This window comes from Spea bombifrons, chromosome 1 (assembly GCF_027358695.1).
Source record: "Spea bombifrons isolate aSpeBom1 chromosome 1, aSpeBom1.2.pri, whole genome shotgun sequence".
Taxonomy (NCBI): Eukaryota; Metazoa; Chordata; class Amphibia; order Anura; family Pelobatidae; genus Spea; species Spea bombifrons.
In genome coordinates this window covers 17,987,094-18,097,672 of record NC_071087.1, presented here as the reverse complement: position 1 = coordinate 18,097,672, position 110,579 = coordinate 17,987,094, and the positions used below count along the sequence as shown (strand labels likewise).

The 110,579-nt window shown below is 38.0% G+C and overlaps 2 protein-coding genes across 2 annotated transcripts; one reads left to right on the top strand and one right to left on the bottom strand.

The window, feature by feature from the left end:
- Window positions 1–19,314: 19,314 nt before the first annotated feature.
- On the bottom strand, window positions 19,315–71,156 carry TBC1D19 (TBC1 domain family member 19). Its single transcript, XM_053458349.1, has 21 exons — window positions 70,785–71,156; window positions 59,387–59,459; window positions 58,332–58,377; window positions 57,598–57,673; window positions 56,745–56,819; window positions 56,076–56,139; window positions 54,429–54,475; window positions 53,831–53,941; window positions 51,641–51,713; window positions 51,013–51,051; window positions 49,475–49,587; window positions 46,270–46,344; window positions 45,239–45,301; window positions 30,823–30,907; window positions 29,820–29,864; window positions 26,370–26,402; window positions 25,654–25,763; window positions 25,059–25,150; window positions 24,369–24,484; window positions 21,893–21,963; window positions 19,315–19,663 (listed from the first exon to the last, which is right to left on the bottom strand). Exons 1-21 carry the CDS (start codon window positions 70,881–70,883, stop codon window positions 19,589–19,591), a joined length of 1,581 nt encoding a protein of 526 aa, XP_053314324.1. The 5' UTR covers window positions 70,884–71,156; the 3' UTR covers window positions 19,315–19,588.
- Window positions 71,157–87,311: 16,155 nt separating this feature from the next.
- Window positions 87,312–101,002, top strand: CCKAR (cholecystokinin A receptor). The gene is made up of 5 exons (XM_053454951.1): window positions 87,312–87,441; window positions 87,953–88,204; window positions 91,746–92,007; window positions 99,666–99,784; window positions 100,090–101,002. The coding sequence occupies exons 1-5, from the start codon at window positions 87,312–87,314 to the stop codon at window positions 100,626–100,628; spliced, it is 1,302 nt and encodes a 433-aa protein (XP_053310926.1). The 3' UTR covers window positions 100,629–101,002.
- Window positions 101,003–110,579: the final 9,577 nt, after the last annotated feature.

The following is a 110,579-nucleotide window of genomic DNA, read 5'->3' as shown; positions in this document are numbered from 1 at the left end:
TATGTAATCATGCTTAATTTTAAGGTAGGTAATAACATTGGAAGTAAGATATAAATGATCCTGTTAAGTCCAGATGTTGAAATAGAAGATTTCATTGGGAACTGGAATTGAGTCTTTAAAAAAGGACCTTTTCTCTTTTATTTGAAAACTATTTTACTCATCTATAAAAGCTAATGAATAAAACCGCTAAATAGACTCTATAATTTGTCCTCAGTTTAGAAATACCAAATGTGTTTATGCATTTTGGGAAGTTATAAGGCAATAAATACAAGTAGCATTGCTATTTTAAAATATTTTTTTTCAAATCTGGTAATCCTATCCCGTGTCCTATTTGGGCCATTTTTGAAACTGGTCAGTTCAGTATACCCCAATTAAAGTATATATTCTTGAAAGCTAGACACCCCGAGGTATTTAAAATGCTGGTATTTTAATACTTTCCATGCACCAATTCTACCACCGGCCTTTGTCAAAGTTTGTGGTAGTAATTTTTTGTGTGTTTTTTTTACACACACATTCTACTTAATTTATAGCTCATAGGACATCTTTGAACCCGACCAATTCAATTTACCTCATCAAATCATATATTTTTTTAAAACTAAACACCCCAGGGTATTTGAAATGCTAGTATTTGAACTTATTGCATGCCTGGGAAGATATAGCATTAATTTTAGCACTTGTTCATAAAAATAAACTTGTTAATTCTTATTTTATATTTTTAGACTGTTTTTCACATTTTGTTGGATTTGGATTTTTCCCCTGAAGGTGACATCACTGCATAACTATTTTTAAATATGACCACATTTTCTTTCTTTTAAATGTCTTTATTCAAAGAGTAAAGAGTATACAATACAGACAAGCCAAGTTAAGGTGCAAATATACAACAAGCATACATAGAAAGTACACAATACACGCGTAGGAAATCTATAACATATACTAGTAATACAGAAGGCCCACAGCCACCCCGACTTTGACTCAAGAAGGCTGGAACCCCTGTAGCGTGGGGATTTGTGCCTGTTGGAAAGTTGCAATCATAGTATCGATATCAATGGGCTCTGCAGTATAGAAATTTTGAAAATAATCCACAAACAGTTGAGTAATTTTATCAGGGGATATAACCATGGTTTAGTAGTTCGCAAGGGGGTTAGTGGCTGCATTCTCACGGATGTGAATATATGAAAGAAAGAGAAGCACAATAGTGCAATATGTCTCAAAGCTTATTTTTTGTAAAATGAAGACCGCAAGGGGCTACTCACATTTGGTGGGGGCCTCTTCAGTTAGCCCCAAAGTATGCGCTTGGGCGATATAATCCTCACCTTAAAGATTTCTTTGGCAGCACTATGTTATATGGGTTTCTTCAGTTAGCCCCAAGATGTGCATTTAGGTGGTATAATCCTTGCCTTGGAATTTCTTTAGCCTCAGCCTTTGGAGCAGTCTGGAGTGTCCACGGTTCCTTTTTGGTGAGCAATGTTAGAATTGCTCACTCCTCAGCGCATTGGTGGTAAAATCCCCACCAAGGATATAGTGGTGGCTGACAAGGTATTCTGTCTTATAAATTAAAAAAGGTCCAGGAGCAAGATAAAATGGTTTTTTAAAAAAGCTTATTTTAAACTTTTGGTAATAAAAACCAATAAAAACCAACAAAGGATTAATATAAAATAATACACAAACGCGTTTCGCCTAGCACAGGCTTCCTCAGAGTGCCTTCCTAGCAAAGGCTACTGATACATTGAATGTTTTTATACAGTTTGAAATGTCTAAAATGGCGCCAAATGACGTCATCAACAAGGGGTGTGGCTTATACATCACCAAAAAAATATATATTTTTTTAAAAATTTTTTTTAAATTAAAACAAGCATAATTGGAACATTACAAAAAGAGGTGCATGTCAAAATCTATATTTAACCCTTCAGGGGTTAGGGTTTTTAAACAATATATCCAATACAATTCAGTCTTTACTAAAATCTTCACAATATCCCCTCCTCTCCAGGGTATGGATATTTTTTTTTATAGCAGTAAATTTTAGTAACTTTTGGATCTTTATTGTGATTTAAGAAGTGTTTAGAGACGCTATGGGTGACAATTCCATTTCTAATATTGCGACAATGTTCTGATGTTCTAACTTTTAAACATCTTGTCGTCATGCCTACATACTGTAAGCTACAAGTGCATTCTAGTAGATAGATTACATTTTTAGAATTTTATATTCTTTATTTGTGATATTTGATTTAAACATTGTTTTCTTTGCGTGTCAGTAGGTAATCTACACGCTAAACATATTTATAATTTATTTATAAAAACCTTTGTCATTATTTGTCAACTATAAAAATAGTAAAAAGGTTAAAAATGAAAGTGTTGGCCCCTTAAAAAGTAATGAGGGAGAAGTTATAGACGGGGATCAGGAAAAAGCTAATTTATTTCATATATTCTTCTCTGCTGTATTCACAGAGGAAAATGAAATGCCAGGTAATATACAGCAGGATGAGATAAATGCCCCAGTACATGTCGCCTGCCTAACTCAGGAAGAAGTGCAGTGTCGCCTAAAAAAAAATCAAAATAGACAAATCACCAGGTCCAGATGTCTTTTACCCCCGCGTTCTAAGGGAGTTAAGAAATGTAATAGACAGACTCCTATTTCTAATATTCAAGGACTCTATAGTGACAGGGTCTGTTCCCCAGGACTGGCGCATAGCAAATGTGCCAATATTCAAAAAGGGGACAAAAAGTGACCCGGGGAATTATAGGCCTGTTAGTTTAACTTCTGTTGTGTGTAAACTGTTTGAGGGTTTCCCAAGAGATGCTATTTTGGAGTATCTCAATGAAAATAAATGTATGACTCCATATCAGCATGGGTTTACAAGGGATCGGTCCTGTCAAACTAACCTGATCAGCTTTTATGAGGAGGTGAGCTCAAGACTGGATCAGAGTGAATCTCTGGATGTCGTATATCTTGATTTTTCCAAAGCATTTGATACGGTGCCACATAAAAGGCTGGTACATAAAATGAGAATGCTTGGGCTGGGGGAGAATGTGTGTATGTGGGTAAGTAACTGGCTCAGTGATAGGAAACAGAGGGTGGTTATTAATGGTACATACTCTGAGTGGGTGACTGTTGCTAGTGGGGTACCACAGGGGTCAGTTTTGGGTCCTATTCTTTTTAATATATTTATTAATGACCTTGTAGAGGGATTGTATAGTAAAGTATCAATCTTTGCAGACGATACTAAGCTCTGTAACGTGGTTAACACAATAGAGGACAGTGCACGATTACAAATGGATCTGCATAGGTTGGAGGCATGGGCTGGGATGTGGCAGATGAGGTTCAACACAGATAAATGTAAGGTTATGCACATGGGGATGAAAAATCCAGGCTGGGAATATGTATTAAATGGGAAAACACTGGGGACAACTGACATGGAAAAGGACTTAGGTGTTTTAGTTAACAGTAAATTTACCTGTAGCGACCAGTGTCAGGCAGCTGCTGCTAAGGCAAATAAAATCATGGGGTGCATCAAAAGGGGCATAGATGCCCACGACAAGGAAATAATTCTACCACTGTACAAGTCACTAGTCAGACCACACATGGAATACTGTGTACAGTACTGGGCACCAGTGTACAAGAAAGATATAGTGGAGCTGGAGAGGGTTCAAAGATGGGCAACCAGAGTAATAAGGGGAATGGGAGGACTACAGTACCCAGAAAGATTATCAGAATTATGGTTATTTAGTTTGGAAAAAAGACGGCTTAGGGGGGACTTATTAACTGTGTAAAAATATATAAGGGGGTAGTACAGAGATCACTCCCAGAACCTATTTATACCCAGGACTGTATCTATAACAAGGGGACATCCTCTACGGCTGGAGGAAAGAAGTTTTTTACACCAGCACAGACGGGGGTTCTTTACGGTAAGAGCGGTGAGATTATGGAACTCTCTGCCAGAGGAAGTGGTAATGGTAAACTCAATAAAAGAGTTCAAAAGGAGCCTGGACTTGTTTCTTGAAAGCAATAATATTACAAGTTATGGATATTAGATTAATAGGGAACGTTGATCCAGGGATTTATTCTGATTGCCATATGTGGAGTCGGGAAGGAATTTTCCCCCTGGTATGGGGCAATTGGCATCTGCTTCATAAGGGTTTTTTGCCTTCCTGTGGATCAACACAGTAGGGACACAATATGTATATAGGTTGAGCTTGATGGACTTTGGTCTTTTTTAAACCTTATGAACTATGTTACTATGTTACTAAAAAAAAACATCCCTTTCGTATCCCTATGTTTGCGTGTAAAATTCTTTGTTAATAACATTTTTAAATTAGGTGCGCCTCTAAAAACTATTTTTGGGTTATCTGGGAGTATTTTTCTTAAGATATCATCTTCTTTTAGAATATTCCAATCTTTTTTAATAATTCTTTTAAAAATGTTATTCTTATTATTAAAATCGGTTACTATGGGTAGGATAAAGTTAGTATTTGTTTTATCTGGCTTTTCTTTATACTTTATTAAATCTTTTCTTTCTAGGTTTTCTATGCTAGCTATTGTGTGTTGAATTTTCTGTGCATTGTAATTTTTTTCTAAAAATTTGTTTTTTTAAAAAATCCGCTTGTGCTTTAAAAACAGGGGTCTCTGTGCAATTCCTTCTTATTCGTAGCATTTGGCTCTTGGGTATTCCTTCCACCCAAGGACCATAGTGGCAGCTAGATTGTTCAATAAAAGTATTTGTGCATACTTTTTAAAATGAGTTTTTATTTTCATTTTATTGTCCTCTATATAAATATCTAAAACTAAAAAATTAACACTGTCTTGATTAAAATTAGAAGTTAGGATTATTCCCCTATTATTGTTATTTAAAACATTTTAAGAAATCATTAAGATCTGGTACAGAGCCTCCCCAAATAAAAAAACACATCGTCTATGTATCTGCTATAGGTGACCAAGTTTGCACTCCACTTGTTATTGGTCCAAATTACGTCATTTTCCCAGTCCGCCATGAACAAATTGGCGTAAACTGGGTGCAAACTTGGTTCCCATAGCAGAACCTGTTAATTGAAGATAAAAAGAGTCATCGAACCAGAAATAATTATTTTCCAAAATTAACCTAATGGCTTCTATTCGAAAATCTATAAAAATAGGAGGGAAATTTCCATCTGATTCTAAAAGATTTTTTACTGCCGGACAGCCCAAATTATGGTTAATTATCGTGTACAAGGACTGAACGTCACATGTCACCATCATAAAATTGGGATTCCACTTAAAATTCTCTAAAATTTGCAATAAATTAATTGTCTTTTAGATAAGCTTTTGTTTTTTTTATTACTGGTTGGAGGATAATGTCAATGTACTCAGATAAGTTGGACAGGATAGAGTTAACGCCTGACACAATAGGGCATCCAGGGGGATTCTTTTCATTCTTATGGATTTTTGGTAAGAAATAGATCACTGGTGTTATTGGATTGGTGGTGTTTATGTAATTCAATTCTTCTTTTGAGATAAGTTGATTTAATAGTCCCTTTTCCAGCAAAACCTTAAGTTTGTCTTTTATTTTTTCAATGGGGTTATGGCTCAGTTTTCTATATACATTGTTATCGTTTAACTGCTTATATGCTTCGTCCTCATTGTTTTTTGCTTAACATAACCAGACCTCCACCTTTATCGGCAGGTTTTATAACGATTTCTTTGTCCTCATATAATTCTTTAAGTATTTTTCTTTCTTTACTAGTGAAATTTATTAAAATCATATTTATTCTTTTTAATTTTTTCTAAATCTTTAAGGACCAGCCTCTCAAAGGTTTGTATTGCACTAGATTTATATTGGTATGGATAAAATTTTGATTTAACTTTTAAGTTTGTTTTTGAGATATTTTCACCGGTACTTCTATTTTTTATCATGCTTAAAGCTTCATCCTCTCTAATTTTATAAAATCTTTTTAATGTGACATTTCTCATAAATTTATTAAGATCAATAAAAGCTTTGAAATGATTAAAATTACGAGTGGGCGCATATTTGAGACCTTTACTTAAAACGGATATTTGTGTGGGGTTAAAAGATTTATCTGTCAAATTAAAAATACCTTGTTCTTTTTCTGTTTTATTTTTTGTAATTATTTCTGTGGTGATGGGCCAATTCTTCCTCTTCTTCCACCTCTATTTCCTCTAGTATAGTATTGCACTTTTTCCTTTTTGTGTCTGTGCGTATCTCTAAAAAATGTTCCTCATAGTCTGATTCACAGTCAGAGGACAATGGATAAAATCTGTTATTTTTTTAAAACTTCACTATAGGGGATTGTCAATTTCTTCCTTAGTGGTGACCTACTCCTTAGTTTGTGGGTGATTGTATTCCGAGCTTTTGGTGATTGTTGAGGTGTGTCATAAATTGAAGGTGCTCTAGTGGGATATTTGTTTAGGAGCTGATGGGTTCTGTATTCTTTGTTGTGATGGGTTTTCCACAAAGGTGATTTATTTTTGTGTTTTTGGTGACTCAGGTGAACGCGGGATTTTCATTCTATATTGTGTCTGATTTCTTGTGTTATATTGTTGTCTGTTGCTATAGTGTTTTGTGAAATCTTGTTGATCTTGATTTTTCCTTGGTGTCCTCTGTGTGAGGGGTGGTGCATTTTTCTATATCTTTGTGGTGAGGATGTGTCTCTGAAGTAGGGTTTTTTTTACATAATTTGTTTGATATCTTATTGGTGTTCTTCCCCTAGGTTGAAAGGATTTGGATTTTTGATTAAAAGTCCTAACTTCATTTTTAGCATAATCCTGTTTGTCTCTTATGTATTTTTTAATTTTAATGTGTTTTGTTTTGTTTTGTTTCCATCTCTACCTTCTCTACCTTACTTTGAATTAATACAGAGTTCTGCTTAAATTCCTGAGTGTCCTCAAATTCAATTAATTTATCTTTTAACTCGTTGATTTTTTTTTATCAAGTAGTACTAGATGTTCTATCTTATCTATCTTATGTTTTTTTCTGTATTCAAATATAGACATTGTATATAAAATTTGAGCAGCTTTTAACCAGATGAAACCGGAGATAAGAGTAAACTTAAAAGGGGTAGGATAAAAGCGCTAAAAGCAAATTAAAAAAAAAAACAAATAAAAAACAAAACAAACTATTTTATCTTGCTCCTGGACCTTTTTTAATTTATAAGACAGAATACCTTGTCAGCCACCACTATATCCTTGGTGGGGATTTTACCACCTATGCGCTGAGGAGTGAGCAATTCTATCATTGCTCACCAAAAAGGAACTGTGGACACTCCAGACTGCTCCAAAGGCTGAGGCTAAAGAAATTCCAAGGCAAGGATTATACCACCCAAATGCACATCTTGGGGCTAACTGAAGAAACCCATATTACATAGTGCTGCCAAAGAAATCTTTAAGGCAAGGATTATATCGCCCAAGCGCATATTTTGGGGCTAACTGAAGAAGCCCCCACCAAATGTGAGTAGTCCCTTGCGGCCTTCATTTTACAAAAAATAAGCTTTGAGACATATTGCACTATTGTGTTTCTCTTTCTTTCATATATTCACATCCGTGAGAGCGCAGCCACTACCCCCCTTGTGAACTACTCTACCTGTCCAAGCCAAGTAGAGGAAACCTTGGCAAGTGGTTCTGCTGCTACATCTACAATAACTTTGTTTTAAAAAGGACTTTTTTTTAAAAAATGTATTTGTTGTTTAAAAAATTTGCTTTTAGCGCTTTTATCCTACCCCTTTTAAGTTTAGATATAACCATGGTTTGATTACCATCTTTCAAGTGGGTAATAAACTGCCTTTTAACAAAGGCTGATTTTACTTTTTGTACACTTCGTGACAATGGCCGTTTTAACATTTCTGCGCTGCTCGTTTAGGTGTAATTTTCTTCTTTCCCGCTTACTGAACCCACACAAGTTATATATTGGTTTTTTTTCAGGACAAGAAAAAATGACAGATGACAATGTTTTGATTATATCATATATAAAATATGGTGGAAATTTTTTTACTCATCTATAAAAGGTAATGAAAAAACCTGCCTGTTTAGAAATACCCAATGTTTTTATGTTTTTTTGCTTTTTTTTTTGCTTTTTTTGCGTTATGGGGCAATGAGTACAGGTAGCGTTTTGCTATTTCAAAGCCATTTTTTCCAAATCTGGTAATTCTTCCCCCCATGTGCCATTTCGGGTATCTTTGAAGCCAGCCAATGCAATTTACCCCATCAAATCATATATTTTTGAAAACTAGACACCCCAGGGTATTTCAAATGCTAGTATTTTAACTTTTTCCATGCACCAAATCTACCACCAGTCTTTGTCAAACGTTGTGGTAGTAATTATTTTGCATTTGTTTTTTCACACACATTTTACTTCAGGTATGAATAAACAGGTTCTGGTATATGTCACTATCAAAAAACAACCCAATATGTGTTCAGCAACATCTCCTGAGTACAGCAATACCTCACTTGAATGATTTTGCCTGGCTGTTTGGGGGCAAAAGGGCCACATTTGAGGCATGCACATTTTTCAACGTTGAACTTTGGCATTTGGGGATCCACTGCCCATGTCCTATTTGGTACATTTTTGAGCCGGGCCATTTCAGTGTGCCCAATAAAACCATATATTTTTGAAAACTAGACACCCCAGGGTATTTCAAATGCTGGTATTTTAACTCTTTGCATGCACACATTTTACCACCAGCATTTTTTCAATGTTTGCAGTAGTATTTTTTTGTGTGTATTCCCCCCCACACACACCTACTTTATGTATGAATTTACAGCTCCTGGTAAATGCTGCTGTCACACGACACCCCAATATGTGTTCAGCAACATCTACTGACTACAGTGATACCCCACATGCATGGGTTTGTCATTTTTTGGGTGAACTAAAAGGCCACATTTGGGACGTGTGCATTTTTCTAATTGGAAATTAGATGTGTGGCCATCCTTCCCCCTGTGTAAATTGGGACATTGTTGAACCCCGCCAATTCAATTTACCCCATCAGATCATACATTTTTTAAAAGACACCCCATGGGCATTTAATATGCCAGTATTTTAACTCTTTCCGTGCTAATTTTAGGACTGGCTCACAAAAATAAATTTCATATATATATATATATATATATATATATATTGAATTTTTTGCCTCTTTTTAGATTCCCCCCCCCCAGTGGAAGTATCTATTCCTCAATTAATCATAGGATATCAGGGCCTTTTCAGTAGCCCACACATCATATAGTGCCTTAGCTTCCCTGTAAATTCTTGCAAAGTCGGCATATGCGCAAAATAAGCCTTCGAAAGATCCTGACTCAAGCTTAAACGTCTCTCCTTGACCTCCCTCCTGCGACCCTCCACATAACTGATAATGTGCCCCCGCAACACCGACTTGGAAGCCTCCCAGAACAAATTAATATTATCAACATGTTCTAGATTATCATCAACGTAGTTAAGCCACTCCCTTTCCAAAAAGGACCGGAAGTTGTCAGACTGGAAAAGATTGGAGGGAAACCTCCAATTGAAGGAGAGTTGCCGTGGGGAATCTAGTTTAAGGTCCAGACATACCGGCACATCTTTAGCCCTGTGCAACATAGGCTCTGGAAATAAAAAATCTAACCTGGAAAAAGAGTAATGAGGATGAGAATACATTGTAAATTGCCTAGCTACGGGCTGGGCGTGTCTCAAAACGTCTATGAGATGAAAGTGGCCCACGAGGGGTACCGAGGTGAACTGAGTAGAGCATGAACCCGGGGGCGAAGCATCCAGGCCCAGATCAGCTGCTAGGTTAAAGTCACTACCTTTTAACCTTTTGGAGTGTGCCTTGACATCGAGGCATTACAGCAACATCTTTCAAGCAAAGAAAGCTTATCCAGGCTTGGTTGTTAGCTGACCATTTTTCCATCATTTGGTAATTAAGGTGTTAACATGAACCTGGCATGGACTGCCCATCAAAAGCTGGAAACATTTCTCCTCGGCTCACAACACATGCAGCCCAAAGCATACTTCAAAAATCAAACAAGATTTTAGTTCACAACTCAAGAGTAAATGATATTCATACAAGGTAATGTATATCCGTATATAGATTTATTTACCTCATTTGACTTATTTGACCATATATGTTTCCAAACTAGACACTACATGGTATTTCAAGTGCTAGTATTTTAACTCTTTCCATGTTCTAATTATATTACCAGCTGTTGTCAAAGTCTGCAGTAGTATATTTTTTGTGTTTTTTTCACACACATTGTATTCCAGGTATGAATTTGAAGCTTCTGTTATATTTCACTGTCAAGCAACACCCCAATATGTGTCCAGCAACATCTCCTGAGTACAGTGATGCATGGGCTGTTTGTTGGCCTGTTTGGGGTATAAAAGGCAACATTTGGGAGGTGAACATTTTTCAGTTTGGAATTTTTACATCATTCATACTAAGTATAGTAAGTAAGCGAGACAAGTTCTTATTCTTTATCATATAGTTTCCTTGAACATGAAATAGCTTCTAAGAGTCAAGTATCCTATTAACTTCAAATACTCGAACTTATATTTAAAGCCAACAAGAACCCACTTAAGTGTAATAATCTTAATCATTCTGTTTCAAAAGTGCATGTAATATTGTCTGAGAACAAATGTTTTAAAGACATACTTGTGATAAAGAAAACATTTCTTGCTGATAAAGTACTTTACACAGAAATAAAAGCACAATGCATTTCCATTGTGGAAACTTTTAGCTTATTCATTCTGTTTATTATCTGGTTATATAAAGAGATGAGCCATTATCTGTGAACCATGTCTGATTCTACATGCAGTTCGTTGAGAAACTGGAATTTCTTCCAGGTATTGAGCCAGAATCCAGATAGAAATCCTTCCTTAACGACAAGTTTTGTGTTTGGCAAAATCCCATAAACGAAGTCAATCGCATTAATGCAATATTCAGGCAATGCATCAAAGAAAACATAGTGTGTAAATATATTTTGCTTGGTATCAGCATCAAAAATCAAGAGACTGGTAAAGATTTGTGGAAAAGATGTGAAATGAGTGGGGTTGTTAAGCTTAAAAGATATTATTTAGCACCATTGCATGATAAAGATTTATTAAATACAGTGTTTGTTTTGTGCACAATCTTTTTGTATGCCAGCACGTTCAAGTATACCTATATAGTTACTATATGCAAGCCAGTGAAGTTTCTTTCAAGCTACCAATCTGGCTTGGCTTCTCATTTAATAGGATGGATGAGTCAAACAAGTCCCACTACTTCAGCAAACATATGCGCTTACACAGCACCAATGCCAAGGAAGCGACATCTGTCAGTACATTGCACAGTTTAGTAATGCCTGGAAGCTCCTGTACAGATGTCTGTGTTGGTAGATCTCATATCATTTAAAAGGGTAATTCACTAAGCAAGATAACAGATTGTGATCAGTCACCCCATGAGCCCCATGAGTTGGGGCCTATTTCTTAAACACCTTATTTACCATCAGCCCCCTAAATATTTGGACAGCAAACTGTTGATTCAAGGGAGTTTAACAAAAAAGTCTGAAGTGACATCAATAAACGCTTGTGACCCAGTTCTTACATTGGCAGCCATACATGCCACCATGTTTCACAGATGATGTAGTTTGCTTCAGATCAGCCGTTCCTTGCCTTCTCCAAAATCTTCTCCTTCCACCATTCTGATATGTTAGGTTTTTTTTCATCTGTCCAGCACTGGGTTAGCATTTCTTAGTTTTCTAGTAAATTCTAATCTGGCCTTATGGATGTATTATCCATTTTATGAAAGCTTTTAAACTAAAAATAGTCACTTTTAGGATTCAACCTTAGGGTTGCTGAGATTTGCTACTCGAGATCTGGATGTAATTTTCTCTCTGATAATGATGGCTCCATTTGAACCTCTTCAGCATGTCTCCCTCCATTTTCTTACCTTGAAGACTGTATTCTTGGATGCAGTTACTTGTGGTTGTAGAGTTGGTGAGCTTCAGGTTCTTTCCATTTCCCAGCAATATCTGGGGATTTCAGGAAGACTGTGGATGTTAGACCAAAGATGGTGTCTTTATTTCACCAGAATCCACAGATTAATTTACCTACCTTCTGCCCTCATCCAGCTAACAGTAAGAAAGAACATCTCCATTCTTTGAATGTCAAAAGATGCCTCTTCATTTATTTAGAGAGATCCAGTTCATAGAGTAGATTATCTACCCTGTTTGTTTCATAATAGGGTGCCAGAAGGGGTCTACAGGTCTCTAGAGTTGCCATTAGCCCCTGGATTAGAGAGGTTTATGTATCAGCTGGTCTTGATCCTCCCATTAGTCTGAAGGTTCACATTTCTACCTCCTGGGCTGAATTAGCAAACATTCTACCTAGAAATTATTTGTAAAGCTGCAGCCTGGAAGAGTTTCAAGACCTTTACCAGGCATTACTGGTTGACTAGGATTCTATGTTTGGTCGCAGAGTTCTTCAGACTGTTGTTTCTCACCCTCCCTATTCTTTTTATACGTCTACCTATGTGCTACCAGGGATAGTAAGGGAAACAATACACAGCCTGATCTCCAGTGTATTAGCAGGATGATGTCCCTTCAGCCGAAACAATCGATGTATAGGTACATCCTAATGGGCGTTTCGTTACAGCTTCTAAGGACATACTGGTATGTCCTGAGGGGGGTGCAAATGGGATAAACAAAAGTTCCCACTGAAATCATTGGGGGCGCTTTCCACACATGCCAACAACATTCGTCGAGCCAGCTCTGGAGCTGAATGGAGATAAGTATTTTGCATGCACTGAAAATAGCTGGGGCACAGCAAATGCATATGGAGTAATTCTGTGTAATCGAGTGGGTCATTTTTTAGACTTCACTTAACACAGTCTCACAAATTCATTAATTTATACAGACTGTGTAAATCCCTTAAAACATTTCACTCTTATGTTTGATTCACTTTGGTGCAAACACTCTACATACTTTTTAAGAGTTTAGCATACTTATAAATTGAATGACAGTCACACACCTTTTTTCTACTGTGATCTAATATTGGGATGATTCACTTTTCTCATCATTACTTTTAGCAGTTTACTCATCTCCTAGAACAACTCATAACGCCCTTTTATGTTACAGAAAGATCCGCCTCCTATCTGTATGTGACTTCTATCGTGAAAGGCCAGTAAAAACATGTGCAAGACTTATCATTTACTATGAGTCATAGCTGACACTAATTATTAATTGCATAAGACCCAAGCAACCACATGAAGGTAGCTGTGAATTATGTGGATATTTATTACCCCATTCTCGTAGTACTGAAACATTAATAAAAGCCAGTTACTCCTAGGGAGAAGATTTCAGGACATATCAAAGGTTTTATTGTATTGATGTTATATATGAATGTCACTATGAATTTTGAATTACCGTATTTGCTCGATTATAAGACGAGGTTTTTTCAGAGCAAATGCTCTGAGAAATACCCCTCGTCTTATAATCGAGGTCGTCTTCTAATCAGACCTCAAAATGTCCGCTGGGGCCATGCTGCTTACCGGGCTTTGGTCGCGAGCAGCAGGAGAACAGGAAGCTAGAAGAGTGTCACATAACCCTGCCTCCCCCCTCCTTCCTCTGGGGGCGGGGCCAGAGAAGTTGCTCGCACAGCCAGGCCCCTGCAGAAGTCTTCGAGTGAGAGATCTGCAGTTCAGGTAAGGGGGTGGGGGAGGGTTTTTGAGTATGTGTGATTAATGGAATGAATGAGTATTTAAATGTTTGTGAATGAGTGTGTGTTAGTATGGATGTGTAAGGGGGGGTGGTAGCATGGCATAGGGAGGCTGTACTCAGACTCCTATCATCCCCAGGTTCCAGCATGTATTGGCTGCCTTGGCTTGATAGGAGTGTGATTGCTGTTAGGAGTTTATATATATATATATATATATATATATATATATATATATATATATATATATATACATACCTCCAGAAATGCCTTTTAACCCCCTATATGCGACTCTGCCCCATGATATGCCTTTTAACCCCCTATATGCCATTATGGCATATAGGGGATTAAAAGGCACATCATGGGGCAGAGTCGCAAATAGGGGGTATAAGGCATTTCTGGGGGCAGAGTGGCAACCCTGGGGGCAGATGTGCATAACTGGGGGGGGAGGTTGGCAAATAAAAGGAAATAAAAAAATATATATTTTTCTCAATCATAGCTTTTATTAAATATGAAAATATTGTTTACATGAATTAATATTTACTAGTAAAACTTTTTTTCCTATAGGGTAGTCTTATATTCAGGCTTTTTGTTTTTTTCCTAAATTAATATTTAGATTTTGGGGGGTCGTCTTATAATCGAGCAAATACGGTATTTTTTTTTTTTATAACGCAGGAAGTTATATTTAGCAAAAAAAACACTTGTAATAAATATAGTAATTGCAGCTGCAGAAAGGTGTATGAAAAACGAACACCCTGTGAAATCTTTATTTTTAGAAACAAACAAACGCAATGCTGAAATAGGTTAAGCCTTCATGGGTTGTGGTATTATATTTTCTGTTAATTACTTTTTGTTTATTGTCATCTTTGAGTATACAAGGTGAGCAGCACATCCACCTGGCACTGAACTGTGATAGCAAAAGAGATAGAAACTTTGGTAGCAAAATAAAATTATGCACTACTCCAAATAATGTTTTTGTTGTTGTTCAGCTGTGCTGTTGTTATGAGATAGTCAGGGCCAGTGCTGCCTCAAGCAAAAATCCAATGAGCACAACTCTCAAACCGCTTGACTCCTATAATTTGTGAGCCGCCTGCATAACTGTCTTTTTGCTGGTATGTGTTAATCTAGGGTTGAGGGTACATGAGGCCTGTGTCCTTGCTGCCATCTGTCTGGTGGTGGTAAACAGATCAGAGGGATCTATGGCCTTCACCCAATCCAAGTGGTTGGCATGGTGTCAGCACACAAAGGCTGGTTACATTAATAGTCTCACCTTTCATAAGGTGAAAACATAATGCGTAGGGTTACATATACACTAATATATATATTTATTTTAACTGACAAAAGAATTGGGGCCTTTCATTGCAAACATTTATAGTGTAGGATGTGGGCATGCTGGAGGAAATAAGTTTTAAACACATTGGAGCCGGAGGTTAGGTTAAAACCCATGAAGCATGATGGCCTTCTACAAGAAAGGGCCTATTATGTTAAGGGCAGTAGTGGGTGGGATATATTAGGCCGTAACTGAACAGTTCGTCCTCAAAGTCTGAGTGACTTTGACAAGGGCCAAATTGTGATGACTAGACGACTGGGTCAGAGCATCTCTAAAAGTACAGCTCTTGTGGGGTGTTCCTGGTCTGCAGTGGTTAATACCTATCAAAAGTGGTCCAAGGAAGGAAAGTGATGAACCGACAGCAGGGTCATGGGCAGCCAAGGGTCATTGATACGCGTGGGGGCGAAGGCTGTTCTGTGTGATCAAATCGAACAGACTAGCTACTGTAGCTCAAATTGCTCACATAGTTAATGTCGGTTCCGATAGAAAGGTGTCAGAACACACAGTGCATTACAATTTCACTGCCGAAATCGCCTACAATGGGCACGTAAGCATAAGAACTGGACCACGGAGCAATAGAAGAAGGTGGCCTGGTCTGATGAATCACGTTTCTTTTACATCATGTGGGTGGCTGAGTGCGTTGCTTACCTGGAGAACACATGGCACCCACCTCACAATTTACAGGACTTATTGGATCTGCTGTTAACATCTTGGTGCCAGATACCACAGCACGCCTTCAGAGGTCTAGTGGAGTTGACATGTCAGGGCTGTTTTGGCAGCAAAAGGGGGACCCAAGCAATATTAAGCAGGTGGTCATAATGTTATGGCTGATCAGTATATAACTTGTGTGGGTTCAGTAAATGAGAAAGAAGAAAATTACAGCTCAGCACGAGCACCGCAGAAATGTTTAAACAGCCATTGTCACGAAGGTTACAAAAAATAAAATCGTTCATTGTCACAAAGAGGTTAAAGGAATTAAGCAAAATAGAATTCATGGATTACTATGCAGTGGTTGGTTCTGTGTGCACAATTTTCCAATCTGTTTTTTTTGACGCAGAGGAGAGGGGCGCCGAGCGGTAGCACCTAAAGTTTTCAGCAACCGCTCGGCGCCTCTCACTCTCCTCCGCAAGGCCTCCAGCTCGGTCACGGTGCCGGCATTTCATGCTGAGCCCCGGAATTATGTCATATTCCGGCGCTCAGCAGTGAAGCAGCCCGCACCGCGGCAGAGCAGTGAGGCAGAGGCCTCTCGCTCCCACACAGGACCCCTACAAGGTAAGTGAACTACAAGGGGGGGTATATGGTGAGAAGGGAGAGAGGGGGTAGACAGCGAGAAGGGAGAGGAGAAGGAAGAGGGGGTAGATAGTGAGAAAGGGGGTTAGCTTAGTGAGAATGGATAGTGGGGGGTAGCTAGTGAGAAGGGAAAGAGGAGGGTTAGCTAGTGAGGAACGGGGTAGTAAGAGTACTGAAATAAATAGTGAGAATGAGTGAGAAAATGAATTGTGTGGATGAATTGTCTGAATGAGTGAAAGTATGAATTAATGTGTGGGTGAATTGTCTGAATGTGTGAGAGTATGAATTCATGTGTGGATGAATTTGTGAGAGTGCATTAATGAATATGTGTGAATGAGTGAGAGAATAAATGATTAGTGAGTGACCGTAAAAGTATTTGTATGTATCATAGATGTGTGATTGATTTGTAGAAAGGCAACAATGGCACAAGCAGGGTGTTTGAGCCTTGGTGACCAAGATGGCACAGGCAGGGTGTTTATGGGACAAAGATGGCATAGGACAGGCTGTTTGGGGACAAAGTTGACTAATGCTGGGCTGTTTGTAGACAAAGATGGCAAGTCCTATGTGTGTAATTTGGTGGCTGGTCAGGTTCTATGTGGGCCGTGTGGACTCCAGGGCTGGCTTTGGGGTGTACAACCTGTGATCTATGCCTGTAATTTAGGGTTTTATCTATACCTTTATTGCTGAGTTTTTATGTGAATTCTAATTGAGTTATACTTGCAAAGCTGGGTGTGTGTGTTATTCTGCTACGTTTACATACATTATTTATCTATAACTGCAAATGCAGGGTTTGTATGTCTTATTAAGTTGTTCAATACCTGCAGTGCTGTTTCCATGTGTTTCTTTGATCTGTACCCTCAGTGCAGAGTTTACATGTGATTTCCAGTTGATCTATACCTGCAATGCTATGTTTCCATACATTATTATTGTATACCTGCAAATACATGATTTGTATGTCTGATTCTGTTTATTTGATCTATACCTCCAGTGCTGAGTTCACATATGTATTCCAATTGATCTATACCTGCAAAGCTGGGTTTTGTGTGTTAATGTGTTGATCTAAACATGTTATGCTATGTTTCCATGCATTATTTGTTTACCTGCAAATGCAGGGTTTGTATGTCTTATTCAGTTGATCTATACATGCAAGTGCTGTTTCATGTGTTTATTTGATCTATTCCTGAACTACAGGGAGTAAGTAAAAGAGAGGTATGGCTTAGTGAATGAGGGGACACTGAGATGATTACAGGGGACAGGACCTCTCAATGTCACTGTATATATATTGGCAGCTGGGGCTTATATTAAAGAAACTGCCAGTTCAGCAGTTATTTTGAAATCATATTTCAATCATGGTCTTTACTTCAAAGAGATAAGCAAATATTATGATATTATGTTGTTAAAATGCATGTCTAACGCAAATATATATATATATTATATATATATATATATATACACACACCTGTGTGTGTAATCTCATACGCTTTATAGTATGTCCCTGAATGGCAGAAATATCCATGCTGCTCCTTTGTAGGCCAGTTAGAAAGAGATTAAAATGTTGAGGCCTAGTAATCAGTTCTAATTACCAGTGCCCTGGGCAAAATCTACAGAGAGTACATGTATGTTGATCTGTTTATATAAACTGTGAGTTAAGTTAGCTTAGAAATGTATAGTTTGTACCTAGAAAATGCCACACTTGTCTCGTTTGATAAGTATTAACAGTGTGTACATATTAACATTGAAACTTTATGTACACAGATACTGACTTGATATAACACTAGAAATTTTGTTTGTAACAAACTTTTAAATTACATATTTGGTTATATTGAGATAAGGATTAACAGAGGAAATGCTTTCAAGAACAATCAACATTCGCTGGTGCATTTCTAAGCACATAGCCAAGTTAGTAAGCACATGTCTGCAACACATTCTGCTAATGCCCCAAACTTGTGCTTTGGGAATTGGCTAACATGTTACAGTAGGAAATCTGACCTTCTGCTCTCTGGGGATAACAACTTGTTCAGGATGAGAGTGTTGTATGGTCTTAGGTAACCTCAATGCTGGTGGTCCGCCTTAGTATTGCCATACCCCTGGAGAATACAAATGACATGCATAAAAGGGTTTTCGGTTTTATTACCGTTATTTTTGGTGATTTTTTTTATTACTTAAGCAGCGCAAATGTGCATTTTAATTATATGAAAATGTTTTAGGTAAAGCCTTAATTGTCTCTCTTAGGTCAAAATAGAAGTGTTCTTAAAGCCCTTAGCCAAAGAAGTGAGCCTTAAGGTAGACCAACCTGCTCTAGTTTATGATCCTATTTTCAATATGGCTGGACTGAATAATCACGGAAAAAAATTTCACTCTTCCATTAGGTAGTATGTGAAAGTGAATTTGCTCTACAATAATCCCGTATCAAGTTATATAAACTGTAATAGCAAACAAAGCTACAGTAAGGGTTATATTTACAGCTATTTAAGGTCAGGAAAGCTGATATTGTTACTGGTCACAAGAAAAGAGCGGGCTGTGCTTACAAATATCTTTGAATAGCACTACTAACTCATTCTTTTAAAAAAAAAAATTAAATATACACCAAACATTTGGATTATAAAGGACTGGGGGCTGGTAACTCGTTATCGTTTATAAGTAATAAAAGAGTAATTATTATTATTATTATTATTATCTTTTATTTATATAGCGCCAACAGTTTACGCAGCGCTTAATACAATATACATAAGCAACATCAATGTGTTGGGCAGACTAGATGGGTCAAATGGTTCCTGTCACTTGGCTGTCATTTTCTATAAATATTTGTTTTAGAGCAAAATATATTACAATGAGGAATCTGTATAGATCTCAGTCCAACATTCTCTAAGGGGGCTCTTAGAAGAATAGGGGCCCCGTGCAGCTGCTTAAATGGTAGCAAAATTCCTGGGCGCACCTGTCTACCTTGTAAAAGTGGAAAATTATACACCTCTAGTGCACAGTGGACTTGACTGCATGACTTATGGTCATTGACCATAAACGAATATTTGGTCCTTACCTGCAGTAACAGTTTTTTATTATAAATGTTCTAATTAATATAATATGATATAAAATATGAACTGACTGGATACTCAAATGAAATTTCAAGAACACAATTTTTTTGTAATGCTGTTATTGTTGGAAGCAGTATAACATGTTTGTATAGCCGAGGCTTCTTACAAGCACATTGAGCTTTATATTCATGCAAAATAAATAAAACATATAGCAAAAAAAAAACATTTTTATTGGTTTGCCGAAGAGAATTAAATTAAAACATTCAAAGGGAGAATTTCCATAACTCCATAGCCTAGGATATCACAGTAAATAGGAAGATCTGAAGAAGGGGGATAACCTTGAGTGTTGAAATATCAGCAAGTACAGCCTAAAAAAAAAACAAAGAGCAATTTAAATGACTTTATATGCCATTAAATTAACAAGAAAAGAGCGATTTCGAATTTAAATGCAGAAGACTACACATTTATAAAAGGTAAGAAAAATGATGGGCGTCGCAAATGACTGTACCGTAGGTGTTTCTGCGGTGCACTGTACCTAGGCGTGGAAGAGTAGATAAGTAGTTTTTTTTTGTTGATCTACACATCTGCATGTCTTTTGGCAAGCAATATATTTTAGAACACTAACCAAGCATAATTAACATCTCCTTATTTTCTTCAATCCATATTTAAAATGAGTAGATAACATTATAGATTGTCCTTTATGCATTTGGTGTTTAAAAAATATTTTGTAGATCCTACAAGACTGCTCTGTATAATACCATGGATCAGGTGACCCTAACTCTGTTTTTGGCACTTTGCTTCTTTTGTCATAACACGATATGTAGAATAAAAAGAAACACACGTTGTCAAAGAGACTGCTACGCTGATGAATTTCCTCTGAAGTGTACAAATACTAATCCAAAAAGGGGGAAGATCTATATAATTAAACAGTTGCCTGTAATTGTAACCTTTTTTTTATTTAGTCTATTTATCTATTTGTTGATATTCTAGATGCAATTTATTTTACATGAAAGAGTCCCATTGAAGTGAAAATGAAAAAATAAATAAAGATCGTGTTTACTTTTATAACTGCACATTTTACTGTGAACTCCCATCTCTAGACTATAACTTCCTGTTGTGTGTACTACTGAATTATTTCCATTACACACGGCGAAGGAAGTGTACTTTATCCTGGCCTTTAGACATGCTTCAGATACAGATGGTATCATGAGTGTTTAACAGGTCTAACATTTCAACTTGATTCTAAAAATACTTGAACATTATGAATCTTTTTTTTGCCTAGATTGCAAGTAATGTTCATTTGAGAAATAGCCTGCTGTTCGGCCATGTGACTCATCAATGTACAGTTTATTTATTTAGTCATCAAATTGTATAATTACACCTCTATTTAACAAGATTTGTGGGATTTTCATACAAATCTTGTTTGGATGTTTATTTTCCCCCCACTTGCCATATATATATATATATATATATATATATATATATATATATATATATATATTCAAAATCAGGATTTAATTTACGCCGGCTAGTTTGCTTCATGAACAGAATTTATTGGAGGCATAAAAATAATACACACCTGGCAATTAGTGGACATGGGCAGCCACCAGCATTTTTTCAAGGTGATCTCTCAATTTTTCAAATTCTCTCTACTCCCCACCCTAACACACTCTAGATTGTAAGCTCGTTGAGCAGGGCCCTCCTCACCTGTTGTTTCTGGAAGTCAGATCATTATGTTATATACTACTTATGTCCTGTCTACCCATTGAAATATGATGGTGCAATATGAAACAATAAATAATAATATCATATAGATGTGAGCACTACGGTAAAAACTGAGACATTTTTTGTAATAACCATTAGCATGGAAGACACTAGGGGATGAATTAGTTCTGGGTGGTGGACCTAGTCGGAACATTTGGATGGCATGATTGGTGATGAAAAGGTGTGATGGATGCCTGCCCAAGTGGTTGTGGAGCAGAAAGAAGTCTTAGGACTTGTGAATTGCTCCATGAGTGAAATATAGGTATAAACATGTAAATACTTAAAGGGATTTAACAAAGTACAGGCAGGAAGTTTATTTAAATAATGAGAAAAGAACACGAGGTCATAATCCAAAGAATTAAATGTAATGTAAGGAAACTTTACTTGAGGGAATTTAAACAGGCATGGGATAGGCATATGGCCACGCTTAATTTAAGACGAGACCGAGAACTTATTAAGGTCCTTGCACTCGGAAAAACGGGAAGGCTAGGTGGGCTGTTTTTATACCTGGGAACTTTTCTGGATCTGTTGCCTAAAAATCTCCCTCTCCTGGAGTTGTGGCTATAAGCAGGGAAAGGCTACCCCAGTTACTATTTAAGGGGCAGAAAGAATTTAAACTACCGAAAGTAGGTGGTATCTGTGCAGGTGAAACAGGCATTACATATGGGATGGTAACAGATTCACAACACTACATTCTGTTGCAGGTTTCTAGTCAAAGCAAGAATTGTAGGAGAGTCAGTGCTGCTTTACTGAGCACCCAAAGCTTGTGTTACATTTGGTTGGCAGTCGGTCAGGAACTATTTCAATCGCATCTAAGTGTAACTTATCCTTACTTCGGCAGCAGCCAGTGATGTCACTTCCATCAGGTTCACTGCTCGGAAAGCAAACACTGCAGCTGCCAGCACTGAAAAAAAGAATGCAGAATATTTCAACTGCTGAGCTATTAATTATCGTTAGGAATGGATCAACCGCAGTCTATTATCTGTCTTCAACACTCTGTGTATTTATGAGGTGTGACATAGGTATATAAGCATGCTTTAAATGCAATAGATAACAATAGTTAATGTAAGTGTATTTTAAACTTTTTTTATGACAACTTAATCCTTCTGATGGATGTTTAGGTTTTGCAAATACCAGTTTCAGACTCTCTTAATGTGGGTTCTGCATTATTCCATACAGCTCAGACATAAAGCAATATTTTATGGTTGGAAAGCTTTAGTATACAGATGGATATCATATTTAAGAAGCCGAACACCACATTTTTGTTTCACGGTTTAAATCATTTTCAGTTTAGGTTCACAATTAGGGTTTACATGTTACAAAGTTAAGATACGGCAAACTATTAGTATTATTGGTATTCAGGATGCAGTGAAGGAACTTTTCTGGTGACATGAATAGCTTAACACATAATAATACGGTGTTCTCATACTACTGCTATTAATTGAGTTGCGGTGAAATAAAATAAATCTCCTTCCATTTGCATTCACAGATTCTGACCCGGTCTTCTTGGTACCCACAATCCTCTTGCATGCAGCAAGCAAACTTTGCATAGCACGATGAAAGGGCCATGGCACTGCTGTAATCCTGCTTTATCTGTGCGCTGTCTTTGTGACCATTCATCACTTCTTTGCACTGCCTTAGCATGCATAACAAAGCTCTAGCCTGGTTCCTTTGCCAATTCCCCAATAGGTTTAAGTATCTCCTGCCACAGACACATTATAATCTCCTTTTGATCTCTTTGATAGTTTGTGTCAGATGCTCTGTCCTCTGACTGCTTTCTCTTACACAATGTCTTGGCTACATCCACAGCTTCTTTTTCCCTTCATACCCCATATATTTAGACTCACATCATCAGTTATTTATCTGCTGTATCCAAACAGGATGGGCCACTGATGCCTCAGAAAATATGTAAGCCATCATATCACTGTACAAACCTAGGTCATAGTTACCAGTGATTTTATGTTTAATAAATTCCGACATAATTTATCTCATTCAATAATAATGCAGTTTGTCAAACAAGACCTCCCTTCACAATTGTTCTATTACCATCGCCCCAGCACCACTAAAACATATTTAACCCCTTAAGGACAATGGGCGGTCCCTAAACCCATTGAAAACAATGTATTTTGAGCCCGTACATGTACGGGCTTTGTCATTAAAGGGATAAGAATTATCTCAAATTCTAATCGTTAATGGGACACTCCAGCCACCATATGCCTTTACATACAGTAGCTCTGCGGTCCTAGAAGACAGGATTTTGCAGAATCCCCCCATATGCATTTACCTCCTCCTCCAACCCTAGATACTTTCCATGTAGTATATGTATTTGGCCGAACACATTTGAGGCACTGTCGTGGCATATGTTGCAGAGGTCTATTCAGATGCTGTGTGCATATATACAGAAAGTGCTCCTATTGATTTCAATGAGGGAGGTTTCCTGCCACGAACTGGCTGCTTCAAGCAGCCAATCAGTGGGGAGAATCGCTAGACAATGGAGGAGGATCAAGGCAGCTGCCACTATAGAGTTTACTTAATCACCAGCAACATTCACCGAATACGCCAATGTCTCACGTTTTCTTTGTTTTGGAGGGCCAGCATCCTAACACTACTTTAATTTCTTTTTTTGTAAGGATTTGGCAAAAGGGAGAAATTTGTCACCACAAAATGTCTTCACAGAACATCAAAACCCATACTAACATTTAAATGATTACAGCAGTAAACCTGGAGTAGTTATTAGCATAGAATATACAACACATAAGAGTGTCTCATAAAGCAATTTAGACCATATAAACATAAGAGGCCTGCTGGCAAAATGTATTACTCAGGCTGCAAAGTGGCGTCTGGAAATACCACAAGTGCCCCGTGGGTTACAAGCATGAGTCACACTGATCAAATGATACAATTACATATGAATGAAATATGTTCCGCGCAAAAGAGGCTGCGTTGAACTGCTTTTCATATTCATCTCAATTAAAAATACAATTCTGTGTTATATGAATTCTGTATAGATAGGTTTATATTTAAAATTCCAGGATGAATGATGAATTAGTATAACAAATGTAAGACTGTACAGCCCACTACCTACTCCAGTCTACTCGACTTTCTAATAAGTAATGTAATTATGCTGTATAGCTGGGCAAGTGAGTGCTGGCTTAAGCAGGGCTGGATTAACCAAGGGGCGCATGAAGCAATTGCTTCAGAGGCCCGAGTATACCATACTTGTCTCTTCCTGTTTATAGGTAAACTAAAGAAATCACCTGATGTTGTGTTTGATATTTGTTAGTTGTAATATATATATAAGGCTATTACCTGCAAGAATTTCCAAAGAGTCATACCCAAGGATCCTGTCCCAGAGGAGGAGAAGCTGATCAGTTGCTAAGTACCCAGAAAATGCCCGAACCATCCATTTGAAGGATATGCGAAGTCTAAGGTAAAAATAATACTACATTTAAAAAAACAACATTGGCTTAAGAAAACCAAACTACAGAAAGAAATTGATTTTGAGTTCCATTTGAAACTATGTGAACAACTGGCCAAAACATTCTCTATTCTCCACTATTCTCAGGCAGTCACCTTGTGTCGTGAGAACTACTCATCAATCAAAAGCCAGTATTACTCCTGTCAAGGCTTTTCAGTAATGTTAACACTACTTTATTAATCAAAACATACCTGATTTGAATTCCCTGCTACTGTTTTTACAAATCATTTCATTCCCACAGACTGTCACCAGCTCCCGCATGGTAAAACCTTTTTTCTTGCACTATAGACATCAAGTACTTTTAAAACATGGTGACAGCTGGGAACCTGCACTGTACTAAAGGCTTGCAGTGACTCCTCTCACACTTGGATTGTTGACTGTGAGTTCACTGAGTGAAATACATTCAATTTAAGCTCTGCCCAGTACGATAGACGAGTCCCACAATGACAATCATTTGGACTGCCTATATATATTATATATCTATATACACATATATAAAAAACTAAACACGATTAACATACGGTTGGGCTCCAATTTCACGGAGGTGGTAGAAGAGTTGAGGGAGATGAGTTTGAAGGAGCGTTTCAAATAGAAGACATAGTGATGTTATTCCCTATAAAACATAAATATGCAGACTCACAAATTTAAGGAAAAAAACAGGTGATTCTAAATCCATACAAAATAATACATGATTAAATAGTTACTGCAAGATTTGCAGCTTTCCAAAATGCCTGACACACATGGAGTAGAGACATTGACAAAAAGTTTGCATGTATGTCAGAATGCAACCATTAAAAGCAATATTGTGAGCACATCATTGTAACTGGAGTGTGTGGTGCGACTTTGTGATATTTCGCCTAATGCCTGACAGAGAAGCACAGAAAGCTTGTTGTATGCTAAGCTGTAAAATAACAATATCAGTCATTAAAGACAAATGTACTTGAAAAAACTCAACAATTTATTAAGAAAAGATTTTTTGGAAAAAAAAATATCTTTATTAACAGCAATTGAAACCAAGGCAATAACAAAAACATTCAGAACACTTCTGGCAGAAGGCACGTCACTATAGATTCTTGGTGTTCAGACCCCATAATATTAAAAATCTCACATACTTACTGAAATATGAGAGGATATGGAATGGAGTCGAAAGAAAAATCGCACATACATCTCACGGAACACTTGGTATAACTTGGAGGGCTCATTGTACAAAAAACACAAAGGTGCAACTGAAATTAAAAAAGGACAAGATTTTATTTAAAAAAAACAACAAAAACATTTTATTAGTCATTATTTATCTTCTGTGCTCCACACAAAGATAAATGTACTTTGTTCTGTATGAAGTCTGAATATAGAAATCATTCTGTAAGTAGAGGAACAGAATTTCATGGCAGAACCATCTGGCCTATTAAGTTTGATCATATTGTGCTAAATGAACTGGAAATAAATGCACGTTTGTTTGTAATGCCACCTGGTGGCATATCCTACGATGTACAAAACTCTTCTCTTTAGTATAAGTGCAGTTACCTCATTATTTCCTGGAACTAACATCATTATTTTATATAAAGGTATTGCCAACACACTATGTTACATCATATGGCTTTAAAGACTGTGACGTTATGTACCCTCTCTTAGGCAAATGGTTAAGATACTTGTACACACAGGGTTCTTAACAGAGAGTTTACTCATCTGGGGATAATCAGGCATTACATAGTACCAGAAAAAATGGTTGCTGGGGGAGACAACCATCAGGAAAGATTTTGTAAATGGGATGTAATAAAAACAATTAAATGCATAAACACATGTATCTCTTATCTGAAGATCACACAGCTTACCATACATGGAAAATCCATGGAAGGGTATCACACCTATAAAAGAAAGGAATAACGTCACAAATGTATTTATTAAATAAATTAAAAGAAGGGAAGCTAAATGGGTGTGAATTATGGTAGGCCAAGTCAATTTAAGTTGGGGGCTGTATATAAAAATATTGACCACTTAAAGGGACACTACAGTCATCATGTGCATATTGCTGAATGCTCCCTTTAAATTTCTATGTGGTCCTGAGTTCAAATGCATTAGGGGATTCTGTAGAATCCCCCACCTTGTAGGCATTTTCCTCCTCCACTCTCAGCTACTTGGATTGCAGGAGATGTGCAGGGGTCGGCACAAACATTGCTCATGGTGGACATTTACTATGGTCTGTAGTGGACAATTTAATGATCTATGGAGCTCACAAACCTTGCCACGGACACTGGTGTTATTGTATGGACACTTTGCCTATCCCTGGAGATGTGTTTGGCTAAATGTATTTCCCAACACATGATATACTCACTGTGAGCCAACTCCAGAGCTTTAATGAGACTGAATGCAATCGGAGGTCCAAGGATTCTGCCTCCCACCACCACACAACTAAGCCTACTCAAACCCACATCCATGTCATGATTAATAAATTCACTCCCTCATGCTTTCACACATTCACTCATGCTCTCTCAATGTCTTCCTACCTTCTCCACCAACTGCTTTCCTGCCCCTGTCTCCTGCTCTACTTCTTCTATTGATCCTCTTGTTCTTCTGTCTTCTTTGTCAGCTTGCCACACCCCCTGGTAACCGACATGCACACTTACACATATTTTTACACACATTCTAACATGTGCAGACTTATACACTCACACCAACACGCATGCACACACTTACACCCTACACATTCATGTTAACACATACTCCCTCTCACAGACATTTACTCATACACATCCATGCTGACATGCAAACACACATTTATGATCACATGCAAACATCACTTAACACATTCATGGTCACACACATACACATTTAAGCTTGCACACACACATTTATGCATACACGCAAACACTTACACATCCATGCTCACACACACTTATTCAGACACAGCCATGCTCACACATCAACAGTTACACGTACATGCTCTGACACAGTTACGCATTCATGCTCACACATATCCATAAATGCATATTCCTAGTCCTTCCCTTAGCCTCTCCCTCCTTACCCCACTTACTCACGTCAGCCACAACTTGATCCAGCCACATTCCTGCCTCCCTCTTTGCACTTTTGAAAAGGGGCGGGGAAGAGGCTGCCCCCCACGTGGCTCTGACTTTTTTGCAGAAGTGCACAAGTGGTTCAGATAGATTTGTGAAGAAGGAGAGGTCGCAGAAACAGTTCTCCTTAATCATCAATCTATCAGGATTTAGGTGGAAAATGCATGTACTTGTGGCTCTTTATAAGTCAATGGTAAGAACTCACCTGAATATGCGGTGGAATTCTGGGCACCAGACCTTTAAAAGGAAAGGTGCAAAGGAAGGCTACAAAATGAATATGGGGATTTGAAGATCTTAGTTTTGAAGAGAGACGAAGAAAATGGAGTCTTAGAGGGGATATTATAACATATAAGAATAGATATGTGTAGGGCCAATATAAAGAGCTCTCTGGTGACTTGTTCATTAATATACTGTAAAAAGGGTCTGGATATTTTATTTATAAATGATTAAATATGAATATATACAAGGAGAAATTTGAAAGTGGGAAACATCGAAAAATAGCTTAATTGGGGGGTTTGTTTGCCTTCCTTTATATCAAAAGCAGGAAGGATAGGTAAAAGAGTTGAACGTGATGGACTTAGGCCTTTTTTTGAAACCTAAATTACATCCAGTATCTGAATACTGGGAGGCGGGTGAACTATTACATTTTTAGAAGTCAAGTGATTTTTTTCCTACACCACCACATAATCTTTACATCCAAAACCTCCACTTTATTTATGACAGAATAAACAGCTTTTCTGGAATTCTGCACCCATGATATGCAGCGTACAAATAACTGTTCAATCTAAACTGCTGCATCTGTTTGTGTTTGGAAAGAATTCGATTAACTGTAAGTGACTGCTGAAATAAACCCGAGCAACAAAAAGCTTTATGCATTAAGGCGTGCACTCCATTTGACATAGAATTTCCAATTTGGGTGTTATTGAATGAGCAACACTTTCCAAGTCAATTTTACATTCAACTGTAATTCCTTAAAAGCCGTTGAGATTTAAGTAATGGCATGATAAGACCAGGTGGAATATATATATATATATATGTATATATATATATGTATATATATATATATATAATAAACATGTCTGAACTAAGTGGTAACTAACCAAATAAAATTATTGAGAGAGAGACAGAGAAGGAAGGAGCAAGAGGGAGAAGAGGTAACCATATAGGTAACATATTTATTAAATTATCATTTATTATTATTATTATTATTATCTTTTGTTAATATAGCCCCAACAATTTACACAGAGCTTTATGTTTCCTTACAACAGAGGGAAAAACAAAATAGAAGCCAGCTTTTTTTTCTTTCATATATTACCCCCTGGTCTGCAGTTAATGGATGTTTGTTGGGGTAATATAACATAAAAAAACACCTTTCTTCAAAGCTGCACCACTTTTACAGTACTGCTGTTCCCCTCACTACAAGGGGAATTTTATACCATAAAGATTAAATTATTTAAAGATTTTATATTAAACCATATTAATGAGGATAAATATATTATTTACCGAGGCATGTACCTGGACTAAACTCTCTAATATGATGTGCAGCCGAATATGTTAGTGCTAGTAAATATGTTATCATCCTATCAATGCTCTACCTCCCTCCCCATTTCCATCTTACCTCTTGGAGACCTATGTGCACTACATGCAAGCTGCCTAATGCTGCCTCTCTACCATGCCGAGGTCACATAGCATGGGCACTTGGATGCCGTGTACCGGTGGCACCTTCCTCTGCACCCCCTGTAGCCCAGCAAGCAGGGGCAGCTTCGCTGCTTCCTGGGCTCCAGGAAGTGAGGTGCCTGGGGTCTGTCTGACTTGCCATTCACCAACAGCCCTGCTTTAATGGAAAACCAGAAAATTTCCAGCTGTGTAATAATTGCAAAATGATTTTCTAATAATCAATTATCCCTTTAAGCTTGGATTAGCAAACACAACATGCTGTTGGAACAGAAGGAGTGATGGGAGTGATAAAGGGCCTCTGTACACCTATGAAGATATTCCATTAAAAAATCAGCCGCTTCCAGCTACAATAGTCATTTACAACATTAACAATGTATGCGTTGTATTTTTGATTCATTTGATGTTAATCTAATGGATAAAATTAGCTTTTGTTTCAAAAACAAGGACAAGTGACCCCAAAACTTTTGTAGTGTGTATTTTATAAAGAGTGCGATGTGTGTTTCTCCCAGTAGATGGAGCCAAAGTATCACATACCATTTGGTGGATATACAACGGCACACTCTTCCAAACCTAGCTTCCCTGTAAAGAGACACAAACATATTTACTGTAAGATCTTGGGCATAACATGCACCTGTGTATTATATGAAGGGTATAAACTTTACACTCAATTTTGTAAGTAAAAATGTAATACTTGTAACATTTTCTTCTTTGTACAGCGCTGCGAAATCTGTCGGCGCTTTATAAATAAACTATAATAATACTGTAGTAATACTCGTATACAATGCCCACCCAACACATTAGGGCAGTACTTTTTTTTTTATTATTATTCGATAAATGCACTGTATTGATTGTGACTTGGTCCCCACAAGCTTCTGGGGACTGAAGACGCAGACGTTATCCCCTCCAATGCCGCAATCGCTCATGAAGCAATTGTACAACAGACAGAGAACAGGGCTGGGCCCCCCCACTCCTGTGAGAGCAGAAGATACCCAGTATTGTGTCTCTGAAGCCGCCTGTGGCAGCTGGTGCACAATCTGTACTCTGGAATAATATGCACCCCCTTTACAGGACTCTTGAGGGCACTGTTGACCCAAGTCAAGGACATTGACAGAATAGGAAGGAAAATAATACTGACTTCTGTCGACCAGCGTATCTCTAAATATGAGAATAACAAAGCTGTCTTGATTTTGGTGTAGTGCTTAAAATGTATAAAGAATTCAATTAATATTTTTTATTTCACTTTTTAATAATCTAGTAACCTAGTCCAGGGGTCTACAGTGTACATGTAGTGAGACTATAGTAGCTGTTCTCTTTTCAAGAAAAAGAAAAACAATAGGTATGATTTTAATAAGCATCTATGTTTGTGATGTTTATATGGGTATAACGTTTATCATTATTTTGATAAACCTGCAACCAAATACATGTAAAAAAAAAAAATATATATAGACCGTTATTATTCACATTTATTTGTTCCTGGTTTACATAAAGTGTGTGGAGAAAAAAAAGTTGTGGAAAGAAATTCAGTAAGAGACATTACCTCGAATATATGATTTCGGAGGGGATGCACTATTGTAAGCAAAATGGGCGAGTACAGATGTGTCCCGGGAAAAACACAGCAAAACCTGAGGAGTAAAAAATGAGAAATTGAATTGGAGTACTTCTTTGCAGTAATGTTGTGGTATCAACTCACTATATTTGGTGTCCATCAAGAAGGCCAACCTTTGGTTAAGTCTCCTGCAAGAAGATGGCCTTTTTACTATGCATTACACAGGGCCAGCCAAGCTCTTTTTGCAGCAGAAGCTCATGGGGGGGAGGGGCCTTTTTAACTATTCTACCATTTTTCTCTTCTGTGAAACCCTAAATATATCAAAGTATAAAGTTGATAAATATCTCTGGCCCTTAGTGTCCTCAACTTTTTAATTTACCATACTCTAAGAAATAATTTAAAGGTAAGACACTTAAAGACCATTTTTACTGTTCAAAAGAAATGTGACTCATCTCTAAAAACGAGATACTAATTAAAACATTATTTTGCATTTAATAAACTGTTAAGGTAACCTAATTAATCATGAGGATTAGGTTTGTGCATTCGGATTCGTACGAATTGCAAATATAAAAACAATTTTGGCGTTTCATACAAAGCTACGAAAATGAGGCCAGACCTCCCCAGGGAGAGCATGTTCTTGTTGTGGGATTGGGGGAGAGGACGTTGACTGAAACGTCGTCATTTCGGTGAAAGTTGGTATCAGGTTATGTCCGTGGAGATGCGGACAAAGATAAAAGAGAGAACATCAAAGATAGAAGATAAAGAACAAGAAGATGCAGAAGTGGAAGTGGTCAGCAGAGAAGGTTAAGAAACATTTAGAGAGTGAATGAGGGCAGTGGGCAGCAAATTTCCTTTCCGGATTAAAAATGTCCTCCGGTATTCATCTGAACCCAATGGGCAAGGAACATAATTCGCTACTTGTATAATTGTGTTTCTTCTCTATTGCAAGGGCATGAGATTTCAGTTTCATAAACCCTTAACTTGATCAGTCAACTTCAGCCAACTTTAAAGTCGATAAGAAAAAAAAAACCCACACGTCTCCTTCCAACTCCTTCTTTACTTAAAAAACCTGATTGCTCAGATTCTCTAGGTATAAACACTCTTAAACTAACAGAACTATTTAATGGACTGTGACAAACACACTGGACGTCTGCGATGATGTAACTACTCAGTCTTCTAGGGTAGGAAGGACTCAGAGCCATGTCTGGATTAAGTAGCAGATGCCTGTTTTATTTGCACACTCATTGGAAGAGTTACATAAACAAAATAAGCAAATCCTTGCTTTTCTGAGCACTTAGTAAACACTGTAGTTTTGGGCAGCTTGTCTGCTTACCAACTTATGATAAATGCAGATATTTTAAAGGCAGTCTGGCAGCATCTCCGTATCTTGTATTTTATTGATTGTAAGACATACATTTATGGGCCTTTAAATCCGTTTTACAATTTGACTTGACATGCATGGGGAAATATTTAGGAACAAAGTTTTGTCCAGTTATTTTGTATTTTTAACATTTCATCATGCAATGGCATGCATGGTTTGCCTTACACTAGGTGTCGACTAACAGCTTAACCTGAAGTGTAAGTTGTTTATAACTTATAATAGAAAAAGTTGAATGCCTCCAAGAAAACACACATGGATATAATCCTTGAGAAGTGTAAAAACCAGGTAATTTTGAAAACTGATTTTTGGCTACAGTCTATTTCTTCTTCTATTCCTTTGGAATTTTGTGAACATTTAAGGTTGAAATATAACAGGCATGGGATTCATGTCTGATTCTGTCATGCTCGGCATACAAGTGTTGAATACTAACTGCAGAGGAAAGATTTTGTTTTGACTTCATGACTTGAGAATATCTTAGTGCCCACCAGGGAATTCTTACTGTTCCAGAAAAAGCATACTGCGAATGATGTACTAGATGCAGGTATTTCATTATAACACAACAACGCAGTGACAAATGAGGTTGATATATTCCTTGACGTAGGTGCCTAAACTGATTTATCATTGCACTGTAATCATCACATCTGATGATCTACAGCAACATGGGGTTAAAGGGCAGCCATGTCTATATTTTTAGGGATCAGCAAAGCAGATCAGCTTGCTTTGGCTCAACTATCTCCGTAATTTTTTAATTGTAATTAACCAAGCAGTAGACATCATAGGTTCTATAAAGCAGCACCTACACGATTTCCTTTCTTGTGGCTGTCATTCAATAAATCAAGCATCACTAAATCTGCCCCATCGGCATGACAACTGTGGATAAAGTTGATGTGCTTTTGCAAACACAGAATGCAGGTAGAATAAAAGAGGGATGTTCATATATTTCAATACTAAAATAAAATCTTGAAAAATATCTGGAATATACATGCTAAATATATACAAGGTGCAGCAAAATACATTGGAGCTTTATAATAATAATAATAATAATAATAATAATATAACCATTTCAGTGTTAATAGTAAAAATAAATAGATAACAACAAAAACAAAGATCCTACAGTGTGAAAAAAGTACACCCTCTTTGAATTCTATGGTTTTAACATATCAGGGCATATCAATCATCTGTTCCTTGGCAGGTCTAAAAATTGGGTAAATACAATCTCATGACATATCACACACCGTGTCATGATTTATTCAACAAAAATAAAGCCAAAATGGAAAAGCCATGTGTGATAAACTTAGTAGAAACTTACTACTTTCATAGGAATTAAGATGCTAAGCTAAGATGATTAGCATGACCTGTCTAATACAGACAGGTGCTGCTAATCAAATGTCCATGAGTAATCGACATAGTGTGACTATCTCTAAAAAAGCTGAAGTTTTAGCAGTCTGTTGGCCTGGAGCATTCAGGTGTGTGTTAACACAATACCAAGGAGGAAAGACATCAGCAATGTTCTTAGAGAAGCAATTTTTGCTTCCTATCAATCTGGGAAGGGTTATAAGGCCATTTCCAAACAAGTCCATCATTCTAGAGAGAGAAAGATTATTCACGACGGTATATACAACAGACCTTAGAGGTTCCCACCTCTTTAGCTCACAGCCAAGTACTTTGAATTCCATCACAGATTTGTTACAATGATGCACATTCCATTATTATTATTTATTATTTTATATAGCGCCATCAAATTCTGTAGCGCTGTAAAATGGGTATCAGTCAATGCTACCAATATCATAAATATTGGTACCAAGGGTACCAAGGGTAAAGTATATATTTTAGCTATGCCTTTCTTCAACTATTATATCTCTTTCACATTTAGTGTACATTTTTTTTAAAAAAAAATACATAAATGTAAGGCCTTTTTATGAATACTATTTAAAAGAATATATTTACGGGTATATAAATTACACACATCTAGTATAAATGGGAAAATGCGTTTGTTAACATGCCCGGATTTGAAAACCACCATTTTTATTTTTTATTTTTTTATCCCTACATAACCCTAACATACCTGTGAACGACATACATGTCATTGGTCACAAAGCAGAGTGAGGAGAGTTTTCAGAAACCTCCCGCATTTCCTGTATGTTAAACATGGACAATTCAGCCGTTTTTGCGGGTTTGCCCTCAGTGATGTGTGGTGATATCAGCAAGTTAAATGCTCAACTCTACTGCAAACTCACTGTTTTAGTCAAGAGACCCCAAAGACAGGATGTCCAAAAAACTGTATTTACTTTCCAGTCATGCTGACTCACTAAAGTGTGCAGATGTATACTTAAAATGTATAAAAAAATATATAATGCATTATACAGTAATATCTATTGCAGGGCTGCACAACTCGATTACTGCAAAGAGGCCAGGAATTGGATAAGAGCAAGTGGGATACCCAAGGGACCGGTTCTAGGACTCATACTTTTTAATAATTTTATTAGCAATATTACAAAAGGACTCAAAGGTAAGGCATGTGTTTTTTTGCAGATGATGCAAAGGTATGCAACCGGATAGACATTCCTGGTGGAATAAGCCAAATGACTAATGGATTAAGGAGTGTGGCAGCTGTAGTTTAACATTGATACATGTAAAATAAGGCACTTGGACCTTAAATACTAAAGCAAAATATAGTGTTGGGGACTGTGCTGTCAGCTGCAACAGAAGAGAGGGACTCAGGATTAATTATCTGGGAGGACTTAAAGGTAAGCAGGGAATGCAATATAGGGAAAAAAAATAAGTGTTCAGAGGATAGCTACCACAACGGTGATTGATTTGTAGTTTAAAAATTATCACTAAGGACTAAGGGTTATAGCATAGGTTGTAGGAAAGAAGAGAGAGAGAGTATGTTATATAGAGACACTTAAATATTTAAAGGGAACAAAGTAAAGAAGGGAAGTTTATTTCAAAGGAGTAATGTTAGAACAAGAGGTCATAACACCCGAAGGTCAGAGGCTAAGATATAATGTAAGGAAGTTTTACTGAGAGTGTGATAGATAGGCGGAACAGCTAACCAGCTGAAGTGGTAGAGGTTAATAAAGTAAATGAATTTATAAATGCATGGGACAGACATATAACATATAATTCTACTGTATCTAAAGGGAAACCCAGGACTAAAGGTTTGAGTCTTTACATCAGACAAAATGCCAGATTAGATTGGACTTCAAATTATATGTTTTTAATTCTGTTTTGCTGGCTGATGACATAATTTAATGAATGTATTCAAGATGCCTGCGCTCACACTGGGATATCCAAACATTTGTAGCCTGTTTGTGTGCTTCGACAGAAGGATTTGTACAGCCCTGGTCCGTTGACTAGATTAATTACATAATATAAATAAAAAGCTTAAAGTTTGTGTCACTGCTCTAATCACCATAGAATTGTACCATGTTAGCAGTGAAAAGAAAAGAAGAAAAGTGAACTGCCTTAGACTGCAAAGACTACTTAGATCTCTTCTTCAGGTATATTATGCTATGGCTAAAGATGATGATAAACGGACAATCTTGAAGGCTTGCAATCTAATGCAATTGTGGTAACCAAGAAAGGTATGAACTTTACTTTTCTGTTGAAAGTTAACCTCAACCTTTTTTTTTTCTTAGAGCACATAAAAGCAATCCAAATGTAGTTTTTCAGCAGCTGTGTTTTCAGACCCTTCCAATTTCCTGCAAGATCTAATTTACCCAATGTCCAGGGATAAATCCATTTTTTGCCAGAACACACTGTGCTGAAAAAATACAAGTCAACTGCTCATATTTTTATATACGGCAAGTCATATTGACTTTTAAAATAAGGCAACCATTTACCAATTAAATCCAGTCCCCCAACTGGATTTGGCTCCTATCTGATTGCAGATGTTAGGGGCAAACATCTTCAAAACATCCATTTCTGTGACAGTAGTGGATGCACAACAACCAAGAGGCAGGGCCTGTCTTGTAGGAAAGGAAACATGAAGGTATGAGTGAAATATCGTTCTCTGGAAAAAATGTTGGCATTACTTCCCCCTAAAGATCGCACAGCTCAATCAACACTTCATAGCAATTTACCTGCAAAAGCCAGGGCATTCACTGAGATTTTGGGATAGTCAAATCGTTGTTAGTGGTGAGCTGGCAACTTCAAACATTTCACTAATCAACTAGAATCAATGATATACCAATGTTTATTTAAAAGGCCACTTTAGCCACCATGAGCACTTTAATCTATATGATGGCTGAGTGTCACCTTCAAATTATGGTTTTCTCCTCTTGTGCAAATGCACCCCGCCCAACATATTTCTTTTTTTCTGCCCCACGTCTCTTGGCTTGCAGGAGACGTTCTAAAGGTATCATAAAAACCAGACCACAGATGGGGTGGTGTGCTTTTCCTAAAGGTAAGCAGATTTTTCCCCATACGCACTAAGGATTACATGTTTCAAGGCCTTATTAGACTGCCTTTTTAATTATCACCTGGTCTTAAATTCTTATAGCATATTACAAGAAGACTTAATACTTCCTTTTTATGGCATAGAAAACATAGAAGCATAAAACCTGACAGCAAATAAGAACCATCTGGTTCATTTATTTTGATTATTATTTCATCTGTAAAGACTCAAGCTGGTCCTTGCTCTTGTCTTATATTCAGGCTAGCCAAATGCCAATCCTATACACGTTTAAATCACCTAGTCGTATTAACGTCTATGATCATCTGCCACTATCTCCCTGATTGTCCTGCTTGAGTATGTGTCCCTACTATTAAATAGGACATTTTGAAAGAAGGGAAAAATGAGCAGACTACATGGGTCAAATGATTCTTATTTTATTCTATGTAAATATTTGGCTAATGAGCATACATTTTGATTTGCATTCTAATCTTGGCTACTAACATTGGGACCATTTAATAAAAGCTAAAAGTTCAGTTTCCATCTGGCATGCTAAACACTAACTTCAGTGAGGCTGCACTGGGGTACACCACATGTATGCATGTGTACTTGTGTGTGTGAGCATGCATGTGTACTTCTTTGTGTGTGTGTGTGTGAGAGCATGCATTTGTACATGTGTGTGTGTGTGTGTGTGTGAGCATGCATGTGTACTTCTGGGTGTGTGTGTGTGAGAGCATGCATTTGTACGCCTGTGTGTGAGCATGCATTTGTAATTGTGTAAATGGGGTGAGATGGAGTGTGTTAGCGAGTATGAGTAAGTGTGTAAAAGTGTGTTCACATATGTTGGAAGGGGGGGTGCAAAGAAGGCACAGACCAGTTGTGTGGGGGCAATGATGGCACAGACCAGTTGTTAAAGTTGGAGACGCGGGGCAATTTTTCGCAACAGCCTCTTCCCCCACACTGTGTTGTGGCTGCGCTGGATATGATGTAATTTCATATCCGGCGCGATGTCCAAGCTGTCACGCAGTCCTGTTTGTTTCTGGCTGCCTGCACCTGAGCTGGGAGGAGGAAGTAGTCCGGGGAGCAGATCTTCCGCATTTTAGTGGATGTGAGGAGAACTCATTAGGTGAAGTCCCCAGGATGATGGACTTCTGCTGACATGGTGTTATTAATATGACTTTAATATAACATTATTTAGCTGTTAATACATATGCCTGGTGCATAGGGGATAATGATTTAGTGGCACCAGGTACATGTGTATTAACCACTTTGATTAAAATTATCTTTTTGTATTACGACAAATAGATTGTCATCAGTGACAAGTAGATTGGGTTACCATTTTAGAACCTTCAACAAGCAGACTTGTTACAAAGGGTGAGAGTGAGACAGAGAGAGGGTGAGTGAGATAGAGAGAACATGCAGTTTATCTCCAGTAAAATGAAACTTAAAAATGTTTAGTACTTTATCTTCTACGATATCTACTATAATTAACTGCTGTATTTTGGGGGCATGTTAAACCTGTTTTTAATGTAAAGATATGATACAAAAGATCATTTTTTGGCTTAATCCTATTTATCACAATTGCACGGAACCCTTGCCTTCAGTCTGCAGAGCTGTGACTCATTTTCAATTAATGAAACAGAAGGAGAACCAAAGACTGCCATTTACTCCCATGACATTTATGTTAACACAGCAATCAACTTGATCATTAAGAAACTCAAAAATGCAATTTACTTCTAGAGATCTCAAGGAAGTCATATAAACTTTAGATACATTCGTTTTCTTGTGTGCTTGAAGTAGAAGCATGCAATTTTGATAAGCTAAAAAAGGTGAAGATGGCAGCCAATGCATATAGTTCCTTCGCTTTGTGTTATAATTAACTTTATAAAATGATAATCATGGTGGGAATTTGTTTTATGAGTCATAAAGAGTCCTTCTCTCGGATAAATTAGTTGGCTAATTGTACAGTGGCTTTGTAGATTCTTATTTTTTTTTGTGATCTCAAATAAGACCCAGAATCTTTTAGTGGCATATGCTTGTGTAACATGCTCAGGTGATGATGTAAAACACAATGCTACATGTGTATATATATGCACTGCAGAATATGATGGCACTATAAAACGGTAAATAATAATAACAATAATATTATAACACACTATTTATGAAACAGCTTATTAACAGCATATTAATACAACGTGTTTGCTTAATGCGTGTAACCCTCATACATTAGACCTTCCATCCATGGTTTCAATATAGAAACCTTAATATTTCTTTTAATGATTCTACAATTGTGCCCTCCAATCAAGTCCGTAGGCTATTCAGAAACATTAAAGAACCCATATTTATTACACAATGGGCTACTTTTCCTTTGGTAGCAATTTCTCTTTGGTCTTGCAACAAAAACACATAATACAATATATTTGGGGTTGGGGCTTACAGTGTGGGTAACAGTGTAAGTAGGAGAAGGATTAGTAAGAATAGGAGTATCGGAGAGTGTGATATAATAGGTGAACTTAGAGGGCTCACCCTCAGGGCGGTAAAGGTAAAGGGAGTGGAGGGAGAGAGGATAGGAGAAGTAGTAGAAAATGAAAAATTCTGTTTTAGGGAATAATTCTACTAGGAAAGTTAAGGTAACCTAGAAGGGATTAAAATTTACAGGTGGATTCCTCAGCAAAATATTGTACTACAGGTGCATATTCATTTTTAGAAAAAAGGTGCCATGTAGTTTGGGAAAGCAGGGGCTGACAAGGGGTTTACAAAACCTAGTCGTTTATTATAAGCCTAGTAATGCATTATGGTAGGTATTTTGTTAAAGACACATAGCTCTGGAGTTGGCTTTGTAGCAGCTGGATCACATGAGAAGAGAACAACAAGTGCTATAGCGATAACCTGTGGAACGTAAAATAGGGAGGTTGGCCAGGAAAGAATGGGTCTGCCTAATTTAACTCTGGGGAGAAGAGAGGGAGGAAGTGAAGGGAGAGATGTCAGGAAATGGGAGAAGTGGAAAGGAGGTTACTATGAGGGCTTGGAGAAGCGCAGGGACGTAAATTGAAGGAATAAAAGGAACATTTACAGAATTGGCATGCTGGAGATATTTTATTCAACCACTTAATTGAATCAAGATGAGGCTGCTGTTGGCTAAAAGGATGAGTGGTAACCAAAGACGACAAAATTGTCATATTAATGGCCAATGTATAACTACATTGCACATGTAATGGACGAGCCCTAGTCTGCCACGGGAAGCTCCTTGGAGAGTAAGGGGATATTGGCCTTAAGGGTAGAAGAGATATCACCACTTCTTCACTTTATTTCCTTCTTGGTCTTGGGAATTAAATTGACATATTGCCTAACATTATGCCCCTCAAAAATACAAGGAGGGGGACACATAACCACATAATTTATGATATGACAAGCTGGGGATTAAGAATCAATTGAAGAATAAGTGAAAATAATAACTACTCATTACTATATGAGTGTATCAAGGAAGAATTCCTTAGACCTTTGGAATCCAGGGTAAAGGAGGATTTGAAATCTAGTGCATGATTTGTGCATGCTGTGGGTTGGGAACTAATTGTCGTCAGAGCCATCTTGTTTTCTTTAAATCATATAAATATATTTTTTTTCTTTAGAATGAAGAAGTCGCTGCCTAAGTTAGTATGTCCCTATTCAAATTCATAGCCCAATTATACAAGATTTATGGCTATGAGATAAAGTAGGGGGTTTGAGTTGCTAATTAATGAATGTGGAATGTACCACAGAATGGCTCTGGTTGCTCATATATGAAACTAATTAGTAACTGTGTGTGTGTTATATTTTAAGCAAGTTAGAATATTACTTTTTTATATTGTATTCATTTTTTGTAAGATTAGTATATTCTTGAATACCTAATTTGTTTTTTATATTTTATATAGGAGAATATTATATTGTATCCCGTCTATCAAATACATAATTGCCCTTTGCCTGGCATGTAATCTGAATTCAATTTTAATGATGTAGAGTATACCAGATACCAGGGATCCAATTATAATGGTATTTTTAAGGAGTAAGACTTAGTAAAAATTCAGTTTGGGTTACACGATTTTTGTTAAGACAATTAAACTGATTGAATGTCCAATAGATAAGAAAACTGTTAATTGGCACATACCTGTACCAGATGTTTCCTATCACTCTGTTATATCATTTCTTAGACAAGAGTGCTCCTTAGTGGTATAAAACGGTAAAAAATATGTGAAAATAAATTAAACATGTGATCAAGTTGCTAATTATTCTATGTAAAACATAGGAATCTGAATGGTGGATTCTTTTCAATAGGAGGGCTTTATGCTAAAACACATGGTCTTTAAAAGTTTATGTTAAGACAAAGAGAGGGTTCTTTGGCCAGAAATGTATTCTTAAGTTCTCTCCTAATTTTGTTTTACTCATGATTATTCTTTTATCCTTCATATTTGACATTGTCTCCTGGATAATCAGAACTTTATGGCAATCGAATCATTTCCAATTAATTTTCCACTGAACTTGGGTTATATCAACAGGGGCCAGTTGGACACCAGCAACAAGAGGCGGTAAGTATAATGCATTTTTTTAATTTATTTTACACAGACTAATTTTGTCTTCTTCAATATAGAAGGATTTTATCCTGTTTTGGGACATTTAATATACAGTATATAGACAAAAGTATTGGGACCGGTGCTTAATTATTGAATTCAGGGGTCTCAATCAGACCCATTGCCATTGTGTATAAAATCAAGCACCTAGCCATGCATGCTGTATTTACAAAGATTTCATGAAAATGTCATCCTCATTTGATATTCCACGGTCAACTGTAAATGGTATTAATGGAAAGTGGAACAGCAGCAACTGAAAGCAAAAGACCACGTAAAGTCACGTAGCAGGGTCACCGAGTGCTGAGACGCATGGTCCGTATAAGTCGTCAACGTTCTGATTCCATACCTAGGGATTTCCAAACTTCCGCTGGAATTCATGTCATCACAGCAAAGCTTCATGGATTGGGTTTCCATGGCCGAGCAACTGCATACAAGCCTTATATCACTAAGTTAATGCCAAGTGTCATATTGATATCACCAATAATCTTTAAAAGTTGTCTAGATATGATGGTTTATTTTGCTACCACCCTAATTATTGAATTCTGCAGTTTGGTTCAATGTTACATATGTGGCTTGGATATTTTTAATTTTACACATGCTGTTTATCTCTGGTGATATAATTTTGATGAATACAAGATGGTTTTGTAATGTGATGCAATTATTGTGTTGAAGCCAGTGAGTTATACCTGATAACCAATTAATATACATTGCATTTTATGTGATAATACACGTCGATATCTTTTTTTTTAATTATTATTATCTTTTGCTCTGTACAGATCATATAGATATTTTGTTAATAGTTTTCCACCAAAAAACGATCTCTCGATTAACTACAGAGCTGATTTGTCGCTTAAATTATACATTTTTCGCGATCTGAGAGAATTTAGGATCAGAAGTCAAATATTGGGTATCTTTGTATTTACCGTATTTGCTCGATTATAAGACGACCCTGATTATAAGACGACCCCCCAAACTCTGAATATTAACTTAGGAAAAAAAGAAAAAGCCTGAATATAAGACGACCCTAAAGGAAAAAAGTTTTACCAGTAAATGTTAATTCATGTAAACTATTTTTTTTTATAAAAGCTATGATTGAGAAAAATATATTTTTTTGTGTTTATTTCCTTGTATTTTCCAACCTGTCCCCCAGTTACGCACATCTGCCCCCAGGCTTTCCATACCAATATGGCACTGTGGCCCATGATATGCCTTTTAACCCTCTATATGAGACTGTGCCCCATGGTATGCCTTTTGACCCCCTATGTGCCACTCTGCCTCCAGAAATGCCTTATATCCCTATATCCCATTCTGGCATTTAGGGGGTTAAAATGCATATTATGGGGCAGAGTGGCATATAGGGAGGTATAAGGCATTCCAGGAGGCAGAGCGGCATTAAGGGAGTTAAAAGGCATTGTATAGAGCACTCTGCCTCCAGAAATGCCTTATATCCCTATATGCCACTCTGGCATTTAGGGGGTTAAAAGGCATATTATGGGGCAGAGTGGCATATAGGGAGGTATAAGACATTTCAGGAGGCAGAGTGCTCTATTAAATGCCCCCTTAACGCCACTCTGCCTCCTGAAATGCCTTATACCTCCCTATATGCCACTCTGCCCCATAAGATGCCTTTTAACCCCCTAAATGCGGCACCGGTGCGGGGAACTCTGATCTCTGACAGCCGGGTAAGGTATGCGTGACGGACGCAGACAAACCCTCGCTGCTAGCCACACCTCCTTCCGGCTGCAGCGAACGTTGTCTACGCGGATCGCGTAGACGTCAACCCGCTGCCCCGGCAATACAGCAGGAAGCACCGGTAAGTGTATGTGTGTGTGTGTGGGGTGTTAAATGGGGGGGGGAGAAAGGAGGTGCGGGGGATCTGGATCTTAGTCTCATAATCAGTCCTCTATTTGAGGTCTGATTAGAAGATGACCCCGATTAGAAGACGAGGGGTATTTTTCAGAGCATTTGCTCTGAAAAAAACCTTGTCTTATAATACGGTATAGCCATACGGTATATTGCGGGTATGGTCCTTTAATAATTAATAGTGCCAGAATTTGCACATGCAATAAAATATTGCTTTTGCTTGTTTTAGCCACAGTATTTACCCCTTAAGGACAATGGGCGGTCCCTAAACTGGTTGACATGTACGGGCTTTGTCATTTAAGCACGACACGATACAGAATTTGAGTGTTATATTTTCAGCACTGCTACCCGTACTTTGTGTCTTTCAGCCATCTACCTGAACACCAGTGTGCATCCCACCTCTGACCCAGTCTGTCAACATGGCTGGTGGACACAAGAAAATTGAGAGAATCGAATTGATGCAAAGTCAATTGTAGGCCATCAATGACAACAAAAAATTTAAGGGCCCGCACAAGTTAAATTTTCTAAGTATGATATGGACCTCAGAAGACCATACCTGTCTGATATTGAAAGAAGGGTAAATTTGTATTGGGAGCAGAACAGGCCGATGCATTGGCAAAGGCTTAGGAAGAAATTCGTGCCAGTAATAGCATGATCCTTATCCTGTCAAATCAATCTTTCATTTTGGATGTATCTGTGATAGAGCATAGGATGTTCTTGGGACTGTGGCAAGAGTTTCCTTTGACAAAAGCCAGAAATGCTTCAACGGGATTCTAGTCCAAGCTGTTTAAACCTACACAGTGTAAATTTAGTCAGCTTGAAAAAACAACTTACAGCCGTCAGAAGCAATAACTGCTGTGAACCCAGGCAACACCGAACTGAATGATGACCAAACAGACAATTAACTTTTTAAGTCAAAACACTGCAGATGTTACTCAACAACAATTTCCTGCGACTACTGCAACCCCTTATTCTTGTCTCTTCATGCTGCTTCCAAATTGTTCAGAAAGGACCCTTTGTAAGCAATTTTGAACCAGCACCGGGAGACAGGAATGCAGCGGAAACTGACATTGTGTGAGCACCACGCTGAAAGCTGCAGAAGTAAGGGCTGCGGGCAGGGATATGTATGTTTTTTTATGTATGTGAGCATGAATTTGTATTATAAGCGTGTGTGAGCATTAGCGTCTATGTATAAGTGTGTATGTGAGCATGAATGTGTAGGTATAAGTTTTTGCGGCACAGACCAGCTGTTTAGGGGCAATAACAAGCTGGGGGCAAAGATGGCACAGGCAGGCTGTTTGTGGGGTTAGGATGGCAATTATAAGTTGCCTGGGGCAAAGGTGGCACTCACAAGCTGTTTGGGGGAAAAGTGGCACTGTGGGACAGTGAAGTTAGGGCAATTTTCACACTGGGTCCCTGTGCTTTCTAGTTACACCCCTGAAAAATATATATTGAATTAGTAGAGCCGTTAAAGGTGGACCTAAACTCACTACCGAACTACTGGAGGGTGGCTGAACAGTTTCAATCCTCTCAATTGGTTTATGGGTTTTGGGGGTTGAATCGATGGAATGTTTTATTTGGCTTTGTATTACAAGAGAGCAAAGGCCTCGTACCACTGGGAATGTGTATATTGTGACTTCATGAGCATAAGGAGCCAAGAGTGGAGTGTTATGGGAGTTGTTTTTTATATAGCTCCTTAACGCTCATGCAGCTGTTCTTTTGTTCTCTTTGCTTTACTGGTTTCTTAGTGTGTGATGGGCATAATATTTGCATGGTGTCTGCAGACAGTGCTCGCAGGGTCTTGCACCATTGCCCATTCAGATAAGGTTGCACTGTCACCCAGAGATTAATAGAAACTGTTGCACAGTAATTAATTCGAAGCTCTGCTGGAACGTGGGGAAAATACATCGGCCCACCAAGCTTTTGTTTAGTGGCTGATCCTGGCTTCCCACACGTTGATGTATATAGAAGCTAAGCATTTGTTCTTTTGTTGCCTTTAATGCAACAAACTGTTGCTGTTCTTTAAGCGCTTGCACCCCATTACAGAATGTAAATCTTCTTAAAAACAAAAGTAATGTCCACATGAGACAAAGACGTTAAAAAAAATGTTATGCATAGACAAATAATGATGTAGCATGCTGATCTCCATCAAAGCTGACATACCTGGTAGAGGTAATCTTCAAATACGAAATAGTAGTCATCATTGCTAGCTGTAAGCTTCACGTCCTGTTGAAGACAAGCAACATTACAACAACATGTCTTTACAATTATAATTATTCATACAGAATGATGTGCTGACAATTAAACTTATTTCTTGTCATATTCTGTAATCTTGTATTATTTAAATTCAAAACCATCAACCATCTCTGTCATTAAATAGCTCAAAGATAATTAGTATGTTCTAATTAATTTTCACTTGCACAGAGTTATTCATATAAACATAATAAAGAGACAAATTATTGGACTATTACTATATAGGGAATATTAAAATATATCTGCACAACAGCTACACAACATGGTGGGGCTGCAAATGTAGCTTTTCCGGGAAAGGATATGAAATTATCTATAAATCTATATCCTCTATATACCAAGTTACTGAGATGTATGCTGTGCCCATCAAGCTTGCTGGCTAATTATTTCGTCATTGTCACTTTGAAGTGACATACATGTTTCTGATTAAGTTTCTGTTCTTTGTTGATGCTTGGACATTCTCTGTAAATCATACATTAAAACATATCATATTAAAACTTTTTTTTTTCTTTTGGGCATGGCTTTCATTGTTTCCAAACATCAACACCCATTCCAACATAGAATAATATAGCAGAAAAGAGCCCTTTGGCCCATAAAGCCTACCCTTTTTTACTACCTCCTGTATAACCTCAAGCCTTTTAGAATATGACTTATATCATAGTGTTTCTCCTCATTTAAAGTATACTTCGAGAAACTCTAAAAAAGAAATATCTGTTTGTATTACATATACTAATATGAGTATGCTCAAGAAGCCAGCTGAATTTAACAATAAAATGATGCAGGGGCTAAGTATTCATCTAAACCACTGTAGGTTATTAGTCACAGAAGCTGGTTGTTTCACAAGATTTATTCATCTGAGGGACTTTGGAAACATCTAGTAAGTATAAAATAAATTGAATGTGAATTTGGGACCATACGTATTGGGACGAATACAAATTACTTACCTTGTATATCAGACTGTCGGATAAAAGGTCATGCTGAATAACATTAGATTTAAGCTGCTCATAGTACAATATGTCCTGCAATGAGAAGAATAAAAAAGAGGTGTTTATTGCCAAAAAGACATATTTGGGGGAAAAGATTAATCTTTTAAACTAAAGTGAGTGGAAGTGTCTGAAAAATGCTGTATGTTAAGGCTGGGCATCGCTGTGTGTGTTGTGTGTGACCGCTCTTGTACCAGAGCCAGGGGGTACTTAGGGTAAAGGTGGGCTGGGGTGTTGGCGGAAGTTTCATCTCTTACTCCTACTCCAAAAGCTCAGCACCTTAGGCAGTTGCCTAGCACTGCTAACAAATACGGATACCTGCTAGTACAAGGTGGTTGGCAGCCTCATGCTGAATTAGCCTTATGCAGCAAGATACTTTAGCTCAGGGCTTGACAAACCCAAGGGGCCAGGTAGCCATGGCAACCAGAAACCTTTTTTTCTGGTGCCCAGGGTTTTGCAGAACGAGGAGGTGAAAACTGTCAACGTGAATCCGCCACCCTATGCTTTGGTCCCCCGATTCACGGTGGCAGAAGATAGGCAGCAGTGTGGTAGGTCTCCACAAAGTTGGGGGGGGGGGTAGTGTGAGTGTATGTCTACTGTATTGTACTGCCAAATGTGTATGTGTGCATAGTGTTAGTGTGTATTCCTATATATATGTATAGTGTTAGCCAGTGCGCGTGTGTGTTATTTTGTTAAATAGCTCCTACATTTTTTGGCTGGCTCCCAGATCCAAAACAAATTTGTTGACTCCTGCTTTAGCTCATTTCCATGAGAGGACATCTCCACTACCAGCTTTGTCTTTGTAATGACCCGAGTTTGAGTAGTGTCAATGCAAAAGGGTGAAGAAACTGACACTGCTAAACATACGTTGGCCGTGATTTTACAAAATGGTTAAAGACACAATAGTTTAAGATATATCAAAATGAAATCAAAAAGAAAGAAATGCATGTATTTATTATTACTACCATGTCCATCATTTAACGTAGTTTGATTTGTGGATTTAATGCACAATAGCAGAGCACTGCTCCCATTTCAGTCACTTTGGTTTGATGAATATTCTTCCAGTCAAAAAGTTTTCTCGTACTGACTACGATCACCACGATGCACCAGAAAGATCAGCAGTCACCACCGGGCATTGATGGATCTATATACAGCCGAAGCGGACTGTGCCGATGAAAGGGTTCTTCTCATTATGGTTATCTATGAAAGGTAATTTATAAAATCTTCTAGCCTTGTGCAATCTGAGTTAGTGGAAGAGCACTCACAGTTTGAAAATTTCTTACAATTACAATGTCTCATGCCTGCTTCTTTCACAAGTGTTCTCCAGACAAAAATACTTTGTGCTGCACATTTATAATGCAATTGCTTTTTTGCATATCAAGTTTTTTTTTTATAGTCCTATTTGCTCTATCTTCTGAAAACCTTTTTCCTGCGATTATGTTGAAGATAAAATCAATTAATATCAGTAGCCTCTACTGGTGTGAGGTAAATTCATGTGATATTTGCCATAAAAAAGCTCATTAGCCTGACTTCTTTTTCGTAGCGTTTATATAATTGCTATACTGAAGGAAGGTGTCTGAATGAAAATTATTTATGGTGATGTGTCACATTGCATGAAATCAGGGAAAATGATGGGCAAACTGCAGTTGTCAGTGTGATCAGAAACCCCAGCAGCTTGCTCGATGTATCCAAACTTTCTTAAATAGAAATTCAAACTTTATACTCAGGAACCAAACACACCCATAGGAGTGCTAATATATTTCTTGTTTCTGGATCGAATGGAGTCTTCAAAAACCATGTGCCACCTAGACAACAAGCATCTGGAGACCCTTTTGAAACCCTAAGTGCCCCTAAATACTACATAATTTGCATACACAGCACACTTAGCAAAGAGAAAAATCAATTTTTCCATTAAAAAGTAAATTTTCAAATTTTGAATATAGAACAAAGCGGGAATCCAGACAAAGAATTATAGTTGTGTTATTGGTATGCTCACGTGCTTGCTTTCCTTACTTTCCTTAGCAGTGCTAGTTTATATTCTTTAGAGGATCAATTAGTAGGAGCAGCATGACATGAAAACTCAAGGAGTTAGGAATGGTTCCAGCTGATTATTAAATTAGCCTGGAGAGAGACATTTTGAAGATAGCATATCGTAGGCTGAGCAGATCGGCATTCTCTACCAGTCTTCTCGGGAAATAATTTACGACTTGATGCTACCCTGCTATGAAAAGTCAAGACGATGGAAGGCTCTTCAAGTAAGTGATGAATGGCGTAAAAAGCATGATGTTCCATTTAATGTAAGTAAGTTTGAGTAATAATGTTCACACAAGTTAAAGCATTTTCCACCTTTTGAAAACCAGACCCTTGATATCAAGGTAATGATATTTTATGAAGGCACTGTTAAAGTTAATACAAAAATATACAGGTGCAAGACTGGCTCATGAAGGCCTTTAATTGAGCGTTAACTCATATACCTAAAACTCCATTTTGCAAGCCTCCAGAACAAACAGTAGGAAGCTAATCATTTAATATATTTTGCGAAGAGGGTTAAAGATCCATTAGTCATGTGATTTCTTTCCTAAATCCTGCATACTACATTTCAGGACTTTAATTAAACCTATACCATGGTGTTACATAACAAAATAAGCTTATGTATATAACCTATATGAATTTAAAAACCATGGGAAGAGGTATCTTGATCTCCTCTGACTATCCTTTTACGTTAAGTTATCTCACCCCTATTGCTATTGCTATTTTGCTTGTTGTTGACCAGTCAGGCAGCCTTGGAGGAGAAAGGCAAAAACAGAACTCAGTTAAAGGATTGAAGCTCTGCTGGACTGTGGCACAAATTTCAGCTTCCATGGCATGAACTAACTCCACAAAAATTACACTGATTGACATCCAAAAGCCAAATTTATACGTAGTTTTATTAAATGTATTCAGTTATGCTAAAGGCTGTGAAGGTGAGACTTCCGACTTCAAATCTAATAATATTTTTGGGGAACAGTAATTATTTTCCACACACTGCAAAGGAAAATAATTTGACACAGAAACATGACATTTCTCTAGTCAGGCCCTTGCTGCTAAAAGCAACTTGTGATGGAGTATGCTGGATTGTTTTAGGCATCTAACTCATTTTTTAAAACCCACAACATTTTCATCTCACCTCTGGTTGGTTTGAAATGTTCAAGACAAGCGCCCATAATTCAGCCCGAAGTGAAGTTGGACATCCCTGGCGGACAAACTGCTGGGCCGCTGCACTGTCATATTCAGCTAGAACTAGACAGAGAATTATACGTTCGGCTAGTGAAACATACATGCTTAATATGAGCTAAATGGGGTCAGACTGGGAAGAGCCTAACTTGTTTGCAACAATGGGATGTCTTTTTACACCCTAAAGCAGTGTGGAAATGTCACTAATGGAGCGAAATATTGTTATATATATATATATATATATATAGCATTCATATGAAATGACAGACTATATATATATATATACATTCCTAAAAAAAACAATATGTAATGTGTGCGGGAATATTATCCACAACAAAAAATACGGTCAACAAACATATGGTTAAAATCGCATTTAGGGTGGGAAATACGCTCCTCATAAAGGGGTTAAGGTAAGGTGTATATAGTTTGGATTGGCCACTACTTTGTTGTTATTGTTCCTGAAATAACTGCTAAGAGTTTTGGAGCAAACAATGCGGAATAATAATAACAAAGTTGCCCTAGGGAGTTATTTCATACACATACAGTAGGATTTTATATCCTGATATCTACATTAAAGAGAATCTACCAACAGCACTTTTATCATTACTAACTTACGAAGACTATCTATAGTTTATGCTTTTTATCTTAAGCAATAACGAAATAACAAGGGACTATTTTCGCTAAGACAATCTACAGTCGGCAGGCAAGCCAAGGTTTTCCCTTATAAGGCAATAACACGATTGGGAGGAATAATCGTTTGAATCCTAATAATGGAATATTGAGATCATTGCACATGCATATGCAAACACCTGTAAGGCAGGAGCCTTCTAAATTAAACATTCTTCATTTTACCTAACGCCAAGTTGTGAGAGATGCAACTTTACAACTCACAAACATGGAGAAACCTACAATTATGAGATTAATTTAATTTCTGTAGAAAACAAACCAGAATTAAGCGTCACACCAGGAAGCATCAATTAACAAATAAAATATTTTGACCTAATATAAGCTGATAATATCTCGCCAGCCATGCCACACACGTGGCATGGAGTTCTGGCATTAATTTCTATTGTCTGGTTTATTTTTAGTTGTGTTTTCTTAACCTGAACCATTTCCCGTATTTTGCTAACTCTGAAAATCTTTGTGCATTCAGGCTCATCTTCCCTCTAGAGAGACAATGCTTAGGACCTGCCAGGTGCTCTTCCAGAGCAAGGTCTATTTATTCCATGAAGAGTGAACATGCTGTTCGGCCACAAAACGCGACTTGCTGTTTGTCTATGCAAGAGGACGAGTCATTTAATGAATATATAACTGCCAATATGCTCCAGCATGAATAACAATGAATCAAATGGAACTCTAATATTTGTAGATAGGTGCTTATGATTTATGGATTTAAAGTTTCAAAGTTCTGAAGTATTTGAGGACAAAGCCACTTTTCTCTATCATGTGCAGTCACCTAGAAGGTATAATTTAACTGGATTAACATCTTACCTTTATTTCCAAGCCGCAAATGTTCATTTTCAAACAATTCTTTAAAAAAAAAAAAGCATGACCAACAGTTAATAATTTAGTAAAGGATAAAATATAGCTATGCAGCTGCTTAAAAGCTGGCGTGAATGAACACATGCAAGTATGCTTTATAAATGCTCTTTTTAAGGAAAAGTTAGGGCATCAGAATTCTTTGTCTAATTCTTACATTCACGGTTTACACATAAAGCCGCTTAAATAAAAAGTAACCCCAGTTTACTATTAATATTGATCCCTCGGCATGATGATATACACAAGAGGTAAGTAACCTTCAGAGAAATACAAATCACAGCTAAGAAAAGGTTTTTTAAGCAGTGATTGGGAAGGGCTTGAAAATGTAGAAATCGGGAATGGCGGCCCCAGGTTAATGCTTGTGGACCAATCTGCTGTTTGAAGACGATGAGCTTGTGAAGTTTATTATAGGGAAGCGGGGCTGATTTCAGGTTGGAGTTGAGTTAGGTCTTATGTAGACTTAACTTTCCTTTTCAGAGACTCCAAACCTTTTTGTACACATTTTGTACACATAGTATTAATGGATATTATTACCCTCTACATCACAAAGCAAGAAGGAACCAATGAATAGGTACAATACCTGGAGGGACCTGCGTAGAATCATCCACTCCTAGCTGGCCTGTATTCAAGTTAAGCTCACAAAAGAACTCCCTCTGTATTAAAGACAGAAAATAAACTCATGTAATTAGACTTACAAGATCCATACAAAAATGCCACAAAGTTGTTTAATTCAATAGACGTCTATATACAGATACTCAATAGGTTGAATACGTTCAAGTACATTTGGGTACCTCTGGAGGATCAAAACAGACATCTGATGAATATCAGGCCACTCCAATTCTAATAGGAAAAATGTTGTTTATTGAGACAAAACGTGGCACTGGGGGATAAATAAGACTTTGTGAGAAAAGTTTCACAGTGCTTACACAATTGGTGTCTGCACATAAAATGGCTATGGGTAGAGAAAAAGTACCTTTACAACAGATATATTGAACTTGAAAAATGATTAAACCTTTGTCAGGAAGTATGCATTAACAGTTCAAGGGGGGTGCTATGGCTTAAATCACCATATTACACAAAATATACTCAGCCACTTTGTGCCTGGCATTAACAATATCGTGTTCAAAACAAAGCATTATGGGAATAAAAAATAACAAGCCAAAACATTCAATTTTTTACAGTTTTATGTATAACATAAAAGTCTGAGGAATATGGGCCATTCTAAGATACAGAAACATAAAAAAATGCATTCATGGTCAAAATGTATAGTTCCTTAGAAATTGCCATTGGAGCAGGTCTTGGTACCCCAGCAGGGTATCCCTGCCCCCGCCAACCGCTGACCACTAAGCCTCTTGCTGGTTCCCAGTCAATATCAGAGCATCAGTCGCCGACATTGATATAGATATCCCCAAGAACATTAGTCAAGACTGAATGCTTGAGGATCAAACAGGTACTACGGTGCTATGTTTATTAGGGGACATGCACATATTTATACCAACCCCCCCAGACAAATACGGCACAATAGGAGAAAATTACATCAACAAATAAACAAACGTCTCACAGGACAAGGTTTTCACACTCTAGGAGAACAAAAGTACAATAAAACAGTCTCTTACAGAAACTGAATGTTCTCCCCCACCCATCGCAGTAACCTAATGACAGTAAATACAAGCGATCGCTGATGCCAGGAGATCTGTACAATAAAACTAATTTTCCCATAAATTTAAACAGGTGCAAACACTGGGAAAAAAAACATTTCAGAACAAGAGTGCCCCGACTTCGCAGCAACCATTAATAAGAAATACAGAGGACATAAACACTGAGGAGATGTGCCTCTATAAATATATGTGTTCACTTTGCACCTTGAGTTAAACAGAAACAGTTGACTTTAAATGAACTATTCTGCTTAATTTTCTACTATTTATTTTTCAATACCAAAACACTGAACCGAATGTTAAAAAAAGCCCATAAATCTAATCTCTTTCGTATGTTCACAGACTTTATGTCTAGCCAATACTCATGTGACACATGAAAAGAGCATTCATGGGTTTAAAGAGCTTTGTTTCCATATCAGCAGAAAAAAAATCTTGTGATAATTTTGTGTGTTTTAAGGGAATGCACAGCCTCAAGTGCACTGATAAACATATTTCACATTTCTTATTCTGAATGATTATCCCTCATTAAACGCACCTATCCCATAACATTAAGTTGCTGAATGTTGTTGATTGATTCACAGAATAAACTCACGTACACACACACACATATATATATATATATATATATATATATATATACACATATATATATATATATATACAAACACTCTAAAAGCTGCAACAGTGACACTGATCTAATGCGGTTGCTTTTCTCAACATGGCAGAGCATCAGGGTAATGTTTAGTGTAGATGGAACAGCAGCTTTAGCATACAAACCTTTGTCCATTGTACCATGCACTTTGCATACAACACCTCGTCCTGGGTATGATAGACTTCTCTGCTCTGAGAATACACTTTCCTTTTGGATTTACTTGGTGCCTATGACTGTGATATGACCCCTTTTAATATTTTGATTGCTGTAAGCCACTTTAGGATGTGCAGGTGGACGAACGTGTTCAGTCAGCCATGCCATGAATGATAACAATCTCAAGCACACATAGCCAGCTTTAAAACAGATGCCTGGGACCAATACGGGATGAATATATTTATATAGTGCCATTATGCATGTATGCCTTTTCACGTTATTTTAATGCAACACCACTATCATCGCTTACCAGTTCAGGAATATCTTTAATTTTTAATGGAACTTGAATCAAACCAAGGTGGCTTCTAAAACTAGGCTGGTCTCCATTATCATAATTAGGATTACGCAGATTTATTAAGACCTGGAAAGAAGAAAATCCCACTGTAAGCATTGGATTGTATTATATGAATAAGCGTGTCTGCATTATGGATTGTCTTGGTTAAAAACATATGTGTCATTCAGATTAATGCAAGATTCACCTATTTGACCAACTGACCCTATATCGGAGAGAGCCTATATCTGCTCTAAGAACCATACTCAAACAGATAACATACACTATGCTATAACAACACAAAGTCTTTGTTTAACAGAAAATAGTATATCATAAACAGCAAATATACACTAAAGCAATTTGTGGAAACAGAAACATAGAATTTGACGGCAGATAAATTCAGTCCATCTAGTCTGCAAATGTTTTCTTATCTAAAGACCCTGAACCTAATCAGTCCTTCGACTTGCCTTTACACTCAGGAGAGCCATATGCCTATCCCACACTGTTTGACTTTCCTCACTGTATTAGCCTCTACCACCTCTACTGTTATTTCAGGATAGCGTTCCATATGACGTACCTCCAGAAAATCTTTAGGTGCGTAAACAGGTCGAAAAAGACTCAAATCTGTTAAAAATAAATAAGACACTATAAAGCAGAAGAAATGGTGAGTATTGAGTATATGTAGTAATTCAGAGCATTAAAGAAGGTGTATTTTCTTTGACTTCTCACACATGTTATTTCATTACTTTAAAGTAAATGTTCACATAATAAAATAAACATTCACATACAAATAAAAAACACAGAATTATTTGTTACCCTAAAAGTTAATGTAACCCTTGTGAGTGTGTTTGTGCGCCTATCGTGGAGGAATTAAAGGGGGAACTGTAGCTGTCACAATTTTTAGCATAACTACTGCTTTGTGTTTGGAGATATTTTGTTTGAAGCACTTCAAGACACATGAAGGCCAGCGGCCAATATATCATACGCATGCAGCCACACAATATGCACTTCCATTAGCTGCCTAGAACTTTAGAGTGCAGCTTCACACTGAAGGTGTGGATTGATGACTGTAAGAAGGAGGCACCAAGGGCATCTCCCCTCCCTTTTGTCTCTCTTCCTCCTCTCTCCCTCTATTAACTATCTTTCCTTCCTCTTCTCTCTTCCTTTCTCTTTCTACCTTCTCTCAATCTCCATCCCCCTAATTTTCTCTACTCTTCTACATCCCTCACTTCTATATCTTCATTCAATGTCTCCTCTCTTCCCCTCCTTCCACTCTCTCTCTTCCTCCCCTTCATTTCTCTCATCACCATCTCCCACCCATCTACTTCTCTTATGTGAATAGTTTTGCCATTGTTGCTGCCATACTGGGAATGAGTAGATCATCCCATTTTGATTACGAGCACTGCTACCGAATCTTCGTTCCGGGGCCACAGCTGTGTGTGTAGCTGCAGACAGAGGCAGTATATACTGTGGAAAATGAGAGAGGAACCAGGGGTAAGGTCTGTAGACTGTGTCAGTCTGTTAAATTTACGCTGTCCATTAGAGGTTTTTTTGTAGGCTACAAGCAGGACAGGGGCCAGATCAGATTGATCAGAATGTTGCATGGTCCTTACTTTAAGCCCTGTCAGCTTGATACACATAGAGAATTGTAATCATGGTAGCAGGTAGCCATATTACTCTGTCTTTTGTCAGCAATCAGATTTTCTTTTACTTTTCAATTGCTGAGAACAGAACCGATTTCCTACTAACCAGTGAGCATGGACGGTAGACGCAGTCCACCCCCGGCTTGTGGGTTCCTCAGGGGTCTAACAAAACACATCAAGTGCTGATTTGGAGGTAATAAGGAGCCAACACCGGGACAGGTTTAAGGCAGTGCCAAACAAAATACACAAGCCGTCTGAAGCTATGCCTTCCTAACAGCATTTGTGCAGCCCTGTATATCTTATTTAAAACAAACCTGTACCAACTATACTGTGTTCCCTATATAAATAGCAGATTCCTTTGCATAAGTTTCATTTTAAATATTATCCTCGTGGGAACTTAATTGCACACCCAAAATACATTATTCTTTAGCATCATATATTGGCTATATCCATTTGTAGATCTATGTCTGCTAGCTTAGATGAACTATCTATTTAACATATGTCATGCCATGTATTGTTCATGATAGTTTCCCTTTAATAATATATATATTTATCAGAAAATGCATAACTCTGTTTCATACCTGGTTCATCAGTTCCCATCTCATTCCATTTATTAAGTAACTCTTTCTGCTCATCTACTGGTCTCTGGAAAATATTAATTTAGGAGGATGAGTCATATGGTTTATAAGCAAGGACACTGTATTAATGGCCATTTCTGCTTCTGTGTAGGACTCCAATATAAAGTGCTCGAAAAAAAACTTTGCAAACACTGGAAATGACAGACTAAGAAAAATTCGGTTCAATGAGGACGCATGCTCATTATTACTTAAATATTCCCATCCATATCCCTATTAATGTTCCCTTCCTTCGTCTCTGTGCTTGACAGGTGGTCTACTAAACTGTGTAAAGATTAATTTTTTAATAGAGAAACACACTCCTGCTAAAAGAGTCAGCTCACTTTACATGTGGTCTAATGGATTGTGAGCTTCTAAGCGTCTGAGCAGATGGGCAATACAGAAAGACATTGATGTGGTCCTTTGAGGGAAACTTACAGTTCATTTTTGCACCCTACCTAAATGTTTTGCTTTCAATTTGTGCATGTGGCTTCTTACATTAGAAATATACAATTTTTACAATACATGCTGGCTTTATTTAAATCAATATACTGTGATGTCGATTTGTAGTCTTCTTCTACCTTGCAAAGATATAGTATAGGTTCAGCTGCAGCACTAACAAGACACACAACATACCTTCCGTGCAAGAGGAATACTAAGTTCTGTGCACATGCTGTTCAGACTCTTAAGTACTCTCTTCTCCCAGCTTGCCTGAAATCAAGGAGACAGAACAATTACCAAATGGGATGCATTAAACCCAAATGGTCATACACTGACACTTATTTAGAAAAATATGGATTGCATTGTATGTCAACATTGTTCTGGAACCTTCATACTAATTTATCTGTTGGTGCCTAATGCATAATATTCAAGAAGAATACAGACAAGCCCCTTCGGTGTTTAAACATTTTAGACACATGCCAAGGCTCAGAGCTGGTGTCCAGTTGGCAAACCAGTTGTCCAGTGAGCTGAGCTGGTAGGTGGGACGCCCACGAGGCTCCTTCTTATGTTAGCAAGTGCGGGCAAGAAAGGGGTAGAGGCACAGTTTAAAATTATAGGAATCGACCAGAACAATTGATTACGCTGTATTTGTAATGCACGTGTTTTGCGAAACAAGGAACCTCCTTTTTTAGAGATTGGTTTAACATCCAGTGTCTGCACGTTACTGGCTAGGATGAATATAGAAAGAAATTGGTGAGCTATAGCCGGTTTTGCAATTTTGGGCTCTTCCACGGACAACGAAAAACATACATTGTAATTGAGGGCATCAAGTCTTCTTGGTTATTAGTCCCAACTAATGTGTATTTCACTTTACACAGAAAGAATAAAAATTATGCCACAAAGTCTTGTTGATTGCAAGAGTAGAATATATAGAAATATACATTATATTAATATACTATACTATGTTTGCATGAGAAAAACTCACAGATCACTACCGCAACGATCTAATACACAAAGCAAACAGCTACCAGTCACAAAAATCACCTACCTGTGCTTTTCTTATATATGACAATGGTTCTTTAATGTGTTCGGCGGGTGCTAGTGAATGACAGGGACCAGGAAGCCTTAAAACAAAAAGGAGCATAGCTTTTTGATAAAAGACACTAACACAGTTTGGAAGTTTATGGGGGATTTGTAGAATAAAGTCATATCATTTACATAGCTCAAAGCAAACATCTACCTGTGTATGTCGTTAAAGGTACTTTTTTATTCATCTTACAAATATTATGCCAAACAAGCCTTTATTTTGCCTAATTTGTACCGCTACGGGAAGATAAAATAAAAGTGTAATAATGATGTGCTGTAAGCTCAGAAAGGCAATGGGAGCTCCTAATGGCTTCTTACATAGTGGCATTATTCAGTATTGAATCCTACCAGTATTAGTCCTACTAAACAGACCATCTCCCAAAATGGGTTAGAACAAAGTGTTTCATATAGGAATATCTGCAAAAGGGGTCTGAGTGAGGGGTCGCATAAAATGAACAAAAACTCTTTACAGGGACAGGTTGGAATTTTCTCTTTTGATAGACATTTACTATGTGAGTAAATACATTGTTATATAGCATTAAAAAGCATACCGTTCAGAAAGAATGGCCTAATTACTGAACATTAGAGTTTGGTTGCTAAACGTTCATAAATAGTATGATTTCCCATGGAATACTTAAAAACAAGGCATGGACAGAATATGTGGGGGGGAGCATTCGTCTTATTGAATTTACTCACAGGCTAAGTTCACGATAAACTGCGTTCTGAAGTTTCTTCTCCCAGCCTAGTAAAAATGTAGGAAACAAATCACATTTTATCAGGCACTTCACTTTTATCAGGCTATGTGTCAAAGACAAGTGTTCTTGTGATGAAAAATACCTTCCTTGTTATTAAAGCATTAAAAAATCATTAAATGAAGGAATGTTTAACATAGGAAAGCAAGCAGTTGTTTAATCCTACATTTAAATAACTGACAAACATGAGAATATTATTAGAAAAAAGACTTCCTTGTGCACGTCTAGTGATAGATAAATAATCTTAGCAGCAAATATTATTTGTGCCCATTTCTAAGAGAGCACGTGTGCACCAAGTGGCCTTCTTGGCCCCTTCTGAACTAGAGGTCTTACTTCCCTGCTAGGAACTACATTACACTTCTGCTATTGTACATGCATCTATCTGCTATCTCCATACATTTTGACATGGCCGCTTTCTTAGGGTAAAAGAGATCATAACTAGTGTTGGAAGCACTGTTTTTTGTCTTTTAATGACAAGAGAAAAAGAGGGAGTCGGGAATAATTATTTCTGAGGGCTTAAAGGTAAGCAGACAATGCAAAGTTTTGGAAAACGCAGCAGGGAAACAGCTGTGCCACTTTACAGATGTCTGTTCAGACCTCATTTGTTATATTGTGTACAGTTCTGGAGATGTCATCTCCAGAAGGATATTGACATTTTGCAGGGAGTTCAGTGGAGGGTTACTAAAATGGTAAATGGTTTGCAGGACATACTAAGGGATCTCAATATGTAGCCTGGAGGAGAGAGAGGAGATACGATGGAAAAATGTAGGTACTTAAAGAGATTACTTTCATACAGAAGTTCAATACAAATGATGAGCAATGTTTAGAAGCCATAATTAAAATAGCAGCACAGATACTTATTGGATTGGAAGTCATTTAATGGAGTTACCTGTTCAGATACTATAGATTAGCTAAACTTTCCTTGATCTTAATCAACAGCCAGAGAGCTGCAGGTTGTCTGCCTCTGACCCAAACAAACATGATTGTCAGAATTCATACCTGATGCTTTTAGAAAATCTTTGATATCTTCCTTAACTGTTTCCAGTTTAATATCTGGCCTGTGTAGACTCCCCTGTTAAATAAAGAATACAATATATGTTAACACTGTATAGCATACACTGATTATGTAACATATAGTAAAGTACAGAATTCAAGTAGACAAAAAACTAATTGTCAAAACATGGCGCATACAAACATATGGCGCAGTATTTTGGCCAGGGACAACTAGGTCTAGGGGCAACAACCTGCAACTGCAATCCAGGCTCAGATCTATATTGTATCTACATGTCTTTACACTGCAAGCCACCCACAGATACTGAGCTCCAGGATATGACACCAGCAATTGATACACAGTGTGAGGGACATAATGGCAGGCTAAGCAATATATGGCCATACAGTTTGATTGAATCCTCAATATCTATATCTAAGTGTGATAACTTGAGAGCCTCTTTTAGGTTAGAATGCAAACAGTCCTACTGATTCAACTCCTTATTAAGAAAAAAATAGCCATGAAAAATTAAATAGGGCTCGCCAAACTTTGGGTACATTGCCATAGTGGTGGACTCACCAATATATGGCCATATATTGTGATGGAATGCCCAATATTTAGGCCTTAGATGTAGGTGATTTTGAATAGTATTCGCTGGGTATTCTTGCTTTGTTTCATCAAGGATTGAACCAGCAGATGTACAGACGTCAACTAAACTACAAGGACCAGATCCCCTATCTCTGGGACCTGGAAAGGAAGGGGGAGACAAAGGTGTTCAACGGGAACCACACAAGCTACTGTAAGCTCTCTGGCTACTGTAAGACACTATGTGGACACATAACCACCATTCCTATATGAGCTTGTTGAGCATCCCATTTCAAAACCACAGGTATTGGTATGCAGTTGCCCCCCCTCTACAACAGCCTCTACTTTTCTAGAAAGACTTTCCACAATATTTGAGTGTGCCTGTGGGAATTTGTGCCTAATCAGCCAACTTCAGTGGACTTTTTTTAATATAGTGAAGAAAATCTAACAATATACCAAATTAGCCAATTGCCAGATAGCCCTTGAATAGTAATGCATCAAGCCACAAAAGAAAAAATGAATAATCACACCCCTACACACAAGCAGAAACAACAAACTAACAAACAGACTACAGGATGCACTTACAACAGCTCCTCCCAGGTATGCTCCACTTTTCCCATATATGTGGATGAAAGACCCCAGACGTAAGCTACATCTCCAACAGGAAGATGTAACACCCATGCTATCTATCCATTGCCTGAATTCCAGTCTTATATGTAATTCTTTCTGCCAAGATTCAAACGCTGCTGTTTTGAGAGGGGGTCATAGTACTTGCAATATAACATACCACATTTTTAAAGTTTTCTTACTTGACCTATTTTTGAACATTTCTACAATCTGATGGCGAGCATCATCAGTTTCAATTTTAAAAAGATGTGTACTTATGTAATATTAAATCCTCTTCAAATATTCTTTATGTGGTAGTTTAAAGTCACTCGCCAGTTGTGTAAAAAATTTAATTTTATTCCCCCTCAATAAGTCCTCAATCCTACATCTTTTATAATTGTTCCATTCGTGCAGACTTAAATTAGTCAAGTTGTTCTGCAGAACTCCAGGGAGGTACTCTTTATAATACCATCTTTCAATCCAATTCTTTTTTAAAGGAAAGTCAGAATTCAATGTAGCTTTTAGTAGTCATTAGCATGCCATGCCCCTAGTGCTTCTATTCTAGTTTGTTGAAACCACAGCACGCATTCCAACCTGGTTACTCCAATTATCTTCTGCTCAATATAGTGCCAGTCCCCTGCTTTACTCTGCTCATACTGTACCTTTACAATATGTGAGAGAATTCTCGCCTGGAGGTACCTCTTAAAACTTGGCACTCCCAAGCCTCCTCTTTTTAGGGCCAGTGCATAATACCCCCCTAGCAATTCTTGGTTTCTTCCCAGCCAGAAACACATTTTTCTATATGTGTTTGGAACATTTTAATTCAACAAAGAGGAAGTCGGATGGGGAGCATTCTTAGCAAGTATAGCCATCTTGGTATTATATACGCCCTGACTATATTCATCCTCCCAAGCCAAGAGACAAAGAGATCCTTCCAGTCCCCTATTTGGCAAAGCAATTCCTTTTGTAATACTTATTTTGTAATAATTAGCTTCAACTATCATGTTGATTCTTTTAGGTATCATAACTCCCAGATAGCGGAGTCCGTTATTTTCCTATTGAAAATGATATGATGTCTCCAATTTGTGTCTTGTCTCGTCCGAGATGGCTATACTCATTGCCTGTGACTTATGCTTCACCTATAGTTCAAATAAAGGTCGTAATCATGAATTTCCCTCATCAACGGAATCAGAGAACTCTCTGGGTCATAGAGAGATATAAGTACATCATCCACATACAACCCATCTTACCAAAAGAGCATTTCTAAAGTCAGACACTGGTGTGGGACGAGAAGGCCTAGCTCCCAATTGGTGTTCTGATTCATCCCAAAAGGTGCTCAGTGGGGTTAAAGTCATGGCCCTGTGCAGGACACTCCAGTTCCTCCACACCATACTTGTCAAACCATGTCCTTAGGGACCTTGCTTTGTGCACAGTAATGATGGTACAGGAAGTGCCTTGCCCAAACCGTTGGAAGTTGGAAGCATAGTTATATAAAATGCTTTTGTATGCTGAAGCATTAACATTACCCTTCACTTCAAACCATTTTCCCTCCTCTTTACAGTAAGCACTGTGTATTTCGGTAGGTAGCATTCTCCTGGCATCTGCCAAACCCACAAACATCCCTCAGATTTCCAGATAGTGAAGTGTGGTTCATTACTCCAGAAAACACGTTTTTACTGCTACAGGGTAGAGTGGCGGTGTGCTTTACAGCACTGCAACCGATGCTTGGCATTGTGCATAGTGATCTTCAACTTGGAAACCCATTTCATGAAGCTCCCCACAGACAGTGCTTGTGCTGATGTTGCTTCGAGAACCAGTTTCTATCTCTGTAGAGAGTGATGCTACAGAGGTCAAGTGATTTTCATGTACCACATGCTTGAGCCCTCTGCAGCTCCACTCTGTGAGCATGCACGGCCCATTACTTTGTGGCTGAGCTGTTACTTCTAGATGCTTCCACTTCACAATAATAGCCCTTACAGTGAATTTGGGCAGAAATTTAATGAACTGATTTGTGTCAAAGGTGGCATCCTTTGACAGTGCCACATTTAAATTCACTGAGCTCTTCAGTACAACACATTCAACTACCAATGTTTACCTTACAAATAACCACAAAGCCTTAACAACAATTATTTCCTAGTCCTGAAGTCCTCTTCCTTCTCCTCATCCCACGTACGGTATATATACAGTTAAGCATATCACATGTACTGAACTATAAAAGGTGTGAGCTTGGAAAAGGATGATAACAGAAGGCATTTAACATGTTCATACAGACGACTATAGACGTCAGCGAGCACAAGATTTTACATGTCACATTACTATGCTATACATCCTTCACCATTTCAACATTCACTCACTAGCTAGCAATACATTTCAGTCATTTCCTTAGGAAAAGCCTATATATAAAGATGACAGGTCCTATATGTCAAATTTCTGCTCCACTTACGCCATTTAATTAAATAAAAAGGAAAGGATGCTGTTTGAAATCTGATGTTGTAATTGAAGGGGAGGGTTTCGATATTATTGCGGACCTATTATGTCTGTGTAAGGAATGAACAGCTACACATATAGCCTGTTACCATGTATTTATGTATTGATATACTGTTTATTTTCAGCTTAACAAATTAAACACACAATATACAATATATAGACTATGACATGTTATGATTATTAATTGCTTAAAAATGTTACCGTTTCCTTTTTGAACATCACTTCAAGAGAATTTTATTAACGTAACTATAAGCCTTTATAAACATAAATGAGGGTCACTTTAGAACATTCAACGATTGATACTTGCTCATGAAAAAAGCATCAATGGAGCAATCATATCCATGATGTAGAAGTTACATGAAATATTATTGTTTAACGTATAGTAATATATAATATATCCTTCAAGAGCTAAGCAATAAATTACAGAGCAGTAGATTTTGTCTCTTTAAATCGCCAATGTTGAGGTTAGTCATTTAAAAAAAAAAAATTAAAATAATACAATAAATACTGTATTTGCTCGATTATAAGACGACTCCCCAAAATCTGAATATTAATTTATGAAAAAAAGAAAAAGCCTGAATATAAGACGACCCTATGTGAACAATTTTTTTTAAATAAAAGCTATGATTGAAAAAAATATTTTGTTTCTATTTCCTTTTTTCTTCAACCTGCCCCCCCAGTTATGCACATCTGCACCCAGGCTTGCCACTCTGTCCCAGAAATGCTGTATACCCCCTATATGCCACTGTGCCCCATGATGTGCCTTTTAACCCTCTAAATGCCACTGTGCCTCATGATATGCCTTTTGACCCCCTATGTGCCACTCTGCCTCCAGAATTGCCTTATACCCCTATATGCCACTCTGGCATTTAGGGGGTTAAAAGGCATATTATGGGGCAGAGTGGCATATAGGAGGCAGAGTGGCGTATAGAGGGTTAAAAGGCATTTCACAGAGCCATCACAATGACATCACTTAGCTCACATTATTGGTTTTTTTAATTATTACCGTATTTGCTCGATTATAAGACAATGTTTTTTTCAGTGCAAATGCTCTGAAAAATACCCCTCGTCTTATAATCGGGTCGTCTTATAATCAGACCTCAAATGACTATGAGACTAAGATCCAGATCCCCCGCAACGCTGCAGGGGACCTGGATCCTCCTGTCTACTCTCCCCAAACCCCCCCCCCCAACTTACCGGTGCTTCTGAGTCCCCGGTGTGTAGCCGGGGCAGTGTGCAGACGTCTACGCCTGCAGCCGGAAGGAGGTGCGGTTAGCAGCAGGGGTTATCTGCGTCCATCGCGCAGACCTCCCCCTATGGAAAAGTAGCTAAGGGATGAGATTTTAGTTCTTAAAAAAATTTCCCTTCACAATGAAAAGGCATACTGTATAGTAAAGGACAATACAGCGATGGGACTTGTGTATAAGTAAAAGCTGCCAATACGATGTAATGTGAACCATGGAGACACCATGAATGGATATTTTTTATATCATGGAATCTACTACCTTTTGCAACGAAATACAACAGGTACTTCAGGAATGCCATAGAACATCACAATGACAAGAACTTCATTTTGACATTCATAGTGAAAACCGGAAGGCATTAAACTGAGTATTTCTTGAGCTCCTCTTGGATAACTACATCCATCAGACATGAAAAGTGGTACAGTCAGTCTGCGCCAACCCTTCCATGACACAGTTTTACAAAACGGTGGGAGGATTAAGTGGGTTAGAAATTGTACTTTCTACATTTAACAAAGGCAGAGGGTTCCAGGAAACAATTTAGATGCAGAAGACCTCAATATTCTGGTAGTGATCTCTGAAGCAGGAAAATGATCAGTGCCATGGAAGACTAGACCTGAAACAACGCATCGATAAAATCGATAATAATCGATAACGGGAATCGTTGTCGACGATTTCCGTTATCGATTTGTCGTTGGAGCGCTCGGCTCCTTTCACTTACCTCCGCCGGCGTTCCCCCGTTTCTGCTGCAGAGCTCTGTAGTGTCCGTCTGCTTGACGTTACGTAATGACGGATGTGACGCGCGTGTACGTTGAAGATTTGAATAAAGTTTTGCACGTTGTAAGTGGAAGGATTCGGTAGCGGAGGTACGTACGGAGAGAGAGAGAGAGAGAGAGAGAGAGAGAGAGAGAGAGAGAGAGAGAGAGAGAGAGAGAGAGAGAGAGAGAGAGAGAGAGAGAGAGAGAGAGATTGCCGGGTGGGAAACTGATGGGGCAGAGTGTGGGTGGGTGCAGGGCATTTTATTAAATATTTTTTTTTATCCGATTAATCGATTAATCGAAAAAATAATCGGCCGATTAATCGATTAATAAAATAATCGTTAGTTGCAGCCCTATGGAAGACACATCAATATTTCTGCCATCAGGATAAATTGCAGAGGCTGTGGTGTGTATAGGGGCAGTGGCACATAGTCATATTGAGAAGTTTTGAATCAGCATTTGATGAGGGTCACCATGTATTAAAACAGGCCTACATGAAGGTATTATTGAGAGTTGGATTATCCTCTAATTATTTGACCCTAAAATGGGGCCTTTAGAGCCAACATGGTACTAACCATATTTCATGGATAATCACACAAGAATTTATTTTCATAATAACACTCTTTATCATTGTTTATATACAAAATATTCAAAAAGATTTACTGAATATTTTACATAACAATAGATATGAATATACACAAAAGAACATTGATTACTGACAGTGTGTCTTTTTTTTTATCAAACTGAATTTGTATTTATTTGTGTTAGACAGATACAATTTGTCCATAGTTAAGATATCGCAACAATTTAATTTCAGCTTGATTGTTTTGGTAACTATTATACAATGATTATCCTGCTGCCAATTATCAGACACATTCCGAGATACACACTAGTCATGACAGTCTTTGTAATCGAACATTGTTTAGTCCTTTAGTATTTTATCATTGACAATGTACACACTTGCTAAAATGTCTGTTTAAGTGTATTCTTTCTCACAGGCCACACAAACACATTTCAAAAAAAGGGAAACGTTTCATGATTTCATCCTCAGAGTCTAGAGGTTGAAAACTGTCTCTATTTGCCATCAGTTAACAATACCAAACATCATTATGTAATCTTTGCATATAAAAGCATTGCTTGTGTGGTCTCTGGAGGCTCCACCTCTCCGACCTCTGCAAACATTTCAAAAGGAAGACTGTGCTATCCATGCATGTATAAACAGGGCATTTGCGTTAGATGTAGAGTAAATGACTAATACTTTTTAATGAACCTGAATTAAACTGTAAACGTTTTAATGAAGTAGTCAAACTGTTATCTTATAGAACCATTGGTGGGCTACAGACACCAATAAATAAAATATGTTATTCAATGTAATTTTTTATGAAATATTGGCACCATACTAGCCCTTTGGTGTCTTGTCAGTGAGTTGCGGAAAAGTGTTTAAAGTCGCCAAATACATTTTACCTCATATACCCCCCCCAGGGTATTTGAAATGCTGGTATTTTAACTATTTCCATACACTAATTCTACCATCAGCATTTGTCCCCAGTATGTGTTCAGCAACATCTCCTGAGTACAGTGATACCCTCCATGCATGGGTTTGTCAGGTTGTTTGGGGGGTAATAGCTAATAGGCCACATTTGAGACATGTGCATTTAAGTGGAACTAGAATCTTGACATCTGGTCATTCTGCATCCATGTTCCTATTTGGAACATCTTTGATGTTGGCCAGATCAAATCATACTTGATCAAATCATATTTTTGGAAACTAGACACCGCAGGGTATTTAACATGCTGGTATTTGAACCCTTTACATGCACAAATTCCACAAGTTTATGGTATTATTATTATTTTTTTTTTTTTGTGATACCACCCATGCATGGGTTTGTCAGGTTATTTGGGAGGTAAAAGGCCACATTTGGAATTTCGACATCTGGGTCAGTCTGTGCCCATGTCCTATTTTGTGGCATCTTTGAGCCTGGCCAATTCGATTTACCCATGAAATCATGAATTTTTTTTTTAAACTAGACACCCCATGGGCATTTAAATGGAAGTATTGTACCTCTTTCCATGCAATTTTTTTGTGAATTTGAAGCACTAATTTTGGGACTTGCTTATAGAAAACGTATTTTTATATTTTATATACATATATATATACATATATATATATGTAAAGCACTCTCAAAGCATGGTCAGCACTCCAGGTCTTTAAATTAACAACTTCTCTTTATTCAAAGTCAAGTCGACGTGATGAAAGTCAGCAATGACTGAAACATCGACTTGACTTTGTTTGAATAAAGAGAAGTTGTTAATTTAAAGACCTGGAGTGCTGACCATCCTTTGAGAGTGCTTTGTATGGAAACTGCTGGTTACCAGCACCAGGCTTGGAATATTTGGAATGGTGTGCAATGGACTTTGTGAGTAAATATATATATATGTATATTAGGGCTGCAACAACTAATCGATAAAATCGATGATAATCGATAATGAAATTCGTTGGCAACGAACTTCATTATCGATTAGTTGCTCTGAAAAATACCCCTCGTGTTATAATCCGTTTAGTGTGACTCACAGGAGTCACAGCAGCAGTTGCTACTTACAGTTCCTCCCTGCAGTCACTGCCGGTTGGCCCACCCACTTCCTTTTTCCAGTCCCTCCCTGCAATCGCTGCTGGAGAAAGAAAGGGGCAGGGCCAATCAGCAGTGACTGCAGGGAGGGACAGGGAGGAAGAAAGGGGCGGAGCCAAGTGGCCGATTGGCTCCGCCCATTTCCTTAGCATCGCCATGGCTGTGACACTCATCTAACTGTGAGTATAAAATTAATATTTGGGCTGCTGAAAGTTAGGGGAGGTGGGGGTTAATTTAGGGGCAGTTATAGTTAATGGAGTGTTTAGGGTTAACTTAGGGGCAGTTATAGTTAATGGGGTGTTTAGGGTTAACTTAGGGGCAGTTATAGTTAATGGGGTGTTTAGGGTTAACTTAGGGGCAGTTATAGTTAATGGGGTGTTTAGGGTTAACTTAGGGGCAGTTATTGTTAATGGGGTGTTTAGGGTTAACTTAGGGGCAGTTATAGTTAATGGGGTGTTTAGGGTTAATTTAGGGGCAGTTATAGTTAATGGGGTTTTTAGGGTTAATTTAGGGGCAGTGGTAATTGATGGGGTGTTTAGGGTTAATTTAGGGGCAGTTGTGGTTGATGGGGTCTTCAGGGTTAATTTAGGGGCAGTTGTGGTTAATGGGGTCTTCTCTTCAGGATTAATTTAATGCTGAGGACTGAGGGTTAATTTAATTAATTTAATAAGGTTAACTTAAGGTGCAGTTAGAGGTACAAGGGGGCAAACTGAGGGGAATCTAAATCCTGGGGGCAGTGAAGATTAATCCTGTATTTATTTATGAAAGTATTGTGTCTGTGAATGAGTCTGCAAATCCTATGAGGGCACTATGGCATATCAGGGGGGTATACAGCATACCTGGGGAGGACGGAGTAACATATCTGGGGGTATAAGGCATATAGGGTATATAAGGCATATGTGGGGAGGGCAGTGTGACATATCTGGGAGGGCAGTGTGGCAAGCCTGGGCTCAAATATGCATAACTGGGGGGCAGGTTGGGGAAATAAAAACAAGAAAAAAATTTTATTCTGCCGTTTGTTTTTAACATGCTATGTTACTTTATTAAATAATTTAAAATAAATGACAAATTTAATTTTTTTTATCCAATTAATCGAATAAATAATCGGCCAACTAATCGATTATGAAAATAATCGTTAGTTGCAGCCCTAATGTATATATATAAATATAATTTGACTTTTTGGACAGACCCTCTGTGTACTGGTTAGCCATTCATCTTGTGAGTGGCAGCAATGTCACACACTGATGGCGCTTTTTGTTGCTCTTCGAAACAAAAACAGGGCAATCTGGGGTGAGGGGTTTGAAGCATTACAGCAATGCGGATTTCACTTAGGAAGTGATTGATGATCACTTCCTAAGCTCTGTTTTAGCTGTCCAATTTGTTGATTGGTTCGGCAGTGGCCATTTTTTGGGGGGAAGGCTCTCCTCCCAGTATCCTTGGCTAGCTTCACTTGTAAGGCTTCCATGGATGCTGCAAAGCCACCAAACGTGGAGCCCGTACATTTACAGGCATTGTCACAAATGTATTGCTTTGTGAGCCAATACATGGATGTGCTTTGTCATGAAGGACTCAGACTGCAAAGAAGACAGATTCAAAGGACAGGAAGTACACACTGTCAAAATCAATTTAGCTTAAATGTAATTTCAAGGTAAAAGAGTGTTAGCTTTGGCTTGTTAAAGTTCTAAAAGATACATTATTGCAAAAGTGGACCCTGTGTGCACGGACATTAACAGAAGTACCTTCTCCCTGGGATCAACTCTGTTAACCAGCCATCCCGCAGAGCTTCCTCAAAAAGTTGCTGTGGCTCCGCCCTTTTTAGGAAGTACTCCAAGTAGCCAGAATAATGAAGACAGATTCATGTAGAAAGAGAGATGCAGAAACGCGGGTCCGTCTGCAATATTGTGGCACCTTTAAGTACACTTCCACTAAAGGGCAGAGCCATGGAGAGCCCAATCAGGATAACCTCTTCCTTGTTCCTCTAATCGAGGGACACAGTGTGCGCGGATGCTCTACCCTTTTGAGGAAATGTTCCTGGAGGCCTGGTTAATGGAGATGATGCTGGGGAGAAGAGGATGAAGATAGAAGACTGAAGACCAAGAAGAGGCAAGAGAAGAAGAGGAGCTGTGGAAAAGGAGACGTGGGACACAGAAGCAGTCAGAGAAGAAGGTAGGGAGACATTAAGGGAGTGAGATATTCTTGTGTTCCAGGGGGGTGGGAGAAACAACCGCATTGCCGGTAGACTTCCGTATTAATACTCTATTTTTATTTATATACGATGTTTTCTTTTTTTTATTGTTATTGTTTTATCCTGTGCTGTTCTATATCAAAGGTATGAATGAATATAGACCAAAGCTGTTTCCCTACATGTTTTTCAGGAGATATTGTACATGACGTACAAAATATTCAAGAGCACCAATAATGTTGACCAAAACTGTATATTCCTTGGTAGCCCTTACAGGTCAGCAACACCCAAAATATATGGTATCCAAAAAATTTGACCAATGTGGTAATACCACATCATACTCTTGGACATATAATAAAGGCAAAATAAGAAAAACGACTTCACACCTTTGCACTCACTGTATGGGAAGAAGCGTGAGACTCAATATCTAACGTACAGCGCTGCAGAATGCGGTGGTGCTATACAAATCATAATGTCACCCTCATTGAGAAGTAGTAAAAGGAGTTAACCTATAATTATCCACCAGACAACCTAGACTACAGTCTTAGAACCCTTAACAAGTTGGGGGTTATATCAGAGTGAGGGCCACAGCAAGCATTACAGGGTTAAGCAGGGGATCTAATTCGATAGCCTGTCTAGAGACTGCAGCCGTCATTGTCCTATTCTGGAAGCTAACACGTCGCCCCCTCGCAATGACAGAGGCAGCAGGGGCAGTAAAACAGGGCATGACAGCCATTGTGCCCGGGCACGGGGATTAAAGGGGCGTAAGGCGGGACATGTCACTCATCTTTATTCATACAGACACCAGCAGCAAGGTATCTTTGTATAGGTCATGGTTGCCAGGGGTGTGAATTACTGCCTGACCCGCCTTCATTCCCTGCCAAGGCTTGCTTCCCCTGACAGCTCCCTGCTCACCGACTCACCCGCGCCGCCTTCTCCAGTTGGCAGTGCAGACTAGAGCCCTTCAGCTTCTGTACAATATGTGCGATGGTGACAGACAGCCCATCTTCTTCCCCCTGCATCCTGGCAGCTGCTCCGGGGTCACACGCAGTCCGGCAGTAAGGACCAGACGTCTCCTAGCAACGGAGCATGTGTATCACCTATCGAAATACCCGGAAACTGGAACCTTGACGGGCTAGTTCCGGTAGTCAGACAGTAGTCTAAACAAGTGAGGCGTATCACGCCCATGGGCCATTTGTTTTACCGCAAAGCCGCCAAGAAATCGAGAATATTTCCTAGAGGTTTTTAATGCATGTTTTAGCCCAAGCCATAGTGAAATACATTCCAAAAGATCCAACCCCTCTATATAATAAGGAAAATAATTGATTTTAATCAGTGTCTTGTTACCCTTTTCTGTAATTTTCGACAATCCTTTGTTTTCTTATGTACCATAATCATCCTTTTTTTCAAGTAGTCCTTAACCCCTTTAATCCCAGGGGTTTTTGGTACCTCAAACCACAGAGCAATTTTGCCATTTTTGCTCTATGTCGGTTCAGCGATTATTCTCTTTTCCTGGGAATAATGTACCCTTGTAAACTATATATTGTTTCTTCAAGGTGAGATAGAGCTTCCTTTTGATACCATAGTTAGATGATTAGCTGAAAATTTTGAATGAGAAATTTAGTGAAAACTAGCGAAAATTTGAAAAAAAAGACAATTTAATGTGTAGGACAAAATGTAACCACTTGGTTATCGAGTTTTAGAAGTGGTAGGACGGTACAGGAATCGATGGGGCAGCTGAATGTAGTTCAGGTTACATGAATAAGACACTTCAACTTTCCCCCAGAATACTGATTAGTATTAGATGGTTGTAACTCAGGGGCGTAACTAGAAACCTCAGGGCCCCGGTGCGAGAATCTGTTAAGGCCCCCCCCAACCCATCTATCCCTTTCTCACAATCTACCCTCTCCCTCCCTACCCCCTTCTCACAATCTACCCTCTCCCTCCCACCCCCCTTCTCACAAACTACCCTCTCCCTCCCTACCCCCCCTTCCTCACGATCTACCCTCTCCCTCCCTACCCCCTTCTCACAATCTACCCTCTTCCTCCCTACCCCCCTTCTCACAATCTACCCTCACCCTCCCTACCCCCCGTCCCACAATCTACCCTCTCCCTCCCTACCCCCCTTCTCACAATCTACCCTCTCCCTCCCTACCCCCCCTTCTCACAATCTACCCTCTCCCTCCCTACCCCCTTCTCACAATCTACCCTCTCCCTCCCTACCCCCCTTCTCACAATCTACCCTCTCCCTCTCTACCCCCCCTTCTCACGATCTACCCACTCCCTCCCTACCCCCCGTTTTGTAGGTCACTTACCGTCAACTCCTGTGTTGGGAGCGTGAGGCGTTTGTCTCGGGTGCCGACGCTTCACTGCTGAGCGCCGGCATATGACGTCATATGCCGGCCCTCAGCGTGAAGCGCCGGCACCCAAGACAAACGCCTCACGCTCCCAACACTGCACCCTGGGCAGCGCTGAGGCAGGCGGCGGCGGTGACTGCGGCGGGGAGCAGAGGCATCCTGGATTTCTGTCAGTCAGGGGGGCCCAAGAGTTGCCGAGCGGTCATTTTCAGCAACCGCTCGGCACCCCTTGGGCCCCCCTGACTGGCAGAACTCCAGGGCCTGGTCGCGACCCCTGCCACCCCGGTAGTTTCGCCACTGTTGTAACTCTTAGTATTGCACATAATAAAGCCTTGCAAAGTTTATATTTTTAAAAAAAGGTTCTAAAATTGATGAATAACAATTATTCATGGTAAGAAAGAGGTATGCTCAACATTTTCTCCGGTAAAATGTTTTTTGTTCCCATTGATAATCAAATATAATTTCCTTTCATTTTAATTCTGATCAAAACAAATAGTTGTAGTTGTACCGTATATGTTTCCTCTTGAAGCAAAAATTATACAAAATGTGTGTCCTAATAGCACTTTAGTCCATTATCATGAGGCTTACCACACAGTGTCCCTATCGGTCCTCTATACTCAGAGATCACATCTGCTAGAATTGGATGGTTTATGATTATGGCAGCATAAATCCTTTTATCATCCTAGCAGGATACAAATAGATTGCACTTTTAACAACAAAGCTGCCCTTAGCCAGTATTTATGCTGTTATTGTTTTTGTGTTTTTTTTCTAAATATCTTTTATTTATGTAGTGCCAACAGATTCAGTATTGACGTACAATAAGGTTATACATACACATTACATATTAAAACAGAGGTGGAAAAAGCACTAGTTACTATAGTTTAACATCTCAATAATATAGTTATTATATTTTCTAAGTCTTTGTTTCAGAAATGGGAATTTTACACAATATATATCGGTACACAATGCAATGTAGTATAGCCCCAAAATACATGTTGGTCTTCATATGTGGCTACAAGACTGATCATGAACATGCACACTTACACAATAACAGCAACTCCATTTAGGGAAGAACGCAGTGGAATGTATTGGTGCAGACGTGTGCATGTCTTGGGACTTAACAAACTTTGTTAGCTGAAAAATATGTATATAAGAAACAGAGGCAGAATGCAATCAATAGGGTTTGTTACATGCCAAACCAGGACCAGAATTTTGTTATTAGGAACTTTAAAAAAAAAACAAAACAAAGAGCTTTTACTGTTAATTTGTCAAAACTGGCATTTACCAGAAAATATTTTCTATGTTAGAAATGCTGCACTGTCACAAGCGTCACATATAGGACCTTCTTGCAGCCTTTGTGAGAGAATTTGCAGCCTGGTGTCTAGAAATATTTTTTATAACAGTTGAGGGTTTCATAATCTCACACTGGCTGAATTACCAACCTTTTGGAACAAAGAGCTAAGAGCTGCCCTGATGCCAAGAAAATATTTGGTCCCAGGTAATAATGGGAAAGTAAACCACAAGAAAAAAGAGGTGCCAGGGGAAACGCTGATAGTTAGGTCTCCTGACTCAAAGAAGACCCTTCATCTGAGCTAACGTTATAGAGTTTGCTATCAAACCCCGTAACATTTTGTTAATATCCAAGCTGAACTGACGTTACGTAAACATGTGTCTTAAAATGTTTGTTCATTTTTATTTCTTGCAGTTTCTCACATTCCCATCATACATGGAATAGGGAACATTCCTGTCTGACAACTCCACCAGATGAAGACTGCAGAAACCTATGTACTTGGATGGTGACCATAAACTAGCTTACAGGCCATGCCTTTTATTACCTTGTACATGGGTTTTATATTTTTTAATTATTTTTTTTGGAGCATTCACAGTAAGGATCCATATAGTGTAGATATGAAGAAATAATTAAGACCACATTACATTTTCACAAACTGTATAAGTTCATTCCTTTGTGTATTTCCTAGACGATGTCACATCCCTGGAGGTCCCATAGCCTTTCTGGCCACTATGTAACAACCTACTAACTCTTCCTACTACAACATAAAACTCTCTCTGCTTGAATATACCTGTAGTTATATCGGGCTATGTTATTTCTTCCTCCCCCTAGAGGTGATACTAAACATAATATCCCTCCTCATATACAGTCGTGTGAAAAACAAAGTACACACTCTTTGAATTCTATGGTTTTACGTATCAGGACATAATAACAATCATCTGTTCCTTAGCCGGTCTAAAAATGAAATACAAGCTAACTTTGTACTTTATGATACTATTTTGCTCAATAAACAGTTAATTGACAAAAAAACAATTAAATACAAGCTGGGATGAACAACAACACATGACATATCACACTATGTCATCAGTCAACAAAAATAAAGCCAAAACGGAGAAGCCATGTGTAAAAAAACATCAGCAAGTGCGACCACCTTTATAAAACCCAAAGTTTTAGCACTTTACTTGTCTGGAGCATTCAGGATTGTGTTAACAGAATGCCAAGGATCAGCGATGATCTTAGAGAAGCAATTGTTGCTGCCCATCAATCTGGAAACGGTTATAAGACAATTTCCAAACGATTTAAAGTCCATCATTCTGCAGAGAAAAAGATTATTCAAAAGTGGAAAACTTCCCAGGAGTAGACAGCACACCAAATTCACCCCAAGTTTACACGGTGCAATGTTCAGAAAAATTGCAAAAAAACAAGCTTTGAAGTGGCCCCTACACTATCAGGTCTTTATTTTAAAATTGTAGGAGCTTATTACAAACAGCCTGAAAGAAAACTTTAGCATTAGAGTTGGAGGTATAAACATGGCACAATAGAAGGGGCTGATCCTCCAGAGTGCACGCAACAATCAGGTATCTATCCCTTGGATCTTGAATAACCTGCTGAATTATGGTACATATCTACTAAACAAAATAGACACTTCCTAGCCATTTGAAGTATATAACATTCTTATTAGCGTGTTTATTAGCTTATTAACATTCTTATAAGCGTGTTCCAAACTTGTAGTAGGGCTACATGTATGTTTAGCATTTTAAGATATGTTTCCATTTAGCTGGAAAGTGAATCCCCTTTACGTTCCAAAAAAGTACATTACATGTCCTGGAGACCAATCTCGGAGGCAACCGGAACCTCTCTGGTATTTTAGCCAATACCTCTCATGAGATATCTACGAAGCACGATTAGAAGGCTTTCACATGTGTTCGATGATACCAAACATGATGTTACGTCTCCCAGCCTACTAGGGTCTGGCATTCGGCAGCGCAACAGAGAGAGATACCGTTTTTTTTCCCCCATGTATAAGATGTAAAAGATTTTTTTTCGAAAAATGTGTGGTCTAAAAAACTGGGTGTGTCTTATACGGTAGATTGTAGATTGCAGTTACGGTACTTCCCAGTAACACGCACTTTTTTTCACTAAAATAGTGCTGCACAATCTTCCCCTGCACAGCTCTCTCGCGCGCCCTCTCTGATGTTGGGAGCCGGGTGATGACGTCACTCCGACCCCGGCACCAGCACAAAAAGTAAAAGGCACAAAAGTAAAACGCTGGAAGATAAAGAGGACCCATACCAGATGTCCCAAAAGGTAGATTGTGTGTGTGTGTGTCTGAGTGTGTGTGTGTATGTCTGTCAGTGTGTGTGTGTGTGTGTCTGTCAGTGTGTGTGTCTGTCAGTGTGTGTGTGTGTGTGTCTGTCAGTGTGTGTGTCTATCAGTGTGTGTGTGTGTCTGTCAGCTTTGCTGACTCACTGAGCTCCTTCTTTTTGCATCACTATTATAATAAATCTTATAATGTATTAAATATTATCCCAACATTAAGTTCAGAGCCTCCAGAGTTTATTTAATTTTTTTTTTACTCAAATTTCCTTGTTAAAATGAGGGTGCGTGTTATACACCAGTGCGCCGATAAATACGGTAACTCTAATTTGTTAGCCTCAGACATTAGGCTATTTTTGTTAAGCCTCCAGTCAGGTCTAGTGGACTAATGCAAATTGTTTCTAATCTCCAAAAACCCTGGCACATGGTCAGACCATACACGTCTTTTACAATTTTTAAGTACTGAGGTTTTGTATCAAGGTTGGAATAAAAAGGAAAAATCTTTTTCTAAGGGATGTTGTAGCCTCCATATATCAAATAGGTTATCCCTAAATTTGGAAAAAGCAGATGTTTTTGATATGGGATAAATATTGGAGCAATCTTCAATCCAAAACTATTTAGATAAATAAATCATTCTCACTAGTCAAACACACCGAGAAAACATGGGTATGCTCTTTCTAAAAACAAAAAAACGTGTGCGGGTTTAGCGGGAGGAGTATCATTTTAAATATATATAATCATTTAAAAAATTGGGCAATAGGAGAATACAAGCCAATATGCCAGAATTTAACAAAAAAACTGAAAAAAGTCTACCGTTATTCAAACTGTTGTGTAAAAGATCATCCTATTTATTAGGATACAGGTTCTGATATAAATAAAAATACCATTGTTACTAGAAAAAAATCCTGAGATTAATCGGGTTCCTTTTTGCTTTTTTTTTTCTATGTCAACAGTGGAATAAACCTGGGGTGGGAAAAACCATTAGTGTTTTTAAATCATTATAATTGAACATCTGCCAAAGGTCATAGTACAGAAAAAAGGAAAGTTTGTAGGAAGTGACATTTGTTTATTTTCCACAAAGTGTCAGATATTGACTCACTAATACATTTAATTAATTGACAAACCTCCGCTACCATTTACTCAGTTCAAAATAAACTCCTTACCTTGCATTTGCTTCCCTTTTTTGCTAACTTTCTCCTACAGTCCAAATAAAAGCTCTTCTAGTGCTATCCTGTAGAAGGCAAACATCAATAAAAATTAACATTTGTAAATCTACAAGATGGTTGCTTAATAACTTCTTAGTGATATCACCAATAAAGATAAAAAGAGAATGTTTAATAGCATGAACAATAGCAAAATTACAAAATAATGGTACTTGCTAGAATTAGAGTTAGTTAAGGCTATTCATTCAGCTGTCGTTCGAGATAATGGCAAATTGTGATAAGATGGTAAATTAAGGCATTAATGGAATTTAGTGGGCATTATATTTAGAAATCAATAGGGAAGACGAATGCACAGCTATGTCGTAGACATTCCAAATAAGTTAGAAGCTTAGGAAGACGTATGTTCAGGAAATGCAAATCCATTAAACTAGAGTAAAAGCTTTAATAGAAAATGTAAAAGGTCCGTGCTTCTAGCAGGATGTTATTACACCGTGGTGGGATCAGTGTAAAAGACTAAACTAGAAGTTAACTAGAACCAAATGTGCTAGTTATCAGCCCAAAATGAGTCCGTAGGAAAGTTTTGCTCCCTATTACACACTGGGCCCAGAGAATGAGGGATTCTGTAGAACACATAGGCTCCAATCAAGTTGCAGTTTTGCAATTAGAATAGCCAGGTGAAACTCTGGATTGTAATTTCAAGGAGAAAAAACACTTAGTTCTTAGTAGTACACTCAGTAATAGATGTCAGGTCATAGTCAAAGCACAACAAAAGCTTATGCCGAAGCACCATGACAGAGGGATAACCTGGGTTTCTAATCTTAGACAAACCCAAATTCAAAAATGGAAAAAATCCAGCAACAACATAAATAGAGAACCCAAATTTATGGGGAGCTGGCTCTTTGATTGGTCACAATGGTGATAGTTTGGTGCTATTTAAAGCCTGAAGATCTAACTATTACAAACAAGACAGAAATGACTAAGGGTAAGACTGCAGACACCAGGGACCACTATGTCTGCCTCAGAGATGGCACCGCGAGAATGCAGGGTACCCATAGTTAATGTTTAGGCATTAACTAACGCCTAAATCCAGACCCTTTGGTGGTCTTTGGAGATGGGCAAAATATTACACCTCTGTGTCTTTGTGTCAGTGATCTTTTCTCAAACAATTTGATATTGAAGGAAAGCAGAAGACTTTACAGAATGTTGCAAATTCTGTCATTTTTCCTTAATTGTGTCGGTGTTTGTGGTATTTGCTTGCCTCAATTCATGGTGTCACAATATTGGGATTAATTCTCTTTAGCTGGAGCTTGCCTGATCAAAATATAATCTTAGCACTTAACAAGACAGATATTTCTGTGTTTTAAAGCTGACTACATTGCATTGATTCCCCCCAGTTAGAGTATCTACCACAAGGCTTTGTGCTACTGACGTATTAAGTGGGCAAGTAATTTACATGTAATCTCTACTGATATAGAGCGACGAGGCATTTTGTCAAGTACGGCCACCAGCCCAGTAGCATGCGGCTGCCATGACAAATGCAGTAGACAACCTAATCATAGGTGACCACTGAAAAAATTGCCTGTGGTTATGCTGGCAGCACTACTAATCTTACCAGTGCTGAACTATACTTGACCCTTCTTCCCGGGCCATGACTGGCATTTTACTGCCCATCGGATATATATCAGCACAGCTTCACAGGCTTAGAATAATCTCTAAATTCCCACCTCAGTGGTTTTGCAATGTACTCGCTGGCAGCTCATATCCAATGAAATCCATAGGAAGCCCAGCAGCGATGTAAGTTGGGCTCCATTATTAATTTACACGAGGAGAACTAGGATGTTCTATCAAAGCGTCTAAATAATAACTGGTAAATAATATGTAATTACAATACTATAAAGTTTGTTTTATTAAAGACATACAGTTATTTTAATAACATTCATCAACATGTCCTTTAATTACTAATATATGTGTTAAATCATGCTTTTGTGTTGTATTTTTTCCCTCTGATAACACATGGCTTTAGTTATGCCTCAGCTATTATTTATTTTTTATTTTTTGCTTCAGACGTAAAATGGTACTTTAACCCCCATATTCCAAATTTCGGGGGTTGGGGGCATAGATGCTCCCGAGGGGTGTATTATTCAATTTAAATATACCTGTCCCACAGGAAAAGGGATGATGAAGGCACAAGATGGTGGTGAGGGGGTATTCTTTAGGACTATACCCCCTCCCAAGTTTATTTTATAGCTCCTTGCCATATCACACATAGGATGGGGGAATAAGAGTCATTATACATTTTGGTTTAGCTACTTACTGCTTAGGGAAGGGGGGCTCACAAGTAAGGAACTCACATTTGCCACTCACATGCAACTTAAAGTTTAAAAAATCTGAAAGTTGCTCGCTTTTCAGCCCACATTAACTGGACTGTCTTTTAGTTGAGTGTATGCGGGTTGGGAGTGGTTTTTTCCCCAACATAATGTCAGCTGTGGATCTAATAGAAACTCACTTTCTCCAGTGTAACACAGGGTTTTCCCAGAGAGGACTGAGAACAAACAGAGCTCAGAGTTCCAGGACACATCAGCGGGATACCGAAAGAAAGACAGCGGAATCATATGTGGAAACTAGTTTTTAAAGAGCTGTTTTGCCTCAGAGTGATAAACCTTGTTCTCAGCTCAATGGGATTGTGCTCTGTTCTGTTTCCCTGACTGTTTCCTGGTCCTTACGAGGTCTGAATACCAACAAGAATACAGTGATACACTGTTCATCAAAAATAACTAACGCTTTATATGGTTTTCTTAACAAAACGTATGTACAGATTGTAAGCTTGTTTAGGCAGCCACCACACACTTTTTGTTTCTGTAAGTCCAAATTGTTATACGATACGCAACTCGTTATATACTATTTTAATGCATTGCACAGTGCAGCAGAATATGATGAAGAGAAATACAAAATAGATACATAAATAAATAATAATAATACTATCTAAAGCTTAATCTTGGTGGGTTCTAAGAGGGATATAAAATTCAGGGTACTGAGTCTCTGCTTATTCTGTATACACTCCACTTCATATAGAACATCACAGTGAATACATACACCCCTACTTTTCCTCCTGTGGTCACAGTTTTAAACCTCACATTAAACATATCAAGAATTCAGCAAATACACAGTGAACACCATTCATAAAACACCTATCTAAGGCATCAATATTGGGCAGTCCATCACACCATATGGGGATATATTGCTTAGTCCCTCAAAGTACTCCAAGTTTGATGAGTCCTATCTAATTTTTCACGTCTATATCGCTTACCAAGGAGCTGAATCAGTGGGACTGCATTTTAACTCAAACAAGACTTTGAAGCAATTGAAAGCCTTCTCTGGGCACCATTAATGAGGCTCCCGTGTGGCTTAACCCTAAGATTTGGTCAGAAACTGCAAATGGGCACAGCACAAAAATATACAAAAATAGGGGAGTGCACAACCTAAAAGGCATATAAATTCAGACTCCCAGGTTGCTGCTAGAATAATAATGACCAATAAGTACACAAAACAAAACAAGAATTCAGCGCATACCCAGAGAATACATAAAAAATGCTGTGTATATGAACAAAATCTGGTGGATTATCATCAAGTGGCATTTTTTGATCTGCATTGCTGATTATATCAGATCGAAGGCAGATAGTAGAGAGTGGATAGAATTTGCAAAATTTGCACCTGTTTACCCATCTAAAGTGTCTGAATTTATCCAAACTTAAGTTGTCCTAGAAATGAACTGTCTGTGTTCTACTTTTCCTTTAAGTAGCTTTTTTTTTTTTTAGCAATCTGCTAAACTTTTTTTCAGTGGACCACTCATTGGTGTAAACAAAATAATCTCTATAATTAAGAATCACATTGATTTCACAGTAGCTGATCACGGCATGATCTGTGATGGCAACGTGAAGGACAAGAGAATTTTAATCCTTACAATTTTATGCACAGGTAACTCCTCTGCTCATCACCAATTGCTGTGTAATCTGTGTCGTCTGGTTGACAGGGAAACCAATTAGTCGAGCCTGGTGCAGCGGATTCAGGATGAGCAAATACAAGGTACCTCTAAATCTTGCCTGGCCTCAGGGGTATTCTGTACGCTGTCTGTGCACCATATTTAAGGACAGCAGAGGTAACCCAAGAATGATTTACTTAAATTATTTTTCAACCATACAGATATAGACACAGAAAGACGAGAAAAAGAAAATTGTAAATAAAATGTGAAATGGTGAGACTTTTGTTAAAGATGTTTGAAGGATAGTGGAAACTGCATGGATGCATCACATCCCTATATGGAGCACAGCTAAACCTTTAGTGGTGGAGCAGGAAGTGAATGTAAATTGAAAAAATACACATTCACATTAGTAAATGAACTATCCATGGCTATCTTTGTCATGGGACAAAAGAAGCAACTGGCCTGGGCCAAGGCTTTGCTTTTGGAGTCCATGAAAACTGTCCCTTGGGTCTCTAAACATATGGTGTTAGAGTATGTGTGCATTAGAGTATGGTGTCCGAGTGTGTGGGGGTGCTGACGAGTGTGTGTGAGTGTTAGTGTTTGATGTTATAAAGTTTGCTTGTTAGTGGGGGGGATAGGCTCACCCCTGACTGTGACCATTTATTGTATGTTCCATTATCTGGTTAACTTACAGGAGTGGAACTGATATTGGGAGCCAGGCCGTGACTGGCCATGTACCACTTTGAGTAAATGCCCAGTGACCTGCTGGGCAAAAGTGCCAAACACTCACCCAATATGTGTCTTCAGCGGGAGATTGGGTGCTGCAGCTTGTGGCCAATAGCTGTATATACCTTGCAGCATGCTTAGTGAGCATAAAAGCTTAGCAAGCAGCCAGCCATCGGCCGCACTTATGTCATCAGACAGCTGCTGGCCTTAAAGTGCCAGGGCCGCCCTGTCATTGCCAGTCTGACCCTGTGGGGAACTATAATGCAGCAGAACAACTGGAATCCAAGTGAAATGAAGGACCCATGCCACTGATAAACCGGTAATGTACTTCAGTGTTAGCAATTATAGAAACAGGCTCCAACATTATTGTTATAAAACAATGGATGAACTGCTAGCCCCTCGTAGCTGCCAGAAACATCAAGTTTTTACATTATCCCTTTAATGATCTAACATCAGCATTGGCACAATGTTTGCAAGAGTACATGGCAAAGACACTGCAAAATAACAGGTGTAGTACTTGAAATTTTGTCTGGAGTGGTAATGCCTGACTTCTCCCAGTTTGTCGGAGTGTATGATTGGTACTTCTTGTAAGAGTTAAATTCAGGGAAATGTAGGAATTGCCCAATAACATCAGAGGGTGGGACAGAATAGTCAAGAAGACAGCATGTTGCATAGAGTCTATGTGCTGAATGCTGTTCATTGCTCTTGGATCCATGTGTTTGCAGTTACCCTGAGAGCTGCAGTCTGGACACATCTCTCCTGGAGGAATTCATACAGTGGATTTATTTAAGGTTTCTTCAAGGAAGAATGGCCAGAACTGCATGAAGTGAAGGATTTTTTTTCCTGTGGAACGAAAAAAAAAGAGATATATAAATATACATTTTTATCTGAAGAATGGAAACAGTATATGAGATTCGGTTTGAGAATGACACAGACTACAATGGGATACTTTGCGATATTACAGATAATGGGACATTTACATGTGTGGAGGATTATAGTCACAATACAACCCTTCCTGCCAAAGGTATCATTTTACTCATTTGTGTCTTAACTACATATGGAGGAAAGTTTATACTGTTACCATTAGATGAACAGGATATTGGAATGTGAAAACCTAATAATATAAAAATAACATAATAAGATCACAAATGTATAACATTATTGTAAAAAGCATAAATGAAATTATATTTGCATTACATTTTCTATTTCTATCCTGCGCTTCATGATCTAGTTATTTCTGTATTTATCCTCGATATGTTAAATACATAAGTTGTAAGATAATATTATACTGATTTGGGGCTGCAAGACTTTTTGTTAACTCTTTAAGGACCAGCTGGAGGAGCACCTTCCTTAAAATATGGTGTAATCCGTTCTGACCCACAAAGCTGACTACATTGCATTGATTCCCCCCAGTTAGAGTATCTACCACAAGGCTTTGTGCTACTGACGTATTAAGTGGGCAAGTAATTTACATGTAATCTCTACTGATATAGAGCGACGAGGCATTTTGTCAAGTACGGCCACCAGCCCAGTAGCATGCGGCTGCCATGACAAATGCAGTAGACAACCTAATCATAGGTGACCACTGAAAAAATTGCCTGTGGTTATGCTGGCAGCACTACTAATCTTACCAGTGCTGAACTATACTTGACCCTTCTTCCCGGGCCATGACTGGCATTTTACTGCCCATCGGATATATATCAGCACAGCTTCACAGGCTTAGAATAATCTCTAAATTCCCACCTCAGTGGTTTTGCAATGTACTCGCTGGCAGCTCATATCCAATGAAATCCATAGGAAGCCCAGCAGCGATGTAAGTTGGGCTCCATTATTAATTTACACGAGGAGAACTAGGATGTTCTATCAAAGCGTCTAAATAATAACTGGTAAATAATATGTAATTACAATACTATAAAGTTTGTTTTATTAAAGACATACAGTTATTTTAATAACATTCATCAACATGTCCTTTAATTACTAATATATGTGTTAAATCATGCTTTTGTGTTGTATTTTTTCCCTCTGATAACACATGGCTTTAGTTATGCCTCAGCTATTATTTATTTTTTATTTTTTGCTTCAGACGTAAAATGGTACTTTAACCCCCATATTCCAAATTTCGGGGGTTGGGGGCATAGATGCTCCCGAGGGGTGTATTATTCAATTTAAATATACCTGTCCCACAGGAAAAGGGATGATGAAGGCACAAGATGGTGGTGAGGGGGTATTCTTTAGGACTATACCCCCTCCCAAGTTTATTTTATAGCTCCTTGCCATATCACACATAGGATGGGGGAATAAGAGTCATTATACATTTTGGTTTAGCTACTTACTGCTTAGGGAAGGGGGGCTCACAAGTAAGGAACTCACATTTGCCACTCACATGCAACTTAAAGTTTAAAAAATCTGAAAGTTGCTCGCTTTTCAGCCCACATTAACTGGACTGTCTTTTAGTTGAGTGTATGCGGGTTGGGAGTGGTTTTTTCCCCAACATAATGTCAGCTGTGGATCTAATAGAAACTCACTTTCTCCAGTGTAACACAGGGTTTTCCCAGAGAGGACTGAGAACAAACAGAGCTCAGAGTTCCAGGACACATCAGCGGGATACCGAAAGAAAGACAGCGGAATCATATGTGGAAACTAGTTTTTAAAGAGCTGTTTTGCCTCAGAGTGATAAACCTTGTTCTCAGCTCAATGGGATTGTGCTCTGTTCTGTTTCCCTGACTGTTTCCTGGTCCTTACGAGGTCTGAATACCAACAAGAATACAGTGATACACTGTTCATCAAAAATAACTAACGCTTTATATGGTTTTCTTAACAAAACGTATGTACAGATTGTAAGCTTGTTTAGGCAGCCACCACACACTTTTTGTTTCTGTAAGTCCAAATTGTTATACGATACGCAACTCGTTATATACTATTTTAATGCATTGCACAGTGCAGCAGAATATGATGAAGAGAAATACAAAATAGATACATAAATAAATAATAATAATACTATCTAAAGCTTAATCTTGGTGGGTTCTAAGAGGGATATAAAATTCAGGGTACTGAGTCTCTGCTTATTCTGTATACACTCCACTTCATATAGAACATCACAGTGAATACATACACCCCTACTTTTCCTCCTGTGGTCACAGTTTTAAACCTCACATTAAACATATCAAGAATTCAGCAAATACACAGTGAACACCATTCATAAAACACCTATCTAAGGCATCAATATTGGGCAGTCCATCACACCATATGGGGATATATTGCTTAGTCCCTCAAAGTACTCCAAGTTTGATGAGTCCTATCTAATTTTTCACGTCTATATCGCTTACCAAGGAGCTGAATCAGTGGGACTGCATTTTAACTCAAACAAGACTTTGAAGCAATTGAAAGCCTTCTCTGGGCACCATTAATGAGGCTCCCGTGTGGCTTAACCCTAAGATTTGGTCAGAAACTGCAAATGGGCACAGCACAAAAATATACAAAAATAGGGGAGTGCACAACCTAAAAGGCATATAAATTCAGACTCCCAGGTTGCTGCTAGAATAATAATGACCAATAAGTACACAAAACAAAACAAGAATTCAGCGCATACCCAGAGAATACATAAAAAATGCTGTGTATATGAACAAAATCTGGTGGATTATCATCAAGTGGCATTTTTTGATCTGCATTGCTGATTATATCAGATCGAAGGCAGATAGTAGAGAGTGGATAGAATTTGCAAAATTTGCACCTGTTTACCCATCTAAAGTGTCTGAATTTATCCAAACTTAAGTTGTCCTAGAAATGAACTGTCTGTGTTCTACTTTTCCTTTAAGTAGCTTTTTTTTTTTTTAGCAATCTGCTAAACTTTTTTTCAGTGGACCACTCATTGGTGTAAACAAAATAATCTCTATAATTAAGAATCACATTGATTTCACAGTAGCTGATCACGGCATGATCTGTGATGGCAACGTGAAGGACAAGAGAATTTTAATCCTTACAATTTTATGCACAGGTAACTCCTCTGCTCATCACCAATTGCTGTGTAATCTGTGTCGTCTGGTTGACAGGGAAACCAATTAGTCGAGCCTGGTGCAGCGGATTCAGGATGAGCAAATACAAGGTACCTCTAAATCTTGCCTGGCCTCAGGGGTATTCTGTACGCTGTCTGTGCACCATATTTAAGGACAGCAGAGGTAACCCAAGAATGATTTACTTAAATTATTTTTCAACCATACAGATATAGACACAGAAAGACGAGAAAAAGAAAATTGTAAATAAAATGTGAAATGGTGAGACTTTTGTTAAAGATGTTTGAAGGATAGTGGAAACTGCATGGATGCATCACATCCCTATATGGAGCACAGCTAAACCTTTAGTGGTGGAGCAGGAAGTGAATGTAAATTGAAAAAATACACATTCACATTAGTAAATGAACTATCCATGGCTATCTTTGTCATGGGACAAAAGAAGCAACTGGCCTGGGCCAAGGCTTTGCTTTTGGAGTCCATGAAAACTGTCCCTTGGGTCTCTAAACATATGGTGTTAGAGTATGTGTGCATTAGAGTATGGTGTCCGAGTGTGTGGGGGTGCTGACGAGTGTGTGTGAGTGTTAGTGTTTGATGTTATAAAGTTTGCTTGTTAGTGGGGGGGATAGGCTCACCCCTGACTGTGACCATTTATTGTATGTTCCATTATCTGGTTAACTTACAGGAGTGGAACTGATATTGGGAGCCAGGCCGTGACTGGCCATGTACCACTTTGAGTAAATGCCCAGTGACCTGCTGGGCAAAAGTGCCAAACACTCACCCAATATGTGTCTTCAGCGGGAGATTGGGTGCTGCAGCTTGTGGCCAATAGCTGTATATACCTTGCAGCATGCTTAGTGAGCATAAAAGCTTAGCAAGCAGCCAGCCATCGGCCGCACTTATGTCATCAGACAGCTGCTGGCCTTAAAGTGCCAGGGCCGCCCTGTCATTGCCAGTCTGACCCTGTGGGGAACTATAATGCAGCAGAACAACTGGAATCCAAGTGAAATGAAGGACCCATGCCACTGATAAACCGGTAATGTACTTCAGTGTTAGCAATTATAGAAACAGGCTCCAACATTATTGTTATAAAACAATGGATGAACTGCTAGCCCCTCGTAGCTGCCAGAAACATCAAGTTTTTACATTATCCCTTTAATGATCTAACATCAGCATTGGCACAATGTTTGCAAGAGTACATGGCAAAGACACTGCAAAATAACAGGTGTAGTACTTGAAATTTTGTCTGGAGTGGTAATGCCTGACTTCTCCCAGTTTGTCGGAGTGTATGATTGGTACTTCTTGTAAGAGTTAAATTCAGGGAAATGTAGGAATTGCCCAATAACATCAGAGGGTGGGACAGAATAGTCAAGAAGACAGCATGTTGCATAGAGTCTATGTGCTGAATGCTGTTCATTGCTCTTGGATCCATGTGTTTGCAGTTACCCTGAGAGCTGCAGTCTGGACACATCTCTCCTGGAGGAATTCATACAGTGGATTTATTTAAGGTTTCTTCAAGGAAGAATGGCCAGAACTGCATGAAGTGAAGGATTTTTTTTCCTGTGGAACGAAAAAAAAAGAGATATATAAATATACATTTTTATCTGAAGAATGGAAACAGTATATGAGATTCGGTTTGAGAATGACACAGACTACAATGGGATACTTTGCGATATTACAGATAATGGGACATTTACATGTGTGGAGGATTATAGTCACAATACAACCCTTCCTGCCAAAGGTATCATTTTACTCATTTGTGTCTTAACTACATATGGAGGAAAGTTTATACTGTTACCATTAGATGAACAGGATATTGGAATGTGAAAACCTAATAATATAAAAATAACATAATAAGATCACAAATGTATAACATTATTGTAAAAAGCATAAATGAAATTATATTTGCATTACATTTTCTATTTCTATCCTGCGCTTCATGATCTAGTTATTTCTGTATTTATCCTCGATATGTTAAATACATAAGTTGTAAGATAATATTATACTGATTTGGGGCTGCAAGACTTTTTGTTAACTCTTTAAGGACCAGCTGGAGGAGCACCTTCCTTAAAATATGGTGTAATCCGTTCTGACCCACAAAGTGTTAATGGTGGATTTATAGAATATTACCTTTGCTCAGTATATAGTATAGTTGATATAATTATTTTCCAATAAATGTATAATATGCATGCCACAAGGCTGTATGGTTTTTAGTTATAATCGGTAAATTTGCCATATTATTTCTTGTACAGATATGCACCAGACAGTGAGGATTCTGCTGTACTCCCTGATTTTCCTGCTCTGTGTGCTGGGAAACAGTATGGTTATAGTGGTTCTGATCAGGAATAAGAGGATGAGGACTGTCACTAACATCTTCCTGCTGTCCCTCGCTGTCAGTGACCTCATGCTTTGTCTCTTCTGCATGCCTTTCACCCTCATACCCAACCTGCTCAAGGACTTCATTTTTGGTAGCACAGTCTGCAAAGGTGCAACTTATTTCATGGGTAAGTCACCAAACAGGCTACAGGGTCACACACAAACAGAGCAAACAAACAGCTGTTAATGATTCACCCAGAGACCTGAAGGTATTTGGGGGCATATGTAAAATATATACCTATACATCAATGTACATATATACCTAAGTAGAAGCAGTATTGGGCTTAACAGCAAAAAAAATATTAATAACATTTATTAACAAATAGTTACAGGGTGATGTGGAAAACCAACCTTTAAGCATTCATATATATATATATATATATATATATATATATATATATATATATATATATATATATATATATATATATATATATATATACACACACAGAAGTATATATACACACATATAAGTGTCTCATATGAGATTTTATATATATATAAAATCTCATATGAGACACTTATATGTGTGTATATATACTTCTGTTCCTATAAACAACTCAATATGATAAAAGACGAGTAAATTGAGAAAGTTGATTTCAATGCAAAACCATGATCCAGTATTAAATCCCTTAACTAAAGTCATTAATTACTTAACTACCATTGTGCTGGAAAATTATTATTTCTTAGTTAAAATATACCTGAAAATAAAAGTTATTACAATTAAGTTAAACATAAAAGGGATTTTTTTGGGGACATTTTTTGGGAATTTTTGTATATGTTAATATCACCCTGAGTACATGGATACATTCCTCAATGCTGGAAACAGGAAAACCAGACAAATACCTCCAGCAAAGAAACTGCAAAAATATTTGATGCAACTGTAAACCAAACAATCCAGAGTGGCTCCAGACCATATAGACTTACCGGTATGTGCTAAACATTGTAGCTGCCTGTTACAGAGAGAAGCCATACTCAATGGGAAGAGAGAATGGGATTGTTAAATCAGCCTGTGTGCCAATGGAGGGTTAACTTTGTATAAACCACAAAAGTAAAAAGTTACCCATTTTGGTGTGAATCATTCAGGTGGCAATTGACCAGATGCAGATTTTTTTTTCTGCCTAGTTTTTTTTATATCCATTTAATATTACATGAACTGTAAGTAAGCGGTGCCTGTGTCACAGCTGTCACACTTCATGTTACATTCATGCGACACAATGTGTTAAGGTATCACAGGTCGCTTGCCACCAAGGAGTCAGAATCTTTCATACATTTCATGTACCAGAAAAGGTGCAGTTAAATAATCAGATGATCCAATGCAGGGAATGCCATATGTGTGTACATTAATAATATGAGCTGATACAGAAGTACATGAATGAGATAAATCCTACACTGGCTATTAACACTATATTAGTGGTAATAACAATATAGGTTTATAGTAAATGAGAAGATTACCATTCATCGTATTAAAGAGACAGGAATAGATATCAATACATGGATGGGAGAAACATTATTGTTGCGAGTGTTTTTATATAAAATATGTGACAACACCAACAATATAATACATTAGTGTTGATGGATAAAAAGTAACTCCATTCAAACTGTGCATCACAATCACTTCATATAAACACACTAAATTGTATTTAATGCATCTCCTATCAGATGTGTGTCTTCTAATATTCATTTTAAGAAGAAATTGACCCTTCTTCTAATCAGTGTGTGTTTACTTACATGTAAATATGTGTGTATGTATATGTAAATGCGGCCATCCAGTCACCATGCATTTATGTCTCTAATGAAACACTTTTACCTAATTTAGAACCTAAAGGCGCATTCATTATTATTCATATTATTATCTGTCATGTATATCACATTAACATATTCCATAGAGCTGCACAGTGCATACAAACTCTGTTTTAAGGTTTTTGGAGTTATATTACGTGACATTTTATTGATAGACCTCCAGCAGATGTTGACGGCAAATAAGAACCATTCAGCTCATCTAATTTGCCCATTTTCCCTGATGTAGAGACTCAAACTTTAATCAGTTCTTGCTTTAGATTCAGGAAAGCTTTATGCCTATGCCATGCATGTTACCTGTAGTAGTCTCTGCCATAGGGCTGTATATTATACACAGATTACATACATTATGTTTTATATAAACACCATTCCCCAAACATATAGTTTTAATGTACTATAATAAAAATATTGTAAATAGTATTAATATAAAAAGGAGAAGGAAGCTTAGATGGGGAGGAGACGCAGGGAACTAATAATAGGGTGGTGTGATCTACAAATTTAATGTTATATTATGTCCACTTTGTATGTTTCACAGGCTGAAAATGTAATATATTCATTAGAAGTTGCTGCTTTATTATTTTCATATTTCTGCCAAAATAGTTTATTTAGAGGATCTATGTATATTTTTGGGGAACGAAGTAGGCTGTCTGTTTGTGTATGATAAGTAAGCATATGGTTTTATTTGAATGGAAAATTGTGTTTGTTTTGAGAGACTTCAACTCTCTCCATTAACGGATGACATGAAATATTCTGGTGAATTATAACATCTTTTTCCATTACATTAAAATTCAATCTTTGCCATTTATTAACCAAATATTTTAATCTGTTAATGTGATATGAATGCATTAAAAAGGGACCATAATTCTGCTGAATATCATTTAAAAAAATTACATTTTTCTAGATGTCAGGATTTACATTTTCCATCCAGTTTACATATTTCTATTTACATTTTATGATATGTTCCACAACATTGAAATATAATAACACATATTAAGCTTCATAAAGACTCAGTTATTTTAATTTTTTAGCACGCAACAGAAGCATTCTAACAACATTGCAAATTGGACAAAGATCAGGGCTGTCTTTTACTCCAAAGAGGTCCTGGGCAGAGCTGGGTGGAAGAAAATCACCCATCTCAAGACCCCCCCCCCCAGGAAGAGCTTAAATCCTGTGTCCGAATTTCATGAAAACATCGAATTTTACGGCAGAAAATAACTATTTGGTTCATCTAGTTTGCCCAATTTTCCTGTAGTAAAGACTCAAACCTTAATCTTGGTCAGTTATTTGCCAATTTGCCTGCGTGGGAGTTATGGAGGAAGCAGGCAAAAATACCAGCTACAAATCCATTTATTTATAGGAGGACCTCTGCGTACGGCTTAATATAATTATTTGCTCTTTGAGCTGACAATGGGCTATATTACATTTATCTCTGTATTTTTTATTTATAAGAGCTTGCCTTCCTTTTTTTGCACGGAGAAAGTACTATATTTTTCTCTGCAGTGTTACACTTAAATCTCTCTTAATCAGATGTCTCTGTACAACAATTACACACAGTGTTTGTCATTTGTAAATTATAATAATAGTATTCTGCTCTGGTTTTCACAAAAGCAAAATATTTGATGAGTTTATTTGTATGTATAAGGAGATTGCAGAAGTATACAATTTTGTCTTTGCATATATATTTTATATGTTACCATAGCTACTAGCATTGAATTGTAAGGTCATTAAAAGAGACTGTCTCTGTTGGATCCTCTTAGGTACAATACTAATAGTTGTAGACGATGCTAGCATAATAATTATTTTCTACTGTCATCCTTCTCGCAACGTTCATGAATATTACAACGTGTTTTGTTTTCTTTCTCCGCACAGGCATCTCTGTGAGTGTATCAACGTTTAACCTTGTTGCCATATCTCTAGAAAGATACAGCGCTATTTGTAAGCCTCTGCAGTCCAGGGTATGGCAGACCAAGTCCCATGCTCTAAAGGTGATTGCAGTAACGTGGTGTCTTTCATTCACGATAATGTCACCTTACCCAATATATAGCACATTGGTGCCGTTCACAAAGCCGCATAACACAACTGGTAACATGTGTCGTCTTCAGTGGCCCAATGATCTCACTCAACAGTCGTGGTAAGTTACACGTTGATAATTTCAAGTCACCTACCTGAAATATATAGTACATAATCACCCCCCCAAAAAAAGGTTTGTTCATTCTGAAAGGAGCTGTAATGCCTATTTCTTTCAGGGATCAGTGAACTAAATGTGCTTCACTGATCATTTCACCTTGAAACACTGATTATTCACCTGATGTAAGCCCATGCTCCCAATGAATTCTTCCTAAATGAGTCTTCCTAAAACTAACTTAAACTTGTCAGTAAGACAAATAAAACTACTGTGGTACTCAGCAGAAGTGGTGAGGGAGAAGATGGTACAATTTAAGAATTTTAAGCAGGATTTAGAATATGGCAGCAAATAAAAATGGTGTAAATTTAAATGAGGGTCTTGTTACTAGTGGGGTACCTCGGGGATCAGTCCTGGGACCCATACCTTTTAATCTTTTTACTAGCGATATTACACAATGTCTCAATGATAAGGTATGTCCTTTTGTAGCTGTTATAAAGGTTAATGACGTGTGGCAGCTGGAGTTTAACATTGATAATTGTAAAATAACGCTCTTGGGGCATAAAAAGCACTGTGCTGTTAGTGACAGCAGAAGAGAGGCCCGTGAGAATAATGATTTCTGAGGACTTAATAGATAAGCAGGCAATGCAAGCAGAGTGCTGGGTTATATAGCTGGAAGCACTAGTAGCAGAAGGAATGGAGTTGTTTTGTAACTTTACATATCTCTGGTCAGAGAATGGAGTATTGTTCGCAATGCACAGATATTGGTATTCTAGAGAGAGCTCAGAGAAAATAAAAAATGATTTACATGATAAAAATATCAGGGAAGGCTAAGGGATCACAAAATGCATAGCTTGGAGGAGAGAGACATTGAAATACTTAAAGGGATTTAACAAAATACAGGAGGGAAGTTTATTTCAAAGGATGAGAATTGTTAGAACAAGAGGTCGTAATCTTAAACTAGAGGGTCAAAGGCTAAAACGCAATGTTAATAAAATGTACTTTACTGAGGTCCCCCAGCAGAAATGGTAGAGGTTAATAAAGTAAGGGAATTGAATCATACATGGGATCAGCATACAGCTCTTCTTAATGTAAGATGAGAAAAAGGACTGATTAAGGTCAGTCTTTACAACAGGAGAAAATGGGCAGATTAGATATGCTGAATGGTCCGTATCTGCTGTAAAGTTCTGTTCTTTTTTTCCAGTGTTCCTCATTTTCATGAATGTTTTGGTATATAGAATGTGTTTTGATTTGTAATTTATTTCTCTAAACTACATTGAGTATTGACCCATGATCTGCCACAGCTAGGAAAATGCCCCCCCCCCATGTCTCTCAGTTTTAAGTGAACTTGCTCGAAAAAAGATCTACTTTCAGTCATTTTTGTGAAATAATACTGTAAATTGAAACTTTATAAAGCCACTCTGAATCATGCTTATATTCTGAAATATGTACAAGTCCACTAGTAGAATAATAGTGTTATGTGGCAGAGGGGCTGCTGTCCCAATGGACCTAGTGAGCCCAGGCCAGAATACGCCAACGGCTGATGCGGACAAACACCAAAAACAATTAAAAACTACAAATACTGCAGTGAAGTGTTCTGAGAGTGCATGTTTGCACCCGCAATCCTCTTATCCGGCTCCATACAAGCGCAGCCACAGCAGTGTGTGAACCATTAGAAGGGACTGGGAGCACAGATATTGGCACAGTGCGGTTATAAAGCGATTCCTCTACCATAGTGTATAACGTGCCATACTTACCTGCAGTGGAGCTCGTTGTCCATATGCTTGTGGGTAAATGGTCCCTTTTAACATTTTTTAGCTATTTTAGCAAAGATCCGCTGAGCAGACGTATTGCGCCTCTATTCCTGCTGCTTAAACAGCTTCTTTCTAAAAAAATCTTTAAATAATGACGTTCTGTTTTTCAGATATTTTTCATGTTAAATGTTATATATTTAATATTCCATTTATAATAACAATCATGTTTATTTGTTCCATTTGGACCAGAGAAATCTCACGCTAATCCTTTAAAGCCCCTGGAGATTGAGTGGCTGCAAACAGTTAGAAGGGATGTTTTTCCTTCCAAACTTCTAATCAGTGCCAATACAGTTTTGATCTGTTCGGCCGGTAACTGTGCTGTTGCTTAGCAACACATCTGATAAGTGTATTTGAGGGTGCCGCCGTGGGGGAACAACAAGTGATTTAATTTATTTCCCCACTACTGTTATCAGGATACACCTATAATTACTTAGTTCTGCACCAATTTTGGAAATACCCCTATTAATACACTTTTTTTTCTGGTTTGATTTAGCTTTTCGGCTAGTTTGAAAGCTATGCTTATAATGTAGGCCAATTACAGTGGTTTGCCAATTACAGAGTTTTTTTTTCCGTAATGCAATTTTATGTCTTCAAAAATACTTAAAATGAATAAAATAATTGGTGGACCGTTAATGTATTTCCTAATCTCACCTTGATCCTTTACTATGTATGGCCTACTATTATAAATACGAAATTTAGTACCATTATTATTTTAAACATTTATTTCTTGGTGCATGGCAGGACGGAGTTAACCCTTCTCTGTACCATGTTTAACCCTCTAGCATGCAAATGGTTTCACTGCTAGTGCTTCATGTAATAAAGTATTAAATATATGTATGTATATATTATTCATATTTCCATATAAACCAATTTCAGCATTATGTACCTACCATCTTTTTGAGAACAAAATCATTATTTTGTGCATATTATGGAAAATACGTTCTATGTACTTTCTGTCTTTATTTCTAATGTATAATTTCGACAGGGAAGTATGTGGATGATATGCCCTCAAGTGAAAATATACATTTTTTGTTTTACATAAAGGTGGACATTTATGATTGTTTAAAGCGAGTTTTTTTCCATTTTTACTAAATGTTCAGTCTTTTTTGCGCCCACACAATTTATATATAGCTTTTTCAAAGACAGATAGAAATTTCTATAGGTACCATTTTTAAATGTATAGTTCATCATTTAGTATGAGTAATAGAAAATAAAATGTAAAACAATTTAGGGTTTCTTCTACATACTGGGTGCCTCTAGTAGAATGATAAACATGCACGCATATTGCAGATTTCACTATTTTTGTTACTTTTAATTCATTTTTCACAATTATTTTTAAAGGGGGAGAAACGTTGTTTCTTGTGACGGCCTGATTTCACAGATACTGGAGGGCAGTGAAAAAAACCATAGTACATACCATTATGTCCTTGTAGTCATCTAGCACAGGATCCCTAAACCTTTTGGTCTCTAGAGCCTAATTTTAACTTATCTTATAATGAGATTATAACACTTACGATGTTAAAACCAGATTTTTTTTATTGAGCCTTGCAAGTCGTTATCATTTCGGTCCAGTATATGACTGAATAAAAAATTTGGTTTTATTGCATTCAAGACCTGTAAGTGCATGCTTATTATGGACTATTGTTTATGGGCTGTACTGCACCCGGGTGTATAAGGATTATTAGCTACATATTAAAACTGAGTGCGGACATACTTAGACTTATATTATATTTTAGACTTGTGCATCCAGATTCCAACGAATTGCTAATTTGGCCAATTGCGTCAACTCGTACGTATCTCCCAAAATGAGGCCAGACCCCCATGAAATGGACAAAAATGAAGCAAAAAACTACAACTTTTCTTCTGAAGTTCACATTCCTACTCTCCCACTCTATTAGACTCTCTGAAAGTCTCCTTATCTTCATTGCCGACCACGTCCTCTTCGCTTCCATGTCTTTCACCTTCTTGTTCTTCATCTTCTTATTTTCTTTCTCTTTAATTTCTTCATCCTCATCTTTGCAGATATAACCTCCCAAAGAGTAAATGTGGGCGTCAGACAACAAATTTTGTTTCTGAATTTAAAGTGACCCCTGAGTTTTGTCCGAAATGAAAGGGCAGGAAAAACAATTCAGTGTCTGAAAACGTATGAGCCAAAAAGAATCCAAAAAATTTGTCTGAATTGTTTTTGGCCCATTTGCAGAGAATATCATGCTTTGGATCCCTAAAAGTGACATTTTTCTCTCTATATATATATATATATAATGTTTGCAGATGCATGCAGAGGCGACACGTGTTATGTCACTTTTTGGTTCATATAAATAGAACTATGTCATCATAAGTTTATGCACACGTGCAATTTTTAAAATATATCAGTCATTAAACGGCTGACTTTTACTATACTACTTAATATAAATGGAAGAGATATCTCCCCTAGGTCCATGTTTGACATACGACAGGTCATGAGAGGTACCTGTAATGCAATATAAGGATGATGAATCTGTAACGGTAAGGATGGGGGGGCAGAGCTGTAATGGGTAAAAATGAACTGTAATCTTAGTAGCGAAGAGTACGTTATTGCTTCAGAGGGAGAGAAACTGTATTGGAAACTGTAATGCAACAAGATACGGGATAAAGTCATGTGCAGTAAAATCATATAGTTAAAAAATGCACACAGAAAAATAGAAACATAGAATGTTACAGCAGATATCCTTTCAGCTCATCTAGTCTGCTTGGTTTTACTGCCGTATGGACTCAAATTTATAATCCTTGTGCCCAGCCCATGCCCGATTTTCTCGCTGTATTAGCCTCTACCACTTCTGCTGGGAAACTATTCAATTTATTATCTGGGTGAATATAGGTAGGACACAAGAGGGTAGAAAATATAAGCAAAAAAAGCTATCTTATAATGCATTGCCATGTACCACCCCATGTAACGTGGCATGGCAGAGCCTGAAACAGCCCATGGGGCTAAAGGGGAAAGCTGTGAAGCTGTGGTTTGAAAGTAACTTTACTAGTAATTATTTGACCAAATGTCCGGTAAACAGCCATAAAACGCAAGAAGCTACACTTTTCAGCACTTGATTATCCATCCCTTTGCATTGTTTAATGGAATCATCCATCACATTATTGCATAAGCATCAATTCTGGTAAATTCATGCAGCAGTCAGTTACCGAGTAATTTATTTGTATCTCAAAATTGATTGTCTTTCAGGGAGGTTATGACATGTAATTTGGTAGTAATTTCACAAGCAAATGCATGGTATGGATGGGGAAAAAAGAACATAATATGATATATCTCCGGCAACAATGTAACCACCAAACCGACGCTGCTTTGCTTTGGGTGTCAGCCTGATAATAATAGAGTAAGAGGGAACGGGTGAGACAGGGCCATTTAAAAAAATGGTAATAAACAGTGTAGTTAAAATTGGTTAAAATGTTCACGGACCCATATATTTGCTGCTTTCTGTTTTGTATGTGAAGAACAAACACAGACTATAAACGAAAAACCTTAAATTGTACAATAAATGTGTTTGTATGTATATATATATATATATATATATATAATTTTTTTTTTTTTTTTTATTTAAATACAATATTTAAAAACAGGGAAAAGAAAAAATGTTGGTGCGCTAAGCTAGTCTCAGGCTCAAATAATATAAATGTGTAATACGAGGCCTACCAAACAGGTGTAAGCATGCTGCAAAAAACAGTGTATTGGCTGTACAATGTATACAAAAAACAAAAACTGTCTGCGCTTCTTACCCTAATAAAGTTGGCAACAAATATATAAACATAATATAAATGAGAGGTTTTGGTTATATGAATTGGCCAAAGCATAATTAAGCTCACCCGCCACGTCAAGGCAATACAATATTTAAAAGACAGCTTTCAAGAGTTATCCTCTCTTCATCAGGTTTTGCATCTTCTGATTTGTAGGAACTCTGTGTTTAGGAAGGGACATGCATAAACATATAAGCATGCTGATAGCATATTAACTTGTCATTAGCAGTGACAGACGGATGGGAGTTAGAAGTGTCTCCTAGGTGTGACTGTCAGTAGCAGTGACGGTGTTAGATTCAGCTGAGATTGAGGCTCATCTACCATACTGGAAGTGTCAAGTAGTATAGAAATTGTACTCGAGTGGAGTGAACTAATTGTAATCATTTATTTATTTAATGGCTGTTTTTTTTAATTAAAAAAAAAACTATTTAGAAGCCATTTCTTTAAATATTTTCCTATCTCCAGTTAAGTTGTGCTTTTAGTATTACACTTATGCTACCAGCAAAAATTAGGCATTGGACTATACATGTGCAATGAGTTGTTAGGGGTAGGCTTTTACTAACAGCAAAGCCTCTTCATTTTGGATGACTCAAATAATAAGTCGGAAAATTGGCTAAAAGATACACTGCAAAAAGTGGTTCTAAATGGAAAATTCTCAAACTGGACCAAGATATTAAGTGGAGTACCTCCGGGGTCTGTCCCGGGTCCTCTTCATTTTAATTTGTTTTTTAATGATCTCCCATATTGCACTGAGAGCCATGTCTCAGGGTTTGCTAATGGAACACAATTAGGTTGGGTAATACAGTCTAACCTTGATGTTGCTTCTCTGCAGGAGGATTTAGACAGAGTGGGGTATTTGGCAGGCAAGTGGCAAATGAAGTTCAATACAGATAAATGTAAAATTATGCATTATAGAAAAATTATAACAATGCAACGTATACTTCAAATGGTATCTCCCTGGGAAAAACTAATAAGGAGAAAGATTAGAGAATATACGTTTTTGCCTTCTTTTGGATCAAAAGCAGGAAGGATAGATAAAAAGGTTGAACTTGATGGACTTTTTCAACCTTGATTACTATGTTACTATGTAAAAGAATTAGGCAGGGCATGGGACTGTGAATTTAATTTAGTTGCATATTTACACTACCGGCGAACTTCTTAATTTTAGTCCAGACAAGGGGAATTTCAGCAATACTTCTTTTCTCTGGCCATTAGAGTAGACAGTTTTGTACTGTTACAGTCATACATTTAATTTTTACCGGTGGAAATGTCCAAATCCAGATACCAGTCCCAGGTGGGCTGAGGCCTTCTTGCCTAGAGTCGAAAATACGATCAACCTCATGCAGCAGCAGTACTAGCGAACATCCCAGCCATAGTAGTTAAAGTATTCTCCATCCCATCTACCAAAGTGAGGTTAAATTTTAGCCACTACGAAGGACTCACAGAGTGTTGTTGCTGGTGGTTCTGCAATGCAAAATTTAGTGTGGATCCCTTCCTAAACCTTAAGATGTTTCCCCAGTAAGTAAAAAGTCCACAATGTGGCGGGGAGCTCCCCCTTTGAAAATACCCCCCAGAATTTAATTTTGAATGAAAAAAAGACCTCTAAATCTCATCGGAACCCAACATTGGAAAACAAAAACCTTGTCCCAAATTAATTTTGCTTGCCGCCCCCAAGTCTAATTTATGCATTTCTATTAATACATGGCACTAGTATTGTTTTTGTACTGCAGTCATACATTCAGTGACAGAATGCACAATACAAATGAAGAATGTGTTTGGAACTCAATAGTAAGTTATATCACTATTTGTTATTACTGCTTCAACACATTGTATTCCACCAGGGAGTTAATTTGCTAGGAGGGTCAAGTTAATTGTGCTGAACATAGAATATCATAAATAGTTGAATGCCAGTAGGAATATTTTAAGAGCCAGGACTATATGTCCTTGGATTTGAGAATCCTTTTGTGTAGAAATCAACTTTTTGTATGTCAAAGCATCTTTATCTAGAACTCGGTTAAATTAAACTATGGGTTATTTGAAGTAATTGACTTGATTTATATGCTGTCTTCCTAGGTATGTCTTCTTGTTGCTAATCCTCTTCCTTGTTCCTGGAATTGTTATGACAATTGCATATGGCTTAATATCTGTCGAGTTATACAGAGGGATACGCTTTGATGTCGGTCAGAGAAAAGGTACAACACAGCTGGGTTTTTTTCAAAAAATGATGTCATCATGTCATCATATCTTATCAAATAAGCAGATTTAGAATCTGGCTAAGTCCCTCAAAGGACCAAGAGAAAAACAAGAACTACCCTGACGCTCATTAACCACATGTTTATATACAGTTGTTTTTATCTGCCATCAAATTCCATGATTGTGTTGAAGCATCCTTCTTACACACTATAATGTAACTAGGATTTCTTAAGTATTCTTTATATTTATTCCTGCATGTTTTTTTCCCCTTTATTTTCTGTACCCATTTGCCTTTGCTGCATAGAGTGCACCAACAACACAAGCAGTAAGCAGTTTGAAAACGGAGATGGTTGTTATTTGCAGAAGACAAAACGGAAGAAATTTGAAATGCAGCAGCTGTCCTCTCATAACAGAGCCAAGATTGAGAGAGTGCGCAGTAACAGCTCAGCGGCTAACCTCATGGCCAAAAAGCGCGTCATCCGCATGCTGATCGTCATTGTTATCTTATTCTTTATCTGCTGGACCCCAGTATTCAGTGCAAACGCTTGGAGAGCCTTTGACACCCCATCAGCTGACATCCTTCTCTCTGGAGCTCCAATTTCTTTTATTCATTTACTCTCCTACACTTCGGCTTGTGTAAACCCAATTATCTATTGCTTTATGAACAAGCGTTTTCGGCTGGGTTTTCTAGCTACATTTGCCTGTTGCTCTAGAAGTGGAGTGCAAAGTAGGGGCATGGTACCAGGTATAGCAGAAGAAGAAGGAAGGACGACAGGTGCTTCCCTTTCAAGATGCACCTATACCAACATAAGTATATCTGCCACTGCATCTGCCCCTACATGAAATACCAAGTGGGTCTTTGCATGGAAAACCAAGGACTGTGAGCACATAGGTACAAGTTGACTAAGTTACAGATGGATTTCTTTTACTGAAAATGGCCTGGATAAAATATAACAGAACAAAACTATCAGCTCTACTGTTGCTTAAAAGTAGATTGATATATTGAGACCTTGTGACAACTGTGTAATTATTTGCGCATATACATGGTTCATTGACCTGCGACAGCAAGATATGTGAAAAAATACATTCATTCTATACAATATCTTTATACAAGGACCTTGATGTGGAATTTCAGCTGCATGGGGATCAGAACAGGACCATAATGACTCTCAGACATTCATTAACTTATATCGGGGAGAAAATAAAAAATATAATAATTATAAAAAAAATAATTCTTGTTTTTACATTTAAATGTATGTGTCTCTGTACGTTTAAAACCATTTGCACACAGCCAGACCAATTACAAAGAATTAAGAAAGAATATAAATCACATCTTCAGATTAGCTTGCCAAAATAGCTGCCTACTGAGGACTAGTTCTAGAATTTCAAGCTCCCCAGATAAATTTTATTTCTGGAGCCCCTCCTGCATGCAGAGCCGCCATCAGAGGGGTACGCAGGGAGGTCGGGCCCCCTGCTTTGCCACAGCGTTGTGATAAGGTGGGCGCCATGTAACTAAGCTTTAACCCACCAGGCAATCCGCTAGGCCAGTGCTTTGGGCGCTCTTCCTCAGGGACAAAATGCTCTGCACTGGGAGATGGTGTAATTTCCTAGCGCCCATACATAGCGTATGAGGACCTCGAGGGAGGAGAAGAGCTGTCGGTGTGTAAGTATCTTACTGTATGTGTGTATGTTAGTATATGTGTATAAGTATGTTATACACATATATAGTGCTGTGTGTGTACGGATGTTAGCATGTGTGTGAAAATATGTTAATATGTTACAGTATGTGTAATGTCAGTACAGTAGTATTAGAGTTGTGTGTTTTTAGTTTATGTACATGCAATGTACTGTACTGTTGTGTAAGAGTCATTATGTATGTAAAGTGTTAAATTTACAATATACTCACTGATGTACAAATGTCCGAAAGTGAGGAGGTACCCCCAACAAATCAAAGCATCCAAATTTTAGTTTGATTTATTTTTTTTCTACTCTCACTCACGCTCTTACACATTATCACATGCTCTGAATGTCTCTCACACTCTTTCTCAGTGTGTTAGTGTGAGAGAGCACGAGAGAGTGAATAAGGAGGACAACAAATTTTATGACTGACTGGAAAAATCCATCTGAAATTTGTCAGAACCAAAATGTAATGTGTTACTGTTTGGGACCATATTATGTTTGTGTAAGCATGTGTGTCTGTTACTGCATGGTGTTTAAGTCTACGTTAGCGTATGGTGTTAGCATACATGTATGTGTGTTAGTATTTGGTGTTAGCTTGTGGGTGAGTGTATGATGTTACAGTTAGGTCAGTTTGTGAGTCAGCGTATGGTGTTGGAGTGTCAGGCGTGAGCTTAATGTTAGTGGGAAAGACTGTGTATGTAACATGGGAAACATGAGAAAGACTGTGTATGTAAGTGTACAGTGTTAGAGTGAGTTTGCGTGATAGCATGTTAGTTATGAAGAGCCCTAAAGAAATAGTGCACCCAGGCACCACTAACCCTACGCTCACCTCTGTTCTCATAAGGTGTGCTTACGATAGGATCTTAAGGTTGAATGATGGATGGAGCGATGGGTGGGACAATGGGATGGAGATGGGGCATGGATTGATGGAAGGGGCATGGGGGCCCCGGCACTAACCCCGTACTGAGCCCCAAGATATTTGATGGTGGCCCTGCCTGCATGCACCCACTTTCCAACATAAGAGTCTCATGGTGGCACCCTCTACCTGCTAAGTGCCCTAGACAGTCATCTTTTTGCCTAGCCTTTCCTCGCACATTTTATTCCTCATTAACCTAAACTAGGTAAATAACATCTGCAAGCGCAATCACAAAAATAAATGTATTTAAAGAATACAAAAAATTATACTGTGGAAAATAAAACACTATTTTTTGAAAGATAATATTACAATAACTTGCTTAAGGGCATTTTAGCATTGCAACCTTTGGCAAATGTAACTTTTCAGACATTGTTCATGACAACATATTTTTTAACGTGCTGCTGTGTGAACTTTGTGTAATTTGGTTGGAATTATAATCCTCTCTATTCCGTTCCTGCTAATTAATCATGGAAGTTATGTCAGGTTTCCAAGTACGAAAAAGTACAACTTGTTTTTCTTTATGTTTGTTCTAGTACAGAGTTTCGTACAGACCTTGTGTCATTAACAAGATGCTGTTGATTGGCATTTCTTTTTATTTAGCAATAAAGAAAAAAATTGATCCTATCCATCAAATTAATTTTATTGGGTTTTTAAACTACAAATAAGGATGTAGACACGTTATTTGTTGTTAATACAGGTTGACACTTATTTTCAAATTAAACAACAAAATAACTATTGTGCAAATTACCTTTGCCATATTAAATTTGGTGAGCCGGTGTAGCAAGCCATGTTGAATCAAATTCTCATTTACTATTTCAAGACAAAATGGAACGGCAGATTGACATTGAATTTTAAATCTGGAAATACGTTTTGATCTAGAATTGCCTGTTCTGCATGGTGAAGATTATAATATTACAATCAAAGAGAACGAGTACTTAAATTTTGGTTGCATTCATACAAGTTAACTTCCTTATATAAATGTGAGCAGGCTCAAGTTATAAAATTGTATTTATCAATTATATGAAAGTTGTTTGCATATTCTCCTTAGTAATTATAATTGGAACACTTTATCTCTTTTGACTGAACACGCAAGCCAAGCATGGTAGACGAGTCAGAGGATTTCGTCTTCTGTCTACCCAGAGAAGGTCCTTCACATGGTTACCTTGGATGTTATGATAGTTATTCTGAAGCGTGTGGGACTTGGCTGGATTTGGTCACTATATTCATTTCGTACAGCTATGTTAAAACTGAATGGGGCTGCGTCGGAAGCATTTCCAATACAGAACGGCATGCTCCAAAGCTGCCCTTTTGTTCGCCCTCCTTATTGGAGCCATTCCTCCAAGAAATATTAGACAATCAAATGTAGTCAATATAAAGTTGCAGCCTACGATGATGACTTGCTCTTCGTATCCCAGCCAGCCGTCTCTCACCCGAAAATACATCTGGAATTGTCAGGGTATGAAGACCTCTCCACTTTCAAAATCAACTTTGGGAAATTGGAGGTCTTAAACATTTCTTTGACCTCGACTGAGGAGGCCACGGAGCGGGATTTCTTCCCGTACCCGTGGTTTTTAACTAGCCTGAGACACCTAGGGATCCAGATTCCCAGATATATTAATATGCTTTATTAGGAGAACTTTCTAAAGTTGCTCTTGACCTTACAGTGTGACCTACATGGAACTTTATCCACATTACCTGAAATGGTAGTATTAATGTTACCAAAAAGAACACCTTGCCCAGAGTGTTGCATTTATTTCAGACCATTCCCATTGCAGCTCTCTGGGGGTTCATTCAGTTCGTAAGGACCATGACCATGAGGTTTGTTGGGGGGGAAGATGTTCCAGTTAGAGATATTCATTGCTAACATGACTTAGAGTAAGAGAGGACTGGCACTTCCGAATTTTGACAGATATTACCAGGCTTTCCATCTTTTGAAAGCCATGGAGTGGACGCATCCGTGGATCAAGTTGGAGTACTACTTGTTCCGCCTACCCCTGCAGAATTTCTTGAAATGTTTCTTAGAATTATACTCTATATCAAATCCATTTCTATTAAGGCAATAGTGCCACTTTAGATTTTTTGCATTTTATATCTAATGTTGCAGGGATCAGGAGAGTTTAAATGCATGCCAAAAATGAGTAGGAGAAATCAAGAAGAGAGAAATCAAGCCAAATATGTTGAAATACATAAATAAAAGATGTAGAAGTTTTAAACTAAAAAGAGCATGTTTACACCCTGATGTAGCAAAATACCGTATAGTGCTAGATGTTGGGCAGACAGGATGGGCCAAATTACTCTTATCTGCCGTCACTTTCTATGTTTCTAAATCAGTTTTTTCTTATTTAGGAAGGCAATCTGTTTTTCAGCAATGATCATAAAGAAGAGACAGAAAGATTAAACAGGCCACATACATAACCAAATGCTGCTCCCCACTTGGAGACTGAAGGTGCTGAGTCCTGGAGACTCCCAGTGGGGTTCCAACTTTGATGCTAGTGCCTCTTTTACCCCAAATATTATAGGGAACACTTGCATACATTTTTTTTACATACATGAACATGTCGCCACTCCTCAAGGGAAAAAAAACATTTATTAGACTTGAGATAGTGCTGTTAGAAAGATGAATTGACCTGTCTGCCACAAATCATTTAGGTAGATACAGTTGTAAATCTTCAATGAGTTAGCAAACGTCAGCAGGCCAGAGGAAGAGGCCATTAGTTTTGGGCTTGTAATGTGATATATGTGTGGTGCATCATTAACTTTGGTTGCTTCTAATTCCCATGTGGAGGTTCATACATTGCACCACAAGTGATTTATTTTATAAGAGCAGCTGACTGTTATACCAGCCATGGACACAATATTCACAGCTTTTATAATTTCCTTGGGGAGTAGATTTAAGACTTTTCTGTTTCGTGAAGGATGATCTACCTGGTAGGTCAACACACAAGCTTAGAGATAAACTATATACCTAAGCCACCCCAAGTTACGTCATGTTGTGCTTTTCTTCCTGGCACCAGATGGCAGCATTCAAAAACTATGTCCACATATTATTTTGTCATGTTCCATCTATCTTGTGTGGGTAATCTCTCTGGTTTTTAAGAGTTTTTAAGTTTCTTTTCCTGTTTGTAGCCATGTTTTTGTGAAGTCATTCACTTTATGTGTAATGTGCTAATATACAAAACTGGTGTCCAGGATGCGATTGAGTGAGTAGGACATGCAGTCAATATTGAACCTGAATGTCATTTCTTCTGAGTACATTACAGGGTAACATTTCCAGTATGGCCTCCTTGTGGCTCATGGCGGAGTTGAAATTGGCCAATCCATTCTCCTGGGATTCATATTCTGACAGGCTAATGTTTTCTTTGGAAGCTAACAAGGTAACCGTTGGTTCAGAAGAAGCCGTATTACTTTTAATATTTTCCACTCACTGATATCGCTCCCTTAAACCAAGTGGCCACTCATTTGAGGAAATAAACTGCTAAAAAAACACCTTGCACTCACACCATCTGAAAGAGTGAGGCGATTCAGTTTGAGCAGACATAATTAACAACCATGTGAAAGTATTGCTGTATACATTGCAGAGCTTCGTTGAGATGATGAAGTACTGCAATGCAAGCTACCGGCAAAACGAAACCTGACTTTTATCATTGCACAAGAAGCAGTCTGCTATAAATCCAAAGATAACGGCCACATACAGGATGGTATATGTGATTCAACATCGCAAGCAGCACACACTGTTGATGCCCCATGTGATGGGGAAATGATTATGTTAATATAGTATAGTGAAACCACATACTAAAGGACAGGAGACACACACACAAGCTTTAATATACGGTTTTCCTCTCACTATGGAAGTAGACTCAGGTTGTGCATATATTGACAGTGTCCTTATTGGAGCAGATCCTAACATATCGCACAACCGTGAGATATGTTACAGTGTTTTTCTGATGTTGGACTAAAACTGAAAAAATAAAAATGTGTTTGGAGCAGCCACTGTGGAACTCCTCGGGTATCGGATTGATGCACATGGCATTCCTCTTAGTGACACTAGAAGCCATCCATAGTGCTCCAGTTCCACTAAGTAAGCAGGAACTGCAATATTTTCTAGGTTTACAAATATTTACCACTCTTCATCCAAAGACAAAGCTACTATGGCTATAACTATTCCCCACCTGCCAGATAAGGATGGCAGCTAGAAATGGTCTGACTTTCATAATAAATGTAAATATAATGTTACAACAAAACTGTTTTACTGATTTATGATGCTTCTCTTTGTGGAACTGGAGATGTACAGTACGGTACACTTTGAAAAATGGCGATAACTTAAAGGATGTATGCCCACACTAACCCTAAACCCAACCCACACTGACATTCATTTAGATTATTTCAGATATAAAGAAATTTCATGACTTCTTGGCAAAAGTTTATCATTATAGCAAACCATAAGCCATTACTATGGTCTGTTCCCCAACATAGATCCCACTCCTCAAAACATTTTACCAAATCAGATCATGTAAACTTGATCTGAAGATGAAAAAATCTTTTCATACATTGCATCATAAATAGACGGGAAACAACCATCTGAGTATTGGGTATGGGTGCATCCACCAAACTAATGGAAAAAAACCAAGATACAAGTAGGGGTCAGGAATGAAGGTGGGCATTAGTACATCCAAGGTCCTTAGCACAAGTGGCTGGTAATATTGTTTAATATGGGTTATTGAAATACTTTAAGTACTTCTGCATTCCTCCTCCGCTTTTGGAAATGTGCCTTTATCAAGACATTTTATATGACACAACTCTCCCTTCAGTGAACCAACCTCTTTATGACCTGAACATAAAAGATGGTGTTTGAAACCAAAACCAGTAGGTATTTTGAGCTACAATTAAGATGATCTCCGCACAAATGTAACAAATATTACCAATGACTCATAGTGGTTACAGATCCTTTTGAGACGATACATTTGTATCTAATTCTGAATGAAGCTCCTTGAACTTTACACATTGACGTTAATGTAAGGGCTGTAGAACCCCGTAATAGAAGCATGCCCAGCAAACAATCTAAGCTCTAGAAAACAGGGACATCAGGGGAGGAAAGATGGACACTGGGATTTTGGTCCAAAAAGGGGACTCTTTCTCTCCTAAAAAGGACATATACTTCTGAACTATTTTAAAATTAACAAGCCATTTTGATAAGTTACTCATTTATATACAGCACTGTTTAGGTGCCAAGGCCACTTCAAATAAACAAGTGACTGAATGTAGAACTCAGCAAAATATAAACAGTCTTTGCTGCCATGAATATGATCTAAACCTGTTCCATTAAGTCTCCTACCCTCTTATGTGCATTAGGATAACAGTAACAACCTTTTGACCGTTACTTGCTTGAGAGTTCACCAGCTAAACATCCTATTATAAACCGCCATGACAAGAAGCTGAGAATGTTTGGTCATGTATTTGCTTTTGTTTGTCCTTGTTCACTGCTTGGAAGTATATCTGTACTTGTGCTTTGTTTTGTCAACTTGTTCCAACATCCGTGTGATTGTGCACACCTGTGTAACCTTCAAACACTGGCCTTTATCTTTTTCGCAGCTTATGCTGGCTTCAAACCACTCGCTGCATTAGTTAATACATCAATACATAAAAAAATCGTGTGAAGTTTGTTTATTTCCACTATTTATATTATACAGAAATTAGACACCGATCAATGAGTCTTGTTATTTTGAGGATCAGTATCTCAATACTGCCATCTAGTGCTTGATACAAGAAATGTGCAGAGTTGAATTGTTCGGAGTCTTGGGTAGTTAGATTTTTTTATACCAAGCAGGATGCTCCCAGTTTATTTTGATTTGAATACATTTTGGTCAATGACACTGATTTGCCGTATAGTCCAATTGCACAGCACATGCAAACAACACACTACACTTCAGGGCACACTTTACCCTGCATAAGCTCCTTTACTTTATAACACTACTAGGACTATGTCCAACAGCAGGGCCGCCCTTTGGGGTGTGCGACCTGTGCAACCGCACAGGGCGCCACACTCCAGGGGGCGCCACCGCGGGGTCCACCGCCGCCGCGGGGTCCGCTGCCGCCAGTTGCGTACCTAGCGGGGGGGTATACGTGTGGATTGGTATACGTGTGGATTAGTATGTGTGGATTGGTATATATGTGTGGATTAGTGTATATGTGTGGATTAGTGTATATGTGTGAATTGGTATACGTGTGGATTGGTATACGTGTGGATTGGTGTATGTGTGGATTGGTGTATGTGTGGATTGGTAAGTGTGTGAGAGTGATGGGTGTTATGCTGTACCATTTCCAATGTCTTTTTCATGATCTAATTATGCTCTAAAAGTACATCATAACTCCCATCACTCTATACTGTTCCATACAGTGGCAGAGCTAGGAGGCAGAGGCCTTGCACCCCCACCGCAGGACTCCTGAAAGGTAAGTGAACTTCAAAGAGGGAAAGGGTAGATAGTTAGGAGGGGGTAGATAGGGAGAAGGGAGTGAGGCAGGGGAAAGGGGGTAGATAGGGAGAAGGGAGTGAGAAGGGGTAGATAGGGCAGAAGGGAGTGAGAAGGGCTAGATAGGGCAATCATACTCCTATCATGCCAAGTCTGCGAGTACATCCTGGAATCTGGGTATGCCTGGGCATGATAGGAATGTGATTGCTGTTAATCATATATATATATATATATATATATAATATTGTTATTTAATTGTTTTGTCCTATTTTGGTGTGTTACTTACTTTAAATAAAAGTGTTAGATTTCTTTATGGTGTGGGGGGGTCATATTCGGTTTTGGCCAGGTAAATGCTGCACTTTCGGTTTCAGTCCAGAATTCGTTTCGGTGCATCCCTACTACTAAGCCAGACAATGAAGTGGTAGGCCTACACCACATCAATGTTTGGCGTAGTATATAGTGATTGGGGTTTTGTTACAAGTTTTTATTCCTTTCTTTTTTTGGGATGGGGGGGCGCCAGAGGAGTAGTCTGCACAGGGCGCCAGAACACCTAAGGCCGGCTCTGTCCAACAGTCAGACATGCTAACACCACAACCCCTTCGTGTGCAACGGACAGTGCATATTATGACGAGAGGGACGGTGAGGATTCCTTTTTGTGGGATCTAATTGTTCAATTTTGGACTCTTTTCTCCTTTTTGGCACGGGAATGTTTCATACACTACACTTTTACTAAAAAATGACATGATTTTTCAGGTCTGTGTGGTTGACATTTTACCACAGTATATATAGGTGGTATATACATTTGTGATAAATATGAGCTTTCTGTTGCCAGAAAAGCAAGTTCATCCCCTAAGTGGATCACAAGGATACAGAGTTGGTATATTTGTATGGCTGGGAAAACATTAGGAAGGCAAGAGCTGCATTTATTTTAATAGCAGAGAGGTCTTTTATTCTAAATTGGGTATTAGGATAGATTTTAGGCTTCTCTAAACAGGTGGGTCTTTAAGTGACTGTTTAAGCCTAGGGTATCTCTGACATCGACAATGGTGGAGAAGAGATAGATGCAAGTTGTTGGCAAAGCCAAGAGAAAAGAGTGTTTGGAGATAACAGCAAGGACATGGTGGGGTGCAGTTTTGTTGAGGACTCTGTAGGTAACGGTCAGGAGTTTAACCCATTCACTACCCTACTAAAAATAAACTATATAAGTTACTTACTGATGTCAAGATTACCAAAAGGTATCTCTATCAGCATTGCACAGTGAAAATAACAAAACATTAAAACATCCCATTGCCCTAGCACAAGTAAAACTTATTTTTTTATATATGTAATTATGTATGTGAGGTATTCTGCTGAACAGTGCATGCCCTGATTACAGTAATACCCCGCATACAGTACATGGGTATGTATAAAATTAGTAAGTGAAATTGCAAAAAAAAAAAGAAGTGTTTATTGTAGTATAGGTTTTCTTTTCAGAACACTATTTTTTGTGCGCTTCCATGGTTTCAAAAGAAAGTCCTAGTTCTCCTGAGAAAAAAAGGTGTCTAATTTGTGTATGTACATCAAACACAGAAAAGCGCAATCTTGATTAAAACATATGGCAAAAATGGCCAAACATTTGTGGTAAATATGGAAGCATGAAAGATGGCAAACGAAAGAAATAAAGCACAGAATAAATTAGCAAATACATTAAAATCTGTACAAAACACCCCTGCTACAGGTAGAGTCAATGCA

Coding starts and splice junctions, on each gene's coding strand:
- TBC1D19 (XM_053458349.1), bottom strand. CDS start 70,883: ATGCAGGGGGAAGAAGATGGGCTGTCTGTCACCATCGCACATATTGTA. Junction 54,476..56,075: donor GATGGGAACTGATGAACCAG/GTATGAAACAGA, acceptor TATTTTTAACAG/ATTTGAGTCTTTTTCGACCT. Junction 24,485..25,058: donor CGTGAAATTGGAGCCCAACC/GTATGTTAATCG, acceptor TTTTTACCTTAG/ACTTCGCATATCCTTCAAAT.
- CCKAR (XM_053454951.1), top strand. CDS start 87,312: ATGGAAACAGTATATGAGATTCGGTTTGAGAATGACACAGACTACAAT. Junction 88,205..91,745: donor AGGTGCAACTTATTTCATGG/GTAAGTCACCAA, acceptor TTCTCCGCACAG/GCATCTCTGTGAGTGTATCA. Junction 99,785..100,089: donor TGATGTCGGTCAGAGAAAAG/GTACAACACAGC, acceptor TTTGCTGCATAG/AGTGCACCAACAACACAAGC.